Below are 144,179 nucleotides of genomic sequence, written 5' to 3'. Positions count from 1 at the left end.
TTCCTTAGATTTTACATATTCTATCCTTACTTTCTACTCTTGTACTTGATCTCTCAAGTAGTGATACTTGATAGATATGTGCTTAGTTTTTGCATGCATCACTAGATTCTTGGATATATATTTATTGCACTCATCTTATTACAATAGATAGTGATAGACTTAGTAACTTCTTGCATTTCTTCAAATAGTTTCTTAATCCAAACAATATTTGAATAGTTAATTGCAGCAACAACATGCTTAGATTCAATAGTAGATTGTGATATACAATTATATTTATTACTCAACCATGTAATTAGTCTTTCTCCTAAGAAGAAATATCCCTAGTGCCACTTGTACTTTTTTTTTCATCAACATTTCTAGCCCAATTAGCATTAGTGTAGTCTTGAGTTCAAATCACCATCTTGTTTATACGATAATCCAAATTCTTCAGTTTCTTTCAAATATATGAATATAATTTTTAGATCATTCATGTGTTTTTCCTTAGTATTAGAGAAAAACCTTGCAATAATTCCAATTGCATGTACTATATTAGGTTTACTATGCACAACATATTGTAACTTTCCAATCATTAGTCTCTATTGTGTCTCATTGACATTAGTAGAAGTATCCTCCTTAGATAATTTGCATCCAGTCACCATAGTTGACCGACTAGCCTTGACTCATCCATCCCAAATGTTTTTAAAATCTCCTTAACATAATTAGATTGAGTCATGTATATTCTAATATCCATTTATAAAACCTTAAACTTCTAGTAAGTAACATATTCCAACAAAATTTTGACTCCTTCCAATCTAGCAACAGGTGCAAAAGTTTCACCATAATCAATTCCTTCTTCTTTGGCATAATCCTTACAAACTATTATAGCATTGTTCCTCACAATTTCACTATTCTTATTCATTTTATTTCTAAAAATGTATTTTGTTCCAAGACATTCTTATCAGCAGGTCTCAATACTAGCATCCATGTGTTGTTTTTCTTAATCGGATCTATCTCTTCATTCATAGCATTTATTGAATTTTCATGGTCTAGTGTAGATTTTATGATTCTTGGTTCATACTCACTAATTAAACAAGTACCATCTTTCAACTTACTTCTTGTCACAACTCCAGAACTTTTATCTGTAATGATTTGTTCAGGTGAATGGTTCCTTCTCACATATTTTCTAGAATAGGATTAGTTCTTTCATTTCCAGCATTATCTTCACTTGGTTGGGGCTCTACATCTTGTTCAGTTTGTTTTGTATGTAGCTTAGGTAATGCAGGCTAACACTCGATAGCTCTCTATTGTTGCTTGAGTACTACACCAAGTACATCTTCATATACATAGACAAATCTGTTATAATCATCATATTCCTTACTTTCCTCATCACTCTTGTCTACAAACTCATCGATACTTACATTTACACTTTCAAGCATTTTGTTATTAGGCTTGTTCAAATATTTATAAGCTTTTCTCTTAGAAGAGTAACCAAGGAAAATACCTTCATCACCATAGAATCACATTTCTCATTCCTTGCATCTTTATGAATGTAAAATCTACTTCCAAATATCTTGAAATGACTCATGTTAGGTGTATGACCATATAAGATCTCATAAGATGTTTTATTTCTTCCTTTCTTCATTTGAAATTGGTTGAGAGTGTAGATTGTAGTGCTAATGGCTTCTCTCTAAAATGTTTGAGCAATATCCTTTAGCGTAATCCATAATTGACTTGTTCCTTCTTTCAATAATCTCATTATATTGTGGTTTCCTTGGTGCTAAGAACCGTCTCTTGATTTCATGCTCAGCACAAAAGTTAGTGAGTTCAACAACAAAAAATTCACCACCTCTATCAGATCTCAAACATTTTAACAGTTTTTTTAACTCTATCTTTATACCATTTGAAGATATCAAAAGCATGTGACTTCAACTTCATAAACATGACAAACATTATCCTAGAATAACAATCAACAAGTAGTGTGAAATATTTGTCACCATAATAAATTTATACTCTTATAGGTCCACACATATTTGTATGCACTAACTCCATAATGTCATTAGAAGTATGTTTCTTTATTGAAAAGTCTAACTTGATCATCTTACCGAGATGACATTATTTGCACATAGCATTTTTAGGCTTATACAAATTCAGTAATCCTCTAACTCTTTTCTTTCTACTAACCTTGATGATATTCTAAAAATTGACATGACATTGTTGCTTATGCCACAAACACACATCTTCATTTTTTGCAAACAAACGTATCAGCTGCATGATTAAGATAAAATAGATTACCTTTTATTTTCTCTCCAATGCCAATCATATTTCCATCATCATCATCATATATCTTGACTTTCGTATTATGAAATTCCACCTTGTGACCTATATTATTCAACTAAGCAACACTCAGTAGATTATATTTTAGTCCATATACCCAGTATGCATCATCACATCTGATTTTATTGTACAACATCAATTAACCTCTACCTTTCACTAGACATGGAACATCATTCCCTAGTTTAATAGATCCACCATCATATTCCTCAAGTTTTTTAAACTTATTAATATCTCCATCCATATGATGTGAACATCCACTATCAATGATCCATGTGTCATTCTTACTAACTTATAAAATTAGAGCTTTATCATCCTCATACATTTCCTCAATAGGGTCTTCTTTAATAGCAACATACACCACTTCTACTCCTTTCTCATCTTCATTATCTAACTCAAGTTGCCCTTCCTCAATAATATAGAATGATTTATTACCTTTTTCCTTATAGTCTTTGTTCTTTTTGTATTTGTGATCCTTCTTATCATTCTCATCACTCCTCTTGTTAGGACATCTTGCAATAATATGACCTATTTCATTGCATTTAAAACATATCAGAGGTAATTTACCTTTATCTCTCAATAACCTCATTGCAAGAAATACTTCAATTTCATCCATATCATCCTATGATTCTATCACACTTTCATCTTTACTACTTCTTTCTTCCTTTGAACTACCAATGGTTAGTGAAGTCTTGAAATAATTTCCAAGTGTGGGCACACTATTATCAAAATTACTTAATTCAAATGTATTCAAATGACCAACTAAACCACCAAGAGTAAGATCATTACCATACATAGCTCTGACTTCCTAAATTATAGATACTTTTATAGCATAAATAGGTAAGAGAGTTCTAAGAACTTTACTTACAACTTCAATATCACAAATGACTCCTTTAGCATCTTTAGCAACACTCATAACTTCTTTGGTTTTTTTTACATACTTCACAACATTTTCACCTTCTTTTATCCTCATGTCATCATATTTGAATCTTTGACTTTCTACTCTTTCTCTTAGTACATTCTCATCTCCACCATGTACAAGTGCCACATTGTCCCATATTTTTTTTAAAGTAGTAGAGTTCTTAACATCATCAAACTTGACATTAATTAGGGAAGATGAAAGCTCAATCATTAGACTATTATGTTCTCTCTTTTGAGCCATCTCTTCCACAGCCGTAGGAGGGCTAGGAGAAACATATTAGTAGTTTTTACTGAGCATAGTCAACTCCCCACCATGCATAGACTCCCCTGCCTATAAATAGAAGTAACCCCTGGGTCTTCTCATTGTTATCCTTGAGTCACCCAAGTGTAGACTTGTGCACCCTGGAGCATATGTGACATTTGCATCCTCTACAGTGAAAGAACATGCTATATTCTTGCACACCTTATGCACTTGCGTAGGTTTTTAGGTGCACAACATATGCACCTCCCCTAAGTAATGAACCATATAGATCATTAACCAAACACTTTTTTGCTAACTCTAGCATGTGTGGTTGCACACCTTTCAGAGGTGCACATTTGCACATGTTGTGTATGTCCCTCAACCTTAGACTTCCCACTTTCTCACCCTATGTACATTGTGCACCTATGTAAGTGTGCATGTGCATAAGGTGCAGGCGTGCACTTTCTTGCCTTTTTCAGTTTTTAGCCTATCCATCTATTTTTCTCACTTGTTTTTTGATTCGCTAAATAGCTTTTCACCTTCCAACCAAAAAATCATATTGACATTTTTCCCTTTTGATTAAGCTACCACAACTTCATCATCTTTCACGACAACTAAGATCAGACCCAAACTCGTAACTTTCAAGTTCCAAAGAGTAGAAGTCATGATTAATATATTTGCACTTGAAAGTCAGAGATACAAAGCTTGGGCACATTGACTAGAATAAATTTGTTTCATCCTTATCCTTCATATTATAACCCAGGTCTCAAGGGTGGCCATCCTTCCATTAATCCTAGTTTGTCCAGCGGGTTGTTCCTAGCAATATGAAGAGCATCCATCTGTAGCTCTTTACTAGAGTCACTAAAAACCAACATAGAAGGGTTAATTATTTTCCTAAGATTAACATCACCAATCTCCTCACTCCTGACATCGAGGTTCATCTTCTCTCTAGCGATTCCCAGCTTCACCATGTTCATATTAATATTTTTCCAAACAGGTTTCTTCACCATTGGGAGGTGGGGTACCTAACAGGGGAGTAGGAGGGGTAATCCATAGAAGGCTCTAGGAGATCTCCTTAGAAACCTCCTTACCCTCTCTAATGGGATTATTCGATACAACATTCTTTTTCTTTTTGTTCTTCTTGGCAGGGGCAGGAGACCCATTATTCTTCATGCGACTATCCTACTCATCTATACTCATCTCCATATTCTCCTCCTCTTCATTATATTCCTCATTAGAGGAAATTACTACTTTAGTTAATCTTCATTTTTTACCCTCTTCCTTGACCTTTTCCAATCTCTATCTTTGGTGGTAATGGCCTTAGAGTCCTCTGAATGCATCCCTTCACTATCCTTCATCCCTCAAAAATCTTGATGGGAGTCAAAATCTTCATAATCCCCCTCAGACTCTGTCTTTTCCTCAATAGATTTTCCCACAAAATAAATCTTGATATATTCATAAATAAGAAGCATGAGGCCATCTTGTAGAGGAGGGTTAGTAACCACCCTTTCCCTAATCACATTTTTTTAAATTCATACATGTGTATAGATAAAAGGGAATGAAGATTTTGATAGAATTTATGAAATGGTTTAACAAAACAAATTTATGGGTGTAAATTGTGAGCCTATTATTTGGGAAGTCTTGGGTTTGATTCTACTCAAGATTAATAAATAATAATAATAGTAATTAATCACAAGATATAATAAAATAATAATTGATCTTGGAGGGATGGACGGACAAACAGATGGATAGATAGATAGACCCACACACATGACATATAGATAGACAGATAGAAGACATATAGATATACAGACAAGTAAATAGATAGAGAGATAGATAGATAGACATAAAGATAGAAAAAGAGACAGACAAATAGAGAGAGAAAGAGAGAGAGACAAACAACCAAAGAGATAGATGGATGGATGGATATAGACACACACACACACATGTATGTATATATGTACATATACATATATATGTACAGATAGATAGATAGATATAAGGTAGGCAGGAAGGCAAAAAGACAAACAAAATATCAATCTATGAATGTTGTAATTTAATTATTTACTAAATACATTTTCAAATTGATAATGTACGATATTCCCCTATCATAATGGATGTAGTAAGCTTTCCTTTATAAGATATATATTGATTGTTTTCAAATTTGTAGACTCTTTAATAAAAGCGATGATAAAAAACAAAAAGGATTGATTTTCAATTTAATTGACTTATCATATACTAGTAGCATAACCTTTAAAAAAAATACAAAGTCAACTATATTAATTTTATAGATGGTATTTTCATGAATGTGTCAAAGAAATCAAAGAGAGTCTTGAAAGGGGAGTGGGAGGGGTAATCCATAGAAGGCTCCAAGGGGATCTCTTTAGTGACCTTCTTACCGTCTCTAATTGGACTCTTTGACACAACATTCATCTATTTTTTGTTCTTCTTGGAAGGGGAAGGAGAACCCTTATTCTTCATTTGATTTTCATGCTCATCTCTATCCATCTCCATATTTTCCTCCCCTTCATTATATTCCTCATCAGAGGAAATGGCTACATTAGTCATTCTTAATTTTTTACCCTTCTCCTTGACCATTTTTAGGGGATTCTTGGAAGAGGATCTATTTACTATTTCTTTGGTGGTATTGGCCTTAGAGTCCTCTGAATGCATGCCTTCACTATCCTCCATCCCTAGAAATCCTATTAGGAGTTAAAATATTCATAATCCCCCTTAGACTCTATCTTTTCCTCAATGGATTTTCCCAAAAAATAAACCTTTATATAATTATAAATAAGAAGCATGAGGCCATCATGCAAAGGAGGGTCAGTAACCACCCTTTCCCTAATCACATTGATGTGTGAATTCATACATGTGTACCTATACAATAGAATGAAGATGTTGATAGCATGAATGAAATGGTTTAATAAAACAAAGTGATCGGCTTAAATTTGTGAGCCTCTTATTTGGGAGGTTTTTATTTTGAGTCTACTTGAGATTAATAAATAATAATTAATCGCAGGACAAATAATAATTGATCCTGGAAGGACGGACGGATGCACAGATAGACAAACACACACATAGGACAGACACATAGGAAAGACAAACAAACAAGCAAATAGACATATAGATAGATAGACAAATAGGTAGACAAATAGATGTATAGATAGATAGATAGATATTTAGATAGGCAGACAGATAAACAAGAAAAAGACAGCCAGATGGATGGGTGGATGGATGGTAGATGGATGGATAGATACATAGACAGAAAAACACACAAATAGACAAACAAACAAATAGAGAGATAGATAGATAGATAGATATAATATCAATCTATGAATGTTTTAATTTAATTATTTACATGACACATTTTCAAATCGATTAATGTTAGAGATTCCCCTATCATAATGGACATGGTCGGCTTTCCTATAAGATATATATATTGATTTTTTTCATACCTATAGACTCTTCAATAATAGTGGTGATCAAAAAACAAAAAGGATTCGTTTTCAATTTAATTGACTCATCATTTATTAGTGACATAATGATTAAACAAAATACAAGGTCAACAATAAAAGACATACTACATTATTTTTATAGATAGTATTTTATTGAATATGTCAAATAAATCAAAGAGATTATTGAAATTTTTTAATCATGTTTGAATTTGATTAACTATTGAAGACAAACATTTATAATTGTTACTTTAACTTATAGATTTGTGTCTTTAGATTTTATCTTTATTCAATATATTCATTTTTTTAAAGTAAAAATCTTGAATGAAACAATATGTAAAGTCTTTTGTATATGAATTATTCTTTTTTGTTGGATAAAAGGCCTACGGGTTTGTAATTATTTTATTAATTTGTGTATTTAATAAATTTCCTTTATATCAAAAAGTTGAATCTTCTAGCGTTTTAAAATTGAACTCCTTATATTACCCTACGAAGAAATATTGACTAAGATCAAGTTGTTAGAGACTTGTAAATTATTGATATGAATAGAATACTAGTTTTAATTTCTTAAATTATAGTTATAATGAATATAATCAACTTTTAGGAAAATATTTATGACAACATTTATATAAGTATTGCCAAAAAAGAGAAAAACAGTAATTTATTACATAGATGATTCTAAGTTTGACAATTCATCAAAGGGATGGGTAGGTAATATATTCTCAAGTGTGATGTTTTCTATATCTTCATGGAATCCTATCTAATCTTCTATCATAAATTTATCTATCCACCCAAAGTCTAGAGGAAATCTAATTTGTAGGAAGTACATCAAGAAATCAACATTTCTTCTAATAACTACCTTCCATTTATTTATTCTTCGATCTTCAAAAATGACTATTGGAAAAAGTGAAACATTGTTTCTCCTCAAGATATTTTTATCATAATTGCAACATTTTGGAATCAATTGATCTTCATTAACATTGATCAGGACTTTTTCCAAATCACCTAAGTACATGCTTCCAAATAGTCTTTTGCAAAGTAAATCTATCCCAATTTTTTTTGTTTCATCTGTATGAACCATAGCCACAAACATAGAAGAAATGTCTGAAGAAACTCTATATTTATTAGTGTTGAAGATGAATTCCTTCCCCAAGATGTGATATACCGCCCCGATTACTAAGAAATGAGTTGACAGAAGCATGTCTTTAATCATAATAACCAAAAAGGTAAATCAAAGGTTGTTTGGTGTAAAGGCCCTCGAAGTTTAATAACAGTTTCTATCTTCATTTTGAGGACCTACTAAAAGTTAGAAACTTCTCTTCTTTAAATAGTAAATTTCAGAAGATTAAGGAAATTCTAAAACTAAGAGATAAATAATATGAATAGACTTAATAGGAATAACAATCAAAATGAAATGAGGGGGCTGAAAGGACAAACAAAAAAAATGAAAATGACTTACCTAAATTTGAGATAAGGAATAGGAAAGGACATGAAAACACATGAAAATACATAGAAACATACAGCCTTCAAGAGGACACATAACGAAGAATAGAGGAATCTAGAGGAATAACATCTATGGTGATATTGTTATGCTCGGTAGAGCAAATTTTAGCTATTTTGAACATATAGTGTGGCCAAGGAAATTCTTCTCTAAAAAGAAACCTTACGCATTTGTATATGACTTCTTGTTATTACTTATAAAATGCTCCAAAAATATATATTTAAAAACATATAATAACTAATATGTAAGAAATGAAAACTACAATCATGATTAACAAATAAATAACTCTTAACAATAACTTCCTGCAAATAAAATTTAAGAAAAGTATAATTTCATCTTCAATTGTTTTCTTTGCATTTCTAATATATTGATTATTGCTAGAAATGATAATTAATAAGGGTTAAAGAACATAACTAAATATTATGGTGGTGTTATTTTATAGCATAATCAATTCAATAACAAAATACTCAAACTATTCTTTTCAAATAAGGGTGTTAAGTTCAACTCGATACATCAAAATTATTAAAGCATTATTGTGAAAAATCCATGAAAAAACATTTACATCATTATATGTGCAAATCATATCTAAAAAATTATTAATTGTGATCATTTATACATTTTGGAGATTTCTCTCAATATAATTGGAAAATAATTATTTTGATATTTAAAGAAAAAAATAGAGTGTTGTCCCTTAATACAACACCCAAAGGATGGCAATAAGAAGAATAACATTCTCAACACTATAATAGCACACTAACAAAGACATTCATTTTTTTTCTATATCAAGAACATATAAGATCTACTACTTAAAGATAAGCACTCCATAACTAACAAGACCATACTATCTAAGCACACCATAGCTAACATAGTCATATTATATAACGCTCCATAGCTATCTTTAGTATAGTAAAATAGTAATCCATTTGAGTGCATTATGCGCTCTCACATTAGGGTTTTACCTTGTGTTCCTTGTTGTTATTGATAGTTCTCAATCTATAAATGATTATTCGCCCTTCAACGGTGCCTCACAAACTAAGGTTTCAATGGGTGTGGTTTCTATTAGTGTCACACCCACTTTCTACGTGTCTCGGCATGATCTAGTTGTTGTGGGATCTTTAGGTTCTACTTGTTCTATTCCTAGTGGAGTTGAGATGTTCTTGGTCTCCTTATTGGAAAATAGTTCTCTTAAGCCTTCATCTAAGGCTTCCCATGTTGTGCTTAATGACCCTATGAAATCTCATATGGGTGGGTTGAATTCTTCTTTGTTGTTGCAATTTTTAGATGATATTAATATGGCCAACCTGGTTGGTGGAAGATTTTCTCCTTTTAATGGTGAGTCAGAGAATGGAGGTGGTGTTTTAGGTTTGAAAGTGAAAGGATTGTTCCTTGTTTCAAATCTTATTCTTGTCTCTTTGGATGAGGATGTGGTAGCAGATATTGAGATTTTTTCCTCTGATCTTTTAGCCTAGTATGTGAGATGGTGTTTTAGGAGTTTATGGCTAAGTCTTCCTCAATTACACATGTGGATCTTCTCTCATTGGAAACCTATTTTATCTGGTCATGTTCACATCTTCCCTCTGGCCAAGGGATTTTTTATTGCTAAGATTGAAAATGTTGAGGATAGAAAAATAATTTTGTGCACTCATTCTTTTACTTGGGAAGATTTTTTTTTTCTGATGGTAAAGTTGTGGCTCGTTGAGTTTTCCCCCTCTTCTTAAACCTTTAACAATGTTCTTATTTGAGTAAGGCTCCCCTATCTTCCTCTTCATCCTTGGGTGGATTCCCTATTTGAAGTGGTGGGAATGGCTCTTAGAGATTTCTTGATGGTGGATGATTTGTCATATGATATTATGGATTCTACTTACACCTAAATTTTTCTAGAGATGGACATCTCTAAGGGGTTTCCAAAAGAGATTAATCTTGAGAATTCCAAGGGCTTTTGGATTCAACCATTGGACCATGAAGGACTTCATTTTAGAGGTAAGTTATGTTTTAAAATGGCTCATGTGGCAGCCCAATGTGGGTTAGAGAGGGATAAAATAAAAAAGTTTTCTTCTTGGTGGAGGGAGCTTCTTCTAAACATCATAATATTTTTAAGAAGAGTTTTTCCAAGATTTTTGCTCAAGATTCTCATGTTGGTGAGAACCCCATTGTTATCGGTTTACCCTCTTCTACAAATATTTCTTCTAGGTTTGTTGGTAATGTATCTTGCAGAGGTGGGACAACTGGTAAAAAACTACTAGAAATGTCAAATTTGAGTTTGTTGGTAAAGCTTATGTTAAATTTGTAGGTAATGCCCTAGCTAATTCTGAACTAGTTGTTATTAAAGCCACTTTAGACAATCCATTTTTAGATGGGGATAGTGATTCTTCTCCTTTATTTTTTTTAGTTGAATCTCTTGGGCATGTTGTTTCTCCTTTTCTAGAGGATGGTCTTGGTTTTTTTGGCTCTACATTTTCTGGTCCTAAACTACTTGAAACATCTTTGGGGGATGTTGGGTCTTTATCTCTAGATTCTTTTTGTTTGCAAGTTACTGCTACTAAAGTTGAGGATGGATGGATCACTAACAAAGATAAACACTCTAAGTGTTCATCACATTTGTTGGCTATGACCATAGCTCCCAAAAGAGGGGGACTAAAGGTAAATCCTAGTGGGTCTTATGGTTCTAGGTTGTTATTTCTTTGTTGATTCATTTGTGGCAGCACTAGGTTGCTTCTTTGTTTGGTTGATTTTTGGCTTTGGATGGCATATTGTTTGTATTGGGAAATCGTAATACTTTATCATTCAATTTAATATTTAAAACCTATTTCTATATTAGTCAAAAACCATAGTAAAATAGTAATAAAAAGTCTTACTTATAATCCAAACAATTCCTTGTCAGTAGAGTCTTTGAAAATCCATATAAAACTATCAATAGAAAATAGCATAACTAAGGAAGGGATTCCAAATAGATTAAAAACATAAACATTAAAAAGGAATAGGAACTAGAAATATAAGTCTCACATCTCTTTGACAACATCATATGTGCCTAGTTCTCTATAAGGAACTTGAAATTTTCCCTAATTTTTATCTGTTCGGTGCTTTTCTCTCCACTATTGTCCTTCTACATCAAGAAAAAGGTAGTAGAAGAGGAGTGCATCACATTAAAGGTGAACCATGACACCTCTTGTAACCTTTTGTCCATACTTTTGAACTCCTTTTTATTTTATCATCTCCCCCCACATGGCCCCATAATTACTACACTCTTTGCTAGAAGTAATTTTCCCTTTAGTTATGCTTTTATCCTTTTCTTTACTAGGGGAAGTCGTCTTATTGTTAGTCTCAACCAAGAATTGGCCTTGTTGTCAATCTCAATCAAGAATTGGCCTTGTTGTCAAACTTAGCCTTGTGTATGAGATCAATAGATTTTATCTTTAAGAACTCTGAGACATGGAAGGAGCTACTCCTTGTAACTGAGTATGTTTCTTTTCCACAAATTTTCTTTCCTTGTGGCTTTTGACCTCACTAGCTTAGGACTCCTATGAATCCAAATCCTCCTTCAATGGTTTCTGTTCTTCTAGGGTTTGACAAAAATATTAGTGAAATGACGAGGTCAACCAGTTTCTTTGATTATCCCCACATCATAGTGGATGTTTTGAATATTGAATTTGTTTTTCTTAGAGGCCTTAGTCTTCAAGTGGCAAGGGGTCACTCCTCTTCTTATCTCGTGTCTTTTCAAGGGATGTTATTTTGGGAGAGTTATCTAGGTATTTCTTTAAGTTCTCTAGAAATATAATCCTACTTTAGATAACATCTATTTGACAACATCAAATGTACCCAATCCTCTATAAGGAACTTGAAAATTTCCCTAAAGTCTTTCTCTTTAGTGTTTTTCTCTCCAGTATTATCTTTCTACAGCAAGAAAAGAGGGGTAGAAGATGAGTGCATCACCTTGAAGGTGAACCATGACACCTCTTGGAACCTTTTGTCCATACCTTGGATCTCATTTTTATTTTATCATCTTCCCCCCACATGGCCCCATAATTGCTACACTCTTCGCTATAATTAATTTTCCCTGTAGTTGTGGTTTTCTCATTTTCTTTAACAGGGGAAGTGTCCTTATTGTCAGTCTCAACCAATAATTGGAATTGTTGTTAATCTCAACCAAGAATTGGCCTTGTTGTCCATCTCAGCCTTGTGGTTGAGATCAATAGATTTTATCTTTAAGCTCTTTGAGACATGGAAGGAGCTACTCCTTGTAACTGAGCAAGTTTATTTTCCAGGGATTTTTTCCTCGTGGATTTTGATCTCACAGGCTTAGGACTCCTCTAAATCAAAACCCTCCTTCAATTCTTTCCTTTCCCCTAGGTTTTGACAATGAGGTTAGTGAAACAACGAGGTCAAGTAGTTTTTCCAGTTATCCCCACATCAGAGTCAATGTGTTGAATATTGAATTTGTTTTTCTTGGAGGCCTTAGTCTTCAGGTGGAAGGAGGTCACTCCTTTTCTTATTTTTTGGATTTTCAAGGGATTTTATTTTGGGATAATTTTCTAGGGAAATATATGGGGTTTTAGGTCTCTTAATACACTTCTTTTTACTAGGGTATGGGAATCCATTAGACTTGTCAAGGGTGGAGTTGAGGAAATCAAGACCTCTTGAACAGTGATGGCACATGGTGGATATAGAGAAAGATGAAAATGATACAACCTAAACATAAGCCCTTGTTGTAAAATATTATACTTTTTAGCCAAATTCTTGGATTCTATGACATCTCTAATAGTGTTATCAAGAAAATTGAGGAAGAAAGAAATTAAAATCTCATGGTTCTAAAATTGATTTGGGAAGGGCATTACCGAATCTTCCTTCCAATGTAAAATACTTCATGATAAGAGTACTCGCTTGGTCCTATGGTTTGGGTAATTTATTCCTTTCAAATCCTCCATACAACTTCATCGGTTGTTCCTTGCCACAAAATAATTGCTTAAGGTTGGCCACATCAGACACTATCCTTATTTTCTTCCATTATTTTCCTTCTTGGGAAGGCCAGTGGCTTATGAGATGACATTTTCATTGAGCTCAAAAAAAATTCCAATCTTTAGTTACCCTTCTTTCGACCTAGGAGAATACAAATTGCTCATAGAGACTCTACTGATATGACATCATGCATTTAACAAATAAGTTCATTCCTCCTTCCTTAGAGATACACCAAACAATGACATTTTTCCTATAATCATGATATTTTTCAAGTTCAACAAAAACCCACACACCCCCCAACACCCCTCCCCCTCCCAATGTTTTTATTTTCTAAAGTCAAAGAACTTTTCGTAGCAAAGACAACAATACAAGGTTGGTAATAAAAATTGCAAACTTGGAAAGGCCTCAAATTTAGCTAGACAATAAAGGCACTAAAAACCTAATTAAATGGTAATAAATGGTGCAATTATTACATTCAATGTCTACATCCAAGATCATCTCAGTGAGGGAAGAGATTTATTTTTTAAATCCCTTTCTTCAATAAGGAATGTAATAAAAAATGAGAGGTTGGGGGTGCAATCTAGAAAGATCTAAAAAGCCATATTGTGAATTACTATCACAATCCCCCCAAAAAATGCCCTTTCTTAACCAAATAATTTCCACAACCCCTTGTAATTAGGCATGAGGTGGCATGTACCTTTCAAGTACATATCACATGGTGGCACACAAGCAATTTGATTTTAGGAATGAATGGATAGTGGTTCAAATTTGAATTTTTGTGAACAAAGACCCCAAACTATGGTCCAACAAACAATTTACCAACTTCCATTAGAAACAAGGGTGGCTTTCTCCTTCCCTAAGAAGTATTTCATAATATTAGGTAGGCCATTCCACATCCTCCAGCAGCAAAGACCCCTCCCTCTCCAAACCAATAACAATTATCAACTTAAAAACAACATTGCCTTCTTGAAAGGAATGTTGTGAAACATATTCATCAAAACTAGATAAAAGTGGTCTTATGTTTCTTGAAAATTTCTCCACTTTGTATCATACCCTCATAGTCCCTCTAGTAGCTTTGATGATTAATTTTGTGCCTCTTTAACTTTCAAAACTCTTATGCCAATCGATATAGCAATATTTAAGCCCCATAAAAAGGTCATCCCTTTAGCTCAGTTACTTGTAAAGCTTCCCAAAGGAAGGAGGAATCACAACTTGAACCTAGGTGGGCAAGGAGCTTTCCATACTATATTTTGCCTAGTAATTTCCTCTAAATTGTTAAACTTATAAATGGTCTAGTAACTTCCAATGTTCTTCAACCTTACATTCCTCAACCAAAGTAGGTTTTGAAGGGATTTTCCAAGTACTAACAACAATATTTTCAAGAAAAAACTTGGTGAGAATTATAAGCACATTGTCAACAATGTTTTTAGAATCCCCAAAAAATATTGTTATTCATCTTTTTCCACAAGCACCAACATACATGTTGTGGTGGGGGGGGGATTTTGACCATACCTAATGGATAAGGGGGTGACTCAATGGATACTTTAGTCAAGGATAAGTTGTTGGATATTTGCACTGAATGTTGAACTTTTGTAAAAATATTTTGTGAAATATGTGAGGAAAATAGGCAATAAATAACAATGGTGTTGAATATCCTCTTCCTCCATCTTGTAGGAAATGTGCATCTTAGAGATTGTAAACCCTCTTCTTATAAGATTTTCCACAGTAAGAATTTCATCGTGGACAGAAGATCGCTAATAGAGTTTGATTTTAGTGATTAGTTGTAAATTCCATACCTTCTTCCAACAATCAATGTTAGTATTGTGCTTGATCAACAAATTGTAGGCAAATTTAAGAGAGAATGGTCCTAACAAATTCTTCATCCAAATGACCTTATCTTCTATAAGAAACAAGGGGTGTCAAACCTCCACGAACAAAGTCTATATTTCCTCAACCTTGGGATAGAGATTGTACTTATCCATAACACTTTTCTTGAGAATCAAAATCCCAATTTAATTCTTCATTTTTCTCATAAGATGACATAAAGAGCTTTCTACCAATAGTGTGTCTCCAAGATAGCAGTTGTCCCATAATATAATTGTTTACTAGCCATCACCAATTTTTCATTTTAAGCCTTAAATAATAAGGGGACACCATTTAAGAATGTTGGTCCATAATTTTGACCTTGTCAAAAAATCATAAGTCAAGTGCCTCATGAAAGTTATCATTGTTAAAATACACTGCTTTCATGATTTTACACCAATCATCCAAACCAACTACAAAGTTCAAGCTAACTTTAGCAATTAAGGATTTTCTCAAGTCTAACAAACTCCTAATTGCAAGATTTCCAATCAACTTAGGTTCATAGACTGTGTCCAAACTATCAAGCACCATTCTCTTATTTTCCTCGATCTAAGTCCAATGGGAGATCTATTGAAGTCATTGCAATTTTTTTAGCCACAACCCTTGATATTTTATATAGGGACAAGAAATATACTAAGATTCCTTGAAAGGAGGTTGGAAGAAGTTGGAGCTTCCTTGCATTGATCAAAAATTTTACCTTCCAACCAACCAATTTCTTATGAGTTCTTTCTCGAATGGGAAATATCATTCTTAATAGAGAAGGTAGGCCCATGTAGGTGTTGAAAACTACAATTGAAAGAATTGTTGTGTTATCATTGATGTCAAACCTCATTGGTAAGATAGTTGCTATCTGAGTAGAGTGTCATATCAAGATGATTGATGAAGAGGGTTTGAGAAGAAGGACATAACAAAAGGACCTAGAGGCAAGGTTGAGTTATGAGGAATTATAGTGGGGACTTGATTAGCTAGACCTTAACAAGAAAATATGATTTTTTAATCATGACCTAAGTAAAAAAGATGGTTGTACTAAATCCTAGAAGAAGTGATCAAAGAAAGACCAAATGCATAGGCTTGACTGAGAAAAAGAGTAGAAGATTAATGAACTTGAAGCTTATATCAAGTGATGCTAGAGTTGACTAAGCGATAGTATAAGTTGAGAAATATATAGTGTCGACTAAGCACCAATATCGAATGAGTATCAAAAAGTATGATGAACATAGTAGTTAGTTACAACCGAGTAATTCAATGATGAGAGAGTGTTAGAACCCAGTGTTGGCCGAGGGACAACATTTGATAGACTATGAGGAAATCTTGATATCCAGCTGACACAATTGAATTCTTACAATATGGAAACCATGTTAACGATAAGGATGGATGACCTAGAGAATTAAATTCAAGGCAAATAGTGTTTGAGTGTTTCTATGTATGAATTCAAGGAGAAGTTTGGGAAAAAAATTAGAAGAGAAAAGAGGAGACGAAATGATGGAAGGATTCAATGAATTTGACCAAGCCCTAAGATCTACGATGATGTTTAAGCGGAAAAAGGTTAGAATTAACTATTTAAGGAGGCACAAGAGCTAACCTTGTAAGGTTGGATAAATTTTTGATTCTATTGATTGGCGAACTTGAGCAAAAGGTTGAACAAGGAAGTATCGATGTGAGGAATGATTGTTTGAAGGATTGCTAAGTGAATCAATAATGGAGATATCAATGGAGGCCGGTCAATGAGTCAGTTGTTGGACCAGATTGTGATCTATATTTGCAAAGTGAGTTGTATTTGTTAGATCAACCTACTATTACTTTCCAATCATTGTATCAGAATTGAAATCCTTTAATCAAGGTTGAACTAATAGTCATATGTAAATCTTTTAATCAAGGTAACATTCTAATGAAATGTAATTAAGCCCTCTAGCAAGGCCACTCCTAAATGGTGATTAAATCCTTTAGCAAGGTCACATTTAATAGTGTGTTTTGTAACTTTTAATAGGGTTGGCTCCTAATAGAGCTCACTTTAGAAGAGTGGAGAATTGGTGACATGTTATCGATGTTTTTTTTTCTAAATTTCTTTTCCATGTTAAATCCTAGTGTCATTATATTGATTGGAAAACTTGAGCAAAAGGTTAAACAGTAAAGTGTTGAGGTGAAGAGTGGTTGCTTGAAGGATTGCCAAGAGAATCGGTGATGGAGATGTCAATGGAGACATGTCAATGAGTCAGTTGTTAGACCAAATTTTTTAGATCAACCTACTATTGCTTTCTAATTATTGTATTAGCATGGAAATCCTTTAATCAATGTTGACCTAATAGTCATATGTAAATCCTTTAATCAAGGTGACATTCTAATGGAATGTTCGTAAGCCCTCTAAAAAGGCCACAACTAACATGGTAATTATCTTCTTTAACAAGGTCACATTTAACAATGTGTTTTGTAACTTTTAACAGGCTTGGCTCCTAATAGAGCTCACTTCAGAAGAGTGAAGAATCAGTGACATGTTGGTGGTATTTTTTTCCAAATTGAGCTACCACGTTAAATCCTAGTGTCATACTTGTGTCAATGTTATCTAAGATTTTTTATTGTTAATGTTTTGCATTCTACAAGTTTGTTACTATTAGGATAGTAAACTGCAAGTTTATGTTAGTGATTATTTTCTATAGAAACTGAACTACTAAATGTTTAGATCTGAAGTATTTGAAGTGATTAAAAGTTCAATTGGTACATTTGGACTTGAGAATAATTGATTCACCTCTCCCCCCCCACCTTGTCTTAGTTATTCTAAATCATTCTAACAATAGGTACCTAGTGGGTCAGCACATTGGAAGCCAAGTATGTTCATCATCTTAACTTGGAGATCCTACCTAGTATTGAAGAAATATATATAGCTCTTTCCATAGTCGAAACACTAACCCAAAGCATTAGCATAGTATCAAAGGAGGCCTTTCCACTCTTTACCTTCCATAACTAAGGATTTACCAAGGAATGTATCATCAATAAACTATTGGAAAATCAAAGGAGCTAGTGAAGTAGAAACTTTAACTTCTGGATCCTAATAACCTACAGAAAATTAAGAAAATTTCTACTAAGGACTTTAGAAACCATAATAAAAAGGGATGATGACAAGGGGTCCCCTTTCCTAAGGTCTAGCCTTGAAGAAACCTCGAGGGATCCCCATTAACCAAAATTGAGTAATAGATAGTCTCAACATATTCCTGAATGAACCTAGAACCTCTATATTGAAGCCAAAGTTGAGAAAAATAGTGTTTAGGAAACACCATTTAGCTTTATCGTAAGCCTTGAAAATGTCAAATTTGAAGGTCATGCCTTGGATCCAACTTCAATTCATATAATGGATGATTCATGGGAGCCAATGGAAACATCTAGAATTTAATGCCTTGGAACAAAGCCTCTCTAACAAGGGCTAATAAATTTATCCAAGTGAGGTTTGAGATGATTAACAAGTACATTTGGAAAAATATTGTATATGGTATCACAGAGGCTTATAGGCCTAAATCAACCTTACATTTTGAGTCCTCAACCTTTGGACTAAGTGCAATATAGGTGTTATTTAGTTTCTTGGGAAGCTTACCAATCTTGGAAATTTTCCTTGCACCCTTTGTCACATCAAAGAAAAGAATCCTTGAGAATTCATAAAAAAATGTAGGTGGGAAGCCATCAAGCCCTAAGGCCTTTTACACGCCCATAGAAAATGCTACCACTTAAACTCCCTCCTCCATAATAGGGGAAAAGAGCATCTTGTTGTCAACCTCCCTAACAACAATTGGTAGGTGGGAGTGTTAGCATGAATATTGATAATAATCCTATAGGGGAGTATCCTAGCATTGTTGGAGCATTGGGGAGTTTGTTAGCATGATTGTGTGTTGCATTTATGATAGTGTTTGTCATTGATCTCAATATACTAATTATTTTGTAGAAGATTTACATAGTAGAAGACAGAGGTTGAGGTCGCGCAGTTCGAGGATTAAAGGTGAGGTTATGTGTAGTTGAAGACATGTTCTACAGAGTATCATGATTATGTGCTTAAGTGTGCATGCAGAAAGGTGAATACATATGACAATTATTCAAGATTTATTAAAGATAACATTCTGGCAAAGCTCTTAAGAAGTGGTTCTGTTGTTTTGGTTATATCTCCTTATAAAGATAAAATCTAGTTAAGCACAATTGTCTAGAGGTAGAAGACATGATGAAGATGGTGTGGTTGATTGAGCTAAGTGCGATGTTGCATGTGTGAAGAGTTGTGAAGACTATGAGCTGATAGTATTATATAATTGTGAAAATATGTAATGTAATGTGTATTGTATTATCTTGTTGTGGTCTCCTATTAATTGTCAATTGAGAAAGCCTCAAGGCTGACTCAATAACTAGTTTAGGACTTGGTATAAAGGAAAGTTGTTTTCCTTGTGGACTATGTGTATTGAAGTCATATCAATTGATGAAATTTATGTATTGCAAGAATGCAAATTTGGATGTGAGATCCAGTGAACCTAATATTGAATATCTTGAGATCAAAGAAGTGTGTGGTGCGGTTAAGAAACAATGAGCTAACAGAGAGACTATATTTGGCAAAGAGGTTGTTGCAGAGAGTTGTTTACTTGTATTATTCTACAAAGGATAGTACTAAGATTAGTTGGACAGTGAGTTTGGTGATCTTGCTCGTGAAGCTATTTGGATTGTGGATCCTTTTGTCTTCCAAAACTCCTAATAGGATTGGAATCTCCTCACATAGATTCAAAGTCTCCTAACAGGCACTGATATGTATTGAATGTATTTCCTTGACTACTAACAAGGTATGTCCTCTTGCAAGGAACTTATATATTAGTACATCATTTTTTGGGTACCATCCCCATTGGGGTTTTCCCTCTAATCAAGGGTTTCCCTGGTTAAAAAATCTGGTGTTATTGTGTATGGCAATCTTACTATGGTTGTAGCACTTATTGATTGCATGTTTTAGAATTAATAAGGTTGTTAAAAGTAATTTTAATTGGATAACTGATTCACCCCCCACCCTCTCAATTATCTTGATGGACTTTACTTTCTAACAATTAGTATCAAAGCATCAGGTCCTTGAAGGAAAAGCTTAATAGCTTAAGGAGATCTATGAGGATTCATTCATATTAGAAAGTACAAAGTTTGGTAGAGTTAACTATGATAATTGGAAAGAGGAAGATGAGAAGCAAGATGAAGGTATGACAAAAAAAAATTGTTGGACATGTAAAGAATTTAATCATCTTTCATCCAAATTTCCTAAGAGAGTAAAGAAGACTAGAAAGTCTTACAAATCAAGAATTCCTAAGGATTATCTTTTTGATGATGAGAAATCTTATGCAATATTAGAGGAATTCTTGAATGTTAGTAATGATGAAGATGGTGAACTTGGATTGGTTAAGAAAAAGGAAGTAATAGAAGAGATAACTTTAGTAACTATTGTTGATGATTATAATTCTGATGAAAATATTAATCCAAAGGCTAACCAAGAGAATGATGTGTTGTTTTATGAGACTGGCACAAATTTGTATAATGATAGACAGATTGTGGAATAGAGAGAAGAACCAAGGAGTGAACCTAGAAATGAAGTCTGAGTTGAGACAGTGACACCTAATACGAATCTGATAAAGAATCATCATGTTGATCAAATTATTGATAGCAAGGACAAAGGAGTAATAAAAAGAAACAAGGTACAAAGAGAAGAAATGTGTTTGATTTCACAGGTAGAACCCAAAAGTGTTGATGAAGCTAGTAAAAATAATTTCTAGATTAAATCTATGAGAGCAAAATTAGATCAAATTGAAAAGATTGATACATTAAAATTGGGTCCTAGACCTAAGGATGAGAATGTTATTGGAATTAAGTGGGTTTCAGAAATAAGATGAATGAACAAAGTGAAGTTGTAAGAAACAAAGCAAGACTAGTATGTAAAGGCTATTCAAAGCAAGAAGGTGTAGATTATGAGGAAATATTTGCCCCTGTTTCTAGAATAGAGTCAGTTACAATATTTTTGGCAGTTTTTGTTAACAAGAAATTCAAAGTGTATCAGATGGATGTCAAATCAACATTTCTGAATGGAGAACTTGAGGAAGAATTTTACATTGATCATCCTGAAGGTTTTCCTTTAATAGAAAGCGATATGGTTTGCAAGTTGAAGAAAGCATTGTATGGATTGAAACAAGTACCTAGAGCATGATATGCGAGATTGGACAAATATTTGGATAAATTGAGATTTGCTAAAGGTACTACAGACAGTAATTTGTATTTGGAGGAGATTGAGAATGGTTTACTAATTATTGAAGTGTTTTGGATGACATAATCTTTGAAGGTGATGATGAAGCAAGTGAAGCATTTTCTAGTGAAATGAAGGAGTTTGAGACGAGCATGATTGGTGAGATGAAGTATTTCCTGGGATTGCAAATTGTGTAGAAAAATGAAGGTATTTTCTTATCACAAACAAATTATTTGAAAGATCTGTCAAAAATATTTGGTTTGGAAAGTTGCATACCTTTTACTACACCTATGGTAACTAGTCACAAGTTGTCTAGAAAAGATGACACACCTACTATTGAATAATAGAAGTATATATCTATGATTGGAGGTTTGTAACATTTAACTTACATAAGATCAAATATAGCTAATGCAGTTAGCATTGTAGCGATATTTGAAGCTAGTCCTAAAGAATCACAGTATGCAGCAGTAAAGAGCATTTTCAGATATTTGAAGGGTATGCCTAAATTTGGGTTATGGTATGACAGATCAATTGACTTTACCTTATGTGCATCTACTGATGTGGATTGGGCAAGCAATATGGATGACAAAAAGAATTTAAGTGGTGAAACATTTTTCTTAGAAGAAAGATTGGTTTATTGGCTAAGCGAGAAACGAAACTGCATTTCACAAAACACAACAGAAGTAGAGTATGTAGCAGCAACAAATAATTGCAATCAGATCATGTAGATGAAGCAAATGTTGAAAGACATTGGAGTTGATTTTACAGAGCCTATTATCATACATTGTGATAACACAAGTATAGTATGTGTAAGAATCATGTTTTACATTCAAAGACAAAGCACATATCTAGTAAGTATCATGTTTTGAGACAGAAAGTTGCAGAGAAAGAGATCATATTAGAGTATATCAATACAAAGGGGCAGACAGAATATATATTTATAAAGCTTGTGTCGAAGGATATGTTTGAGTACTTGAGAGGTATGCTTGGGGTTATGCCACTACCTACTTTTGAGTAGTTAATGCAGAGATTGCATCAATCCAACATTACAGAGCATTATTGTTTATTTGGACTAGATGCTTGATGCTTCCTCTATGGGGGAGTATCTGTGATTGAGCTTGGTCATGAAGGACTCTTGATAACTAGTATTAAACAGTGTCTTTGAACACTTGAACTTATTGAAGATCTTATGTAGCAGAAATAACATTTATGATGCCTTTATCATTGATGTCAATGGGGGAGAACATGCACATGAAAAAATCCTCATGGTAAATTGGGAAGCATACATGATGTTTCATTTATAATAGTTCTAGTCATTTTGTGTGTTTTGGTTTTTCCTAACCCAAGTTGAAGTTGAACTTGAACCTTCATTTTGTCCTAAGTTCAAATTCAGGTTCAAGTTAGCCATACATAAATTGAAAAACCCTTCATCATCTTTAGCCCTCGGTTAATAGTCTGTCAACTTAAGAAGTTGAAGTTAACCTTGAACCTCCTAGTTTCAAGTTCAAGTTCAATCTTATGAGTTTACTAATGAATTATTGCTCGACAATTTTTCTCTACAGGTCTTATTTCTAAAAAAAGATATCAGTCACGGATCTTGGAAAGTCGTACATAATGGAATGGTTAGATATTAAGGCATGATGATAGTGATAGCTAGAGAGAGTGTGTCAAAGTACAAGTCATCATTAAACGGAGTGCAATTATAAGCTGGAGTCATCCAAAAGTGAGATTGTGTGTTGATTTGATAGGAGTATTTAATTGAAAAGACTAAAACATCTTGTCAAATAAATCTTTGCATGAATGTATTAATGATTTCACACTCCTATATATGTCTGTAATCTTTCTAAAAAATGCACCATAAGTACCAATTTCTTTGTCATTATTCCCTAATTCGCTACTCTAGAAGTTCAAAGCGACAAAGCTGGTAAGGGTTGGCAGGAGTAGTTTGGCACAAGAAATCGGTGAGTACCAAGCAATTCCTTCTATGATTTTCCATTTCTAGTTTCTCTTTAATAATTTTAGGCAATTGTATGTGGTTGGTAAATTTCATTTCCAAATCAACATGTCTTTGTTTCGACAAAAATTCTTGAAACTTCAAAAGACCTATTTATTAAATTCTCTTCCTAAAATTCAAGACACATTTCTAGTAAATGTAAACTTAACAGAGTTAGTAGAAAGAACCAAAAGTGCTAAGAGTGAAACTATAACTAAGAAATTAACCAATAGTGGGTTATTAGAGGCCACATCTTTTCATCCTACTTTGGCGTTCCTTGAGTTGGTAATAGAATGTGCAAATCATTATGATCCACAAAATAGGTGCATAAAGAAGATTTCAGGAGAAGCCTTGGCAAGGACCGATAGGGTTACTATTGTATCGTCTATGAAAATTCCCCACAAAGAACCTTATGAGCCTTGGACCTTTGAAGAAGCAACACGACTACACGAGGAAAATAAGAAAGATTACAATTCCCTAGTCACACAAAGATGGCTGTTGAGGCCGGCAACAGGGGGGTCAAGGTTGCCTAAACCTCTGACTTCAAGCATTTTATTAAGGAAATTGTAGATATAGTTTTCCTCATGAATAGGGTGAAAAGAAATAAATATTCTTTCCACTGGGAGGACTAGATGTATTTTTTCATATAGGAGATTGTAGAAGGTGAAAAAATCATTGACTATGTTGATTTAATAACATAAAGATTACACAAAGGGCTATTGGGTTTGGCTAATTTTGCCTCTTTCTTCATGCCATCATACCTTGTCTACATTTTAGCTATTTTAAAAGAGTGGGAAAGTCTTCCTTACAAGACATGGATGGAAGACATGAAAATATATCAATACAAAAAGAATTTACAAGCCAGAAAACCCTCTCAAGAGTTCAGAAGAACCAATGATGTGTTTTTGGGAAGGCTAGTCTTTGAGCTCAAAGGTAAATAAAATTGCAAACTCTTAGAGGAGGCCATGCAGGTGATTGATACCTATGGCTTCTATTTCATCCATTTTCCAAGATTCACCTACCTCAGAATCAAAGTTTTTGATGGCGAATCATTTAAGTTACCCCAATATTGCTTAGACAATATTGCACTATTGGAGACATGTAGACAACTAATCATTGTTGAGAAACTATCTGAAAGCTCTAAGAAGGTATTGGGGGTGCTCTTCCCTATAGAATTGGGTCAATACATGTGTCCAAACCTCAAACATGCTATGATGGTGAAAGAGGAGATGCTCAACCTCTATCATAAACCCTATGTCCTGGGAAAGGTTTTGATTATGCAAGGTTCACCAAAGATAATCTCAATGTCACATCCAAATTCTGGCATATTCATCATATGGAGGATTATTGGGCCAACTGCTCTAATGAATTTGAAGTCATAAAAAGGTTGTGGTCAAGGATGACCTTAGATCAAGTGAAAACCTTCAAGATCAGCTTGGACACTAATGGAGTAAAAGATGATGAGAAGGAAGATGTGATAGACCCTTGGTATCTTTAACAAGTAGAATGTTGCCCTTCTTGAGCTAGATTGGAGCAAAAGGGAAGAAGATGAATTACAATCCAGAACTGCAAATGTGATCAAAAGGATAGAATAATGGCTTGCAAAAAAGAAGACTCGAGACACAGTCATTAAGTCATCAAGGCAACATTTGAAGTCTAAGAAAAAGAAGTCTTATGAAAGATTGATTACTCTCATTAACCATGTTGGAAATGATTCTGTTGCAATTAAATAGGAACTTGAAGTTGAACCAACTCCATTTGAAGTTCAAACTCAACTTAGAGTGGGGCCTAACAAAAGTGTAACTCATTCAATCACCAAGAAGAAACAAAAGGAACACAACCCCAAGAAAATTCGTGAGACACCGATATATTTGGATCCTCCAAAAGTGGAACCTTCAATGGAGCAAGTCCTTAGCTGCAACATTTTAGATATGGCAAAAAATCAACAATTCCAAGGTGGAGAAGGTAGCATTCCTATGGATTCTCTTGCCCTAACTAGCAACTTCACAACACTAGAGAAGACCCCCATAGCATCCAAATGGCTATAGACTTCAGTTGCTAAGGAGCAAAGTATAGTGCCTCTGTCCTTACCTATTGATCACTTAGTAAATAAATGTCTAGGCAACTCATCTAAGACCAAGAAAGAAAAAATTGAATCTAGGCTTAAAGTTCAATAAAGACACAGGGCACTAGTTGGAAGAGATTGCCAAGCCATTTCAAGATAAGGATGATGGCAAAATGACTACTCAAGACTACCAAGTATCAAAGGTAGATCTTAGAAGAGGAAGCAGGGCAGTTGATATGAAGATCTTCAAGGTTTCTAACAAGAAGATAAGCAAGATATCAAAGAGACAATTAAAAGCATGGCTCAATATATCAATGCTATCCAACACTTGAAACCAAAGCCACTTAGTGAAATGCCTGCTACCATAGATGTCAAGTTCCCAATTAACCAGAAGTTTTTAGATCATCTGTAGAGGAGCAAGATAGTTACTAAAACATTTGAGGACTGGGTTCAGTTCATCCAAACTGAGACAATTAAACTAGTAAGTTTTTTGAATGAAGAACGAAAAGAAATTGCTAATGTGACCAGGAAGATAGAATCTAATATCGATTCTCATGAGAAAGAAAAAGTTAATTGGGTCAAAGAAGTTTCATGGATGGAAGAAGTACAGGAACATGACATGCTGAAATTCCTCATAGAACGACCAATGCCAGGACTGGATGACAAAACTTTCTATGTGATTAAAGACTACATCGAATGAAGGAATCCAGTCATTGCACAAGGTGTCTTTGAAATCAACGAATTGTTCAACGAGATCAAATTTGTGGATGATATTATCCCAGGTGATCTTAAATGGATTGACAAATAATGTGTCAACGAAGAAAAGGATTCAATCAGGTCCAGCAAAGAGATTACCAAAGATGTGCAAAAGAAATTCCAAGAGGTGAAAGAAAAGAAAGCGCCAACTACACAGGACTTCTCCAATGTAGCCCACATAGAAGCCATGTTGATAATCAATCATAAACATCTAGAAATGCATGAAGCAAAGGTCGAAGAACTTTGCAAAGAAAAGGAGGTGTGGAAATAGAGGATCACATATCTCAATCTACTTCATTAGCCTATTATCTCTGCTTTCACTTCTGCATATGAAAACTAGAAAACGACCCGACTTGTTGCTACTTCGGTGGAGAAATCTTAGGACCTGGTGACACCTGGTGTTTCCTAGTTGGCGATGATCACCATAGTTTAGTTTTTACTTTTCTTATAATTTAGTAGTTTGCATAGTTATGCAACTGAAAAACTATTAACTCTTGGTGGGGAAATTTTGGATCATGGTTTATTGCAGCCCTATGGGGTTATATATGTAATAACTTGGTATTGGTAAAAGGTAGACTCTTAGTAGATACGAAGCAAAACTATTTTTTATTAGTATATATGCTTTTGAATTTGAAGTAAGAACTTTGTGATAGAGATTATAAAATTCTGTTAGTTCTATAATTGGAGCCTCTAAAAGATGGATATTGGTGTTTGCTTTAGTATGTGATTTGTTTTCTTGTGGAAATAGATTATATATGAAGATGCTCTTAATTTATCGTGGATGAATTCTTATTTTGAAATAGAAAGAAACTGAGGGAAGAAAAGTTGAGGTTACAATTTTTAATTTCATAATAGTAAACAATCATGTGGGTGATTATTTTAATTAAATTTGATGGTTTTTCAGACTGCACATTCTTTTCATTTTGATGAATTAGTGTTGTGACCTTTAGTATTTTCTTGTGAAAATGCTTATGAGAGACATTCTCTCATAATGGGAAATTAATGAATATCTTTCAAAAAGGTAGTTGTGCCTAATATTACTGAAAAATGTGTGTGTGTGTGTGTGTAAGAGTTTCATTTTTGTAGAAACTCAAATTGTTGGTAAGTTAATTTGATTCTTTCCTCAAAAGAAAAGATATCAAGCTCATATGTGTTAAGGAAAAATTGTTTTCCAACACATGAAATGGGAAGATAGTCAATGGGGGAATAACACATTGATGTAGAGATGGTCCTAAGATTTAGATTTAATTGATGAAAAGGATTTGAAAAGAAAGAGTACATTTGAGCAATTGTAGAAGAGTATTTGGTATTCATGGAACTTAGATGTTTTTCATCTATGTTGTCATCAATGTCAAAGGAGGAGATTGTTAGCATGAATGCTGATGATATTCCTCTAGGGGAGTATCCTAGCATTGTTGGAGCACTGGGGAGATTGTTAGCATGATTGTGTGTTGCATTCATGATTGTGTTTGTCATTGATGTCAACATACTAATGATTATGTAGAAAATTGACAAAGCAGCAGACAGAGATTGAGGTCGCATAGTTTGAGGATTGAAGGTGAGGTTATGCGCAATTGAAGACATGTTCTACAGAGTGTCCTAATTATGTGGTTAAGTGCGTATGCGAAAAGATGAATACAAATGACCATTATTCGACATTTATTGAAGACAGTGTTCTGGCAGAGTTCCTAAGAAGCAGTTGTTGTTTTGATTAGATCTCCTAACAAATATAGAATTTGGTTAAGCACAGTTGTACAGAGGTGGAAAACATGACAAAGATGGTGTGGTTGATTGCACTAAGTCCGATGTTGCACATGTTAAGACTGTGAGCCGACAATATTATCTAATTGTGAAAAGATGTAATGTAACATGTATTGTATTATCTTATTGTGGTCCTGTATTAATTTTAAATTGAGAAAGCCTCATGGCCAACTCAATAATTAGTTTTAGGACTTTGTATAAAGGAAAGTTGTTTTCCTTGTGGAATATGTGTATTGAAGTGGTATTAAGTGGACCTACTATTGAATATCTTGAGATCAAAGAAGTGTGTGGTGTGGTTAAGGCACAAGCAGCTGACAGAGAAACTATATTTGGCAAAGGTTGTTGTGGACAATTATTTACTTGTATTATTCTACAAAGGATAGTATTGAGATCAATTAGACAGTGAGTTTGGTGATCTTGCCCCTGAAGTTGTTTGGATGGTGGGTCCTTTTGTCTTCCAAAACTCTTAATAGGGTTGGAATCTCCTCACAAGGATCTAAAGTATCCTTACAAGAACTGATATGTGCTAAATGTATTTCATTGACTCCTAACAGGGTCCATCCTCTTGCAAGGAACTTATATATTAGTACATCATTTTGTGGGTACTGTCCCCACCAAGATTTTCCCTGTGATCAAGGATTTCCTTGGTTAACAATTCTGTTGTTATTATGTATGATGATCTTGCTATGGTTGTTGCACTTATTGATTAGATGTTTCAAAATTAATAAGGTTGATAAAAGTTGTTTTAATTGGATAATTGATTCACCTCCCCCACCCCCCACCCTCTCAATTATCTTGGTGGACCTTACCTTCTAACGTGGAGAAGAGTCTATCTTGCAATTCTAAAAACTAATTGTCAACATATAACTAAATGAAAAAGCGAGAGGCAAGTTCCCCAACTTTATACTCATCAATAACCACTTTAATTCGTTCATCCACTAAAGATTTGATAGTGTTTCTCTATTTATGTCTACTAGTTGTTCTATGAGAAAAAGGTTGAGTTCCTAAACCTCTTTTAACCATTGAATTCATGATCTTTATTTCCAAAAGATCTCTTGCTTACTGAGGTTGTCCTTCCATTTCTTTATCCAACCTTCCTCCTCATGTAGGGACTAAATGAAGTTACCCACAACAAAATGATTTTAAAGATAGTAAAGTTTAGAGCCAATTTCCTTCTTTTGTATAAAGATATCCCCAATAGTAGACTTGTTCCAACCTCTAACTTCCCTCCTCCTAACATCAAGTTTTTGCAAGATCTTGAACATGGCAGAGCCTTGGAAAGTGCAACCCACCACATTTCAATGCAATTTCCAAAATCTAGTTGGGAGGTCCACATTATTCATACCTATTAGGGAGTGGTTATGAGTAAGTTTTATCAACCTCATTGTAGGAGAATGGGAGAATGATCTGCAATAGTTCTTGGGAGGGCCTTAAGTGTAGCATTGCATCCCAAATCCCTTTTAAACAAGAACAATAATCTATCAAGTCATACCGCAATCAAATTAGGACCTTTCCTAGTATTGGACCAATTGAATGGGGTAACCTTGCAATTCCAGATCAAAGAGGTCAATCCTATTGATAAAGTCTAACAGATCATTCATATAGTCACTGGAGTCGATTAAACCTCCCATATTTTTTTATGGGAAAAAAGGGAAAGTTGAAACCCCTTATCACCATGTAAAGAACCTATCAATCATCAAGGGTAATGGAAAAAATTTACACCACACCAATGCTCTACTAACCCCAATACTAGGGGTAAAGACATTAAACAAGTTTCAAGAATAGTTACTAGACTAAAATGTCATTACAAGGTAGCTTTTAGAAAACACAAAGACCTCGCCATCACACTTAATAAGATTCCATTAAGTTGTGACACCTCCCGAGGCTTTGTCATCTTCACTGTAGTAAAAAGAACTTGAACACAATCTAAATAGTATTTTAGGGAAAAATTGATCGATCATCTTTACCTCCTGAAGCAACAAAAAAATAATTTATATTCCATTATTTTGAAGAAATAATACTAAAGCCAAATCATTTGGAATATTGAAATAGTTAGTTTGAAACAAGTTAAATACATTTCAAACAAATACTATAAATGTATAAATAATCTTAAATCTTATTTAATTAAAATAATAAATGAAATAATAAATTTGATCTAACTTCCACAATAAGTCCAAAATTGTTTATGACAAATTTAAATAGTTCCACATGATGTTTTATTTATGCAATTAATTTAAATATAATTTATTTAAGCAAGTATGAATGGTTTGCATTTCTTTGAAATAAATAGAATTCTTTATTTATTTATTCAATTAATGCTAGTATAGTTTATTTGAAAAAATGTGAATACTTCAATTTCCTTTAAATTAATGAACAATTTTTTGGAGTTAATTTGCTTAGTTTTTTTAATTTTATAGTAAACATATAATTAAAGTCCGCATTATTTATATTTTGTTAAATTAATCATACATAGTTTTATATCTCTAGAAATTATTTAAATCCAAATAATTTGAAATAAGATAATTAATCCAATTTAAATATTTAATTTCACATTATTTCTATGTTTGCACAACATTAAAATCCAATTTACTTAGAATAATTAGACTGATCCACTTTTTCCAAGCAAGTTCACCTAATTTGAGATTAGAACTATTTCATCTTCTCAACACATGGCTTTCAACTCCTCTTTGTCAACTTGGTCTCCATCATTTATTGAAACAATCTTGATTTGCATTGAAGCTCAGAGGATTTCATCTCGCGCCTGTTCAACGCGAGTACTGACTTCTTCGAAATTAAAGAAAAATATCTTCATCTTCCAGTGTTTTAGGTTGAGCATCTACCAGGTACGTATCCACATGCAGGTTCAGAGCAAGAGGTAAGAGGTACTCCACGTCATTGCAGGTTCGTGAGCGTGGAACAGAACAGAACGGGTGTGAGCCAAACTGGCGATTTGTTTATTTTTGTGGGGATTGGAATTGCCACGTAACAAGGTCTACATACAAATTTGAGGGGTCCAGCATTTTGATTGAGGGGTCCACAAGACACGGGATCAGTGCAGGGGCAAATTTAAGGGTTTGGTCGGTAGTCTTAGCAACCGGTGGGACCATCCAGTACTAAAGACTTTGATATTGGCGGGCTCCCAGATGATGATTTTACTTGATATGGTGTCCCTCTCTTTCAGTGGGCTCCAGCTCGGTTCCATTTGAAGACAACAATATGTGCCTCCAATAGGCAGACAGGCAGATCCCAGGTACGCCTTTTCCTTTTATCTTGCATATGATTTTGCACCTGTTCAGGCTCCCTTTGTTTCTTCTCCTGGCATTGGTAAGTTTACAACAGTAAAACACTATTAAAAACATATAAACAAGGCACCGGTGGGAATGATATGGTCCTCATGGACGGAACAAACGGGGAAATCACAGATACATCTGCAGATAGGATACTTGTAAAAGTATCATTGACTGATCAACCTATGATAAGAGAGGAACAGTCAGAACTAGATGGGTCCACCTTACATAACACAGGATCTGATAGTAACAGGGTGGCAGAGAATCAGATAGTCAGGGCACCTGTAACAGCAGATCAACAAACTAGTTTGAAAGAAGCTACGAAACACGACATCTCTGGCAATAGTGGCTTGGTCCTGACATACGGAGATAGTTTAATGCACAGCAGCATCATCAAGTGGAATCAAGAGAGCTTCCTCATTATTCCAGAACCCTCAGCCGGACACACGAGTTCATTCAATCTTGGGGGGACAAATGGTAATTTACCCACAAACACTTTGAGCTTATCACAAACCAGCGGACCACTCACAGGAGGCAACTACATCTATGTGAATGCCAAACAATATAAAAGAATAATTAGGCGGAGAAAGATACGAAAGTTTAAAAATGCAAAAAGAGGGAAGTTAGCAGCTTTACTTCCGAAACCAATCCCACAAACCCCAGACAGCACAAGGGAGGGAGAACAAAGTCTGAGGCCGACTGAAATCTCTAAAACAATTGAGCAGTTTGATAATATCAGAGATATTAACGGTAAAGGGAAGCCAGATAATTCTCAGGTGATAGACATGGTGGAAGATGGGCTACCGAATAATTACAGCCCCACAAGGACACCTATGACGTGGTATCCAGACATTTTTGTGAATAATTTAGTAGCTATGAAGGAAAGGGTGTGGGCACTTGAGGAGAGGAACCAAATAGAAAGTATCACAATGAAAAGAGTTACTAGATAACTGGAAGCTGGCAGCGGAGGTCAAGTCACTTAGAGAACAAATTCAAAAATTGCAATTTAATATGGAAAAAGGAGAGTATGAATTAATATTGTTGAAGAAAGAAGTAGGGGAAAAGAGGACAGCAGCAAGTACTATGGGAGAAGGAGAGGCTACAGAAGCAGACAAAAACTCGCAAATGAAAAATATACAAGATGCCATGGCCAATATGGAAATAAAAGAGAATCAACTTAGAGAACAGATTGAAGAAGTTAGATCATGGGCCAACATAGTAAAGGGGCCAGCAAACACTCCTATTGACAACATAGAAAAACAAGTTCGGAGACAGATTAGAGAGGAAAAAGAAAGAAATGAGAAAGCAACAAATATCGTTGTCAAAGGGCTACGAGACTATGGAGAACAGGAGAAAACAACGGATTTAGTTAAAGACTTCTTTAAAGACCAATTAGATTGGCATGGAACAACCATACAAGCTCAAAGAATCGGAAAATGGATTAGAGGAGGCAAAGATAGACATGTTAGAGTGACAATGAAGAATATAGGAGATAAAAATAACATTTTCAGCAAGAGGAAGTTTCTTAGAGGCACACGCATATATCTTGATGATGATCTCACCGTAACTCAGCAAGAAGAAAGGAGGAAGGAATGGGAAAAAGTGAAAACAGCAAGAGGAAAAGGCAAGTGGGCGTGGTTACAAGATGGCAAAGCCCAAATCAGCGACCAAATCACACGCAATAAATAGGAACTCGGGCCCACCCAGGAACATTTAACTATAGTTAGCTGAAACTGTAGAGGTTATCCTTGGAGAAGAGGACCTAGGTTAGGGCCGATAGCTAAAGATAATGACATCATTATGCTTACCGAGACTCATGAGCATGATGGATGTAGAGTTCCAGATTTTGAAGGATATAAGAAGGTATCATTGTGGAATGAAAAGATAGATAATGGTAAGGGGCATGGAGGCATCACCGTTCTAATAAAAGAAACTTGGAGCAGATTTGTAAACTTAGAGAAAGAAGATGTAAACAAGCAGTATATTTGGATAAAAATAATAGAGAATCAGATTTCTACAAGGGTGGCTATATGTTACTTCGCTCCAAAAGGCTCAAAAATATATAAAAAACATAGGTTGGATCGAGAAGATCCGTTTGTTGCGCTAAAAAAAGACATAACAGCCTTTAGCTCTTTAGGGGAAATAATGTTAATAGGGGATTTCAATGCTAGAACAGCAAACAACCAAACTCTCAATCTTAAGGAGAGTTACAATGAAAGCAGAGATCCAGTTTGGCTCGAAGAAGAAGGGACACAAAAATGGGAAAGATCTTCACAGGATAGCATGGGAAAGATTAATCATTTTGGTGCTGAATTACTAGGCTTATGCTGCCTATACAACATGGTTATATGCAATGGTATGGAAAAGTGGCCTAAATCAGGGGGCATCACATGCAAAAGACACAATGGACAAAGTGTTGTTGATTATGTTATATGCTCGCAAGACTATGTCGCAAAGATAATTAACTTTGACATAGAAGATTGCCCCATGGAGTTAAAATCTGATCATAACCCCATCTTGATAAGGGTGACTACTCACTTCAAAGATCAACATATTGTCCCAAAACTTTTACAGAAGAGGAAGATGATTCCGACTGGCAAAGTTTTAATGACACAAGAAAACCATGATACTTTTCAAGACTCTCTTTTGCGGCTGTCTAGGGTTCCGGGAAACCATCTAGAGTCTGAAAAACAACATTTCATGGACAAGGATAATCTTGTTCTTACTATCATTAAAGCATTGGAGGAGTGTAAAAGATCTAGGGCCACAAAAGAAGCCAAGAACACTTTTCCGGCCAATCCTTGGTTTGATGAGGAGTGCAAAATGGCAAAAAGGAATTGGAAAAAGAACATGAACAAAGAAAGTAGAAAAGAGTATAATCAACTGATTAAAAAGAAGAAAGAAGAGTATGTGAACAAGAGAAGAATAGAGTTGATTAATCTTGGTAAAAACAACCCCAAAAAATTTTGGAAAGAGCTTCAGCAGAGAAAAACTCAGATAGTGAATAACATAACAGAAACCAAATGGTTGGAATATGCCAAGACTCTCTATGAATGTGATCTAAGAGAGCATAGTATCATGGAAACAGAGACTACAGGGGAGTTATTCAGTGAAAATGATATTATTCAAGGCATCAAAAGGTTAGCTGTTGGTAAAGCGCAAGATATAGATGGGCTACAAGCGGAATACTTAAAATGGGGTGCTGAAATCCTCACACCACACATCACTAAGATTTTCAACAGTGTCAATAGAGAGGGTTTCCCTGTAAAATGGACTACAAGTGTGGTGATCCCACTCCACAAAAGTGAAGATATAAACAATCCTTCTAATTACCGAACCATCATGATCAATCCACTATTTGGCAAGTTATTTGGTAGTTTGGTAGAACAAAAAATCAGCAACTGGGCTGAAACAGAAGGCAAACGTGCAAAAGGGCAAGCAGGCTTTAGACCAAAACACTCTACTATAGATCACAGCATCACTCTCAGGCATTTGATAGAGAAAGTTTGGGACACTCCGGGGAACGAGGCTTTTTGTTGTTTTGTGGACTTTAAAAAAGCTTTCGACACAGTGCCACGTAATAAACTATGGGATAGAATGGTAGAGCTGGATGTCCCTAAAGAACTTACGTCAGCGGTTTACAGATTATATGAGCAGGTCAAAGCTAAAATCAGAACGACAGAAGGGTTATCAGAAAATTTTGATAGCAACATCAGGGTTAAGCATGGGTGTCCGCTTTCTCCCACACTATTCGGGTTTTATATTGACAAGTTAGAAGAGTGGATAAACAAGACCAATGGTGAGGGGGTGCAGCTGGCCCACTTCGTGATAAGATTGCTCTTATATGCAGATGATCTCATAATTCTTGCTAGAACAGCTAAAGGTTTGAAAGAGCACTTGAAAGCACTAGAATTTTTTTGCCATGATGTAGGAATGCAAGTTAACACTAGCAAAACCAAAATTATGATCTTCTCACTAAAGAAGAATAGGGGCATACAAGACAAGTTCCTGTTTGAAAATAGCCCCCTTGAGATTGTGGAAGAGTACAAATACTTGGGCATCGATTTTCATAACAAACTCAACTGGGATACTTGTAGATCGAAAAGAATCCAAGGGGGCTGGAAGGCATTATACTCTTTACAAAACAAGTGCAAGAACGCAGAATTATGGGATTGGACGACCATGAAAACTCTGTTTGGTTTGCTGGTCACTCCGGTTATTCTATACGGATGTGAAGTGTGGGGCGGTAGTATGTCCAAACAGAAATGGCGGCAAATAGAAAGAATTCAAAAACACTTTATCACATGCAATCTTAAAGTCAAGACCACAGTTCCGTATGAAATCCTTTTGGCGGAGGTGGGTTCCTTTCCATTAGAAGCCGTCGCATTAACCCGAATGCTAAGCTATTTAAAGAAAACCCAAGGTCTAGAAACACATCGTTGGCCCAAGTTGGTAATAGAGGAAAAACTTGTGAGGCGGAAAAGCACATGGATGAAACAAAATGACAAATGGATGCAAAAATGGGATATCAACATCCAAGCTTGCCCGGATAACATTAAAGAAATAAAAAAGTTTGTCAATGAAAAATTTCGCAATATTCTGTGGACAAGACACATAGGGAGGAAAAAATCTTATTACATTAAAGAATTTAATCCCACTTCTAGTCATGATGAAAAGGCCTATATAAGGGCACCTATTAACTGGAAAGCAAAAATGTTGATGGCACAAATTAGAACTAGTTCACATCAGCTGCGATGTGAAACTGGTAGATGGCAAGTTCCAAAGGAAGAGTGGGCAGACAGAACATGTTTATTTTGCAATATGGGAACAGTGGAGACAGAGCAACACTTTGTCATGGAATGCTTGGCTTACAACGACATCAGATCTGATTATACAAAAATTCTGCAGAACAAGGACTTCAACTATTTATTTGAGGAAGATCAAGTGAAGAGAACAGCGGAGTTGATTATCAAAATTCAGAGAAGAAGAGACAAGTTAACCAAAACTTTGCAACTGACTAGTTTGGCTCCTGACTCGGGAGGGCGATTGCATGGGTCCCATAGACTACTTTAGTCTCGTGGACGTCATTAAAATCTATCATATCATATCATATCATTTCAGTCTTATGGAAACAATCTTGGTTTGCATTTCAATTCATAATTAATGAAACACGTTCAAATTCATATGTACTAAAAGTCAAAAAGCTGTTTCAAGATGGTCAAATGGATTTTGAATGTCTTCTCCTGGAAGAATCTTCCTAGACTGCATTCCTTAAGCTTTATACTCACATTAGACTTCAAGGGCTTCATGGAAAGATGGTTAATAGCAAGGTGAGAACAGTAGATTGATGATATTGGTATACGTTCTCATTTGTATTCAAATGGCCCCACATACGTCGTGCATTCCGGAATCTACATAGACTCTTGTCAGGGTATTCCATATTATGATTTTGATGTATATACGCATGCTTAGATCATTGCTTAGTTATTTGGGCACGTTAATCGATCTGTGGATTCGTGATTTTTTTTTTTCCAAATTATGATTTGTGGAGGACTTGTGTGTGTTTATATATATACACTAAAAAATGAGAAAAATATACATAATTCTAAAACTAAATCATTTCAAAGTAGGAATCTATGATTTTAAATCATTTCATAGTATGAATCTATGATTCTGGTATGAATCTATGGATCAAATCCATAATGATTATGAGAAAATAATCAAATTTTTTTTTTAAACTCCAAACAAAAAAATTTACAAAAATCTGAACGAATCCAGCCACGGATACAGATCCGGATCTGAATCCAGCCTCTAGGGCACGAATCCAGTAACTAATTCCTTTTAACCTAACAACACCAATACATCATCTTGTCTCGTATTCTTGTAAGCCCTTGCTTGTAGTTATTTCCGTTTACTGTCAGTTGTTTTTGAAGTCACTGCTAGAAAGCCTTTCTGATTTCATAATTTATACAATAATTTTGAAACCCTTGGTTAATAAATGCAATCATGTTCATTAGTCTGAGGATTCTGGCTATTTCTTGTTTGCTTTACACTAATTTTGCACGATACATAATTCAATGAGATATTAGTTGCATTAGTAGTAGTATTGATTTGATCTAACATTATGGTTAGTCTTTGTATACTGTTCAATGACTTTTTTAATGTTGAATCTGGAAAGATGCGTCAGTTGCTAAATGCAGCTAAGCATCTGGGGCAATGAATGTTTCAATAAAAGACATGCCAACCAAGTTAACGGTACACAACTCACAACCAACTCGGAAGTAGTTTTCCAAATTCTAAACCACCTATCAAATACAACATCTAAGAGTATTTCATAAATATATGTACAAACATAGATAGATCAAGCTGGGCAGTACTTCATCTTGAGATATACCCAACAGTTATGCAAATGGATTCCCAGACATATCGATGGAAAGAGATGGGTGGAAGCTATAAATTTCAATATACGTAGATTGATTTCAAAACCTTGTGTTGGTTAAACATCAGTAGGAAGTTGACACTGAATGGCTGTAGACAGACACAAGAAAGATGAGACAAGGGGAAAAATGCTTAGAGTCTAATCTCAAAAGCGCCTTCTATTTATCCTTGAGTCTTCAAAAGCTGGTCAATTGTTTATTCAGATATAGGAGCTGAAGTGTCATGTTCAGATAACCAGGATCCAAGGTACAATGGCAATGTAACGGATAAATTATCATTTTTGTAAGGACTGTGGTGTAAGAATTTCAACAACTCAAGTAAAACATCAAACTTAAGTTAAAAGGAAAAACAAAGATTAAATAGTTAGGTTTTCTTGGACAAAGGCTGGTGTCCCCAGTGTCCCAAGGATGTTTCCTCCAATGTCAGGGAAGCTCTCACTTCCAGGCAAAGGCTTCACTTTACCACTTGGTTCTACCATCACTGGGTATTTCATGAGATGACCCTTCATTTCAGTCACCTGATCAGAACTGAATTGCTTCCAGTAGCTTTCAGAGATATCCCTGACTTTCCTCACACATTCTAAGCTTTCTGGATGATGAAAGCAATCCTCCATCATTCCAAGGTGTTCTGCCCAAAGGGACATTCTATAGCCATACACCTACAACAGAATGTGAAGTGTGATGATGAACATTTTTATTACACAACAATTGGAAAAAATGTTGTAAAATAAGACCATGTCTATGCTATTTGCAAGGAAGACTGTTTAATGTGATTCACTGTGGCAGAGGGACAAACTTTTAAATAGCATAGTAACCAAACGAAAGGCTCCCAAAATGGTCTCCATGGTCCCATCATGAAAACACATGGAGGGGAAAAATGGAAGCAAAACTGCCTCCATGAACCTGAAGTAAAACTGATTTGAATTTTCTATGATTAATAAGAAACTTTATTTAAATTGAATACCTGACCATGTGGGTGATCTCGCTTTTTAGCCCATGTATATTGGGGCTGATATGCGCCCATAGCAATCTCTGTATCTCTTGACCCATCCAAGGAGCGTTGATTAATGTTTGCTGAGCCCAGAATGACGTACTCATCATCTACAATCAATCCCTTTGAATGGACATAAATCATGAAGCGGCGATTCTTCTGAGCTCGTGCCTGTCATATAATTCATGCAATTAAATGATTCATAAATGAAAGTGCAGTATCTAAGAGGATGGCAAAGATTAGTGAGAGTAATAGTTAGAAAGGCAACTTTAAATCTGTGCCAACTCAAAAAAAAATACTTGAACTGAATTGGAATATAATCTATGCAAAAGGAATAAGAAATGTGCAATTCTACTACGAGCAGAATCACTGTATCACCAGTTAAGACTCTACTAAAAAGGGTACAAAGTTAATCACCACTAACATATAGGCTCTAATTCAGCAGTTGCACAACAGAAGGTGACACACAACATTTAAGTATATAATATATGGAAGGATTAACAAAAAATTTAAGAAACTTACATGAGGTGTATTTTCTTGAGGTGTACTTTTAAATGATGATTCATTCCAGTCCTTTACTTCACGATTCCCAAGGCAAAAGAAGTTCAAATAATCTTGTGGATGATATGTAGATTCAAGACCAGCTTCTTTCAAAGTCTTGGAAATAGTCTCATACATCATCTGCATTGTCTGTCCCTGAAATGCCAAATGATGTAGAAAAGAGGTACATCATTAAAACCTTTAAGGAAAAATAATAGGATCCCAGTAAGGATGAGGAATCATTCTCAGCATCTTTAACAGCCTGAAATTATACTTTTCTTCATTTATATAATTTGGGCATTCAAACTGATCAATAATATGAGACAGATGCATGTACCTGAACAATCCATGCTAAGCTGTTAATTAAGCAGGCATCTTAGAGTTTGAAATCCATACCAAATACAAAAAGAAACAATAAACGTACTGAAAGTAATGTCTGATTGGCACATATCCAGAAATCCATAAAGGATTCATGCATATTTACCTTAAGAAGAGAAAATAAGTACAAGCTTTCAACTTGATTGTCACAAAACTGGCTGTGGCTTAAAAAGTAGAGAGACTTCCATAAGGGAAACCAATGCATCATTGAATTTGTTATTCTAAGTAACGGTAAACTTTTTTTTAAGGTAGATAATATGCAAAAATTATTAGCTCTAGAAAATTTCCATCTCATGGGATCTTATTCTGCCTGAATTGTTTACACAATCATCAATCCAACTCATGCACCGGATCAGAGACACAATTGAGTGCACCTTTCATTCACATCTTCATATATGCTCCTCCTAGGTTGATACTCTTATACGAAGCCCAAAGAAATTACAATTAAGCTTCCTCAATTAGAACCCACAAAGTTTAAAGACAGTAAATGGGAGCTACAAGAAGAAACTAACATGATTCTGTTTTCTCAACTTATTAACAAAACACAAGCCTTTGCATTCTTCTCATAGTTTTCCTTGATACTATGCATCTCTGCTATGGACGTTCTTAAATAAATTCCAAGAATGTTCTGAAATCCTAGGTGATTAAGATTTCTTAAAGCCTACCTGCCAATAAAGAATCCGCTGCATTGCAAGACTTGTTGGATTACCTTCTGGCCACATTGGCACCAGAATATAAACTGCAAATCTCTCGTCTGCTCTAATTTTTTCTGCTATCTTTAGTGCAAGTTCCATTGGAATCATATTGTTGGCACCTTGCATATAAAAATATCTATCAATATTTTTATTATATTACATAATCAACAGATATTGCATTAACAACAAAGAAATATGGTCCGCTATAAAGGTAATATTTTATTATTTTGATCTCATTAGTAGCATTACATTCAAAAATTCATAAACTCAGATAAACGCAGCCTGTCTCATTTCATTACCATTTAGATTTAAAGTTTTCCAGAATAGGATTTGGTTTCATTATTCTTCACCCTTTTTCTCTCATTTTTGTACTTCAGAGACTAGACTATAAGCACAAAAGCAGATTTAACATTGTTGGGATGGGACAGGGTTATCTTAAATTCTCTTCTACCCATAATTTTCCTTTTCACTAGATCTCTTTTAGAAGTTGAAATTGAAATTTTGAAACCAACAAAGGAATTTTCTTTTAACTTGTATCTTAATCAGAGTTTAGGTTAAGAAAGACAGGACCCTCCTTAAATATTAGGCCACGCTTCATATGAAAAATGCCTAATGTTTTAGGGCCAGAAATATGTTTTTCGTATAAGTCCTCCCAGGTGAAAGTAAAATAGATTGTTTTAAGAACTCTTCAAGTTTTTGTAATCAATGTTTTCATGATGTGTAACATCTGCCATTACCTATATGCCCTATATTTGACATGATTTTTTTTCCTGTACTTTTACAATAAGTACATTGTTATTTAGTTTCCACTTTTTTGCCAAGTTTTTCCCAATTTGAACCCAAGTAATTGGATTCTATATATATTTTTACAAAGCCATGTTAATGATGCATAAATGCAATGCGAATATGATTTTGATCAGGAAGCATTATTGTTGAGTGGGAAGTGTACAACCTAACAAGTATTGATAATACAAAAGAAAATTTAGGGGAAAAAAATAAATAGTTAAATTTCAAATATAAAAATGTTAACAGGGACAACTAGTCAAGAATTACTTCTCATCAAAATTCCATCTGACATTTTAATCTCTATTTGTTATCAAAAGCAGCACACTTCTTGGTCTTTTGTTTAAAGGGCTACAATTTCATATAATGTTGTTAGCTGAAATCCTACCATAACAAGTAAGTAATTGTTGAATCTCATTTGAGAATAACATTATTTGCTATTCCAGTTACAAGAAGCAACATAAAAAATTAAGGATATAGAAACAGATCGATTTATCATCATCTTGGAGCAAGCTTATGATGAACATGAAATATTTTCAATTTTGTATGCCAGTTCTTTTGTGAATCCTTGATTGACGGAGAAGCAGATAATGAACAAATCTTACCGCTTATATGGACACAATATTCTTACCGCTGTAGTTGTCCACCTTCTAATATCTATTTCTGTATGAACGTATATGTATTCAAAGCTTCAAACTAAGTACTAGATGCATTAAATAAAAGGAAAGTCCCCTTAATAAAAATGGATGCTCTAGAGAGTCAAACAGGCACAAAGGGAGTTAGAGTCCATTGTGAGCCAAAATAGCTACAGGTAATGTAGGGTTAAACTTTAACAGAGTTGCTTACAAAAACACAGACCTACATGACGTGAGAGATCAATGAATATCCATAGAAGATTAGCATTTTATCAATCTATACAGCCCCTGGAAAAACATAGCAGGATATACGGTCGAGATACTTTGAACCAAGCTTGATATAACATAAACATTCAAATTTAAGGTGAAGAAGAACTCCTCCTTGCTGATCAATACCAGACAAAACAAAGAATGCCCAGACTGGAAAATGTTGGGTGTAGTGTTGTGAAGTTTTCACACCATCATCCCATTACAAATGGCAACCCCCTCTTTTGTCTTTTCCTCCTACATGACGTGAGAGATAATATCCATAGAAGATTAGCATTTTATCAATCTATAGAGCTGCTGGAAAAACACTACAGGAGATAGGGTCCGAGATAATTTGAACCAAGCTTGATATAACATGAACATTCAAATTTAAGGTGAAGAAGAACTCATCCTTGGTGATCAATACCGGACAACAAAGAATGCCCAGACTGGAAAATGCTAGGGGTAGTCTTGTAAAGTTTTCACACAACCATCCTGATGAAGACACAAACCACAACCAGAATGAATGCAACAGGGGAAAGGGGGAATATTATTATCAGTAAAATATGCTACTACATTCAGTACATGAAAACAGACCCAAATACATGCCCTATGGGCTTACAATGGTCAGATCCTGGAGAAAAATCCTCCTCACAGTACCTTCTCTCAAACTCCACCAAGAACTGCCTTTATAGTGCCAGAAATGTTCTTAAATAAACCCCAATTAGGTTTAGGGTTAGGAATACATTCTAGAATATGCCATTTGGAATCCACCGCCAAAATAGAGGGTTCTAGAAATCACATTAGAAGTGAGTGCAAAATTAGAAGAATCCAAAAATGGTAGTCCAACTTCCGGGAGGCATAACTTTTGCTTTGGGACTCCGATTGACGAACCGTTTACATTTTCGGAAAGCTCTCGAAGCGCTCTATAGTCCTATGGACCAGCTTAGCTTGTCCCCCATTCTTCGGGCCCGTACGAGGTCGTTTAATGTCTCAAATCTGACTCGGAACCACTCTTAGAAGGTCTCCAGGCAACTTAAAACTGCAATAACTTTGAAACCGTAAAGCCTTTTGACCTGATTCTTTTTCTAGAGTGTTAAATTACAAATATAATCATCCCTCCAACTTACACCCTCTAACTCATCATAATTATGGCTCAATTACAAAATAACCCATTTTCTGCATTGACACGTATCCCAAGGTGCTCAAAAACTCTAACCAAGAAAACCAAAAGTGGAACTATGAGAGTTGGAATCTTTATTTGACCCAAATGGATATCCAAAAATGAAAACACTTTAAACAAAAACTAACACTAAGCATATTTTTGGGTGATATAGGATTGTCCTTACACCACTTGATGCTTCTGCATCAGACACTCAGGGTAGATTGAAAAGTGACCCTGTCACTTTATAGTTGGTAGAGGAAAACCCAAATGGGCAACTTTCGTTGCAGATATCCAAGTTGAGTCTTCTATTGGTCGTCCTTTTCACTTCACCAGGTATTCTTCATACTGCCTATTTCTGGTACTTCGGCCCACACAACTATCCAAATTGTCTTCAATTTCTTCCTTCACCGAAGTAGGAATTGGACATGGCTCCAAGATCAACCCCTTATCTGCACCATCATCATGATATTCTATTAAGTCTGCAATATTGAAGATAGGAGAAATGTGAATCCCATCTGGCAACTCCACCTCATATGCATTTCCTGAGTCATGTTTCTTCAAAATTTTGTAGGGACCAAATTTCTTCATCTTCAGCTTGTTGTAGGTACCCACTGGAAAGTGTTCCTTCCTCAAGTATACCATAACTAGATCCCCTACTTGGAACTCTTTATGTCTCCTCTTTTGATCTACTCTAGCCTTATACTGTTGGTTCATCTTGGTAATATGTGCATGCACCTCCTCATGTAGATTCTTGACATGTTCAGCAAATTCTTCTGCCTCAGCACTTGTGCTCTCCCCTTGCTCCATCTTTCGTAGCTCTAGTGCAATCCTTGGACTATTCTCATACACAATTTAGAATGGTGATCTACCAGTACTCTTATTTACAGAATTATTGTAAGAAAATTATGCTTGTGGTAGAATTAAATCCCATCCCTTGGGCTTATCTCCCACTAAACACCTCAGCAAATTGCCCAGACTTCTATTCACCACTTTTGTTTGTCCGTCAGTCTGCGGATGATGCGTAGAACTGAACTTCAATTCCATCCTCAACTTCTTCCACAAAGTCCTCCAAAAATACCCCACAGATTTAGTATCTCTGTCAGAAACAATACTCTGTGGGAGACCATGTAGTCTCACCACTTCTCTGAAAAACAAATCTGCAATATGTACTACATCATGAGTCTTGTGGCATGGAATAAAATGTGCCATCTTGGAGAACCTATCAACCACCACAAATACTGAGTCATTACCCCTTTGTGTCCTCGGCAATCCAAGAACAAAATCCATACTTATGTCCTCCCAAGGCTTCAATGGAACAGGCAATGGCTGATAAAGTCCAATATTGCGACTAAATCCTTTGGCTGCTTGACATACTTGACAACTCTGCACAAACTTCTTCACATCCTGTGACAATTGAGGCCAAAAATAATGTTCTCTAATAATGGCAATAGTCTTATTCCGACCAAAGTGTCCTACAATTCCTGCACTGTGTTTCTCCTTGATCAAGTTCTCCCTCATAGAACTCCTTGGAATACATAATTGTCTGCCCTTGAACAACATACCATCCTGAATCAAATAATCTAGCCACCTGGTTCTGTCTAGAGTAACAAGTTCTTTACAAACCTTCCATGCTTGAGCAAAATCAAGATCCCCGGGGTACAGATTCTTGAGTTCATCAAACCCAACCACTTCAACCTACATTACTATTAGCAACAACTGTCTCCTACTCAATGCATCTGCTACCCTACTAGACCTTCCACTTCTATGTTTCAACACAAATGTATAGCTTTGCATGAACTCTACCCATTTCAAATGTCTCTGATTTAATTTACCTTGGCTATTTAGGTACTGCAATGCATGATGATCAGTATACAAGACAAATTCTTTTGGCAATAAATAATGCCTCCATTTCTTTAAGGCTTGCACTATTGCATAGAACTTCTGATCATAAACAGAATACTTCTTCTTTGCATCATTCAATTTTTTACTAAAATAGGCAATAGGCTTACCTTCTTGGCTCAATACAACCCCAATAGCACTGCCACTAGCATCGCAATCCACCTGGAACACTTTATTGAAATCAAGAAGTGCCAACACAAGTTGCTCTGTCACCTTCTTCTTCAACAATTCAAAACTCCTTGCAGCTCCTATAGTTCACTTGAACTCTCTTCTATCCCCCCTCATTGTTTCAGTCAGGGGTGCACATATGCCGCTGAAATTTGTAATGAACCTCCTGTAAAAACTAACCAGACCATGGAATGACCTCACCTCAATAGCAAACCTTGGAGTAGGCCATTCCAAGATGGCCTTTACCTTCTTTGGATCCATTTTGAGAGCCTCAGCTGATACAACAAACCCCAAATAGACTAACTCCTTTTTGACGAAGCTACACTTCTTCAAATTAATCAACAATTTCTCTTCCCTCAACCTTTCAAGGACACTATGAATGTGCAATAAATGTTCATCCAAAGACTTGCTGAAAATTAAAATATCATCCAGATAGACAATAACAAATTTCCCCAAGAATTTCTTTAGTACCTCATTCATAAGCCGCATGAAGGTGCTTGGCATGTTGGTCAATCCAAAGGGCATGACTAACCACTCATATAGACCCTCCTTGGTCTTGAATGCAGTCTTCCACTCATCTCCCTCTCGTATCTGTATCTGGTGATAGCCACTCTTGAGATCTATTTTTTGTGAAGTACTGAACTCCACTCAAACAATCCATAAGATCATCCATTCTTGGCAAAGGGGGCCGACATTTGATGGTTATTCTATTTATAGCCCGAGAGTCTGTACACATTCTCCACTCTCCATCCTTCTTTGGTGCCAGCACTGCAAGTACTGCACATGGACTCAGGCTCTCTCAAATCAAACCTTTCCTCAACAGCTCTTGAACTTGTCTGTTTAGCTCCTCAGTTTCAGTAGGAGTCATCCTATGAGCAGCCTTGTTAGGCAAACTAGCTCTAAGGATTAAATCTATTTGATGACTAATTTGCCTTACTAGTGGCAACCTTTCTAGAACATTATCAGAGATGACATCTCCATACTCACTTAATAGGCCTGAAACTTCAAGTGGAATTTCACTACTTCCTTCCTTATCTTTTCTAGGAATCAAAGCATAACACATGCTGATGTTTCATGCCATCCAAAAAATTTCTTCCATCAACAAGACATACCCTAGCACTATTGCATACCTTTTCACCTTCCTTTATCAAGGGTTCAGTTTGTGGCGAACTCCATCCTTGGTCAGAGAGTATGTATTTGCATGACCATCATGTACAGCATGCCTATCAAACTGCCACAGCATTCCCAACAATAAATGGCAAACATCCATTGGAATGATGTCACAGACAACCTCATCTTGGTAACTCCCAATCTTGAACTTCACTAGACATTGTTCACTAGCCAGAACCTTATGGTCATCCTTCACCCAAGCAATCCGATAGGGTTAGGGGTGTTTCTCCCTCTTGAGCTTTAGATTTGAAACCATCTCTTCTGACACCAAGTTGTCAGTGCTTTCACCATCAACAATCACATCAAAACATTTATCCTCGCACTTGCACCTGGTACGAAACAAACTCTTCCTTTGTCCAAGTTTAGTCTCACCACTTAGTAAGATCCTTTCATTTACTAGAACCTCTCCTCTTTCTGCATCCTCTAACTATGACGACTATGCATCCTCATCCATATGAGCAACCCTTGCTTGTCCATCAGCTCTCCTATCTGTCCTTCCTTGGTGTTGAGGGCATTCAAAGGCACAATGACCTTTTTCATTGCAATGAAAACAAGTACCATGGAAGCCTCCTCTTCCTGAACCTTCTCCACATCCTCTACCTCTTCCTCTCTGATCTCCAAAGTTTTGATCACAGGAGCGGTTGAAACCCTCATTCCTCTGGTATCACCTAGTACCCACATCTTCATTTTTCCTCTGGTTCTCATTTCGGCCTCCAAATGACCTACCACTGCCCCTTCCTCCTTGACCACACCCTCTTTGCCTTCCATCAAACCTTTTGTTTAGCTTCTCCTCAACTCGCAGGGAAAACTGGTATGCCTCTTCAATGCTAGTCATTCTAACCAGACTTAACTCCTCCTGAATGCTAGGTCTTAACCCACTAAGGTAACGGGCAAGCTTCTCCTTGTTTGCTTCTGCATGCCCTGCCCTGATAAGAACTTGATAAAATTCATCTGTATATTCTTGGACAAATTTTCCTGCTTGCTTTAACCCTTGCATTTTCTTAAACAAATCAAGCTCGTAATCAATAAGAATGAATTGCTTCTTTAGTTTGTCCACCATGCGATCCCATCTTGTAATTTTCTCCTTTCCTCTTCTATTTATTTCCAGTTGAATCTCTTGCAACCAAATTTTGGCATGGCCTTTCATTTTGGCCTTCGCAAACTTAACCCTATCTTGGTCCCTGATATCCTCATACTCAAAATATTCCTCTCGTTCATTGATCCAGTCGATCAACTCATCTGGGTTTAGACTTCCTGAAAACATACCCACGTCAATTTTAGGTCTTTTTCCAAGCTTAGCAATGGCCCTAAAAAGCCTCTCCTCTGCTTGGTTTAGGACTTCTCTGTCTCCTTCCCCTTTTGGCCCAATATTTCCTTCTTCATTTTCTTCCTCACTTTCATCGCCTACGGCAACATTCATCCCTTTACGGATCTCCTCCTGCAATACTTGGACTTGTCTCTGGAGGGCTCTAACCTCAAGAGTAATAACTCTGGCCCTTCCACCACGCTCCCTTCGCGGAGGCATCTTCTTGTCTCAAACCCACAACCACACAGTCCTAGTGCAAATTGCCTCACAATCGGCACTCTATCTACACATTCAGGAAAACCTACTCTAATACCACTTGATGAAGACACAAACCACAACCAGAAATGAATGCAATAAGGGAAAAGGGGAATATTATTATCAATAAAATATGCTACTACATTCAGTACATGTAAACAAACCCAAATACATGCCCTATGGGCTTACAATGGTCATATCCTGGAGAAAAATCCTCCTCACAGTACTTTCTCTCAAATTCCACCAAGAACTGTCTTTACAATGCCAGAAATGTTCTTAAATAAACCCCAATTAGGTTTAGGGTTAGGAATACATTCTAGAATATGCCATTTGGAATCCACCGCCAAAACAGAAGGTTCTAGAAATCATGTTAGAAGTAGGTGCAAAATTAGAAGAATCCAGAAATGGCAGTCCAACTTCCGAGAGGCATAACTTTTGATCCGGGATTCCGATTGACGAACCGTTTACATTTCTGGAAAGCTCTCAAAGTGCTCTATAGCCCTATGGACAGCTTTGCTCGTCCCCCATTTTTCGGGCCCGTACGAGGTCGTTTATTGCCTCAAATCTGACTAGGAAGCACTCTTAGGAGGTCTCCAGGCAACTTAAAACTGCAATCACTTTCAAACTGTAAAGCCTTTTGACCTAATTCTTTTTCTAGAGTGTTTTAAATTACAAATATAATCATCCCTCCAACTTACACCCTTTAACTCATTATAATTATGGCTCAATTACAAAATAACTCATTTTTTGCATTGACATGTATCCCAAGATGCTCAAAAACTCTAACCCAGAAAACCAAAAGTGGAACTATGAGAGTTGGAATCTTTATTCAACCCAAATGGGTATCCAGAAATGAAAACACTTTAAACAAAAATAACACTAAGCATATTTTTGGGTGATACTGGATTGCCCTTACACCACTGGATGCTCCCGCATCACGTCCAATTACAAATGGCGCCCCCTTTTTCGTCTTTTCCTCCTCCTCTAACAGTTTGGTTGTCAAGTCTTGGGTTGTATGCAGGGGTTTTAGGTGTCATTTTGAGGCATTCTTGTCACCTAAGTCAAGGGGAAGGGATAAAGTTTTAGTCAGGTGGTGAGAGGTTTTGTGGTCAAGGAGTGAAGATGGATTTTTAGCCAAACTCGTAATTTTGCAACTTCTTAGTGATGAGTTGTGTTTTAAAATGATGAAGAGAAGGATGAATGGTAATTCTCCTAACTTTTGCAATAGCATGTGGAATGAATCCACATTTTGAAAATAATAAAAGATAGAAACCTCCTTGGGTTCTTGTTCCTTGTGCCTCCTATTCTCTCCCCTTCACCTTTATATTTGGCTGGTCTGCAACAGTACATCTTATTTGTTCCTACAGCTCTTCTCATCTTGATCATGGATCACAAAGTGTGATTCGATCCATTGGTGTAAAAAACTTTCACACAATCAAATCAAGAAGCAACATTATCTCTAGAAACCACGAATCAATAAACGTTCTTCCCTTATTAAAACTGACAATCAGGGAGATTGAAAGAAAATGACAATTATGTCCTTCACCAGCCCAGGGTATTGTTAAATAGAATTGATAGCTTTATCCATGCTCCCATTATGTTCTCTCTGAACATATTGGAAAGGAAACACAAATTTGAAATTAAATGGAAAATCCGCCTTCGTGTCCAAGGCTACCATGTGACTTAAGAAGCTGCTATGATGCCTCTCTTGTTCAACTTTGTGAAAAAAAGTAAAAACCAAGAGAAATATAAGAGAAGCTAAAGCATCAAATAATTATTGATATTGCTTTAATAGTTGTTCCTTGTTGTCTTTAAAATATGTGAGAAATGGTTGTCTTCAAAATATTTTTTTGGTTAGTGATGTTGAATTGGTTAAAATTCTAGTACTGAAAAGCATATTAGCACTGAATGCACTCATAGTACAGAAAAACAATATGAATAAACAGGTTCATTAAATGTCCTCAATTTATGGCTTTTTTTAGTTTTTGTGTAGGCATATGCATAGTTTACAAACTCTCCAAATACTACCCGAGTTGCCGAGTACTCTTCTTTTTTTGCTCGGTGAGTACTTGCAAGTTTAACTCTAGTGTTTTTATAGACACAAAGGACCATGGGTAAAAATGTCAATGCAAGTAAAATGCTGGTTAAAATGTGTTTTCACATGCTACTTTTTCTATAAAACCATGCATTTTTCTCTTCCAAGATCTCCGTTTATAATTTTATGCATTTTGTAATTGAATTTTACAAAAAAATTATGTTTTTTTAAGAGATTTTAATTTTTAGTTCTTTCTAAGTTATCGAGTTTTCTCTGAGTTTTTGCTGAGTTGAAATTTTTGGGCTTTCCGTGTACTCTCCGAATCCGACTCTGCAAACTATCTGTCTGTGGAAACAATAAGAAAATCTCATTAACTCCTTCAGCAACATTTGCTTCCTGAACTTAACATTTTTCCTAACAGTCAATTCTCTTAACAAGACATTAGAGATTGTAAAATATTTCAAAATAGAACTGTCCATGAACAACTAATCAATTATTTCTCTTCTAAATCACCTGGACAAATGTCTTACAATTTGCTAGCCATTTCACTGCTTTAGCTGAGGATCAAGTTCACCATACTTGGTGAATCTTGTTCTTCCTAAGTTCAGAGATCTTTTCAAATGACAGGAGTTGTGGTGAATCTTTTGACATCGCAGACAGAAGTCTGTGTAGTTTAAAATGGCATGCTCCCTGAACAACTAATCAATCATTTCTCTTCCAAATCAACTGGATAAAATTAATGACTCAATAGCCATTTGACTGCATAATCTCAGAATTGAGCTCATCATACATGCAAATCTATGTCCTTCTGAAATTTAGTGATCTTTTCAAGTGATAGGAGATATGGTAAATCTCTTCACATATTGCAGAAAGTATTTGGTGTGTGCTCCAAAATGGTTCACGAACAACTGAAAAATCATTTCCTTTCTATATCACCAGGTTAAAGGTAATAAACTTGCTAATTTCACTGCTTAACCTAGGGACTGTTTCACCATACTTGAGAAATTTCTGTCCTTCCTAAAATCATTGATCTTGTCAAATAATAGGAATAGTGGTGAATCTATTAACACGTTGCAGAAATTATGTATTGTATGCATAAAAGTATGTATGGTGACATTTCCCACTTTTTCAAAACTGGATGGTGCATTGCATTTTATTTGGCAGCACAATATTTCCAGTTTCCTGTATTTGGCTACTCAGCATTAAGGATTATCATTAATCAAATAGCTGAGATCAACCTAACATACAAAAAATTTCTAGCATTTGCTTTTAAAATACATGTCTACAATATAATAGATTCATTTTCTTATATCCTTTACAGAATGGGTACTGCTTTCACTGTGCTGGTGGTTTTTTCTATTCTTCCACAATTGCTTTACTACATTTGCAGTTTCTTTTCAAACACAGTTTTTCTCAGAGAGAGAATTTTTCTTTAAGAGTGTGTGACAAAATAATCTGAGACTTTTCTGGTTAGATATTTCAAATTTCAGCAATCCATATTTGCAGAGGATGAGAAATTTATGATTGAGACTCATAAGTGATAACTAATAACTGCCAAATACTTATATCCTCTCTCCAAGGAATTTATCATATCTTATCTAAGTTTCTCAAACTGAGGCAACTTTTCATTCATTTTAAGCGTTCTACTTTATAACAGGATATTTCTGTTGGCAGATTTCAATGTTTGAAGTCTGTGTCATTTTATCTTTTAAATTGAAGATTTTGTTATTTTACAGAGTACACTAATTTATAAGAAGCAATCATAGTGTTTTTTTTAAAAAAAACTTTTTTTCCCATATTTTATGGTAAGTCATTTTGTTCCTCTAAGCTAGCTTCTGCAATCTTTTGTTCCTTACATTAAAAATGAGCAGCATTACTTGCTACATATTATTTGTCTTTGTAGCAGTTCAAATTTTATTTTCAAATGGGATATTTCTATTAAGCAATAAAAAATAGGCTACTCTAATTTTATTGCTATTATTAGGAATAAACACACATGGATACCTAAGGCATTGTGTGAAGCCCAATTGTATGAAGATCCAATAAAGTATTGATTTTCAATATAGATGAAGTGCTGTGCAGATCGGATTGCTTCAACATAAGCTGTGTGTATGCTCATGTCTATGACCACATTTTTTCCACAGGTAAGATTCTGGCAATAAAAAAAACAAAAAATGTGTATAAGCAAATATCTCAGAGAAAGTAAAATCAACAATGATTCTGCTCTATGCATCTAAAGCTAAAACAAAAAATAATAAAATCCTTAATCAAGTTGCTACCACAGCCTCAGTTTCCATTGTGTCCTTTGGAAAGCCTTTGACGGAACTTGAGTCAATTGATCGGAAAATCTGAACACAAAAATGAGACACGAAAAACATGAATTAATGAAAAGAAAATAGTCTTGTACAAAATTGTTAGCTAAATGGTAAACTAATTGTAGTTTGAAATTTCAGTGGTGATAATAGCCTGACTCCTCTACCTGCACATGCCATGTCTCAGGATCATTTTGATCAAACATGTTTAGCTCCGAGATGCCTATGATATCTGGAAGCCGATCTAGTTTCAGAAGTGAATCTTCACTCCGTTTTAGTTTCCCAAGGCCATGACGCTTTGCTGCCTTAGTCCAGCGCTGCTCAAAATTTGTCAGAACATCATATGCTGCAGGCCCGTCTATTTTACAGTGCAAATCATGCCACGGCTCTCTTGGTCCACCAAAATCTACACCTCCCTGCTGAATATGACAAGCAAGTAAATTAATTTCCAAATTAACCTTGAAAGCCTAAAATTTGTTAGCAAACATGGAAACACTCGGACAGACTCTGTAATAATAGTAAATTAATGGCAGTCTCTCACACAGACAAATATATTTATGTGAACATAAAATCTGAATTATTAATGGAACTATAACATATTATTAGACTTGGATCCTATTACTACTTGATATATGAGAGGGGAAGGGCTGAGTCAACCAAAGAGGGGCAGTTTAAATCCAATGGAATAGCTCCCAAGATAGGGTAGGGATCAGCTTTCTCTTTAGCCTTGAGGGCTTAAGCCCAAGACAGGTTAAAAGATGGACCTGTAAACTTTGAGGGAGCCTATAAATGGTCTCTAAGCGCTTTGGAGATCACATCCAGTGTCTTGTCCCCACTCGAAAATTGAATGGTAACAAGATCCATCCTATAATATGGATTAGAGCCAATCAATTCCTCAATTCATTACTTTTTTCTATCTTTTATTACTAAGTTACCGATGTTGGTTCTGATGTTGATGCGCAGATGCGCAAATTTTATTTTTTATTTTTTTTTGGGGGGGTGGGATTTTGAATGCATTTGGGTGCGTCCATATATAAAAATATGTGTGTGTGTGTGTGTACTATAATTTATGTATGCAAAAAATGCAAGAAAAATACAAAATGAAAATTAAACCATTCCATAGTAATTAACATATGCAAAATGTCAAAATGGAGACCAAATGAGAAGAGAGCCCAGCTGCAAACAAAATGAAAGGAATGAGCAATGAATGGCCTATATTAGGGTTGTTTTAGGGTTTTGGGGCAAAAAGGAGACAATATGATTTAAAAAACCATTTTAAAACATGTTTTATTGTGTCACTTAAGTGACTTGGTGCCTAAAAGGTCTGGATGTTCTGTGTATTCACCCGGATGCTGGACGAATGCTTGATGGATGCTTTCCCAAGCATCCCACAAGCACCCACAGATAGAAGCCACGCTTCCTGCCCACCTCCGTGATGCTTTCAAAACCATCCATGCATCTGCACCTGTGCCCTGGCCAAACTACCAAGCATCGGTATCTTAGTTTTATTATCATAAATGTTAGATTGTCATATTTGTAGATGGCAGTATTTAGCAATACAGCGATTAATCAACAACATTGATTAATATTGGAAGAGCTACAATTTACCTTTCACCGCATGTCTCTTGAATACATATTGAAGAGGATCGAAGCCATCAAGAAAGGGACAGAAAGATTACAAATCAGCAGTGCTCAGAAAAAAATAATTACACTATATTTAATTGTTTGCAAGCATGGACTAACAGCACGTGGTATGATGTAACTTATCCATGCATCATTATTGATTTACAGAATATTATATATAAGAAAGCTATATTAGGAATAAGGGACCAATATAAGGTCCAATGTATATGCTTTAGCATTAAAATCAGTTAGAAAATAAAGAAACCATAAATACACGCACACACCCACACAAAGCTACCGATTCGAATCCAGATGCAGTTGCGGGTACAATAGCCCAGTACGGAAATTTATTTTTCAGGGTTTTGGATGCATTTGGGATATATATACAAAAAGAATTTGAAATATTGCAATGTTAATTTAATGGTCATCTTAGTTAGTCTTCAACTTATTAGACCCCTTCTATTTTTGTCTTAAGTTCATGATTGTTTCTTTTAGAAACATCCTCTTTGTAAATCTATATAAGAGCTTTCATCTCCTCTATTTAAAACATTGATTAGTCATAACATGGTATCAAAGCAGGTCGATAGGATTTCATAAAATTTGAGCCACTTTTGCTCTAGAATTTGTTTTTTTTTTTCCCAGAAAGTTGTTTTTCAATTTTTTATAAATAAAATCATTGGAGGTATTTTATGAAAATTTTGTGGTTCGTCTTCGCGAGCCTGGTAGAAGGTTTTGATTGCCTAATTTCCTAGTTTGAGTAAAAATCTTTGATTTTTGAAGGTTCAATGTTTGTTGCATGTGAGTTGCATGTTGCTTGCATATACATTTTGTGAGTCGCATGTTGCTTGCATGTGTTTTTCGAGTTACATATTATTTGTATATGCTTTTTACCACGTGCAATCTCATCTTTTGCCGCATAAGATTTTTTTGATGGGATTTCATAAATTTTTCCCTTAAAAGTTTCTTAAAAGTTTTTATAATTTTTACCCTTCAAAAATTTCTGATGGGTTTTCATTATTTTTTCTCTTGAAGATCTTTTGATGGGTTTTCATAATTTTTATCCCCTTAAAAATTATTTGTTGGGTTTTGATAATTCTTTCCTCAAAAATAATCTATTGGTTTTAAGTTTTAACAATTTTTCCCTCAAAAGTTAGCTGTTAGGTGTTACCATTTTTCCCTCAAAAACAAAGCTTTTTATTTTCTGATCCACGTCTTGAACCTTGTTGTCTAGGCTGATTGATTTTCCACCTCAAAATTTGTGTTTGTTTTTTCTAATTTTTCTCCTATAATTTTGTGGCTTTTTGCAGTCTATTTTGATTCATAGCACTCATCTGCGAAAATTCTTAGTGAATCATCCTATGTTTTGGGACATAGTGCTCATCTACAAAAGAGTTTGGCAATTTTCCTCAAAATCGTGGTTTCAGTTGCATCTTGGTGTCTCTGGCTACAAGGAGTAAAACCTTTGTCACCCAACATCAGATTGGATGGCTTCTTGATCATTAACATTTTTGCAGATCCAAGGAGGATCTTGGCAGCAGCAGAAATATGAAGTATTTATGACCATATGACATGCACATTCTTTTGTAGGGTAGTTAGACGATGACCAATAACAAAGGCTATTGGAATTGTAACGCCCCGCCAAGGGATCCAAAAGAATTAACCTAAAGTTTCACTAAGTTTGCTAAACATAATTTAACAATACCCTATCGTAGATACAGAACCAAAGAACAAGAGATTCATGCAATGAAATCCAGAGATTTGATTTTAACACTCACGAAGAAGACAGAAATCTCAAATTGCATAATTTAACCAGTGGTCCAAGCACAAGACCCTACCTGGTCCTGATGCTAATATGAAGTCCCCGAAACTGTGAGAGGATTTGCTTTTCTTCAATATCTTTCCTATAATTCTCTTTCTGAAATTCCCTTCCAAAATTGTCTCCCAAAATTCTTGTCTCCAAAATTCTTTTCCAAAATCGCCGTCCAAATTCCTCTCTCGAAATTCTCCCTCCATCAAAATGAACCTTTCATTGATAATAAAGGGTTCTCCCCCCTTGGATCGGGGAACTAACTTACATTCACCCTAGGAGAACTCTGTGCTTACAACCCTTAACTCCGTATTAACTTTTTATTAATCTTTGTTGTATCTTTTAATGCATGTTAAATGAATTAATAAATAACTTTATTTAATTTTCCGCTTGACTTCTATTTTAAATTAATTTATTACTTTAATCTCATGTGCACTTTATGAAATTAAAATAACGTTATTAATTAGTATTATTTAATCTTTTAATTTCTTTATTTTCAACACATGCTTGCATCATGTAAATATTATAATGTTCTAAATTATCCTTAAACTTTTATCTCCAAATTTAATCCTTTTATTTAATTAATTTCTCAATTAATTAAATATAATCAAATATTAAATTATCAGAGAATAATCTTCTATTAAATTAAATCATTAATTAATCATTTTAATTAATTTCTTTTATATTTAAACTCATGCTTAGATCATGCGATCTAGAAACCTTTAATAATTTAATATCTTTAGAGTCCATTTAAATAAATGCTAAATATTATTGTTAGTTAAGTTAATTAAATATTTTATCAATTAAGTTTCTAAAATAAATTAAAAAGTGAAAATATATTAATTATTAAAAGTTGTAAGATTGCATGATGCAAGCATGTGTTGAAAATAAAGAAATTAAAAGATTAAATAATACTAATTAATAACGTTATTTTAATTTCATAAAGTGCACATGAGATTAAAGTAATAAATTAATTTAAAATAGAAGTCAAGCGAAAAATTAAATAAAGTTATTTATTAATTCATTTAACATGCATTAAAAGATAAAACAAAGATTAATAAAAAGTTAATACGGAGTTAAGGGTTGTAAGCACAGAGTTCTCCTAGGGTGAATGTAAGTTAGTTCCCCGATCCAAGGGGGGAGAACCCTTTATTATCAATGAAAGGTTCATTTTGATGGAGGGAGAATTTCGAGAGAGGAATTTGGACGGCGATTTTGGAAAAGAATTTTGGAGACAAGAATTTTGGGAGACAATTTTGGAAGGGAATTTCAGAAAGAGAATTATAGGAAAGATATTGAAGAAAAGCAAATCCTCTCACAGTTTCGGGGACTTCATATTAGCATCAGGACCAGGTAGGGTCTTGTGCTTGGACCACTGGTTAAATTATGCAATTTGAGATTTCTGTCTTCTTCGTGAGTGTTAAAATCAAATCTCTGGATTTCATTGCATGAATCTCTTGTTCTTTGGTTCTGTATCTACGATAGGGTATTGTTAAATTATGTTTAGCAAACTTAGTGAAACTTTAGGTTAATTCTTTTGGATCCCTTGGCGGGGCGTTACAAGAATATTGTAATGTTTTTTAATGGTCATCTCAGCTAGTCTTTAGTTAAAAAGGTAACATTAGATAACTTGGAATGCAAAAGCTAAATGTTGGAAGCAAACTTAACAAACTAGTGAAAAAAGCACCTAAAAGGGAAGCACGTAAGTAATATACCATGTTCATACAAATACCCACCTTTAAGTGCAACTTAGGGAGGAAAAAGAAAAGAGAAAATGACTCAATGATGTGTCTTGACAAAAAGCCTAATGAGGACCCCATGTACAATTAAAATGATGGAGGACTCAAGAAGTGCCCCCAAGGCAAAAAATCCTTCATCTCAAGTACAAAAGATACTCAGAAACAAAGAAAACAAAATAGGCAAAAAATCCTCTCCATAAGAAAGATAACATGTGGGTAAAACTCCTCTCAAAATGAAGAAAACATGAGAACTAAGAAGACTTTCCAAAAGTTGTTCAAATGGCTCCCAAAAGTTGTTCTTAAAAGAGCAGGAACACGAAGAACTCCACTTAAGTACAAAGAACTTGTAAACAGCTACTATATAACTATGTTTGAACTAAGGAATCTCCACTAAAATGAAGATTAATGAGGTACATGAGTGATCCTGATGAGAGTACTCAAACAATACACAAATGGAACAAAGAGCCAATCTAACAATCAAAGATGTAGATGGCAAACCAAAAGGTATCAAGAGTGTAAAAAAATTGATCAAATAATAAAGATGGAAGGTGGTAGTGCAAGTCAAGATCTGGGGAATCTTTCAAGCTACTGAACCAGGCAGAAAAATGAAATTTTTAGAAAACAATTCTGAATATCTTTTATTAACTTGCAACTATAAAAATTACAATATTACAATAGGAGTATCAAATGTTCATTTCATCAACATTCAACAAGCATGCATTGGTTCTTACATGCCTTGTCAATAAGCCTTACAATCACAGATATTTGATCCAAAAACTTTCCTCAAACATTCACCTGGATATTAAATTCAATTTGCAAACACTCACTAACTCCCCTCTAACTTATTCTTGCAGTACAAGTCTATAAAATCTAGCTCTAAAAGAGCTCAGGACGCTTATTTATAGCTGACAGACAGAGTTGAGGTGGTTACTCCCCAATACAACGTATCAAACACTCACTGACCTTGGAATCCACATGTAGGCAATTAAACACTTTGTCATTTTCTAGCAAAAAGTTCCATTCTAAAAACAGTTGCAGAAATTCAAGAAGAGCGAGGAAATATCCTGGTTGCTTGAACTTCCCCAATTTCATCATATTGGGGGGAATCGGGCTGTTGTGGACATTATCCACATTGCAAGAGAAGCACCACAAAAACAGGACATTTCAAGGAAATTACAGAGATTTAGGGGTAATGTGGATGTAAAGCAAGATTAGTTCTGTCCTCCTCAGGGCCCCACTCTTAAAAGGACAGGCGTAACCACCCCTTTTACCACTAGAATAGGAATCTTTTACACATAAAAGTAGCAGTTTAGAATGCATGCAAAAAGTGTGACCCTCCTCTCCATAACCAACCTCTTGCCATTAAGTATTTAAGGAAGATTTTTCTACTAATTCCCTAGGTTGTTCCTCAAAAATAGGTCAATCCTCCTTATTCCATAATTTCCAGTACTGAGAATTTTATGACAAGAACAAGCATAGATAGTTACTGACTAGGTAATATTAAATGGTTATTAATCAAATCCTATGTATAGCATTCATATTAAAATTATCTCTAAAACTGATAAAAAGGTATTTAAATAGTAAGGAGAGATGTAGGATTAAGACAACTTCTACCCAGATGCTGGCAATAAGCTAGTGATTCTCTACCCAGCTCATGAAAATATTGAATTGCTACAGAGGCACAGTTTTAGTATGATAGAACTCTTCTAAAAGTGCACTCAAGACATGGATGAACGGCAGATGTTCAAGTAAAAATAAGGCATGGCCATCTATGGGTTTAAACACCACAAAGATTCACACAGCCTTAAAGGATAAAAGGCCTAAGAGTGGTGTGTTTCTTTCTGAAAAAATTCAGTAAAGACTCCACCTCAGTCAACAAAACTTGGCAAATGTTGAGCAGAACTCCATCTAACATCTGAAAGATGGCAGGTGTTTTAGTGATCAGGGCCTAACACTTGGAGGTGACACTAATTCAGAACATCGGCACACTAGTAGTTGGCTGAAACCCAGTAAATCTGTACCTAATGAAGGAATGCATCAATTAACAAACAATGTTCACTTTAGGAGCAGCTTTGCACCCATTTGTTTCGCTCATTCAGTCAAAAACATGACAAAACCCTCCTAAAAGTTTGCCTAACATAAGAGAAGACAAATAGACCTAAATAGAGTGCACCATTTTATAATTAGAACCAAGTAATTCTCCACCAAATCATAAGGTAAGATGTCAATCGCTGTAGTAATGTAGACTCAGCTCCAAAAGCATTATGAACTAACTTAGGCACACTTTTAAGTGGCTTCATCACTCATAAACTCCACCTAGGTTTGTAAGGGAAGCACGTCCAGGCTGGCTAAGATGTCAATAGTTTCCGTCAAGTGTCTTAAAACAGAGCAAAAATCATATATAGCGCTGCCCAGCTGCGATAAGCAGATAACGATCAAGTGTGGCACACTTTTGTTAGGCATGCACACATTTAGTGGTTATCCCACCACTGATCTGCAGTCAGTCTTTATTCCATAAAATACACTAGAGACGTGATGCTATTCAATTATCCTCAAGCACCTAAAATCCAAAAATGTAACTTTCATGCACTCTAGGATTTCAGTTTCAAGGTATACAGCTGGGCTTGTGAAGTTATCAGAAGATTGGCATAGGCTTATAATCAAAGTTTACATGTTCAGTGAGAGATCTCCAAATTCTCAGAACATTTTCTAGTTTTAAAAAATACAAGTTTTGGCAAGTTTTCTTTTTCAAAACTTCACAAAGGAGGAGTCAAACATGATGAATTCTTCAGGCGCCACCACATAAAGGTGTTCTGGAGTCCCAAACATCATTCATGTGCAACATGTGAATTTTAATATTGACTGCATTGGGTAGTTATCAACTCCAGCAGTGGCTGTTTCCAGAAACTGTATACACCTTAATTAGACCTTTTATATTTTATTAGTTTTCCTAGATCAATTATCTGTAAAATATATTCTTTCTTGTTTTCCTGCAGTCCAGGATAGAGTTTCTTTAAAACATATCTTCTTAAGATATTTAAATAATAACTTTGAAAATCTTAAAAAACATTTATTGTAAACTTATAAAAAGTGTTTTGGGCACATAAATCTTTATGATAGTTAAAGTTGGACTTATGCTGCAAATATTGTCATTCAGTCATTCAAGTTGCATTATTGTGCTTGTGCAAGATTTTGATAGGTGAATTATGGTAAATGTGTTGAGCTTTATACTAGCACTTGTCTTTTACCCTGTCAGATAGCTTTGTGTACTTCTGAGTTATTTACTTTCCTTAAATATTACAATATGGTTTCATTGTTAGTATTAATTTCATTTAATCTTAACATGTTGTGCATCTGTTAAAGTCTACTTTAGCCATACTCAGCATTGGAATTTTATCTCACAGTTTTCTGTTGCAGATCTTGTATCAGAAAACCTCATTGTGAGATAACTAGCTTTGGGTTCTGTGCTCAACCTCTAAGATAAAAATGATTGACCACGTTTACATTTTAGTCATCTCATTTCATGCAAACCTAAATGATAATCTTATACAGTGTGCATAATGGTAAACCTGTCCAAAGCATTAGGTCTTAGAGTGAGCTTAACTAATTTGAACTGAGGAACTTCCTCATAAACTGTTCTGTTCTTTTTTATCTTACAAGAGAGAAATTAAGACCCTAATAAAACTGATTCATTCACTAAAATGATCTGATATTTAGTTTAACCAAATGCCAAGTAAAAAGCAAATGTTTCTCTTTGTAAATGGAGTTCATTCCCTATTTCAACACTACCAAACTCGAGAATAAACTATAAATAGCTCTTATATTTTGTTTAACAGCATATGTAGAAGGAATAAAAGGATTTTGTGCTAGGTGTATACAATATTTTTTCAGTCTGTTGTTTCTGTGTTCTAACAAAAGTGATTCTTTCTAAATTGATCTCTCTTGTCTGTACTGTTTAATTCGAAACATGCTCTATTCCACGCTATAGGCATGTGACTGTGCTTGGCTTCTGTATTAAGTACATCCCATTCATATACATTATAGTTATTCGAAAGAAGCATTAACTTTATCATTATTGGAAAATATATATATAATTATAAATATGATGATCAGGAAGTGAAAATTTCCGTCCATTCTTTTTTGCAAAATTATTCTATTTATCTTCACCTTTCATATTCCTAATTAATGTGTTTTAGAACTTGTTAATTTCAGGAAAGTATGTTTCTTACCATATTTACTAATATTATTGCTTATGGCTAATTGTGCTTTATAAACGTAATAACAGCATCTTGAGGTATTAAATCATGGATCTAATAGAACAGTTTGTCTAAATGAATGAATACTAGTTTAGTTAATCAATTTATTGGCTATTTTCTATAGCTCGATGGCCAGTGCAGGGTAGTTATTCTCTTTTACATTCTTGGAGTCCACTCCGGGCATGTTTATTACAAAAAAGTTGGAAAAGAAAAAAAAGTTTATTTGTTGCTTATCCTTTGAGCTGGTATCCTGTCTGAAAAGGATACCAGAGAAGATGAGGAGGCACTGTAACTTGTTCAGAATTAAATGTTACAACCATCTACTACAAGAAGTAAAAATACACAAAAAAATAAGTTTACAACTTTACCGTAAAAGTTGGATTATGATAATCATCCTTATGAACAGTTTGCAGACTTCGAAATAAATGGTGTTCTGGAGTATCATAACGTCCATCACAAAGATCAAGTCCTCCAAGGAAAGCAGTAATCTTTCTTCTACTGCCTACAGCCACTGAATCCAGAAGTACTGACTTTTGATGATGTGTGAAGATGGTGCCCACTTCCTGAAAATAAATTAAAAAGATGATTCTGTATTTCTATTCACTTCCTAACAGTAAATAACATTAAATTCTGGACCATATAAGCAAGGATGGGTAACAGCAGTAGTGTCTTCCCAAAATAAAAAAATTCCCTTATAAAGGCTTGTATGTACTTTTTTTTAATTATATTCTCATTTTGTATTACTTTAGTACATGCTTTTTTCAGTTAACAATATTTATTAATTAATTACACTACATTAACTAATTATCACATCCAGATCCCTCTAATATCACCTTACATTTAACTAATTGAATAATCATTGTTAACAAATCAGCTCCTAATCACACCATGCATATATATCTAATTAAAATTCTCATCCAAATTCTAGACCATGCCAAATCAGTTAACTCGCCCAATTAAGTTAGTGGACTAACAATCAATGGAGTTAATGTAATAAAAAACCCTGATTTTTTTTAATCTATCATCCTTGTGCCTGACCCTTGGGAGAAGGCAGGGGTTTCCTTATATTTCCTTTCAAAGTATTTGTTGGTCCCTTTAAAACTTGCTTCTGTGAAAAAAGTGTCATTTTGTACCTCGGGTTTTATTATAGCCGATTAGTATTTTATTTTTAGTTCCAAATCCTCTTCAAAAAAATAATTCAGGCTTAGGTCACTATTCTCCCAATCCCTTTTGAATTGTTTTTACAGGTGAATGAAATTTGTTTGTTTGAATGTACTGGTTGGGGTTGTAAAAGTGGAAATTCTTGGTCATGAGTTTCTGCTTAAAGAGTGTGGTGTCTCTGTTGTTTGGTTACCCTTTGAAGTTTAATGTAGGGATGCTTGTGTTAAAGCTTCAATAAGTTGGCCCATGGAATCTTCGATTTTTTTTTGTCCATTTAGGAATTGATCTAGCTTCTCGCTGACTCTTCCTTCATTGTCCAGTATAATGCAAGTTTTGGAGCAAGGAAAGGGTGTCTTTGATACCAATTTGGAATGTCCCTTTTTATAGGATTTGAGACACTGCAAGATTTCCACAATTCTAACTTGAACAGTTATGCAAATCTGATCTATAATTCCAAGAGCACTCATGAAGCTAGAGTCCCTGCCTTCTGTCAAAAGAGGAGAAGAGATTTTTCGTATGGTTAAAACATAGTCACTGAACAAGAAAAAGCATTGAAGGTGGTAACTCTAAGCATGTGTGTGATGTTGAATTTTTGGTTAAGGATCAAAACCAAAGGTTATGGTTACATAGACAGGACCTTCAGCTGTAGATGATGTCTGAGAAAAGGAATGTAATTCGAGTTCAATAAAGCTTCTTTTATGCCAACTTTATTCTTTGGAGTGGTTTAATATTGCTTTTAATGGAAGATAAATTGAAGCATGAGAATGAGGAGGGTTCACAAGTTTACAAACAATTTTTGGAACAAATTGTTATGTTCATGTTTTGTCCCATGTAGATCTTAGAAAAACAATTAATATTTATTATGACCAACAATTAATATTTATTATGACTAATGATTAATGAAAGGGTTAAGATTGTGTTAGCAGTGCCACAATCATGTTTAATGATGATTAAACAATGACAAGTGAGATCTTCCCTAGATTATATTTATAGTTGAGCATCTGAGATAGAAATTTAATGAATGGTTCATCTTGCTCAAATATATAGAAGGGGAAATCAAATGGATATCATCTATTCAACTATTGGATATAATAGTGCAGCTTGTGGGAATCACACGTAGATGGCTTTCTTAGGGGATACTTTGGAGAACATATGAAAATCTGGCATGCATACTGCTTTATGTTATATAGTGAGTGTTGGGATAAGAGTTCACCGCTACAAAGTATTAGTACTATTTATTTATGAACACAAACAATTATAAAAATATTATCTCTTGATAGTTTCTTCAATTATTTTGACATAATAATAACGTTTATCTTCTAATATCTAACTATATGCAAAAGATACTTAAAAGAAAAGGTTTTAGTTTTACTAGGTGAGCACAATTAAGGAGGGGGGTAGTAAGTTCCTTGATCATGCCATCCACCAAAGATCAAACTTCCAAATGTGCAATAAATAATGGATGGTGTTGGCATTTATCCCAAGGTGATTTTGGTGGATGGCCAACTAGTAAGCTAAAAAATACATATAAGTTAGTCAATATTTTTATAGATTTTATTCATATTAAGTTTTACAAAAATTATAATGCAAGCAATTATATTAAGAAAATTTATATTTACACAAATCTATTGATTGAAAATTATAAATTATAAAATTGAAACAAAAAGCATTTATACATAGCAATTGCAAATATCTATCAATATTTAATATAAAAAAAGTACATATATAATAACTAAAATATGCTTGATATTTGTAAGAGGAAAATAATAAAACTATCCAACCAGTAAATTATTCTCTCCTGTGCTTTTGCTACCCATACATATCAGTACATTGTTTTTTAAATTTGAAAAAACAATTTAATCCCCAGAAAAATTGGCACTAATCAATCATAGAATTTAAATTAATGAACAAAAAATCATTTTAAAAATAAAATTTCTCAAACTTTAAAATCTGAGATTTTTCTCTTGCATGAGTTACTAGACAAGGGCTAACAAAAACATTAGTTCCCCGCCTTATATAAGGCAGTGACTAATAATTATTCCAAATGCATACACAAAGTTATAGAGCAAATGACTGATAATTCCAAATGCATACGCTTCCAAAGTTAATAAGAAGGTTGCATACAATAAACATAAATGCTGTTTCTGATGTGGCAATATAAATTATGCTTGTATAACCTGAATGGCTGTCTCTGATATACACTGTTTATCCATGCTACAAATACAGGCTGAAGAATATCTCAATGGCAGAGATAGCGATATGCAGGTTGTGTTTGATCATTCTTTATCTTATATTGACTGATAATGAAGCTGTCTCTGATCTTTACTTGTATGGCATGTGCTTCTGGATGACACTCTCTCTGATAATGGATTTCTCAACCAAGTGATGCACAAGGGAATACATATTTAGTTCAATATTCTAATCTGTCATCCACCTTTTGTAACAAACAATGAAAAAGTATTATTGCTCACCAAAATAATCATATAAGATTCTTGCAGTGAACTGTTCCTAATCATATGTGATTAAATATTAAATGATCTACCAAGCTCGATTGTACAAATCAGCTAAGTATGCAAACACTGATAGTTGACGAATCTGCTGAAAATGATAATGCAAGGTGTACACGTATGAATGCAAGACTCATATTATGAATGTTATGAAGGTCAATACTATGATATATGGATCAGCTGTCATGAAGAATGATGCAAAATAGACACAGTGAAATTATCACGATATGATGCAATGATATTAAAATGATGATTATACAATTACATCAGGATGGATGTATCCAGGTCTGATGTGGATATGCATTCATCATATATGTATGAAGGCATGTCATGGAAGGATGCATGTCTGTTGATGGCATTGCATATGAAATCAATGCAGTGCACAACATGATAGTGATCATGTGATGGTGGTTGCAAAAACCAATCATCAAGCCATGGACATGGGTCCATCATCAGCTTGCTAGCTGTGGTGGTATATACAAGCGATCAGCCTAAGGTCACTTGTACATATCATCAAAGCTAAGGTGTCTACATGGTGGATTGATGTCTTGGTGAGTGCCAAGCTCCATCTCTCACTAGATCAATTCTATACTGTATGAAAATGAAGATTATATGCAAAGACAAGGTATATGCTTTCTTCCCTAGCCTATTTATTTAAATTTTTAAAATATTGGGCTATCACAGAAAGCTGCTGCTTCAAATATTCTCAGTCATTTGGGGTAGGGTTTTGCAGGTTTGTTGAGAGTGGTGAAGATTGATAATGCTGACCTCTGCCACCAGCAATGAACAGAAGACCTATAACATAATCTTTTTCTGTTACAAACCTGTGAAATCATGGTTTGCATATATTAGAGCAATTAAATCAGAGGAATCTTGGAGCTCATTACTGCCCTTGGGAGCTATTCTGTTAGGAGAAACAGAAGAAGGATCTTGGGGCTGTTGTGTCATCTGCCCTTGTATTAGATACCTGCAGTTTGCTAGACAGATTTATGTGTGCATTGTTTCAATCTGAAAGGTAGACTCTTGGTGTTGAAAGCTGTTGTCACCTAAATCTGGTCTGTTTGGAAAGTTGGGAAATGGCTTGGAGGCACCACAAAACCTGATCGTTCTTGAATACTGGCATTGATTGAAGGTTGGGGAGTTATAGTTCAGGGATTGATGACTGTCCCCTCTTTGACAAGATGGTACAAAGACGAAACGGTCTGCTAATTGTGACATAAGTAGTTGAGAAATGCTTCTGCTGATTGCCTATCCTACTGGCTATGCTTGGAGGTGATTGCACTATTGCTTACAAACCTAATACATTGCCAGCTTGAGCATTTGATGAGGTTAGAAGAAATGAATATAATCCCCATGTATTGCTGAATGTTAAAAGTCATACAGTAATTTAAATAATCAGATTTTAGTTTAGGATTTAGTCTCTTTTCAGTTCTTGTTTCTTGCAGTTGATTATAAATTTGAATACGATTGTATAAACCTCTGCAAATAGATTCAAGATCATGATACAAACATAATCTCTAACATTGGAAAGAGAGTGTAAAACTAAATTTGAATCAGACCAGTGTTTAGTTACCACAGTAGTGCTTTGCTTTTTGGCACTTTTTTATAAAAGTGGTTTTTGTTTTTTCGCTGTTTTTTCAGAGAAGAGTTTTTTTTTTTTTAATTTCATGAGCTCTTTGGAAAGCATAATTTTTGCTTTTTTGCTGTTTTTGCAGGAAAACATCGTTTTGTTTTCAACAATTTTTTTGAAAAAATACTTTTTTTTTGGTCTTTTTGCTATTTTTCGAAGAATACATTTTTTGGCTTTTTTAACTAGGTGCAAGAAGGGGACATTACTGTTAAATAGTCAATCAGATTAGCTGACTAATCAATCAAGGGAGTTAATTAGCTAATCAAATTGGTTAACTAAGCAATCAAATTAGTTAACTCTAAGTCAATCTCTAGTTCTAAATTTGATTGAAACATGTTGATTTTCTAAGAATCGCTACAATTGTATTAACATAGCCTCTTCAGTGTATGTTTTCCAAGAGCAGCGATCTCTCTCTTATATTGTAAAAAACACATGGAGAAACATGTCCCTTCATGGTACATGTCTTTTCAATATTACTTAATTAATATAACAATTATTTCTCTCTCTCTCTCTCTCTCTCTCTATTACTTAATTAATATAACAATTATCTCTCTCTCTCTCTCTCTCTCTCTCTCTCTCTCTCTCTCTCTCATCAATTTAGTCTCATGGTTTATCCAACTGAAGCTACCAAATTAACACTCCCTCTTAGCTAGGGAGGATAAACACAAGATATTATCTTAAAGTAATATCAGGAATGGCAATTTTTAAGAATATCTTTGATCAGAAGATATCCTCCATTTAGATATCATCTCATGATATTAAAAATGTTCATAAGGTATGTGCACAGGTATCCTCAATGATACTTACAATAGGAACGGCCATGATTTGTTCAAGGAACTTAATCCACCATGCAAGATATAATCTATCATGATCTGTTCCAGCCATCATAAGATGTCTATTACAATAGAAGGCCATTGTTTGTTTAAGGAACTGGGCCATGGTTTGTTTAAGGAACTGAATCCACCATGCAAGTTATCATCTATCATGATCTGTTTCAGACATCATAAGATGTCTATCACAATAGAAAGCCATGGTCTATTTAAGGAACTTAATCCACCACGCAAGTTATCATCTGTCACGATCTGTCTTACACATCATAATAGAAGATTAAGTTATTGAAAGATCATCACCTTCCAATAACTTTTACAAGTGATAATCATTCGGAAGTCATCACTTCCTCGTGATGTATACAGAGGGTAGTGTAAAGTTTCTACAAATTGTTTGGACTGAATATAGATTTATTTCTACCTTCTCTATCTTCTTATAACTTGCTGTCAATAACTTCAAATTATTGCCTTTCACTGGATTAGAAATGTAAATCGGAATTCTGTCTTTTACTTCTACAATTCGTATGAGGGCAGTAATAACTAAGAAGCAAACTTATATTGATCTTGTGTGCTCTTAGACTTCATCCTTACCCTCTATAAGTATAGGGATTAAGAGCCATGTCCTTAGAAAGGACATGTCTCTTCCAAAAAAATCATTTGCTTAACCTCTAGAAGTCAGCGACTTTCTAGGAATAATTAGATATTAATCACAAACCAAACAATGGTGTTAGATTAGTATTAAACTAAACCTCTAAGGATAGATGCCGATCTTGCAAAGGAAATAATGCAAAGACTTAAACCTTTACTTATCATGTTATATCAGATCTAATCGATCTGTTATCAAATCAGTATTTTTCAACAAGTTACAGATTTAACACTCCATCTTAACTTGATAATCATACTGAGAGATATCATATCTAGCAACATCAATAAAGATGACCAAGCAAGAATTGATACTCTATATCTATTAGAATCTCCTTAGCATGTGGTATCATAGAACACATGATACAATGTCATATTACTAAGCTTGTAGTATGACAAATCACTGCTACTAGTGATAACGGTATTGCAAAGAATACAATGTACAAGATAAATCTGAAGAGTAATTTAATTTCTTCATTTATCCAAGTTGTGACTCATAGATACTGGTATTTCTATATCACAAAATGATCTTGAGTTTAAGACCTTCCAGAAATAGGATAAACCCGAAGAATACTAAAATTCTTCCTTTATCCAAATTGTAACTCATAAACATAGTAATGTCTACATCACAATATGATCTTGAACTCATCTAGATCTTACACTAGAACTCTACTGTTTAGCACATTATCTAAGAGATTGTCATCTCACATAATGTCTTTTATACAAGTGTTCATTATCTCAGAGATCGTCACCTCTTAAATAATGAATACAAATGGTGGAGCCCGTAACAGTCAATAGCCTGACAAATAAAATTATTTTATTAATAATTTGAAGAATACAAATGGATTACAATTCAACCATACCAAGTGTTCTCTTGAAGTGGTCTATCTTTACTCTAGATAGTGGTTTGGTGAGAATGTTTGTTGTCTGATTTGCAATGCAAATGTATTCTAATTTTATAGAATTCCTATCTACCATATCTCTTACATAATGGTAAGGAATTTCAATATGTTTGGACCTGTCATGAAAAACTGGATTCACTGAAAGCTTGATGGAATTCTAATTATCACAATGAATAATCATAGGATTCATGGCTTGCCCAAATAATCCCACAAGTAACTTCCTTAGCCAAACTACTTCTCAAGAGGTCATTCATTTGGCTTTTGTGGAGCTTTGAGCTACTGAAGACTGCTTTCTGCATATCCAAGATATCATTGCTGATCCTAAACTGAAACAGCATCCTAAAGTACTTTTCCTGTCTTTAACACTTCCACCCCAATCTAAGTCAGTGAATCCATGTAAATCTAAGCCAACCTTCTCGTATTTGAGACCAAAATTAAGAGTGTCTTGTAAGTATCTCATAATGTGTTTAACTGCAACTAGGTGAATCTCCTTTGGCTCACACATAAACTGGCTTAAGGCATGAACAGCATAGCAAATATACAGATTTGCAATTCCACATTCCAAATCTCTTCAAAATCTCTGATGTATACTTCCCTTGATTAAGTATGATATTGTTAGAATTCTACCATACTTCCAACCCTAGGAAGTAATGGAGTCCCAAGTCTTTCATCTCGAATTCTCTAATTAGATCTTTCTTGCATTGATCTATACGATTATCATCACCTATTATTAATAAATCATCAACATACAGTATCAGAATTACCATATCATCTTTATCTCTTTTATAATATAAATTTGGATCGATTTCATTCTTGGAGAATCCTAAGCCAGTGAGATACTTATCAATTCTTTCATAACACGCCCTTGGAGCCTGTTTAAGCCCATAGAGAGCTTCCTTGAGCCTGCAAACAAAAATGTTAGGATCATGAGTTTCAAATCCTTCAGGTTGCTCCAAATATACTTCTTCTATAATCTTTCCATTTAGGAATGTCGTTTTTACATCCATCTGAAGTACTTTCCATCCCTTGGATGCGGCTATTGCTAAGACTGCTCTTACAGAGGTATATCTAGCAACAGGAGCAAAGGTTTCTTCATAATCAATCCCTTCTTTCTAAGAAAATCCTCTGGCTACAAATCTAGCTTTATGCTTCTCAATGCTACCATCAGCAGCATGCTTTACTTTAAATATCCACTTGGAAGAAACAACAAATTTTCCTTTAGGTCTTGGAACAATATCCCAAACAACATTCTTCATAATAGATTGGTATTCTTCTGTCATAGCTTCTTTCCAAGCTGTATGTTTAATAGCATCAAAAGGATTGCTTGGTTCTATTTTGGATAAATCACTCATGTTTGTTGTATAACTAGAGAATCTTTTAGGTCTTTTGCTTTCTCTGACTATTCCAGAAGGTGCAGCAAAGTCTTGAGCTGCCTTGACTATTTTAATAGCCCAAAGTGGTCTTCTGTAATGACCCGTACCAGTAGGCAACTAAACAAACCCTAAATTAAATACACTACTATAATATATTGCTGAAATAAAAGAAATGGCAGTGCCAATGTATTCATTCAATGAAAATCAAATGTTTTTAGAAATGATATGGCAAATTTCAGCACCAAAACATTATGACATAGCACATTACAAAGAAACCCTAACTGGCTGTATACAATTGAGAACTTGTTGCAACTACAGATTGAAATAAAGAACATGGATTGATCAAATGGTGGAGACTGAATGCTGTAGATGATATGGTGAAAGTGCAACTCCACTGGAAACTCCAAATCAGCATTAAGCACAAATGAAAGGACTGAAATATCCTTCCCCCAGCTGCAATAATTCAAGTGATCTCTCACACCCTCAAAATTGTGTACCAATTGAGAGTTTTCGTTCTCAATGGCCAATTGTGACTATTTGCAGAAACCCTAGGCTCCACAACGCACATAAGCAAAAATCAATAATAAATCTCGATGATAGACAATGAGCTCTCAATGCCTATTTATTCTTTTTTCCATGATAGGTCGGCCTCCCTTTTTAATGTTTCTCCGCTTCTTCCAGCAACCTCTAGAAGCTTTTTTTTATATTTAATTTATAAAGTTACCTTACAATATATTTTTTTTAATTGATAACTTTATAATTAATTCCTCCCAAAAACAATAAATAAAAAAAATGGGACATTACAGGTCCGCCCCTCCTAAAATTGCTTGGCCTCAAGCAATCTTAATGCTGGATGCTACAAAATCACTTCTCCCTCCCAAGTAGCATCTTCAATAGGCAAATCTTTCCACTTAACTAGATACTCTTTGATTACTCTACTGCGAAGCTGCTTCTATCTACTATCCAGAATGAATTCTGGCACTAAGATCAATTTCCCTTCATCATCCAAGGGAGGTAATACTACAGAAGGCATCACATTCTGACCCAACGCCTTTTTGAGGCGTGATACATGAAACACATTGTGCACTCGACTATCTGTGAGAAGCTCCAACTCATAAGCCACCTCACCAACTCGTTTGATGATCTTGAATGGTCCATAATAGCGTGGCTTGAGTTTCTCTGTACCACTCTTCTTGAGAGTGGACTGCTTATATGGCTGCAACATGAGGTAAACCATATCATTTACCTCAAAACTACGCTCAGTCCTCTTCTTGTCTGCATACTGTTTTTTCTGGTTTTGAGCTCTAGCAATGTTGTTTTTTAGAGTAGCAACTATATCCTTACTTTCCTGTAATAGTTCACCTGCACGGGGTACTCGACTATCTCCCAACAACAAATCTAAGAAACTAGGTGCCTCATAACCGTAAAGTGCCATGAAGGGTGTCATTTGTATAGTCATATGATATGTAGTATTGTAACAATACTCGCAAAGATATATCCATCTGACCCAAGCTCGTTGTTGATCTGCCACATAATTCCTCAAATACCCTTCCACCCATTTGTTTACAATTTCTATTTGACTATCAGTCTGTGGGTGATAACTGGTACTAGGTGTAAGCTCAGTGCTAGATAACCGAAATATCTCCTGCCAAAAGTGACTCATGAAGCGGCTGTCCCTGTCACTTACAATGCTCCGAGGTAACCCGTGTAATCTAAAAATCTCCCTGAAGAAGACCTCTGCCACCTGAGTTGCTGAGTATGTAGTAGCGATAGGGAAGAAGTGAGCATATTTTGTCAACCTATCCACCACCACATAGATGCAATCACGCCCCTGGGCCCTAGGAAAGCCCGTAATAAAATCCATAGAGATGCACTCCCACTTCCTGTCAGGAATAGGAAGTGGCTGGAGGAGCCCTGCTGGATAAGTGTGCTCTTGTTTGTTCTGCTGGCAAACATGACACTCACGCACATACTGCAAAACATCAGCCTTAAGTCCCTTCCAAGTGAATCGTTCCCGTACTAACCTGAAAGTGTTGAAATACCTAGGATGGCCTGCTGTAGGTGAATTATGGAATGCTCTCAAAATCAATTGCTTCACTTTCGATCCTGGGACTAAGTAAATCCTGTTATTGTAAATGATCAAATCATCTATGAGAGTGTATCTGGTGTCGATTGTTGTCCCCTCCACTATAGAAGAGGCCCACATGTCTTTGGCATATTCTGCTACAATCAAGTGTCGCCAATCCTCTAATATCTGACTCATAGAAGTGAGGTGTGGCCTACGGGATAAAGCATCTACAACAATATTTTGTGTCCCCTTAACATATGTGATATCAAAATCATATGCCTGTAACTTACTCACCCACTTCTGCTGACGATCATTCAGGTCCCGCTGTCCCAAAAAGTGCTTCAAACTATTATGATCAGTTTTAATACAAAATTTGCTGCCCACAAGATACTGTATGAATTTGGCCAAGGCATGCATGATGGCCAGCATCTCTTTATCATATATGTTGAATGATCTCTCAGCCCCTTTGAGTTTCCTACTCTCATAAGCTATAGGATGCTTGTCCTGCATGAGTACAGCACCAACTCCCTCTCCAGAAGCATCACATTGAAGCTCAAATGGCTTCGTGAAATCAAACAATGCTAATACTAGGCATGTAGTCATTATTTCCTTGAACTGCATAAAACACTCTTGTGCCTCCCGAGTCCACACAAATGCCCCTTTCTTCAGCAAGTCTGTCATGGGCGCTGCATGTCGTGAGTAGCCACTAACAAACCTGCGATAGAATCCACATAGACCAAGGAACCCTCTTAACTGTGTAAGGTTCTCTGGTGGTGGCCAATCAACAATAGCACGGATCTTTTCAAGATCCATTCGCACTCCTTCTGCACTAATGATGTGTCCAAGATACAACAATTCTGTCATCCCCAAATCACATTTGGACTCCTTGGCATACAAGGACTCGCTCTGTAAAATGCTTAATACTGTCTCCAAGTGCTCTAAATGTTCCTGCCATGTCCTGCTATAGATCAAAATATCATCAAAGAACACTAGCACAAATTTCCTCAACTGATGGTGGAAGACCTTGTTCATAGTGGACTGAAAAGTGGCAAGTGCATTAGTCAAACCAAAAGGCATGACTACAAACTCAAAATGCCCATAATGACATCTGAAAGCAGTTTTTTCAATATCCTGCTCTCGAACTCTGATCTGGTGATAACCTGATCTCAAATCAATTTTTGTGAAATAACAAGCCCCATGCAGTTCATCTATTAGCTCATCGATGTGTGGGATGGGATACTTGTTCTTTATAGTTCTCTTATTCAACACCCTATAATCAATACACATTCGTAGAGTTTCATCCTTCTTTTTTACCAAAACAACAGAAGATGCAAAAGGTGACTTACTTGGTCTGATGTGTCCCATTGCTAGCAACTTGTTGATGGTCCTCTCGAGCTCACCTCTCGAGCTCATCTTTGAGTCGTTTTGGGTGCCGGTATGGTGTGATCATGACAAGCTTAGCACCTTCCTCCAACTTGATAATGTGCTCAATACCTATGTCTGGTGGCCTGCCTGGTGGAATCTCACTGAATACCTTCCCATACTTGATTCTCAATTTTTGAATATCTAGATGATATTCAGTCTTATGTTGCTCCCCCTGGGTAAGCATCAAGGCAAATATTGCTGCCCACTCTATATTATTATGCCTGGCTAATCTCTCCAACCGCCTAAATGAGATAGTCCTAACATCACCATTACGGATAGCCTTCAGCACATGAGTCCTGCCATCCACCACGAATCGTATCTCCATATCCTCCAATCTCAAGGTAACCTCCTTCAAAGAATGTAGCCATTGCATCCCAAGTACTATGTCCATGTCACCCATGTTGACCACATGATAGTCCGCCTTAAACTCATAGTTGTTTAGGCGCAAAGGTAGATCTCGCACCATCCTATCACAACGAAGAGTATATCCATCAGCTACCTTAACTCTTAGTCCCTCGAACTCCTCAGTAATGAGTCCACGCCTCTCTACAAATCGTGCATCAATGAAATTATGCGTGGCACCTGTATCCAACAGAGTAATAATCTTTTGTCCTGCCAAGACTCCTCGAAATCTGAAAGATCCCTCTCTTTGAATACTAGACAGACGTGCCTCCTGTAAATGTATCTCTGGAGCCTCTTTTTTCTCAGCACTATCTACCTCTTGTTCACCCTCTACCTCATTAGGATCCTCATCATGGTGCTCTGAGATGTCTGAATCTGAACCTTCATAATAAGCCCACATCACCCGGTTAGCCTTCCCCTTAGGCTTCATAGGACAATCATGACCAAACTCATAAGGACCTTTGCAAAAGAAGCATAGCTTCTTCCTACGTAGGTCATTAAGTGTTTCCTTAACCCAAGGTGCAGCTAGCTTGTCTTTTGAGTCATTAACCTTCTCTTTACCCTTGCTGAATTCCCCTTTGTTATCTCTAAATGGTGAAGAACTCTTTGAACTAAACCGATTTGCTGGAGCTGCAAGTTCCATACTGCAGGCTTTCTTCATGGCTTCCTGTAATGTAGGAGGATCAAAGGCCTTTACCCACCCCTTGAGTGGTTCAATTAATCCCTCTGTGAATAAAATGACTAGCCTCCTTTCTGAAATGTCAGGCACCATCACTGCAAGCTTCTGGAAGTCATTGATAAATTGTTCTAAGCCTCCTGACTATCTCAACTGGGCTAACTCCCGGAAATAAACTTCAGGATTTTTTTTATCAAACCTCTCTATCAATCTATCCACAAAATCTTGATAAGTGGTTACCTGATTGTGTTGCAATGTGATCATGCCATGTGTCCACCAATCATGTGCTGCCCCATCTAAGTGTAAAGTGGCATACTTGAGTGCTTCAATTTCTGTCATAGTTTTCAGAGATAGGAAAGTATCCACCTTATGAATCCAAGCACGAGCAATCATTTTTCCACTGCCATCAAATGTGGGTAATACCAACTTGTTGGTGACCTATTGCAACTCACTATGTTTGTCTAATTGCTTCTGCCTGGCAGCTCTATAGTTCAGGTACCTGTCAAATGTCCATCCATCCTGTACATATTCTGGTAATGAATCCCACTCATTCCTCGCTTGTCAAAGTTCATCTACAATATCTGTTACCATAGCATCAGGTGTGCGTGTTGGAGTTTCTTCTCTAAATGTAGAACGTGTGGGTCTATCAGCTGTTCCAGACCGTGTCCTATGTTGTGATCCTGCTATGCTTCTGTCATCCTGATCATGATTATTTCTCCTATTTTCCCCAATCAAATGTTGCATCATAACCATCATTGCCTGTGTACTTGCCTCTATTGACTGTAGAAGCCTCTCCTGTTGCCGTAAAGTCTCATCATCTCGCACACTTCTGGATGGGCTTGGAGAATGTCTCTCAGCCATATTCTTAGTTATGTTGGCTCCTTTGTAAACTAAATTAAATGGTGGTTGGGTAACCCTATCAGGCTGGCAGGAAACTGCTTTGATACCACTGTAATGAACCGTACTAGTAGGCCACTAAACAAACCCTAAATTTAATACACTACTAAAATATATTGCTGAAATAAAAGAAATAGCAGTGCCAATGTATTCGTTCAATGAAAATCAAATGTTTTTACAAATGATATGGCAAATTTCAACACCAAAACATTATGACATAGCACATTACAAAGAAACCCTAACTGGCTGTATACAATTGAGAACTTGTTGCAACTACAGATTGAAATAAAGAACCTGGATTGATCAAATGGTGGAGACTAAATGCTGTAGATGATATGGTGAAAGTGCAACTCCACTGGAAACTCCAAATCAACAATTAAGCACAAATGAAAGGACTAAAATATCCTTCCCCCAGCTGCAATAATTCAGGTGATCTCTCACACCCTCAAAATTGTGTACCAATTGAGAGTTTTCGTTCTCAATGGCCAATTGTGACTATTTGCAGAAACCCTAGGCTCCACAACGCACATAAGCAAAAATCAATAATAAATCCCGATGATAGACAATGAGCTCTCAATGCCTATTTATTCTTTTTTCCTTGATAGGTCGGCCTCCCTTTTTAATGTTTCTCCGCTTCTTCCAGCAACCTCTAGAAGCTTTTTTTTATATTTAATTTGTAAAGTTACCTTACAATATATTTTTTTTAATTGATAACTTTATAATTAATTCCTCCCAAAAACAATAAATAAAAAAAATGGGACATTACATTTCTTTGAATTTTGGGTTTCTTCAAGATTCAAATTTTGAATTTCATCTTCAATTTCTTTTAAGTTCTATCTCTGGGACCCAAATTCACTATTTCTTTTAGAACTGGATAAAGGGGAAGGTTCTTCAGAACTTAGGGCTCTTTTGAATGCTAAATCTTCTTCAAAAATTACATCCCTACTAAGTTCACTACTTTTTTGTCCAAGTATGAAAATCCTATATGCCTTAGATGTTTCGCTATACCCTATGAAAATACCTTTCCTCCCTAAGAGTTCCAACTTGATTCTCTTTTGTTTTGGAACATGGATATATATAAGGCACCCAAAACTCCTAAAATGACTTATATTGGGTTTAACCTTAGTAAATACTTCTTCAGGAGTTTTATCTCTACGGTAAGAGTGAGGGCTTCTGTTTTGAATATAGACAGCAGTACAAGAGACTTCTGGCCAAAGATAATATTCTAGATTTTGATCAAAAATCATAGCTCTAGCAACTTCTATAATTGTTCTATTCTTTCTTTCTGCTACCCTATTTTGTTCTGGATTATAAGGAACAGTGTATTCCCGCTTAATCCCTGATTCTTTACAAAACCTTTTAAACAAGTCTGATATATATTCCCCTCCATTATCAGTTCTAAGGGTTTTAATTTTATGTCCTAAAAAATTTTCAGCTAATGTTTTGAATTCCTTAAATCTCGTTAGGATTTCTTTTGCTTCTTTGCATTTTAAGAAGTAAATCCATGTTTTCCTAGCGAAGTCATCTATGAACAAAATATAATAGCAGAATCCTCCAAGAGAAGGAACAAACATAGCTCCACATGAATCTGAATGAATTAATTCTAAAACATTATTTGTTTTTCTAGTGCTATCATGAAATGGACTTCTGGTGTTCTTACCCAAAGCGCACCCTTTGCATATGCTTGAGTGGTTTTTATTTAGTTTAGGTAATCCAGTAACCATCTTCTCCATAGTTGATAAGGTTTTGAAATTTAGATGCCCTAATCTTTTGTGTCATATATCATTTATGTCTACAGCTTCATGAATTAAGGCCTGAATAGGTCGACTAGAATCTGTATTCAATTCATACAAATATCCTTTTCTCTGACCAATCAACTTCGCTTTCTTGATTGAGGAGTTCTTTGCCCAAGTTAATATTTTGCCGTCCACAAATGCAACATTATGCCCATCATCTTCAAGCGTTGTAATTGAGATTAGATTTCTTTTAATTCCTAGTACGTAGAGTACACCTTTGAGAATAAGAGAATTTCCTGATTTTAGTTTCAAGGTGCAATTTCCAATTCCTCCAACAGAATATGTTGAATTATCACCAATGGTAACTTCACTGTTAACCTTTTTTGATAAAGAATCTAGTGTTTCTTTGTATCCCATTATATGTCTAGAAGATCCACTATCAATTACCCATGCTTTACTTGAAATTTCATTTGATAGTGAAGAGTACAATACACGATTCTCAGGATCATAGGTATCTTCTTCCCTAGTAACATTTGTACAATTTGTTTGTTGTTTAGAATTTTTAGAACAATTAGATATGTAGCGTCCCAACTTTTCACATTTGAAACACTTTATTTTGGATAGATCTTTCTTGGGTTTTCCATTCTTTTGATTTCCCCTTTTCTTCTTGAAATGTTTCTTCTTGCCCTTATAAGAGTTTGTATTAAGAACATGAAATTCTTCATCTTCTATTTCCAGTTTCCCTTCTTTTTTCATTTTTCTAGGTTCTTCTTGAAGACAATTGTTGTCAAGTCTATTGAAGTCAAGAAGTTTATCTCTGGCACATATTCCTTGTGAAAAAGTCTCCCATGAATATGGTAATCCATCTATAGCCATTAGTGTTAATTTTGTGTTACTAATAATGGTTCCTATACTTAATAGTTCATCTCTAATGCCGGCAACCCTTAGGAAGTAAGAATTTATTGATTCTTCTTTTTTTATCTGAATGTGATTTAGTTGCCTTTTCAGTGCGAGAACCCTAGTTGCATTGTTGACCTCATATGCATTCATCATATCAAATGCAATTTGATGTTTTGTACGCATGGGTACGATATCATTTTTTACTCCATCTAATATGATTTGAATGGCTTTTCTATTTCCTCTGCTGTAGATAGATTTATGAGGTTCAATAGCAAGTTGTCTGGATGCTGAATCAACAAATTGTTTTACATCATTCTCTTCAAGAATCATCATGATTCTGAATTTCCAGGCATCAAAGTGTTATTTCCCATCAAACCTGTCCTCAGGTCTGATTGTTTATGACATTGAAGATAGGAGATAGTTGCTAGATATATATAAAGTCTAATTACTGAATTTTGCAGAGCCTAGGTTTGACTACCAGAGCTCTGATACCATGTAAAGTTTCTGCAAATTCTTTGGACTGAATATAGATTTATTTCTACCTTCTCTATCTTCTTATAACTTGCTGTCAGTAACTTCAGATTATTGCCTTTAACTGGATTAGAAATGTAAATCAGAATTCTGTCTTTTACTTCTGCAATTCGTATGAGGGCAGTAATGACTAAGGAGCAAACTTGTATTGATCTTGTGTGCTCTTAGACTTCATCCTTACCCTTTATAAGTATAGGGATTAAGAGACATGTCCTTAGAAAGGACATGTCTCTTCCAAAAAATCATTTGCTTAACCTCGAGAAGTCAGTGACTTTCTAGGAATAATTAGATATTAATCACAAACCAAACTTGGTGTTAGATTAGTATTAAACTAAACCTCTAAGGATAGACGCCGATCTTGCAAAGGAAATAATGCAAAGACTTAAACCTTTACTTATCATGCTATATCAGATCTGATCGATCTGTTATCAGATCAGTATGTTTTAACAAGTTACAGATTTAACAGGTAGGCCCATGAAAATTATACAGTCATACACAAGGACTTTCAAACTCCCTCTGAATATCAATCTGCTGAGCTCCTCATCCAATGATGTTTTTGACCAAGTGTCGAGACTCCCTCAAAATCTGATATCAATCCTCCTTGTCCTACAAGAACATCCTCAAAAAAGATCAAGGCAAATAGCTCTTACAGTACATATAGAAATACAAATTAGGAATGTTAGCATTACTTACGAAGTTAGTAATTTGAACTCATGACTCTAAAGCAGATTTATTGTAAGAAATGATGATCATTTCATAATACACTTTACTAATTAACATGTTAAGCCCAATTTCACCCCTTAACCATGTCATACTTAAGAAGGACGGGGAATTTCCATGGCAAAGGGCACAAGACACTAATTTACAAGTAGGCTTCCTCAGAGCATTGAGATTGTATGTTTGTAGTTTGTACCCATCTTGGGATTTTCCCCTCAAGGTATTGGAAATGCATATCTTTACTCATTTTGGAACTTACCTATTTGTGAGGTTTTACTCCATCTCTCCCATATTGATGTTAGCTTATTCTCTTAAAGATTGTAACAAGAGATTGACTAATATCCTTGATTAGGATTGCATATAGATTTTCAATGCAAGCTTGAAAATTACTGTGATATATATAACCTCTTAGAATACACTTTAATATGTTTATATATATAACTCAATTATATGTTAATATTTATTCAATTTAATAGTTAGGGTTCAGAGGGTTACATGGCTGATGTCATGAATTATAAGCTATAAATATAAATTGTCAGCCAATATTCACATACCTTGGTTATGTTTATGTTTCACGAGAATGGGAGAATAATCCTTCGCAAGTACTATCCCTCACACGATTCCCTTTTGGCTGGTGGTATTGTATTTTACCTTGTATTACAAGAGATTCTTCTTATTATAAACTCTGCTTTGCTTCATACTCTGCCTACGTACTTACATACCACTTAAGTTTTGGTGGCATCCATGTCACCTTCTACTGTCAAACTCACCCTTTCATAATTTTTATTCCACGCCATCTTTGCTGCTAAAACCCTGGTGCTCACGCAAGTGAACAGGCTTGGTTGATTGGTGATTTTGTAACATACCTGTATTATTAGGTCCATAGGCCTGTGAAAGAGACTACCGGCGAGCCATGATCCTCTAGTTCTAAATTTTCTTGCTTGCTAATGCTACTCACATCTTCAACATTGATTGCTTTCCCCTCATAAATCAGTGGGAAAAGCAATTGAGTTTTCTGCAAAGTTACCGGAAACTCCTATGTCCTTCCTTGGGCGCATGTATCCCCATATCCAATTTGGAAACATATCCGATACCGCCCGGATACACGTTGAATATTGTACTGATGTCCGCCTTAAAAAGTTGGTTTTCCGAGTGTGTCAAATACTAAGTAATTTGATTTTTTTAAGATGTGCCGTAAATCTTCCCAAATTTAATTTAAAAAACTTTATCAATACAATTGTTTTAAAACAATGGTATAAACAAAACCCGCACCAAATGAGAAAGACAAATAAAATGTTTTTCTATTCAGCAACCCATTTTGTCGGGTTATCTTCTAATGCAACTCTACAGTTCTTGCATATTGTAAAGTGTTAAATTAAGTTATAAATATTTATGTAGCATTTATGTGTCAATATTGTTTTTGCAGTATTGAAAAACTCATCTAATAACTTAGAAAATTGTGTTAAATATATGTGTATGGGATATTTATTAATGTCTTATCCAGTTGTATACATATTGAGGATCTTAAAAAATGGTTGTATCCGTACCCAATAACATATCTGTATTTCTATCCGTATCCGTATCCATGCAACTTTGGTTTTCTGTAACGCTGATTTAAAGACACATTGTCTGTAAATATGAATCATGTGACTTTGGTAAGCCAGAGTTTTCAAAGAATCTCGTTATTGATCAATGATCCCATGGTGTAGCTTTTCTTTGGATTGTCCAGTCAACAAGCCTTAATTATTTAACTATATATATATATGTCATCTGTTTAGTCTCACAGTTTATCCAACTGAAGCTACCAAGAATTAACAAATCAATCCCAGCCATTCATCCTTTCACCCAAACAAATATTAAAATTCAACCTTCTCCCTCAAATCTAAGGACCGTGAATTTACAATTAAACTATCTTAATCACAAATTCATCTATGCTGGAAATTATCAGCATGCTACAGAAAAGCTTGCACATTCATTGAGCTTCCACACTATATCAAGAGTACGAGAAAATCATGCTTGATCTGAGGTTTGCATTCTTTTCAGGAAAGAAGTTGAATATTTGTTTTGATTTCATTTATTATTCTGAATTTCATTACTCACAATTTAGACAAAACTCACAAGAAAAATTGAAGATAAAAAATGCACCAGAAGAAGATCTCACCTGCTGTTTAAACCAACTATGTTTTTTTCCAGCAATTCGAGGACAAAGTAAGACTTGAACAGATGAGTGTTTGAAGAATCTTCGGGTTTCTTCATCATGTGTTCCCATGAGACCTTCCTGTAGACATTAAAACGATGTGTGATGATAAAATGTTGGAGGATCTCGTCATGAAAAGAACAGCTAAATATATGCTATTTTTCAAGATGGCAAGATTTGCATTTGTCTCAATCTTACAGTCTTTATCCCGAGAATATCCCTTGATGTAGGGTCATCCCACACAAGTAAGAGCACCCGCAAGCCTTCTTGTGATTTAAACTTGAGAAGATCTCCTAATGTGGAGTCCGAATGAAGCGGATTTGAAGTTCCATTTCCATGAACCAGTTTAATCTTGTGATATACAGACCATCCAGTAATGTATATAAAACGTTGAGCTTGGAGAATAGCCTCACAAATATCCTGCCAACATTTTCCATTGTCATACCAAACTTGATGATCAAGTTGAATAGGAGGAAGAAGATTATCAGGCACATGAGCATCCTGATACAAAGTGATTTTCCCACCTTTTCTGAGAGGAAAATATGTGTTGGGCACACCAGCATAGTCTGGTCCGGCGCCAATTCCAAATCTGTACATCACTTGATTTTCTAATGGGAAAAATTGCATTGAGAGCTTAAGTGCAGCTCCCTCCTTGCAGACCTTGCCATTGTTGCCTAACACGGGAAACCAACCCTCGACTTTCTGACAAGACATGAGTTTCTCTGCAGGTATCGCAACATCACCAATAAGATCTGCACCAACAAAGTCACTGTCCTTGACATAAAAAAGCACCTCGGCAACATTGTGTGCAACAAGAATGGAGAAATGTTGATTCCATACAGGATTCTGGCTATTGCTAATGACCCGAGTCCTCGCAACTATGGCACTAGAGAGAGAAATGTTAACATATGGATCACTTGTTATTATTTTTTGGGATATATGCCCTTCTATTCTTGCTGAAGTTTTACCAGAAGGTGTTGCTGTAAATATCTTTCGAACATTTTCTGAGAAAGAATCCATGTTGGGTAAGTTTTTTGCTTCAAAAACCCAAACATCTAGTGTCCCGTGTAACAGGACGAACCTCAGAGATGTACTTGAAGGTTCATATGGCACAACCTGAAGTTTATCATAATCTTGTGAACCGAATTGTCCTGGAGATAAATCAGAAGATAAACTGCTGTCATAAAAATCCTGTGAATGTTGTCCATAATGGAATGAATGACCTGAAACTGAACCATTATCATTTGAAAAAGATTGACTCGAATAGTCAATGTTCTGTGTAGTGTAATTTGGCATTGAAATGGGTTTGTGAAAGGATCCTGCATGAGGTGAGGATTCAGCAGGTTGAGGGTGGTCTGACAAGCGCATTGACGACATTGAATCCAGCAATGGGTATAATGGTGCAGATGGATAAGATGTGCTAGGGGCAACTGCCTCCACACTGGAAGCCGGTGCATGATAGGCTGGGGGGATACTGGTTTGGTGGTCAATATGGGAATGTGGAATGGAGGATGAAGGTCCATATTGGTTATAAGAATTGGAATTTTGTTGATGGTAAGAGCTATCGGGCTGAAAACTTCCCTGATGGTGGTATGAGCCATCGTGTGGAAAGCTTTCCTGACGGTAGTATGAGCTCTCAGGTTTTTGCAAACTTCCTTGATGTTGATACGAGTTATCAGAATGGTGAATACTTCCCTGATGGCTGTAAGGATACGGGTGATTTTGAGAGAAAGAAGCTGAGGGCGCTGACCATTGCCCCGATGGTGGCCGAGGGGGACTATAATTTGCAGAAGGGGGCTGATGAGGTGGGGGTTGCCAATAAGGATCAGGCCCATATCCCGGATATCCGTACGGAATTGGTGGTGGTGGTGGTCCTGGTGGATAAGCTGAATGAAGAGGGGGGGCGTATGGAGGATTGGGGTAGTGATTGGGTACAGTGTGCCCAAAACTCCCATTGTCATATTTCCTGAAAGGATCCATTTGAAATAGTATCCTTTATGTGATTGGGCGATGCCCTTCTGCTTATAATTAACTCCGTAACAGGACCTCAAAAAAACATACGACTGGAGGATCGTATTGATAGGTCGAGAGCATAAACGACCTGAATGAACCTATGTCTGCGCTGCTATCTGCATAGTCATAAAAGAGTACAAATGAGTTCAGTACTTATATACCTAGAATTCTAACATCCAATTATTTGCATAACCAGCATCGTAATTCCCAGTTTTTTTGTATACCCAGTACCCTGATTCCCAATTTTTGGTTAATAAAGTAGCCTAACTCGTATTTTGAAACATAATTCTAATTCTAATTACCATACTTTTACACACCCATAATCCTACCTCCCATTTATTAGCCTAACAATTACTTGAATTTTCAATTCTATACATACCTAACATTCCGATTCGCAATCCGATCAGAAGATATTGTTTCTGGACCATGCCAACTCCATTCAGAGTTACTCCTAATACTAAACCTAATTTTTTAAACCCCTGAATCAATGGAAAATTTAACAGTACCTTCCTCTAAATTGATCCTAGCTACGTGATTCTGACTTGATTAAATTCAATGAAAGAAAACTAAAAACTTACGAAATTGTCTGTGAAACAACCGTAGAATTGATCAGCATGGGGGTTGTGTGATATTAGCCGAGTGCAAAGGCGGCCGACTGGAAGGTTTGGAAATGTTTCGCTCGAATTAAAATTCATTTCGTCGAAACAGAGGTGCTACTTGCGTCTTCTTGTTAGTTAAGTATTTTATTGGGGGAAGAATTTTCAAAAGTTGAAAGTATGGGCTATGACTTGGCCGGCTAAACCAAATCAATGGGGTTGGAAGAAAGGACTGACTGGTAGGCGACATGGAATCTACCGTACGCGTCAGTGGGTTGAATTAGCAGGTGCATTCAAAAAAATTCATCCAGTTTTTTTAAACAACTAGGGGATGATACGTTTGAGGTTGGAAAAATTGTATCGGTTTTGCAGATTTAAAAAATTCATCCAGTTTTTTTAAACAACTAGGGGATGATACGTTTGAGGTTGGAAAAATTGTATCGGTTTTGCAGATTTTCCGATTTGATTTTTACTGTTCCATCGAGGCTTTTTAAGTTCGGAATTATGAAACTTTGAATGCCACAAAGGTAAAAAATCCAATATGGATATAATTAATGGTCAAAATCTGCAAAAAGTCAAAAAAAAAGTAAGTGGGTTTTATAGTCCACGACACTATGTCATAATTTTTAGGTTTACATATGGTGACAGTGATATGGGACTACCTCCTATTTTTTTTCGAGAGGCGCTTGGCGCTACAAACGAAGCATACATACCCTACCCCCCAGTGGGATTTGAACTTGTGACCTCTCTTTCAAGAGTACAAGTTCTCCACCACTAGGCCAACTTGGGCAATAAAACTAAAATTGAGAGAATTGAGAACAGAGATAAAATTGAATATGAAAATAGAAGCAAATAACAATAAATACTAATGTGTATGTTGATATTAATCAAGGAGATAAACTTAATTATGATATGTGATTGTTTTTTATTATTAAAAGTAGTAAGAGGGTGTTGGTATATGGAACAATAACTAGCGTATTAACAACACATTAATAGTACTAGCACAAACTGCAACCAAGAGCTTGTCTCTATCAAAAATTAAAAAGTGTAGATTTCATAGTTAAAATAATAATAAAAGAGCCTTCGAGCATAATAAAAACATTATATCTACACCATGTAGGGCAATAATTAAAAGTAGTCTAAAGCCATCCCGGATACGTGATTGTTATTTGGAATTAGATATTAGATTTGTTACAAATTTTAGAGAAGTTGTGATGTATGAGTTTTGTGTTTATGTATTAATCTGGACAATGTAAGTGATTTTTACATCTACAAATTGACTAACATTGACTAACATGTTGAAATGACTTTCAACCATGAATTTAGTCTCTGTGTTTGTAAACCTTCAATTCTTGCAAAAATAATTTGTCTTGCATGTATGAAAACTAATGTTGATTAGGATTTCAACCTCGTATACACTAAGACTAATGGATTGAACATTAATACCCTATACATTGGCTTATCGAAATATGAAGAAGAAGAAGCTTCAAGGATAATCTCATCTAAAATGCACAACAAAATCGAAAAACTAATATCAATTCACACTATGGAGATGCATACGTATAAACTTGCAAATAATAGCATATATGTAATTAGCCATAAACTTAGAAATCCATGTAATGTTTAAGGCTTTTTAGTAACATCATAATAATGGGTGCATATACATGACCTCCCTTTCAAGAAAAGAAGTGGTGGTTGAAATTGTCTTCTTGTATTTCTTTGCTCATTTAAACATATGATAAATATGGTTAAATTTTTTACAACTCTTTTGTGTATTAATATGTATGTTTTTATAGAAGAAAGCTCCTTGTTATTTATATAGCTATTTGACATGTTCATATGGAGCATGTGATTTTCTAAGAGGAGGTGGTGAGACTAATAATGTCATGTGGCATTGATCTTGGTTTTGTTCTCTTTGCATTGAGTACATGATCATTTTATTAATTACTTCATGTTGTACTATCTTTGTAATGCCCTGCCAAGGAACCCAAAAAAAAATTAACCTGTAATGTCACTAAGTTTGCCAAACTTTTTTTTTTTTGAAAGATTAAAACCACAAGAGATAACATAGTGGAAGCAATAACTCACATGCATATAAAGCAATACAACAATAGTTACATATCCTAAAGGTTCCATGACGAAGAATCCAATACATAAGTTTTGTTAAGATTAAATCTGATACATAATCAAAGTCTACATCATAGGATAACTAAAAGTACAAAATCAAATGAAATGATATACAAGTACATAAGATGTTACATGGCATAACTCAAATGCATAATCATCCTTTCTACAAGTCACAGGGTATGAAAAGCTCAAAGAATATACATCATGATAAGGTACAACATCTCATAAGATCTCCAATAATTAAAGAACAGTAAATCAACATATGACCTTAGAACAAAATCACAAGATCAGAAGAATGGAACAATTGCACAAGTACATCCAACAACGACATCCAATTGTCGAATCTCAATGGTATAAGAAACACTACCACCCGACCTCGTGAAACCTAAATGGCCCACTCCCACCATGCTGAGGAGATAATCTCAAGTCCCAAATGGATAACAATCCAAAATTGTAACAAGAAATCTAGGTCAAGGAATCATGATAGCAATCTATCTCAAAGGTACTAAGCACACAGGTAACATCTAATCCCAGAGGCAACAAAGACACGTAGAAAACCTAATATGCATGTGGACAAGTGTCATCACATGAGTCAACTCTAAGGTTACCCTGGTAGCCTCTCTAGACTTCAGCCCCCTAGTGCCTCTATGCGGCATCAGTGTCTTTTCTTACAGATAAGACATACTAATGAGGCAAGGTCACAACCAAGCATCCTCTCTACTCTCATCCTAGCTTGTACTAGCACTCGAGGCATGCGCAAGGTAATACACTGACTCTTGTTAATTCATTTTAACCTATTTAATGAAATGTTATCACTTATTAATACAACTTACAATGGGTTACCCAGGAAGCCTCTTTAGGGCTTCGATCTCCATTACAATCCATTTCCCAACATGCATAAAGATAACCTACCCTAAGCTCATAAAAAGTACAACTCATAAAATTACAATATTCATCGCAATCCTATACAAACAACTGGAAAGCACCAAAAGACAACTAATCCAAACTCAAAGGTTACACAATGTAAATCACAATATTCATCTCAGTCCTATACAAGCAACTAGAAAGCACTAGCAAATAACTGATCAAAACTCGTTACAGAATTATGTGAATACATCACAATAGTTGGAAATAAAAGATTGTGACCAAAATATTATACATAACATCATCATAAAACCAATCAATTCCCAAGCCTCTAGGATACATCCTAACTAATCAACATACTAAGTCAAACCCAACCCCAACTCAAAATAAACCATACATCACACTAAATGTAGATTCATAGTTCATTTGGTTTTGAAATCATAAAAGTTTGATTTACAAATAGGGTTACAATTTTTCGTTACCAAAGTGTCATATTAACAACAAACTTTTTGAGTTCACAAAAGAAATAAAGTTTCCTTAGTATAAAATCATTATCCTATGAACCGAACCATTTCTAAAATTGTGTGCCTTATTAAAACAATCCATTCTCCCAATTGAATTGCAATTTCCAAATTATATATATATATATATATATATATATATATATATATATATATATATATATATAAACAAATTCACAAAACTAGGTATTTAAATAAAATATTATTTAAAATTTACTAATAATGTTGGCATTAAGTTATGTTTGTCATTAGTGACAACAATTATCCATAATTCTGTATGGTTACCAAGTTCATCATTCAGTCTCTAGTGTTTGTCGAGCAATTCAGTGGTTACCAGGTTTCACAGTTCATACCGAGCATTCCAATGGTTACTAAGTGAATTCAGACAGTGTGAAGTCTAGCAGTTCAGACCGAACAATTTAGTGGTTATTGTGCTTTATAGTGTCTACTGAGTCATCAGTTCCTGTGATGTGAAGCCAATGTTAACCGAGTGTTGGGATGAGTAGTGTTTACCGAGTGCAAGCAAGGTAAACATGGTATTCAGTTTCTACCGAGTGACACTATATCTACTGAGTCTCCAATGTTCATCGAGTTCAAAGCTACATTGAGTGATTAGTATGGACTGAGCCTCTACTTCTACCAAATGCATGACGATGTCGAGTAATGCAATGGACGCCAAGTATCAGAAGTTCATCAAGTCAGCTTTCAGAATCCGAGTTTCTACATTTGGGCTGACTCAATAATATTGGTGTTATCTTGTGTTTTGGTCAGCCTTGTAATTATGAGAATTGGGATGATATATATGTAATGTATTGTATCATACCCAAGCATGATGAAGTAGTGATATTTTGAAAAGAGTGAAAGCGAATGTGATGATTAGCATGCGAATGTGAATTAGTAGCAGAGAAAAGTATTTAGCAAGGTCAAATCAAGTTCAGTCAAGTCAAATCTATCACAAAAAGGTGATCAGCATTTCAAGAATGTAATCAGAAATTCAATTGTAAGTCAGATCTACTGTTTCATCCTAATAGGTGAATCAGATTCAAATCTTTTAATAGGGTAGACTTAACAATCTTTTCTTTAAATCACTTTACCGAGTGCATACTGCATTGTATGTTTGTAAAACCTCTATAAAGGTGGACCTAGCAGTCCTAATTGCTCCTAACAGGGCAGATCATTAGAAGTGATTATTGTAAGTCTTAACAGGCCAACTTTATACTGCGGTATTGAAGTTTTGTGGGTATCATCCCCACCCCAGTTTTACTTTCTATTTGGAAGGTTTCTAGGTCACCAAATATTGTGTTCAAGTATTTTGTGCTTTCAGTTTCTCATGCATGCAGTAGATTAGATCAATTAATGGTGAATGGATTATGTTGTTAAGCGTTGAATTTGTTAAAAGTTTTGAGGTTATTGATTCACCCCTCCCCTCCCAGTAACCTAGCTAGTCGTGATTATTTCCAACAATTGGTATCAAAGCTTTGTGGTTCTTAGGATAAAGTTTGACAGCTTGAACAAAGATCGAGGACAATGGAGATATTCAAACTTGACAAAGCTATTGATAATGAGAAGCTAGATCTGGAGATGGCCATAGTTCAACTCAAGGAAGCAAAAGAGCATCTTTTCAAATCTCTAAAAAGAGGGAAGGAACTTGCAAAACAGATGAATGACCACCAGTATGTTGAAGAAAAGATTGAAGACTTTTTCCCTTCAAGCAGTTTAGATGAAGCAAATGAGGCAATCAAAGAACTCCTAGAAAAGAATGGCTCCCTGCAAGAAGAGGTAAGAAAATTGAAAAGAGAACAAGAAATTCAATCAATAAGATTGTGTGAGATCTTGGAACAAAGAAATAAGGCAAGTGAAGACTTGGAGGCAAGGAACAATGAAACTCAAAATAAACCCCTTCAACAAGAAAGTCTTATCAATCAGCTCTCTAATGCAAATGAGGAAATCATGAGTCTAAGATCTGAAAATGAAAAGTTAAGGAATGATTTAAGCACTGAAAGAAAAATCAATGAAAGATTGAAAGTTGATCTAACTTTTGAGAAGCAACTCAATGAAAGAATAATGAAATCCCAAGCAGACATGGATCAATTGAATCAGCAAAATGAGCAGAATCTCTATAGGCAAAAGGGTAAAGCAGGACTTGGATACAAAGAAGAAGGTGAATCCTCCAAACAAGGTGCTCAAAGGAATCAAATACCCACTTGCAATCACTATGGTAAGATAGGTCATACATCAAACAAATGTTGGAGTAATGGAAAGGCAAAATTCAATGGAAAATGCTACAATTGCAGTCAACATGGTCATAAAGCTAATGAATGCAAGGAGAAACCAAAGTTTGAAGGTAAATGTCACAAATGCAAGAAACAAGGTCACAAGGCATCTGAATGCAGATCTAAACCATTGAATCTAGCTGAGCAATTTGTAAAGGAAATATTTGGTTGGGACTACAATACTTGGTGTAGATGTCATTATTGTGGAGAATATGGACACATTGGCATAAATTGTGCAAGGCATCACTTGAGAAGAAAGGATACTACAATAAGATGTTATACATGCACTAAACCTGGTCATATAGCTAAGAATTGCATGAATATAGGTAGAGTTGAAGATGAAAAGAAAGAAAAAGTTGATAACATTAGGAAGCAGATGAGACAGTAATGGATTTCCAAATCTACCAAGCAAACCAGTTCAAATGATGGTCACGTCACTCAAGAAGTGGGTGACTCCACCATTTCCAATTAAGTTCTTAAGTAAGAATTGGAACTGTATTTTCAAGGTCATATCTCAAATAGTTCCAATTGAATGGACAAAAATATCCAAATCAATATTGCAGATATAGAAGGATCACAAAAGGTCAACATCAATATTCACCAAGTGAGGCTAGATCATATCGAGAAAGGTTGGGAGTAGCAAAGTTTTGTTTGACTACTGAGTTATATGGTTCTACCAAGTAATCTACATAGATAGTGGATGACAGCTTGTCAAGCACTATGTCATTATGGCTCTCATCATACCAACCATTAATGGGAAATTTTCATCAAAAAGGTAGAATTTTGATTTCATTTCACCACGAATTCAATATATTCAAAGCAGAGCAATTTGTAGAGCATTCAAGTGATCTTGAGCAGAGTTTGCAGCGAAGTTTTCAAAGAAGTTTTTCTCATCTTACCGAGCGATCATGGCATCCACCAGCATCAGCCGCAAGGCAAAGAAAGGATCAAAGATGTTGGTGCGAGGCATTGAGTGGAAGGCTCTGAACTTCAAATTGGTACCAACAATTGTAGAATCACTCGACCCCAATGGAGCTCAGTCGCAAATTCCACAAAAGGTACTCCTTATAAATGATATTCGCACTCATTTCAAATGTGTTGTGCAAGAAATTGGAACCCTAGAAATGGATAGTGACCTAGGAGAACTGTGTGTGGATGGAACCCTCAAGCCGGAGCATAAACATCTAGAGGAGAAAGGCTTGACCCACATTCCACACCTGCCAAGAAACTTTTAGATAAAATGGATTAGGTATATTTTGAGCTGAGTGCATAATGGTCATTTTTGGTTAGAGCAACCAGTCTTGATAATAAAGAAGATGATTCATAGAATTACGAGTCTCCCTATGCTCAACAAGGTCAAAGTTACCAAAACCCTAGGTTGGGATGAGCTTTAAAAGAAAACCCTAGCCGAGTGGGATGACAGAGGATTAAAGATTAGTAATGTATCTAATGTGGAACTCAGGTTTGGTATTCATATCATTGCGCATAAGATATACAACTCTAGTCGACTGAATAGTGTGTCGTGTGAGTCTATGGACCTAGCTTACAAAGTTGTTAAGAAAAATTTGGAATATGATTTAGCAAATTTAATGCTGAAATAGTTGAACAAGAACATGGAAAGCATAAGAAGATCGAAGAATAACCCATGTAAATTCAGTTCTTTGTTGACTTGTTTGTTCTTTTATGTTCAAAAGTTTTTCCCCTCCAAAGGAACAATGGTATGGAGAAAGAACACTCCAATTTTGTACCAAATTAATGAGTTTATTGCATAAATGGGTGAGAATTTTGATAGCATAATGGACAACTATTTTGAAGCATTTAAGGAAAAGATGAATAACAGGTTCCAGATTCTACCAAAATTAGTTGAAGACTACAAGGATGATGTTTCTTTCATGGTGGACTATGACAAGGTATACATTCAAGTAGTAAGGCCTAGAATAGTATGGGTGAAACCTCTTCCCTATGAGGTTAATATTGATGAAACAAAGGAGATAATTGAAGCCCTGGTGAATGAGCTTGTAGATCCAAAGGTACCCATCTTTGGAACTTATGATGAAGCAAAGGCCAGAATAGAGCTTGAGATCAAGCTCCCACAAGCGGTAAATAAAGGAAAGAGGAGGATATCTAAATTGAAAACTGCAAGTGCCCCTCTCATGCTTACCGAGGGAAAAGGTGAAGATGAAGAAGAATCTGAGGATGAAGAATAAGAATCAGAAAAGCAGGAAGAGCCTGTAAGAAAGAAAGGCAAGGTGATTATCACCAAGCCACCCAAGGCCTCTACAACTGTATTTACAAGAAGATCCAAGAAGAAAGGAGGCAGTGAAGTTGTGTTTAGTAAGCCCCCTCTCACCTTCCAAGAAAAATTGAAGCAATTAGAAGAAGGTGCGGGTATTACAAATTTTAAGGCATTGAAATATGAAACTAGAACTGATGTAGAAAAGATGCAGATTGAGGAGCTAGTACTGACAAAGATGGGAAAATGGAAATATTCCCCTAATCAAATTGCCCCTCAAATTTCCAATGAGTTATTAGCAAGGTTAAAGCCTAGATGGGAATCAGTTATGCAGATAGCCAAGGATATATTTGAACAATCTTTGAGACAGTTGCTACTGAGTCTTACCAATGCTGAGGTTAAGGAAGCAATGAAGAATAATGAAGATAAGATGATGATCAAATTTCATACTTGTTTGATTTCGGTGAAAGATATTGAGCATGTAGTCAAGGATGCTACATCCATGTGGAAAAATGTTTATCATATGCACAAACCTAGTGAAAATCTAGTGGAAATCAATGATAATGATGATAGTGACAATGAAGAAGACAATATTCCTTGTGTCAATATTGATGTTGCAGAAATTCAAGAGTTGATGAAGGATGGCGAAGAAGAGAAAGAGGAAGAAGCTGAAGAGAAAGATAGGGAAGAAGAAGAAGAAAATGATCCAGTCAGGATAGCAACGATTGTCATAGCCTCCCTTCCTCACTCTCCAGTAAGTACAGCCACATCATTAGGCATGGAGATAGCTTCAACAAGTGTGATTGTAACCACAACAGATACATCATCTGCCCAATCACTCTTTGCTCCCTCTCAGCTCCAGGTATCACTAATGGAAGTGTTTACCACTTCATCCACTGAGTTGCAACCCTCCTCTTCTTTAGCTCCCGAATTAGGGACATCAGCAATAAGTGCAACATCTAGTTCTACAATTTTGTCTACTTCAATTTTGCTTAGTCTAGTAAGTGCTCCCATTGTAAATACTTCTATAAGTATTCCTCTTGTAATTACATCAATTTTGGATTCTTCTAGTGCTCCAGTTAGCATTCCATCAGTAGGCCCCATACAAGTTTTCACTGCAAGCCCTACTATTTCTACCATTGTTTCTATTTCAAAATCCAAAACAGTAATATCAGAAGTTGAACCAAAGACACCACTTAAATTTCTAATTAGTGGAAAATAAATTGATTAAGATATAGAATTGGACAAGGAAATTGAAATTCTGAAGTTGGATTTTGATAATGCTATTGTTGATCAAATGAGATTAATTAGCCAACTACTTGAGAAAAATTCTAAGCAGAAGCAGCTCAAAGAGGAAAGGGATAGGGAATTCTGAATTATAGAGAGTGCAAAGAATATCTTGACAGAGGCTATAGGCGTGGATGTTGATTCATCTCAAGATATTTTGTTACAGTTAGAAGAAGTAGTAAATAAATTCAACGAGGACTCTACTGGCCAAGATAAGTTGATAGAAAAAGCAGAGAAAAAGTTTGACAATAAAGTGCTTGAGCACATTGCTCAGCATATTGCTATTCATCAGGTAGAGCTTTCCTCAATTTTGGTTAATCTTGAAAATTCTTTTACAAATGTAACATTTCTTTTTGCTAAGCTATGTGATTTTACCTAGTATACAAAGGAAATAAAGGGAAAATTGAATAAAATTGATGAGGATCTGAAGGCTGGCGCTCAAAAGTTGTAGCTTGACCCCAGCTCAAGCTCTGCACATCACATGAAGGTTAGATTCCTATCAAACATGTAGGCTGAGTTATTAAGAGAGGAAGCAAGGATCCGGTCTACACTATTAGACATCCAGAACATGATCCTTCCAATCATGGACACAATGCAGAAGCACATTGCTTATTCAAAAACATTGATCCATGATAACAATTTTTCAATTGCAGATCATATGATTGAACTCTCAACAAAAGTCCAAGTTGCATTTCAAACCTACAAAATTTTGCAAGAAAATTGGGATAAGACATTAGCTCTTATTCTTAAGGTACATTCTAAGTTTCTCTCACATTTTAGTGTCTCTGTATAAGTGTGTTGTGTATAAATCTTTGGCATTATTATCAAAAAGGGGGAGAGACATATGTACAACATAAAAGGGGAGAGACTTGTATATAATAATAAAGGGGAGAAACTAAGAAGAAGAAATATTTGTATATACACTCAGTATGATATCATGCCTAATATAATATGTACATTGTATGGGGGAGATATGTGCAAATGTATATACAACAAAATTACAAAGACAAATTTTGAAAAATCAAAAAGCAAAATCAGCATGACAATATACATAAATTTTGGCTAATAAGTGTTTTTGTCACTAATGTCGAAGGGGGAGATTGTTGGCATTAAGTTATGTTTGTCATTAGTGACAACACTTATTCATAATTCTATATGCTTACCGAGTTCATAATTCAGTCTCCAGTGTTTGCCGTGCAATTTAGTGGTTACCAAGTTTCATAGTTCATACCGAGCATTCCAATGGTTACTAAGTGAATTTAGATAGTGCAAAGTCCAACAGTTTAGACCAAGCAATTCAGCGGTTACCGTACTTCACAGTGTCTACCGAGTCATCAGTTCCTGTGATGTGAAGCCAGTGTTAACCAAGTGTTGGGATGAGTAGTGTTTACCGAGTGCAAGCAAGGTAAACATGGTATTCAGTTTCTACCGAGTCTCCAATGTTCATGGAGTTCAAAGCTATGTTGAGTGATTAGTATGGACCGAGCCTCTACTTCTAACGAATGCATGATGATGTTGAGTAATGCAGTGGATGTCGAGTATCAGAAGTTCACCAAGTCAACTTTTAGAACTTGAGTTTCTACATTTGGGCTGACTCAGTAATATTGGTGTTATCTTGTGTTTTGGTCGACCTTGTAATTATGAGAATTGGGATGATATATATGTAATGTATTATATCATACCCAAGCATGATGAAGTAGTAATATTTTGAAAAGACTAAAAGCGAATGTGATGATCAGCATGCGAATGTGAATCAGCAATAGAGAAAAGTATTCAGCAAGGTCAAATCAAGATCAGTCAAGTTAAATCTATCACAAAGAGGTGATCAGCACTTCAAGAATCTAATCAACAATTCAATTGTAAGTCATATCTGTTGTTTCATCCTAACCGGGGAATTAGATTCAAATACTTTAATAGGGTAGACTTAACAGTCTTTTCTTTAAATCTCTTTACTAAGTGCATACTTTATTGTATGTTCGTAAAACCTCTAAGAAGGTGGACCTAGCAGTCCTAATTGCTCCTAATAGGGCAGACCATCAGAAGTGATCATTGTAAGCCTTAACAGGACAACTTTATACTGTAGTATTGAAGTTTTGTGGGTATTGAAGTTTTGTGGGTATCATCCCCACCCCAGTTTTACTTTCTATTTGGAAGGTTTTCGGGTCACCAAATATTGTGTTCAAGTGTTTTGTGCTTTCAATTTCTCATGCATGCAGTAGATTAGATCAATTAATGGTGAATGGATTATGTTGTTAAGTGTTGAATTTGTTAAAAAAATGGAGGTTACTGATTCACCTCTCCCCTCTCAGTAACCTAGCTAGTCTTGATTATTTCCAACTAATAACTAATAAATTACTAATTTAAATAATTATTAAATTATTAATAACTACTAATATTAATAATAATAATTATTGATAAATCCTAATTTAATAACATTATTATTAAATAAATAAAATATATAAAAAACTAAATTTAAAAATTAAGTTTACCTACCATAACTTTTATAGCCCGTAAGCTTTAAGGGTCATGACAGTAGTGTAGTGCCTTACGACAATACCTGCTACTACAGTAGTAGATTGTTGTGCGGTCTATTGAGAGTAGCCGCGAGGTGAGGTTGGGGATGTGGTGGACCCTGCCCCCCCTTCAAACACACACACACACAGATACACACACATATTATAATAATTTACATAAAAATGTAAATTTTATAAATAAATAAAATTATTTGATTTCTAGGTAAAGGCCTGGTATGCGACTTTTTCTAGCAGGCCCTTTTTTTATAATAAGAATGATTTTCTTGAATCAATTTCAAATTTAATACATATATGATTTTCAAATAAAAGCAAACCCTATCAATGTTTGATAATCCAAACAAAATTTCACAATATGAGGGTTACAAATTGATTTTCATTCACAAATGGTTCCATAGTGAAGAACAATAATTACTTAAACGAGGGTTTTAAACAAATCCATTTCTAAATCAAAATTCTCAGACAAGCATGAAGAAGACAGAGGAAAGATTCGAAAAACAACTATTGTGATAATCTTAAGAAACATCTTGACCTCGATCTAATGCTAACCAAACGAACGCTCAAAGATTGCAAAAATTCCTCGTCTTCTCAAAAACCCTTTTTCTCAAAATTTGCTCATCCAAACCTGTGTGTGGAGAAATTAGCTCTAATTTCTTAATAAAGAGCTTTCTCCTTTAGGGTTTCAGTTTTACAAACATGCAAACCCTATTCTTTATTATTTTAATTTAATGTGCAAAATTATTGTGTTTTAATTATAATAAACTTAATTTAATTTATTTTCTCTCTTTTTTATTAAATCACAAGACATCTTTAATAATATATTTATTAATCTAAATAATAATATTTAGAGTTCATTAATTAAAATGAAACTCCTAAATTATTTTTATATTAAATTAAATAAATATTATTATGCCAAATTAGAACTTTAATTAAATATTTTAAATTTAATTCTTCTATTTAATTAATTTCTCAATTAATTAAAAATTGATTTTTTTCTTATAAAATTTTCGTTAATTAAATCATTTAACACTTTTAATTTGATTTAGTTATAACTGAAAATCACAATAGACCCACAAATCTAAATAAGAAAACCCATTTTAAAGACAATACTAAATCAAGCTTAAGGGTCAAAATCTTGAATTCTCATCAGTTGATGAACTCACAAGGGTAAATAACTCATATACTTGTCCTATTTTCTAGGACATTTGGCTTAGGGTTAGGATTTGGACTCAACAACTATCTCCCCTCTTTGCCATTGAGATACTGCGATAGGGCATGCTCATCTTGGCAATCAAAGGAAGTCAATGCCCGACACTTGGAATCTACATAAAAGTCAAGCATGTACATAGACATATAAATCTAAACTAAACAAGCAATAGTGAGGAGTGGTTCGTTGTCTAGATCCCAATTAGCAGGTAACTATGACTCCCTCCCTCAACCACATCAGAAACGTCAAACATAAAGTAAAACATACATGTACACCATACACATGCAAGTATGGGGTAAGTATCCATAGAAATTGCATATAAATCATCCATCTAACTATCATCATGAAATAATTGAAATTAGTACATGAACATACAAAGCATCATCATCAAAGAGATAAACATGAATACATGAAATAACTAAGTATCAAGTAGCTCATCGAATATATAAACTAAGTATGAAATAACATCTAATCAAATTAGGTAACCGAGTGCCACTAAATCATAAAACATAATCATAATATTGGCCTAAAAGAATTTGGCAAGAAAACATGAAGGGTAAACTAGGTGTAGGCATTACATCCACCCCCTAGACTTAGGCTTACTCCTAGAAGCCTACAAGAAAGATAAAACCCAAGAACTCAATGTGTGGGTCCCAATTGGACCCTTTCCCCTCGTAGGAGGATAAGAAACTATAGGTCTCTAATCCAATCATGGGTTATGAAACTATAGGTCTCTAATCCGAGAACTATAGTTTTTGTTGAGGACAATGGGATGACTTATGCCCACTTTGTCTGCATGAAAAGCATTCTCCATCAAAAATCCCCTGCACTCTAGGCGTGTTGGACTATTGAAAATTACCCCCACTAGAAAAAGAATGAGACTCTGTGTTGGTTGGTTGTACTCATTGCGCCTATTGTGTTGAGAATATTGAGAATCCGTAGAGTGTGAACCATCACCACCACTCCACATTGAATGATAAGATCATCCCTATTGTTGTTAATGATTGCCTCCTAAAGAAGGAGGCATCCTATTACTACTCGTTCCCCAGTGTTGTATGTCCTTGGACCCATATGGTGCATGTCCACTAGCAAGTGCACCTACAAAACCACCATGTCCCAAAGTGACATTCTGCTCCACAAGAATAGCCCGATGAACCATGTTCTTAAGGGTTTTAGACTAGAAAACCTTCACACCCCCAATGAAACGATTGCTTAGACACTAAATGAAGCGTTAAACCATCAATGGTGAACTGTCACTTATCCCTGCATAAGGCATGAGCTATTAAATTTTTTGCTCATACTCTCCCATGGTCATGGTATACTGCCTCAGATTATGAAATTCATATACCCTCTTTTGGTGTCACTCCTCTAGTAGGAAGAGATCACAAAATTTTTCAAGGAATAACTCCCAAATAACAGTGTTCATATCCACACCTAGTTTCTTTTCTTCAATGTTCTGCCATGTAGCCCCAAAGAGTTCTAGATGTGTGATGGCATACCTCACTTTAACAATGGATTTAAAGTCCTGCATAGCAAAACATTTGTCTAAGGCAATTAACTACTGCTCTACCACATATCCTATACCAACTTCATTGAAAGGTTTGATCTTAGACCTCTATAGGTCCCTCATTTGAGTGGCCTTAACTGACCTTTGTTTATCGCTATGGAGGTCTCCCTGAGGAATCCTAGATCTCTGCCTCTCCTTGTTCCCAGCATGATGTGATTCCTCCTAATCAACATTCCTTGGAGGTGGTAGGTGCTCTAAGATCATCTACCTCAAATTAACCTCCTATGAATCAACATGCTCTTCTCTATGGCTCTCCTCCCTATTCTCTTCTTGAACAAGACTCTCTTTATGAGTCGAAGGAGGACTATCATGTCCACCTCTCCCATGACCTCTACCTCTGCTTGCACTATAACCTCTAACAACTGATCTAATCTTAAAAACCATCCTCCTATAACACCCAAGTAAGGACAACAAAAATGCTCATAAAGTCAACAAAGGCATACCACCTTAAAGCACAATCATAAGAAAATATGTTTGAAATCCAACTCAAGAGTTATTCAAGTTTTGCCTTTTTTTCTATGTTCAAGTAATTGAGTCTAAAGTTCAAAGTGTTCAAGTTGTAACATATACATATAGTTGTTTAAGTTTTGTTTAAATTTTAACAAGTTGCCATCTAGTGGTGTTCCAATATACCCAGAGCTCCCAATGTAGAAACTCGAGCTTTGATACCATATGTAATGCCCCGTTAGGGAACCCAAAAGAAATTAGCCTATAATGTCACTAAGTTTGCTAAACATTTTTTTTGAAAGATTAAAACTGCAAGAGATAACATAGCAGAAGCAATAACTCACACACATATAAAGCAATACAATAATAGTTACATCTCCTAAGGGTTCCATGACAATCACATACATAAGTTTTATTGAGATTAAATTTGATACATAATCAAAGTCTACATCATAGGATAACCAAAAGTATGAAATCAAATGAAATAATATACAAGTACATAAGATGCCACATGGCATATCCTAAATGTATAATCATCCTCTATAAAAATCACAGGGTATAAAAAGCTCAAAGAATATATATCATGATAAAGTAAAACATCTCATAAGATCTACAATAATCAAAGTATAGTAAATCAACATACAACCTTAGAACAAAATCACAAGATCAAGAGAATGGAACAACTGCACAAGTACATCAAGCAATGACATCCAGTTATTAGATCTCAATGGTATAAGAAACACTACCAACCAACTTTGTGGAACCTGAATGTCCACTCCCACCATGCTGGAGAGATAATCTCAAGTCCCAAATAGATAACAATCCAAAATCATAACAATAAATCTAGGTCAAGGAATCATGATAGCAATCTATATCAAAGGTACCAAGTACACAAGTAACATGTAATCCTAGAGGCAACAAAGACACATAGAAAACCTAATATGAACGTGGGAAAGTGTCATCACATGAGTCAACTCTAAGGTTACCCTAATAACCTCTCTAGACTCTGACCCCCTAGTGACTCTATGTGGAATCAATGTCCTTTCTTACAGACACGACATACTAATGAGGCAAGGTCACAACCAAGCATCCTCTCTACTCCCATCCTAGCTTGTACTAGTACTCGAGGCATGAGCAAGATAATACACTGACTCTTGTTAATTCATTTTAACCCATTTAATGAAATGTTATCACTTATTAATACAACTTACAATAGGTTACCCAAGCAGCCTCTTTAGGGATCCAACCTCCATTGCAAGCCATTTCCCAACATGCATAAAGATAACCTACCCCGATCTCATAAAAAGTAGAACTCATAAATCACAATATTCACTGCAGTCCTATACAAACAATTGGAAAGCACCAAAAGACAATTGATCCAAACTCAAAGGTTACACCATGAAAATCACAATATTCATCTTAGTCCTATACAAGCAACTAGAAAGCACTAGCAAATAATTGATCAAAATTCGTCACAGAATTACGTGAATACATCACAATAGTTGGAAATAAAAGATTGTGACCAAAATATTATACGTAAAATCATCATAAAACCAATCACTTCCCAAGCCTCTAGTATACATCCTAACTGGTCAACATACCGAGTCAAACCCAACCCCAACTCAAAATAAACCATACATCACACTAAATGTAGATTCATAGTTCATTTGGTTTTGAAATCATAATAGTTTGATTTACAAATAGGGTGCTATTTTTCCGTTACCAAAGTGTCATATTAACAACAAAGTTTTCAAGTTCACAAAATAAATAAAGTTTCGTAAGTATATAGTCATTATTCTGTAAACTGAACCATTTCTAAAATTAGCCCCTAATGCTTCATTTTGCCAGCTTAAATTTTTTATCCCCAGGCCTCCCAGCTCCTTTGGCTTACATATATTATCTCATTTTATGAGAGCTATTTTTTTAAAATCATCAAAGTCATTCTAGAGAAAATTTCTAAGCTTTGCCTCAAACTTCTTATTGATGTGTTTAGATAGAGGAAGATAGGATAATGAATATGTTGGAAGCGCGGACAAACTGCTCTAATCTTAGTGACTTTCCTAGCTTTTGCAACCATTTGTCTTTCCAACCTCCTATCCTTGCATCCAATTTTTCAAGAATCATGTTCCACTCCTTATTGTATTTACTTCCTTTCTCTAACTCTATTCCTAAATATTTCCATGGAAGTGTTCCTCTTTTATACCCCATAATGTTACAAATTTGTTTTTCAATATCAGGTTTGCTATTAATAAAATAAATTTCAGATTTGGCTGCATTAGCTTTTTGACTAGATGCTATCATATATAGTTGGATGATAGAATTGAGATTTAGGGTCTCTTTAATGGTGCTTTCACTTGGCAGAATAGTGTCATCAACATATTGTTGGTGGGTAATATTGGGAACATTTTCAATTACACTGATACCGTTTATTTTCCCCTCAGTATGAGCTTTGGTTGTTGCTCTCCCAAAGGCTTCTACCATAATAATATATAGAAATGGAGATAAGAGGTCTCCTTATCTTAAACCTCTTGATGTTTCAAAAAGCCTTCAAGTGTTCCATTAATAAGGACGAAAATTTTAGTTGTAGAAATACACCGGTAGATAAGATTAATCCATTGATGTGAGAATCCAAAGGCTTCTAAGATTTTACATAAAAACCTCCAATCAAACATGTTGTATGCTTTTTGAATATCCAGTTTCATGAACATGCTTGCCACTTTATTCTTATTGGCTGAATGAATTTTTTCTTGAATAAGTAGTAATCCATCTAGGATTGATTTTCCTAGGAAAAAACCTATTTGTTCTTCGGATATAAGCTTAGAAAGAATCAATTTAAGCTAATTAGCTAAGATCTTTAGATAAGATTTTATATATAGTATTACATAAAGCAATAGGTTTGAAGTCCCCAGATTTTCAAGATCCCCTTTTTTAGGTATCACGGTAAGAAAATTAAAATTGATTTAAGATAATAATGATCCACCATTTCTTGAAGCTTCAATGGCTTTCTAGAGATCTAGTTCGATTATATCCCAACATTTTTGGTAGAAGAAAGCCTAGAATCTGTCAAGTCCTGGAGATTTGTCAAGATTCATGCTGAATAACATTGATCTAACTTCTTCCATAGTGATGGGTTTATTTAACATTCTATTTTCTTCTAGTGAGACCACTTTTGGTATAGCTTCAAGCATTTTTGCTTGAGCTACCATATTCAAGCTATCAGAGTTATTTAAAATATTTTGAAAGTGACTCACAAAAATCTCAGCAATTCTATTGGAATTTTCTGTGGTTATACCCAAAGGATCTTTGGCTTTTACTATTTTGTTAATTGCTTTGTTACGAAGTGTACTATTATGAAAAAAAATTGTGTTTCGATCTCCTTCTAACCATTTTCTCTTGACTTTTGTCTCCAAAAGATTTCTTCTTTTGCCAATATATTTTCCTGCTTAGCAAGTAATTATTTCTCTAAATAAAAGCTATTATTATTCATCCCCTTTTTAATTACTTCGATATTTAGTTCTTTTTTTTCTTCTTTTTTCTTTTTTTAAAAAGAGGGGTAAACGCTTTGACTTGGAGCTATGAACCAATGAGGCCACAAACGGGGGACCTCATCCCTGTAAGATTTGAACCTTGATGGCTAGGATAACAACTCAACAACTTAACCATCACAACATGCCACTATTGGCAATGATATTTAGTTCTTTTAATCTTTCCTCAATATCTAATTTTTCTTTAAATATGTTATTGAAATTTTCTTTATTCCATTTAATTATATTTTCTTTGATCATTTTCATCTTGGAAACAAAAATATACATTTTAGAACCTTTAAAATTGCCTTGCTTCCACCAATCTCTAATAATTTACGTAAAAAATTTGTCTAAAAACCACATTTTTTTCGCACTTAAAAGGATTCCTAATAGGTTTATTTGGTTCAGATAAAATAATTCGAACAAGGTAGTGATTTGATCCTGCTATTGGTAGAATTAAGGATTGAATGTTGAAATTAAAATCACTGAGTTCTCCTTCAATAAATAATCTATCCAATATCTCATCTATAGAGGAGAAATCTTTCCTTTTATTGTTCCAAGTGTATATCCCATTATTTACAGGAACATCAGTCTGATTATTACCTTCAACCCAATTTTTTAAATCCTTAGTTGCTTGAGTGGTTTGTTGTAAGCCTCCAAATTTTTCCTCTATGTTTAAGATAGTATTGAGATCACCACCTAAAAGAAAGATTTCATTACTGTGTTCATCAATAAACGTACTAATTTTTTCCCATAGGATTTTTTTTTATCTATGTTGTAGTTTGGACCATATACATTTACTAAGATGAACTGTATGTTAGTTCTTAAGCTTTTTACTCTGCTGCTCATCCAGGAATTATTTGAATTTAATATATTGAGGGTAACTTTCCTAGGATTCCTTCTCATGCCTAAACCTCCTAAAGCTCCACTGGATTCTTGTAGGTTAACATTCCGGCTACCTAATTTCTTATCTAGCTTGATTCCTTCTTCCTTATTCAATTTAGTTTCTTGTAACATAATAATTTCATATTCAAATCATTTTAGATTTTGTATTAGTAGTCATTTCTTGCTAGGAGCATTTAAACCCCTAACATTCCAAGTAGAGATCTTCGTATTAACTTGGGAAGGATCTTCCTCTTCCGTAGATTAAATAATTGATTAATCTTTTGCTTCTCTTTTGACTGCCCATCCGCTTCTTGAAGTTCCTTAAAAGATTTCCTACCTCTTTTAGCTTTCAATTTACCATATTTAGGGACATTTATCCCTTCTTGGTTCCTTAAAATACCCAACTGCTTTATGTTCTCCTGTGCATTTAAGATGATTTTAGAATGTTTTCCTTCTATCTCATGTTTTTCTTCAGTTTCCAACTCTTGCAATAATTGTTCTACAATGGTCATCTGATCCTCTGTAGATTTATCATCTTTATCTAGAATCTTTTTGACACTGCCTTCATCAATCCCATTGCCTTGTTCTATCATTGATTTATACTCAAAATTTTGTATGTATTTATTGTTCTTGTCTATAAAACCTAATTTAATAACATTATTATTAAATAATAAAGTACATAAAAAACATTATTAATAAATCCTAATTTAATAACATTATTATTAAAAAATAAAGTATATAAAAAACTAAATTTAAAAATTAAATTTACCTACCCTAACTTTTATAGGCCGTAGGCTTTAAGGGTCGCAACAGTGTTGTTGCTCATAGCAACATTGTACTTCCTTACAACAGTACCTATTGCTACGGTAGCAGACTATCATACGGTCTATCGAGAGTAGTCACGGGGTGGGGTTGGGGATGTGGTGCCCCCCACCCCCCCTTCACACACACACACACACACACACATGCACCCACACGCACACGAGCGCGCACGCACACACATATATGTATATTATAATAATTTACATAAAAATGTAAATCTTATTTAATAAAAAAAATTGATTTCCAGGTACAGGCCTGCTATACGACTTTTTCTACGAGGCCCTTTTTTTAATAATAAGAATGATTTTCTCGAATCAATTTCAAATTTAATGCAGATATGATTTCAAATAAAAGAAAACCTTATCAATATTTGATAATCCAAACAAAATTTCCAACACGAGGGTTTCAAATTGATTTTCGTTCATAGATGGTTCCATAATGAAAAATAGTAATTACTCAAATGAGGGTTTCAAACAAATCCATTTATAAATCAAGATTCTCACACAAGCACAAAGAAGATAGAGGAAAGATTCAAAAGCAACTAATTTAATAATCTTAAGCAACATTCCTACCTCAATCTAATGCTAATTAGACGAACGCTCGGAGATTGCAAGAACTCCCCGTTATTAATCAAAAACCCTTTTTTCTTGAAATTTGCTCCTCCAAACCTATGTATGGAGAAATGTGCTCTAATTTCTTAATAAAGAGCTTTCTCCCTTAGGGTTTCAGTTTTTCAAACACGCAAACCCTTTTCTTTATTATTCTAATTTAACGTGCAAAATTATTGTGTTTTAATTATAATAAACTTAATTTATTTTATTTTCTCTCTCTCTCTCTCTCTTATTAAATCACAAGACATCTTTAATAGTATATTTATTAATTTAAATAATAATAATAATATTTAGAGTACATTAATTAAAATGAAACTCCTAAATTAATTATTATTAAATTAAATAAATATTATTATGCCAAATTAGAACTTTAATTAAATATTTTAAATTTAATTCTTTTTATTTTATTAATTTCTTAATTACTTAAATATAATTAAAAATTGATATTTTCTTATAAAAATGTCATTAAATTAAATCATTTAACAATCTTTTAATTTGATTTAATTATACTTGAAAATCACAACAAACCCACAAATCTAAACAAGAAAACTCATTTTAAAGACAAAGTACTAAATTAAGCTCAAGGGTCAAAATTTTGAATTCTTATCACTTGACAAATTTGAAAGGGTAAATAACTCAGATGCTTGTCCTATATTCTAGGACTATTGGCTTAGGGTTAGGATTTGGACTCAAGAACAATCTCCCCTCTTTACCATTGAGATAATGCGATAAGGAACACTCATCCTAACAATTCCAAAAATTCAATGTCTGGTACTTGCAATCTACATAAAAGCCAAGCATGTACATATACATATAAATCTAAACTAAACAAGCAATGATAAGGAATGTTGCATTGTGTAGATCCCGACTAGCAGGTGACTATGACTCCCTCCCTCAACCACATCAGAAATGCTAAACATAAAGTAAAACATACATGTAAGTATCCATATAAATTGCATATAAATCATCCATCTAGCTATCATCATAAAATAACTGAAATCAATATATGAACATGTGAAGCATCATCATCGAAGGGATAAACATAAACACATGAAATAGTTGAGTATCAAGTAGCTCATCGAATATATAAATTGAGTATGAAATAACATCCAATCAAATTAGGTAATCGAGTACCAATAAATCATAAAACTGGCCTAAAAAAATTTGGCAATAAAACATGAAGGGTAAACTGGGGGTAGGCTTTACAATGTTGCATTTGGAGTGTGGCATGGATTGATTCGTTGCATATTTTTGTGGATACATGGAAACATAGGTGAGGTTTGAGTTCTCTCATGTTTAGAGATATGTGTTGAGATGGTTGATGGTTTCAAATAAATATTGAGCAATTTTCACATGTTCACTACTTGAGACCTATATTGCTCATTATTCCTTTCAAGTACATTATGTTTATTCTTTAACTTCCATGGATATGGACCTTGAGCTATGTAGATTGTTAGTTCTACAGTATCTAATTTGTGTGATGTTTAGCTTTAGCTATCTCCTTGTGCATTTGGTTTCATATTATGCTACATTATGAGGAAATTAGGAAATGGTTAATTGGATTTATTACCTTTATTGGGAATCCTTAGTATGTGTTTGATCTTCTTCGTTATGAGAGTTTCACATTCTTGTTGGTATTTCGAGATATTTATGTTTGTTGGGTCTAAGAGATTGAATAATTTTGGGTGTTGTTTTGGCATTTCAGTTGGAGTGTTTTGAAGGAGAATATAATTGACATAGTATTTCTTGTTTGAGGTTGTTTAGGGGGGAAATGACTTATATGAGTCTAACAATGCAAACTAGGTATAACAAGTTTTTAATAGTTTCTCCCTAAGCCATTCAGTATAAGAGAAAGGGGGGATTTGAAGCATAACTCTCAATATGATCTAGGTTATATTAGAAAAACCTAAGTATAATAAGGGATACAAATGCTAAATCCAATTTATATTAAGGAAGTATTCTAGCAAGGCCTCTTTCATGCTATGTAATTTGATTGTAGATGTGTAATCTAAATGTAAAAATTAAACTAATTGATTAAGTGAGAAGTGTAAGATAGATATAAGAGACCAATACCCAATCAACCCAATTGAGATATGAGAATAGGTCTACTCTAAAAAGTGAAACAAATGATTAAGTACTTACCTTAAAATGTGCAATGAAGTATGATAGTTTTCTTTGAAAATTGTAAATTTTAGACTATGACAAAAATTCTGACTGTGGATTCTGGATCACAATATAAAACCAAGAAAACTCTCTTTTTCTCAGGGCCTTGGAAAGACATCAACTTGATGGCACTTGTCTTCGATGCTTACCATGAATTCATTATGTTCTTGGGACATTGCAGAAAAAGTGACCCAACTTGTTTGGAAAGGTCTTGAGTATTGTTATGTAGAGCCTAATCAGACTCGGAAGTTAATTTTTACCCTAATTCATTTGGTTTGCTTTCCCCCAAGATTTTTCTATGGGGGTTTGGCAAAAATTCCCCCAAGACATGGTCAAGGGGCAGTGCCCCTTGTGGGGTCCTAGGGTAGAGCCGCAAGTGCACTCTTGAAAACTCAACTAACTTTATTATTGTAAAAGATTATATGATCTATTTTTCTATTAGACGACATATTCTAGTACTAATTTTGTAAGCAACAAAAAACTTGTATAAGATGATTTAGGGTTAGGGACTTCATAATGTGTGATGAGATTGTAGCTTCTCGTGGTGGTATTGAGTTGTAAGGGATCACAGATTGTAATTAGTTTGTAATCATTAGATAACAATAATAATATTGGACTCATTGTTGGCGGATGTGGCCTAGGGATTGGATGAACCACACTAAGTATTTGTGTCTTGTGTTCTCTTTTGTGTGCTCCAATATGTTTTTTAATATTGGTTATATTTGCATGTAATTTTTAATTCTATCTTGTTAATCCTAACAAGTGGTATTAGAGCGAGTTTGTTTCAGTTATCTTCTACAGGAAGGTGTCATGATTTAGTGGGAGTCTCACAATTGAGTGGGAGCAATGGTAGACGAGGGTAAGTTGAAGGTTGAGAAGTTTAATGGGTGAAACTTTTAGTTATGGAAAATAAAAATGGAGGGATATCTTTATTAGAAGGATTTATGGCGGCCATTGCAAGGAAAGCCCAAGAAAGAGACAAGTATGACATATGAGGAGTGAGATATTATGGCTAGAAAAGCTCTTTAAAGTATTTGTTTATGCCTGACATAATCGATACCATTTAATATTACACAAGCAAAGATGAAAAAAGATTTGATGCAAACCCTGGAAAAGTTGTATGAAAAACCCTCCAGTTCAAACAAGGTATTTCTCATGAATTATTTATTTAATATGAAGATGGAAGAAGGTGGATCAATTGTTGATCATTTAAATGAGTTTAATACAATTATCAAACATTTATCTTCTGTAAACATCATTCATTTTTTATGAAGAAATTAGGACTCTCTTGATTATGTGTTCTTTTCCTAAAAGTTGAAATGACTTGGTAATGGTCGTGCATAATTCTATTTTTGGTTCTAATACCCTAAAATTTGATGATGTGGTTAGTGTTATTTGGAATGTGAAAATTCATACAATAAGCTCAAGTGCATGTACATCAGGAAGTGTCTTGAACACATAAAGCAAAGGCAAAATGAATAAAAGAGGAAATAATTCTAGAAATCATGGAAAATCAATTTGAAAATCGAAGGGAAAGAGGTCTAAATTCAGCAAACCAAGAGATTGTTGGTAGTGTGGGAAACCAGGGCATAAGAAGAAAGATTTTTGGGCTCGAAAGAATAGTGAAGGAGATAAACAAGATGAAACTAAGGAGGCAAATGTGGTAAGTAATAAATCCAAAGAGGATTATTTTCTTCTTTCCTTGAAAATGTTAATGATTCATGAGTTCTAGATTCAGGGGATTCATTTCATGCTACACCTCATAGAGTTTATTTTATTGATTATGTCCAAGGGGATTTTGGGCTAGTTTATTTGGGATATAATGAACCATATCAAATTGTTGGAAAGGACAAAATTAAGATTAAGTTATAAACTTGGCTATTACAAGAGGTAAGACATGTTCCAAGGCTAAGTAGAAATTTTATTTCAACAGGGAAACCAGGTGATGCGGGTTACACAATTACTTTTAATAATAAAAATTGGAAGGTTTCAAAAGGGTCCATAATAGTAAAAAAATGTGTGAAAGAAGGCACCATATATCTTTGTACAAGTCATATTGTTCTTTTTATTTTATTCATATTAGAGACAAATAAGTGTTCAAGAATAATTATTGTAGTTGAGCAAGAAGAACATAAAATAGATGGAGATTCTGAAATAACACTATGACACAACAAACTTGGGCACATGACTGAGAAAGGTATGAAATTACTTCATTCAAATAAAGTTTTACCAAGTCTGAAATGTGTCAATGTGGATTTATGTGAAAGCTATGTGCATGAAATACAAAAGAGAGTTAGTTTTGTGAAGAGTGGGACACAAAAGAAAAATGAGAAATTAGAGCTTGTACATACAGATGTATGAGGACCAGTTGAGGTATCTTCCCTTGGTGGTTCTCATTATTATGTTACATTTATTGATGATGCAACTAGAAAAGTATGGATTTATTTCCTTAGACACAAATATGATGTATTTGTTACTTTAAAAAAATGGAAAAGCTTAGTTGAGAATGAGTCTAGTCAAAGATTAAAATGCCTCAGATCTGATAGTGGTGGTGAACATAATAGTAATGAATTTAAATATTATTTTTCTACTAATGGTACTTGTAGGAAAAAAATTGTTTCAAGGACTCCATGAGAAAATGGAGTGGGTGAACATATGAACAGAACAATAATGGAGTGTAGAGGGAGTATGAGGTTTTATGTGGAGCTTCTCTTAAACATGTGTGTAGAAGTTTTCAATACTCTTGTATATTTGATCAATAGAGGTCCCTCTACTCCTTTGGGATATGGTATTCCAGAGGAAGCATGGAGTGGTAAGAAGGTGAGTTATTCTTTTCTCAAAACCCGTGGTTGTGAAGCATTTGCACTATAGATTCTGAAATTAGAACCAAGTTAGAAACTGAGTCAAATAAATGTGTATTTGTTGGTTTTGGAATTGATGAATTTGGTTATATACTTTGGATTTTTAAAATCATAAAATTGTAAGAAGTGGGGATGTCATATTCAATGAGAAAGTGGTGTACGAAGATCTATTGCAACACTATGAGAAGAAAGAAAATGATTATGTAGTACTAGATGATGCTCCAAAAGATGATATTTTAGTAGTTCTTTATGCTCTGCAACAACAACAAAAAAAAATAAAAATGCCACACACTCCAATGAATGTTAGAAGGACAACAATGCTAAGTAAACCTCTAAAACTATTTTCTCCCTCTTTGTATTCTATTTTATTAACAAATGAGGGTGAACCAGATTGTTATGATGAAGTTGTATAGGTAAATACAAAGATTCAGTGGAAGTCAATTATGAAAGAAGAAATAGACTCTTTGCTAAAAAATTAGACTTTAGATTTATGTAATTGCCTGTGGGTAAAAGGTCTTTATAGAATAAATAGGTTTACAACTTGAAAGAAGATGATGGAGGTAAGAAATTTTTTAAATCCAAGTTAGTTATAAAAGGATTTGTATTGAAAAAGGCCATTGATTTTGATAAGATGATTTTTTAATTATTTTTTTTCAATTGTTCAAATGATTTCTATTAGTATTGTTTTAAGTATTATGGTTACTGCAAATTTGCATTTGGAGCAGCTTGATGTTAAAAAATACTTCATGGTGATTTGGATGAAGAAATATATATTGAACAACCACATAAATTTGAGGTCAAGATAAGGAAAATTTAGTGTGTAGATTGAAAAAAAGTTTATATGACTTGAAGCAAGCACCTTGCAAATGGTATCTTGAATTTGACAATTTTATGTATAAACATGGATGCATTAGGTGTCATTTTAATCATTTTGTTTATTTTAAGAGGTTGGATGATGATAACTACATTTTTTTTATGTTTATATGTTTATGATATGATTGTAGTTGGGTATAACATGGATCACATCATGAGGTTGAAAAAATAGTCAGCATATTCATTTACTATGAAGGATTTGGAGGCAACAAAATAAATCCCTAATTTAGAGGTAAACTTCCCACAATATGTTTTTTATGTAACAAAGTTGGTCATATTGCTGCAAGGTGTTTTAACAGAGAAGGCAAGGATGAAAGAAAGGAAAGCAAGTATAAAGGCAAAAGAGATGAAAGAGACAATATAAGAAACAAGGACTAGAAAGATAAAGATAAGAAATCTTGTTATATTGTTGAAGAGGAAACTGAAAATCAGTCTAATAGTAATGATAAATAAGTTTTCTATGTTGCTATGAAAGAAGTGTTAGGATTAAATTTCAGACAAAAATAACAATTACATGCAAATATAACCAATAACAAAAATAATATATCACACAGAAAAGAACACAAGACACCAAGATTTAACATGGTTCACCTAATCCTTAGGCTACATCCACCAAACAACAAGTCTGATATTATTATGATCTAGTGATTACAACCTGATTACAATTCGTAATCCCTTATAGGTCAATACCACCGCAAGAACCAATTTTCACATCACTCACTATGAAACAATCCCTAACCCTAAGCCCTTTTATACAAGTATTTTTTTTGCTTTAGGGTTACAACATGTTGGCCATAAATTGGCAAATATTAGCCTAAACTTTAGTGGTGAATCAGTGAATAGTACCAAAATTCTTTTTTGGGGTGATGCCCCAAACCCTAAAGAATTTATGAAGTATGTACAATACTTCCTTGATTAGTCACCACAAACTAACAATCTCCCACTTGGGGACTGATCAGACTCCACACTAGACAACAATCTCCCACTTGGAGACTGATCTTATAGCAATACCACTACCACATGGGGCTCCCACTAGATCAAACCACCTTGGACTTTGCTGTTCTTTTATTCCTGTTAGTCTAGAAGACCAACCGAAGCTGAAGAAGAATTCAGCTTCTCCCTTGTCACTACCTTTGTAAACATATCCACTAGATTTTCATCTATATGTATCTTATCCAGCTTTAACTATCCATCATCAAAAACTAACTGAATGAAATGGTACCGCAACTGTATGTATTTGGTCTTTGAATGCAAAGCTAAATTCTTTGCAAGATGAATGACACTCTCACTATCTATAAAGAAATAATTATCCCTCTAAGGGTGTACCAATTCTTCCAAGAAGAACTGAAGCCATATCATCTCCTTGGTTGCCTCTGTAGTAGCAATATACTCTGCCTCTATAGTGGATAAAGCATTAACCTTCTATAACCTAGAAACCTAGCTCACCCCTGCCCCACCAACAATAAATACATAACCTGTAGTACTCCGCCTGATATCAATATCTCCTACCAAATCTATGTCAACATAGCTCTGTAAGTCAGTAGTAGAGCCCCCAAAGTATAAACACTTATTGGATGTTCCTCTCAAATATTTGAGAATCCATTTTACTGCATTCCAATGCTCAATTCCTAAATGACTCATATACTTACTAATGACTCCCACTGCATGTGTAATATCTGGCCTTGTACATACCATAGCATACATCAAGCTTCCTACAGCTAAAGCATAGGGTACTTGGACATCTTATCCTCCTCTTCTTATGTCTTAGGACACATCTCCTTAGTCAACTTCAAGTGACCAGGTAAAGGTGTGCTAACAGCTTTAGCATTCTCCATTGAGAAATATTGCAACACCTTCTCAACATAATTAGCCTGAGATAGCATCAATTTCTTGTTCTTCCTATATCTACAAATTTTTATACCAAGGATTTGTTTTGCTACCCCCGCATCCTTCATAGCAAATCCATGTGCTAATTGGCATTTCAGCCTCTTAATATGATCCATGTTAGAGCCAGCTACAAGCATACCATCAACATATAAACATAAAATAATGTAGTTTTCATCATCCAACCTCTTAAAATAAACACAATGATCTGAATGACACCTGATATATCCATGCTCATGCATAAAACTATCAAAGTTTAGATACCATTGCCAAGGTGCTTGCTTCAAGCCATATAAACTTTTCTTCAATCTACACACTAAGTTCTCCTTACCTTTGACCTCAAATCCCCATGGTTGAGCCATATATATCTCTTCATCCAAATCAACATGAAGGAAGGTTGTTTTAATATCAAGTTTCTCTAAATGCAAATCTTCGGTAGTGACAATACTTAAAATAGTACGGATAGAAGTCATCTTAACAACAAGAGAAAATATCTCATCAAAATCAATGCCCTTTTCTATGCAGATCCTTTAACCACTAACCTAGCTTTAAATCCTTCCTTACCTCCATCCTCTTCTTTTACCTATAAATCCACTTATTCTGTATAGCCCTTTTACCTACAGGCAACTTGCATAAATCCCAATTCTTATTTTTTAGCAGAGAGTCCATTTCATCTTTCATTGCAGACTCCTACTAAATCTTAGTATCCACCTGCACAACTTCATCATAATAGTCAGGTTCACCAACATCTGTTAGTAAAATAGAATACAAAGAGGGAGAAAATCTTTTTGGAGGTCTAATTAGCCTTGTTGACTGTCTAACATTCACTAGTGTGTGTGAAATTTTTTGTTGTGGTTGTTGCACATCATGAGGAATGGCTAGAACATCATCTTTTGGAGTATCATCAACACTACATAATCATCTTCTTTCTTCTCATGTTGTTGCAAAGATCTTTGTACAACACTTTCTCATTGAATATGACATCCCTACTTCTTACAATTTTATGATTTTCAAAATCCCAAAGCCTATAACCAAATTCATTAATTCCATATCCAATAAATACACATTTCTTTGACTTAGCTTCCAGCTTGGTTATATTTTCAAAATCTATATGAGCAAAAGCTTCACAGCTAAAGGTCTTGAGAAAAGAATAACTCACCTTCTTACCAGTCCAGGCTTCCTCTGGAATACCACAAGCCAAAGGAGTAGAGGGACCTCTATTAATCGAATATATAGTAGTATTGATAGCCTCCTCCCACATGTGTAAGGGCAACCCAACATGCAACCTCATGCTCCTTGCATGCTTCATTATAGTCCTGTTCATGTGTTTAGCCACTCCATTTTCCTATGGAGTCCTTGGAATAATTTTCTGTCTATGAATACCATTAGTGGAACAATAATCTTCAAATTTATGATTGAAATACTCACCACTATTCTCAGATCTAAGACATTTTAATTTCTTACCAGTCTCATTTTCAACCAAGCATTTCCATTTCTTAAAAGTTTTAAATACATCAAATTTCTATCTAAGGAAATAAATCTAGACTTTTCTAGTTGCATCATCAATAAATGCAACATAATAATGAGAGTCACCAAGGGAAGATACCTGAGCTAGTCTCCATACATTAGTATGTACAAGCTCTAATTTCTCCTTTTTATTTGCCTTCCCAGTCTTCACAAAACTCACTCTCTTTTGCTTTCCATACACACAACTTTCACAGAAATCTATATTAACACATCTAAGACCTGGTAAAACATTCTTTGAATGAAGTACTTCCATACCTTTCTCACTCATGTGCCCAAGTCTATTGTGCCACAACACTATATCAAAATTTATAGCAGCTATTTGTTCTCCCTGCTCAACTACAACAACTATTCTTGAACATTCATTTTTCTCTAAAACAATTAAAGTAGAAGGAACAATATGACTTGTACAAAGATATAAGGTGCCCACTTTCACAACTTTTGCTACTATGAGGGAACCTTTTGAAACCTTCCAAATTTTATCATTAAAAGTAGCCACACAACCCTCATCACCGAATTGCCCTACTGAAATTAAATTCCTACTTAGCCTTGGAACATGTCTTACCTCATGTAGTAGTCAGTGATTCCCATTCTACAACTTAATCTTAACTTTTTTGTTTTCAACAATCTGACAAGGTTCATTATACCCCAAATAAACAAATCCAAAATCCCTTTGGACATAATCAATGAAATAACCTTTATGAGGTGTAGTATGAAATGAAGCACTAGAATCTAAAACCCATGAATCATCAACACTTTCCAAAGACAAAAGCAAAGCATCCTCTTCAGATTTGTTACTTACCACATTTGCCTCCTTGTCTCCATTTGGTTTATCTCCTTTATTTTTCTGTTGAGTCCAACAATCTTTCTTTTTATGCCCTGGTTTCCCACAGTACCAACAATCGTTCAATCCTCTCAATTGAGACCTCCCATTTGACTTTCCTCTTGATTTCCCATAATTTCTAGAAGTACTTCCTCTCTAAGTCATTTTGCCTCAAATTTGTGTGTTCAAAGCACTTTCTGATGTAGATCCACTTGAGGATTTTCTACGAGTTTTATCACTCAAAATAACACCAATCACATCATCAAATTTTAGGGTACTAGATCCAGAAATAGAATCACTCACAACCATTACCAAGCCATTTCAGCTTTCAGGCAAAGAACACAAAATCAAGAGTCCTAATTTCTTCATCAAAATTAATAACCACACAAGATAACTGTCTAGTAATGGTATTAAACTCATTTAAATGATCTACAATAGATCCACCTTCTGCCATTTTCATATTAAATAAACACTTCATAAGAAATACCTTGTTTGAAGCGGAGGGCTTTCATATAGTTTCAATAGGGTTTCCATCAACTCTTTTGTAGTCTTTGCTTTTGTAATGTTAAATGTCACTGATGGTTCCAATCATAATCGAATGCTTCCAAGTGCCTTTCTATCTAAAATCTCCTAGTCCTCATCTAACATAGTTCCTTGTTTCATGAATTTTCCTTCCAATGGCTTCCATAAATCCTTTTGATAAAGATAGTCCTCCATTTGCATCTTCCATAACTAAAAGTTCTTTCCATTAAACTTCTCCACCTTTACCTTACCCTCATCTACCATTGCTCCCACTCAACTATGAGACTTTCCTGCAGAGGGTAATTGAAAAACAACTAGGCTCTGATACCACTTGTTGGGATTAAACCTCAGACAAAAATATCAATTACATGCAATTATAACCAATAACAAAAAATAATAGATCACACAGAAAAGAACACAAGACACCAAGATTTAACATGGTTCACCCAATCCCTAGGCTACGTCCACCAAACAAGTCTGATATTATTACAATCTAGTGATTACAACCTGATTACAATCCACAATCCCTTATAGCTCAATATTGCCGCAATAACTGATTTTTGCATCACTCACTATGAAACAATCCCTAACCCTAAGCCCTTTTATACAAATATTTTTGTTGCTTTAGGGTTATAACATGTCGGCCATAAATTGGTGAATACTAGCCCAAACTTTAGTGGTGAATCAGAAAATAGTACCCAAAAAAAATTTCAAACCCCAAAGAATTTATGAAGTATGTACAGTACTTCCTTGATCAATCACCACAAACTAACAAGAAGATTATGATGAATATGAGAAAACTTTTTTAATTTCACATGTGACTAAAGGTGATAGATGGATAATTGATAGTGGTTGCTAACATCACATGACTGGTGATAAATTGTTTTTTGAAACTTTGGAACAATATAAAGGTAGCTGTGTTAGGTTTGGTAATGATGCACCATATCTTGTGAAAGGTAAAGGATCAATAAAATTAACTAACAAGATCAGGTGTGACAATGTTTATTGGGTTGAAGGTCTTAACTATAAATTGGTAAGTGTTTCAAAGATGAACAGATGAGGGTACAAAATTGAATTTCACCACAAGAAGACCAAGATATTTGATGCTACTAGTGAACTAATTGGAAGTGGAGAATAGACAAGAGGCAACTTGTTCTATCCGGACTTATCTGATGAGACATGCTTGTTTGCACAATATGATGATAAATGGTTATGGCATAAGAGGCTATGGCATGTGAACTTTGATAATTTTTCAAGCATTAGCAAGATGAAAAGAGTAAGAGGATTACCAAAATTGAGGAAACCTGATAATGTTATATGCAAACAATGCCAGTTGGGTAAAATGACAAGTCTAGTTTCAAGAGCAAGGCCTACTCATCCAATGATGTTCTGGAATTAGTTCATACTAACCTTGTGGACCTATTGGAGTGCAAAGCTACTATTGTGATAAGTATTTCATTCTATTTGTTGATCACTACTCTAGAATGATGACTGCGATATTTTTAAAAGAAAAATATGATGATTTTCAATTGTTTAAGTGGTATCTGACAAGAGAGGAAAATGGAATAGGTAAAAGTTTTAAGTTCTTGAGATCTGATAGAGGAGGTGAATTTATCTCTAAAGGATTCAACATATTATGCAATGATAGAAGAATCAAGAGATAGATGTTAGCACCTAGAACCCCTTCACATCATGGAATAGCTGAAAGAAGGAACATATTAATCATAGAATGTGCTAGAACACTGATTATGGAGAAGAATGTATCATGTAGATACTAGAGTGAAGTTGTAGGTACAATAGTTTATACTTTGAATTAAGTACAAGTCAAGCAAGGTAAAAATGTAACACCCTTTGAGTTATGGTATGGATATGCACCTAATGTGAAATATTTTAAAGTTTTTGGAAGCAAATTTTATGTATTGAAGGACAATAGAAATGGAAAACTTGATGCTAAAAGTGATGAAGGCATATTCCTAGGATATTCCACCAAAAGAAAAGCTTATAAGTGTTTGAATTCTAACATGAACAAAGTTGTGGAAAGTGCAAATGTGAAATCTGATGAATATGCATAAATGAATAAAATAGAATGCAAAAAGGAACCTAAATATTACAACATATTCATATATGTCAATGAAGGTGTGTACCCTACCCGAGCTAGAGAACAAGGGTATCGAACAAAAAAATATGTGAATGTCGAGTTGAAGCAATAGTCTGTCAAGCAACAAACTGTAGGTATTGAGCACTAGCAGGATGATGTCGAGATTCAAGATGAAACTATCAAGCTTCAGGAAGCCAGTATCAAGAAATTAGAGGATGAAACATAAATACAAAATAAACCAAAAATAAATTTTCAAGATGAATCCAAAGAAGAAGAAAGAAGAACATATCCTACATTAGTAAAATATGTGAGAAGACATCATGCATATGAACCAGTTATAGGAAATAAAGAATCTAGTGTTATGATAAGGAAAAGACCTAGAAGTGACACATGTTTACTCTATGAGGTTGAGTGTAAAATAGTGAAGGATGCTCTAGATAATAAACACTGGATTCAAGCAATGAATGAAGAAATTGAACAAATAAAGAAGAACAAAGTGTGGCCAATAGTATCTTAGACCAAATGATAAAAAATGTAATTGGAACTAAGTGGGTATTTAGGAACAAGCTAAAAGAGAAAGGAGAAGTCACAAGGAGTAAAACTAGATTTCTACGCAAAGGATATACACAAGAGGAAGGCATTGACTATGGGGAGGCATTTGCCCCAGTTGCAAGATTGGAAGGACTGATAACTCTTCTTCCATATTTTGTCTACAAAGGATTTAAATATTATCAAATGGATGTCAAATCTACTTTTCTAAATGGAATACTAGAAGAAGAGGATTGCATTCAACAACCATAAGGATTTTTTAATCCTAGCAAGAAGAACATGGTATGTAAACTAAAAAAAGCACTATATGGATTGAAAGAAGCCCCTAGAGCATGGTATGAAAGGTTGCACAATTATTTGGTAAAAATTGTTTTGTAAGGACATATGAAAACAATATCAGTACTTGAAAATTGAAGGTGGTAAATGGGCACTTTTAGCAAACATATTTTTGGATGATGTCATATTTGAAGGACAAGATGCATTATGCAAATCGTTTGTAGATGAGATGCAAAAGGAATTTGAAATGTCTATGTTTTGGAAAATCAAATTCTTTGTTCGTTTACAAGTATATCAAATGAAGTAAGGTATCTACATTACTCAATCACAATATATCAAGCAGATATCAAATTTTTTTGTGATGGAAGATTCAAGACCAGTTAGCACACCTACGACTACTGGACAAAAGCTCTCTAAGAATGATGATTCTACTAATGTGAACTAGACATTGTATAGATCAATGATTGGGAAGCTACAACATGTTGTTCACACCATAATAGATATTGCATTCACAGTTGGGATTGTTGCAAGATTTTCTTCAAATCCTAAGGAGAATCATATGATGGTAGTGAAAAGAATACTAAGACATCTGAAAGGAACATTGGATTATGGCTTATATTACAACACGAATGACAATTTTGCATTGAAAGTGTATATAGATGTTGATTGGGAAGGAAATGTTGATGATAGAAAAAGTACAAGTGGAGGAGCTTTCTTTCAAGGAAAGAGATTGGTTTCATGGACAAGAAAGAAGCAAAATTGCATTTCACAACCAACAACAAAAGTTGAATATGTAACAACAACAGTTAATTGTTCATCCATTGTATGGATCAAGCAATTGTTGAAAGGAATAAAGGAAGAGATTACTGATCCAATTGTTATTCAGTGTGATAACACAAGTGCTATAAATATATCAAAGAATCCTATGATGCACACAAAAACCAAGCATATTGCTATTAAGTATCATTACTTGAGGGAACTAGTTCAAGATAAAGAAGTAAGATTAGAATATGTGAGCACTAGGAACAAACAACTAATATTTTCACTAGAACTTTACCTAAGGATGCACATGAGTATCTACAAGGTAAATTAGGGTTGATTGCCCTAGCTAAGGCTACTTAAGATAAGATGGAGATCTTCATCAAATGTGTTGATCAAAATAACTTACAAATTGATGCAACAATTCATACTTTAGGAGCTACCTAGAGTAGTGAGGTCATAAGAAAGATGACAAAAGAAGAACCTAGTTTAGAGAATAGACAAAAATATATCTACATGGCGAAGATGTATGAGAAATATGAAATGTCTTTGTCATTGTTGTAAATGAGGGAGATATTATATAGTTACCATGAGAAGAAAAAGTAAAGAGGGATAGGTCATAGATGAAAGAGGTCATACATTAGAGAGGGAGAAGTTCAAAACAATTAGTTACCATATGAAGGGAGAGATTGCCTAAACAATTCAGAAGATGTATATCAAAGAGGTAGTTCATGTTCTGAAATGAAGAAGTAATGTCTAGAGGTGTTGCATATTAGAGCCACATGAGATGATAATTATAATGAAACTAAAAGATGAGGTCAGAAAGATTGTTGTACACTAAGATGTGAATCAAAATAAAATTAAGGATATTAATGAAGATATGATACTGAACACAGATGAAGCTACTTGAAGAAATTGAATGTTTTGGATTGCATGGTAAGTAGAGGTGTTCCCATCAATGCCAAAAAGGGAGATTGTTGGAACTACAATTGGAACAATTGTTATGTTGTCATTGATGTTAAACCTTATTGGTGAGACAGATGATGTCTAAGTAAAGGGCCATATCAAGATGATTGATGAAGATAATTTGAGAAGAAGAGATTAAAAAAGGACCTAGAGGAAACGTTGAGTTATGGAAAACTACAATGGGCATTTGATCAACTAGACCTTGACAAGATAATATGATTGTTTAATCATAACCTAAGTAGAGAAGATAGTTTTATTGAAGCTTAGAAGAAATATTAATAGAAGACCAAATGCATAGGCATGACTGAGAAAAAGAGCAGAAGATTAAGGAACTTGAATTTTAAGTTGAGTGATGCTAGTGTTGATCGAGCGACAATATAAACCAAGCAAAATACAATATCGAACGAATATAAATATTGATCGAGTATTAGTAAGTGTGCCGAGTAGAACAATTAGTATTGACTGAGCAATTCAGTGATGATCGAGTGTTGGCTGAGTGACAACATTTTGATAGTATGTGAGGAAATTAGGATTTCCAACAAACATAGTGAATTCTTGGAATATGAAAAGTGTGTTGAAGATAAGGATGAATGACCTAAACCATTTAATTCAAGGGAAACTATGTTTGAGCGTTTCTATGCATGGATTCACAAAGAAGTTTGGAGAAGTTTCTAGAAGAGAAGAAGGAGAACAAAATGATAGACATATTCATTGTATGTGTTGAATATAATCAAAAACCTAAGATCTACAATGATGTTTAAGCATAAAAAGATCGAAAGTACCTATTTAAGGAGGCATAAGGGTGATCTAACAAGGTTGTCAAGCAGATGTTTTTTTGATGCTATTGGTTGAAAAACTTAAGAAGGAGGCTGAGAAGAGTTATGAAGAGGTGAAGTGTGATTTCTTGAAGAATTGCCAAGCGGATCAGAAATAGAGATGATAATGGAGATCAGTCAGTGGATCAACATATGAACTGTATTGTGATATGTATTTGAAAAGTGAATTGTATTTGTTCAGATCAACTTACTATTAATTTCAAACCATTGTATCAGTTTTGAAATACTTTAATCAAGGTTGACCTAATAGTCATGTGTAAATATTTTAATCAAGGTGACATTCTAATGGAATGTTCTAAAGTCCTCTAATTAGGCCACTTCTAACAAGCTGAATAAATCCCTTAACATGGTCACATTTAAATAGTGTGTTTGTAACCTTTAATAGGGTTGGCTCCTCATAGAGCTCACTTAAGAAGAATGAAAATTGGTAGCATGTTATTGGCGGTTTTTCCCAATTTGGGTTTTCACGTTAAATCTTGGTGTCATACTTGTGTGGATGTCATTTGAGATGTTTTACGATAAATGTTTTATATTTTGCAAGTTTATTAATTTTTTTTTTACTAAAAGAGAGGTAAAAAATTTATTGAATACCAAAGAGAGTAGAATAATTCAAGAAACAAAGAGAACTACAACGCTTTATCTTGGTCCACAAGTTGAACAAGCATTTGAGATAAATCAAGGGGAAGCATCCTATGATCAATAATGTTCCAAGCCGGCCCATGCTAAGAGGCCCATTTGGCCAAACAATCAGCCACATCATTCCACTCACAAGGGATATGCATAAAAGACATAGAATCTAGAGAATTGCATAACTGAGTGATCTGCTAAATAACCAAAGCCAAATGCCAATCCACATGCATAAGGTTCCTTCTATTCAATAAATTCACAACCACCTATGAGTCAGTCTCATAGATAATTCTTATCTAGCCACGTTGATAGCACTGTTCCACTACAACCAAGATAACCAAGGCTTCCATGAGGTTATTAGTATGGTAACCCTTGTATATAGAAATGAGAAACTGAATATCACCAAAATTGTCATGCCCAACTCCCCCAATACCAACCAGACTAGGATTTCCTAAAGAAGAACCATCAGTGTTGATTTTAAGAACTCCAAGCTTGGGAGGAGTCCAATGCCCCTCATGATTAACACGTTGAGAGTGTTGCCTAGCCCTATTCCCAGAGTAGCTGTGGGGGACCGTAGGAGTGCCGCCTTGAAGAGGAAACGAAAGGCAAGAGTAAATACCAACATCTCTAGGATCCAAACCTCCACCAATGTCACACTTAGCTAGGAGTGTTTCATGAAGAGAATTAACAATTTCCCCCCATAGGTGCCTAATCTCAAACTACACATCATGAAATATTCTCCTATTCCTCTCAAGCCAAACATGCCATGAAATAAGGGAAGGGCCAATTGTCCAAGAAACCTGAAGAAAATAAGTCTTGGAAGGGGGATGGCCCAAACGGTCCCAGAATTTAGACAAAGAGGAAACATGCCAGCATGTGCATCCCCATACACTCCACAAGAAGTGCCAAATTTGTTTGGCAAAGGAGCACTAGAAAAAAAAGTGAGAAATAGTCTCTTCACTATTGCAGCATAAAACACAGATGGAAGGCCCCTAGAAGCCTCAGTTATAGAGATTCTCCCAAGTAAGACAATGATTTTAAACCAAAATCTAGAGGAAAAAGTTACACTTAGGCCATGAAAAACTATTCCAAACTTTCTTCCACCAAGAGATCTCCACCTTGCCAAAAAGTTGCTTTGTCAGTGCAAGGTACCCTAAAGAAATAGAATACTTTCCAGAAGAAGCACCTCCCCAAGCCAAAACATCAGGTTCCTACAGAGAGCTATACTCCCTAGGAGCCAATATTTGAGATGGTTCTAACCAATCCCCGAGAGAGCCACCCAGTGGCCAATCAGAAGAATTCTTCCATCTATAACCCACAACAAGGTCCAGGTTATAAGCCTCCTTATAATGAGCCACCTTATTCCATCTAGTAGAAAGGAAAAAATCACAAAGAGACTACAAGTGTGGATGAGAAGATAAGAGAGGAGGATGCCCATTCCAAAAATCACTCCAAAATAGAGCCTCGGTGCCTTTGTTACAGATCCAAAAAAGACTTCTCTTCACCTAGTGAGCACCAATCTTAAGGGTATTCCACACCATAGAGAATCTTCCCTCAAGAGAAAACCTAGAAATATTTGAAGGTACAACACTAGGTAAATACTTGTGTGACAGGATATGGGCCCAAAGCTAAGATTGATTGGAACACCAGTGCCAATAGAGCTTGGCAACAAGAGCTTGACTACACAAGATAATAGAATGAAGGCCAAGGCCTCCTTCCTTTTTTGGCCTACAAATGATATCCCAATTGATGAGGCTCCATTTGGTATTTTGCAAATTGCCACTCCAAAGAAATTGGTGTGAGAGAGCATCAAATTCCTTAAGAAAATACATCGGGGTAGCCTGAACCATGCTTATGTATATGGGAAGGGCCTAAATCACAGATTGTAGGAGTGTCACCCTACCAATAGTAGAGAGCCACCTATGAGTCAAATGATTGATTTTTTGTCAAAGTTTGTCGAGCAAGCTCTGCCAGTAGGGACCCCCAAGTAAGCTAGAGGGAGAGACTCAATCTGAATCAATCTAAAATCTCAAGATATTACCAATCCTCTACAGGATAGGCTCAAGAGTGTTGAAGAAAAAATAGAGGACTTGTGGTCATTAATTTTCTATCCAAAAGCAACCAAATAAGTATCAAAGGTGAGCCAAAAGGCTTCATCTTCCTGAATTTGAGCTCTCCCAACAAGGATTGTATCATCAACAAACTGGAGGTGGGAAAGAGTGGACAAACCATTTCCCCGTTGCCATCCTTTAATTAGATTTTGGGAAACATGAAACTTGATAAGTCTACCAAGTCCCTCAACCATAATGACAAATAAATAAGGAGAGAGGGGATCTCCCTAGAGAAGACCTCTAGATGCCCCAAAAAGCTCCGACAGTTCACCATTAAGAAAGACTGAGAAGGAAGGAGTAGTAACACAGCTCAAAACCCATCTAACCCATTCCTGACTGAAACCAAAAGCCAGCAGAACTTTCAGCAAGAAACCCCAATTGACTCTATCATAAGCCTTAGCCATATCAAGCTTAATGAGCATGGTGCATTCCCTAGAAGTACACATAGAGTGAATAGCTTCGGAAGCAATAACCACCTCATCCAAAATTTATTTTCCAACCACAAAAATCCCTTGTTCCTCAAAGATAACCATGGAAAGCCAAACTTTAAACCTCTCTGCTAGGAGCTTAGTAATGATTTTATAGACCACATTACAAAGAGCAATGGGCCTATAGACCACATTACAAAGAGCAATGGACCACATACATACGTACATGTGCATACATGTGTACATGTACGTATGTACATGTACATGTACATACATGTGTACATGTACGTATGTACATACATACAACATGTATGTACATGTACATGTACATACATGTGTACATGTACGTATGTACCACATGTACATGTACATACATGTGTACATGCACGTATGTACATGTACATGTACATACATGTGTACATGTACATGTGGTACATACAACATGTATGTACATGTACATGTATATACATGTATATATATATGTATATACATATACATGTATATATATATATACATACATACATACATATATATATATATATATGTATGTGTATATATATATATATATACATACATATATATATATATATATATATATATATATATATATATATATATATATATATATATATATATATATATGTATGTATGTATATATATATATATACATACATACATACATACATACATACATACATACATACATATATATATATATATAAGGATATCAAAGTTATTTTCTCAAATATAAACTAGTGCTTGCTTGCACCATTGAAGGTGTAAGAGTTAAGCTTAAGCCAATAGTGTTGTATATTTTTAATGATATTTTTGAATATTTATTACTATGTTTTTTTGTTATAATTAAATTTTGTAATTCTACTAAAATATGTGATAGAATATTTATTCTCTCTATCGGCACAATATATGATAGATCAAAAATTAGAACACATCCACACCATTTACCAAAATGAAAAAAAAAGTAGTACATTTGACTTTTCCTTGTATCTATGAAAACCTAACCTAAAGTTTCTTTGAGATCAATTTACAAGGAATATGAAAACCTAGTCTTCGTTTTTATTAGTTCCTGCCTTTGGCAGGAATACTAATGCATTTGTGCAAGTTCCTTTAGTTTTTTAGTTGCTGCCAATCAAATTTCAATATTTTACCAGTTTTGGAATTTAGTCTAATGTTTCTTTTTTATTTTTTATTTTTTAACTGTAGAAAATTGTCTTTATTCCTTGTCTCATTGGCTATTGTCAATTTAGGCAAGGAATAAATTATTTTCCTCAGAAGCAAAATAGGAGAAAGTAAAAGGTATATTGATTGCCACAAACAAAAATAATAATAAAGATGCTGGCATACGTATCTCTGTCATAAATGTTGTTGCATATCTGGGCCACTTAAACGTTTTCATTTGTACTCTATCGGTGGCAAGTGATTACGAATTCATAAATGCCTCTGCGAATGGATAAAATATTAATTAATGTTTCTGTCGGTGGTCGGCATCTGCATATGCTATATTAAACCGCACTCGTCATTCCTTTCTTCTCTAGTTGACATTGAAATCTGAAGTAGGTAATGACGAGGAGCTATTTCCATCTACTCATATGCTAATGTTGTCTGGTTTGCTCAGCGTTTTGGTGTGTGTTACGAATTATCGCTGCATGCTTTCTTCTCTCTAGTTCGCTGAGCATTTTAGTGTGTGTTAGGAATTCTCCCTGCATGCTTTCTTCTAATTTTTAAGTTCTTATTTTTGTGTCATGCTCAGAATTTTGTCTCGATACATCCATTTCATTTCATGCAGGATCCAGGGAAGAGAATTTATTGTGGTTGTCGAGACACTGGACCAGGTGGAGGTTTCTTTTTTTCGAAACCAGATAAGTATGTATTTTGAAATAGTATACTGGCTAATAAATGTGGTTATGGTTTAAAATTATATGTAGAAAACCTAGTGTTTGATGGATTTCATATTGAGTATTTTGAAATTAAGTATTTTTCGATGAATAAAGACGAGGGTTTTATGCTGAATGAAAATAAAAAGCACAAAGTGTTTCCTAAAAAGCTGACGTGTAATCATCTTTTAAACCAAATTGGTGTGTATTTTGGAATATTACACTGGCTGATAAATGGTTAAAGAATTTATAGCAATATCCACAATGATTGATGGACAATTACAGAGGAATTTTGCTTGGTGCAACTTTTTGCAGTTTGTTGTCCCTTTTATATCTTCTAAAATCATCTATGTTACGTAGTGGATAACAAAATCAAGGATCTACATTTTTTTTATTTTTTGATATTAGTAGCAGCTGGGTTTTTTGGACAAATGTAAATCTGGTGGGGTTGGTACGAAAAACTTTCAGTCCCCTCTCACCACTTTTAGCTACCATTGACGCTCTCTGCTACCTAGTTGCTCTTTTCCACATGTTCTACTTTCTTCCAAACATAATATTTTATTGTATTCCTAATGATTGCTTCGATAAAAATCATGTCAAGTGCACAATTTTCAGCCTCTCTCTCTTGTTTTTACATTCACAGTCTGATCCGAAATGCTATTTTTAAAATCTCTGCACAGTTTTATCCAAAAGTCATTACAAATACATGAATAGGGACTTTTTAAAGCAAGTATCTCTAACATATGGAACAGAGTATTTGCAACACAATTGTCTCAATTTAGGCGTCTCTTTTCCTCCTTTTTCTAACTTTTTTATATCGGTGGTAAAGTTCACAGATTTAAGTTCTTTACAGGCATCAAATAACTACAGTGTCCTGTCATCCTAAGCGCAAGTCTCAAAATAGAGAATCCCACTATTACAGTCCAAAGCTATACAACCGTTCCTTGGAAAAACTTTTAAGATAATCGGTATCTAACATCATTATTTTTTGGCGTGCATTCTTCGGGTCAAATGGATCGTCAGTCTAACAAGCCTCCGTATCCCTTCCAAAACCTGTTCTGCCTCGTGCTCTCCCCATTTGACGCCCTTTCACTTTAACAGGAGCAACTTTTGAGTTGCTTTTCTCTTTCTTTTTTAATCTGAAATTATGTTAAGGTTTTACTTTGCTACAATAGCCGAATGCATGTCAAATGAACTATGGATGAATGGGTGTACTGAGCACCAAGACGAAAGGTAAATATGAAAGATCAGTGCACTTTGGATGGAAAACTCTTATATTCGATTGCAAAATTGAAAGCAACATTTATGGGCCGCCTATATTTGAAATATGACACAAACAAATAAATAAATAAAGATGTTGGCATACGCATCTCTGTTATAGTCTGATATTACTTTTAATATTTCTATTCTAACAATAAATATAAATTTCTATTCATACTAAATATATTAAAACATGCATAATAATAAATACTAACCGCTATTTTTAATGTTCATATCCAAATAATCTTATTCTTGAGAATTAGAGATTTGTTAAATTGATCTTAAGAAATATTCAATACAAAGTTATTTTTAAAAATTAGAAATATTCTAAATTAACATTTTATTTTTAAAAATTAGCAATATTCTAAATTAATATAAAAAAATTCAACATTACTTCAAAAAAAAACTCAAAAGCTAGGTTCTATCATTTTAAAAATATATTCAAATGATTACAGGGAATAAGCAAGCATCGGATAAAGAAGCGGAAAATGAAATTATTTTAATTTACAAAGTGATTTATGATATTATTTAAATAAAATAATAAATAATTATGAACTTTATAAATAGAGATATAATAAAACTCATCATTAATAACATATTTTTTAATTTCATATTTCTAAAATAAAAAATTAATAATTAATATTGTCCAAAATATTTTCATAAAATTTTAATTGATCTTTAAATTATAGTAATTAATATACAATTTTTTTTATAGCATTATTTATTTTACTTTTGAATATTTAATTAGTTGGCAAATGATTTTGTTTTAAGTGATTTATTTTATTTGTTAAGGGATTTTATATACTTTTTATATTAGATACTTAATTTGAGAATCTATTTGTTTTAGTTTAAATTATTTTAGTTTACTTAATGTAATAGTTTTTTTTTAAAGAATAAATTATATTAAATAATATATAATTAATGTTTAATTTTTTGTAGCTACTATTTTTTCTATTATATTATATTATAAAACCTCTAAAAAATAAAATTTAATTTCTAAGTTTAATTTACAACATTTAAAATATACAATGTTTCTAAATTTTAAACATAAAATATTACTTACTAAATTTAAAAATTAAACCTACATGCATACACACTAATATTTTAAGAGTAATATAACTTTAATCTTTAATATAAATATATTTTATATTAGAACTAAAATAAAATTGATTTTCCTATTTGTATTTTTAGTAAACTAATCATTTTTTCTAAAGAAATATATTTAAAACTTTCATCATTCATACAATAAGTCATTGATATTTTGAATTCCATTTTAATTAAAAATTATTCATAGTGTTAATTGATTAATGTTTAGGATATTTCTTATAAATTTTTTGATAATGACTTTATTTCAAATATGTGAATTTAATAGATCTCAAGGTTGCATCAAATTATTCCTTCTCCACTATTTTTAAAACTACACATCACAAATCCCCTCTTTTATTTAATTGTTCCTCCATTATATTACCACTTTAATTAATTTATATTAATTTATCCTATGTTCATACACTTATTACTTCCTACCATAGGCACGATACTATACCATTCATGAATGTCAATTTATTTTTCCTTTAACCAATCAAACCATAGAATTTTAATTTTTTTTTGCACTTTCATAATGTTTCTAATTTCTTAGCTCCATTACTTTTAGACAAGTGTTTTTATGTTCTTGATTAAATATGCAATATTATACATAGATGACAGCTAATATTGCTTGCCCTTGTAATAGCCTTCAAATCATCCAGAGCATTTGGTTGTGAGTACAAAAGCACCAGGTAAACTATTGGTTTCTTTACCGCATGTAGAAAGTTGTAATTAAAATGCTTGGTTGGTTTCAATTTTAAATCATTGTTTTGTCGTGTTTTGTAAATCTAATATTCATATCTATGTTTTCCTAAGAGAAGAAACTTAGTGTTTTCTTCTTCTTGAGTTAATAGCTAGAGTTAGATTCTATGACCAAAGCCAAAATAATTACGGAAGATGGTGCCACCAGAAAAAAGGAAAATAGAAAGCATTGAACCTATAGATATAGAGAACTACAAAAAAAAAAAGCTTAAAGCCAATCTCCAACATTGACAACGTACTTAATCAACAGGGATTGTCTAGGATTCCATCATTTAAATATAATATTGGAGATTGCTTATTTGATTCACTACAACTTTTGCTTGGCAATCAGTATACATCAACTGATCTTCGTAGAGGAACTATTGAACACTTTTTCAACAGTCTCAAAAAACAAGAATCAGAAGCAATTGATTCTTACAACCATGAATTATATCCAGAGATACTTTACGAATTGCATAAAGTTAGAGACCGCGAAACATATTTGCAAAGAATGCAAAAAATTGCAAATCCTAACATAAGTAACGATGAGCAAGGTCTTTGGGGAGACATATTCTGCATACGATGGTTGTCAAAATGGTTGAATATAGGAATACACATTTGGTCATCTACAACGGGCAAAAAATACTTGCATTTCAACGAATCTTTAGCGACTAAACCATACTCACTTCTTTTCCATGATGCTAACCCACTTTCTGGTCATTTTGAACCACTCATAGAAATAGTGACACCAAGTTTGCAGAACTAGGAACAACTACGCAAAAAAATAGCAACCAACATAGATCAAAGCCATAAACAAATGGACAATAACCAAAAGGAGCTCGTGAAACAGAGCACTTGCCTCCAAAAAATAAAAAATAGTATTCGAGACACCAATCAACAAAAATAACTTACAAAACAAATAACTTCTCTTTGGGGACTGAAAAAAAGCATTCGAAACAGTAATCCAGAACAACTCTTTAAAAAAGGAAAAGAGCATTATCTGCAACTGAAGTATTCCAAAATGCAATTGCAGACACACCAATATACATGTGCAGTATTTGTCAAACATTACATTTCAAGAAGAGTATTAAAAAATTTAGGCTTGAACAAAAGCAAACTTATTCCAGATTAGTAAAATTAAATTGCAATACATTATCAAATTTCATTTGTCACAACTGTAATACTGCATTAAAGAAAAACAAGATTCCTCAATACGCTACACCATATAACATTCGAATGAACAAGCCAATGTAGTACGTGTAGATGCTAACACAATTAGAAGAACGTCTTGTTTCACTGCGAATTGCATTTGCACAAATTTGGGAATTGGGACAGAAAAGATCTCAAGTTGGCTTAACTGGTTCAATAATCAATGTTCCTGTAGATAGTAATTTTACACAAAAAGCTCTGCCTTTATCAACTACTGATACAACAACAATCGCTGTATCCTTGAAAAGAAGACTAGAATACAAAAATGCATTTCAAAAGGGAATGGTGCAACCAAAAATTATTATGCAGGTACTTCAACAACTGCTAACAAGAACATTATACAAAATGCAGCATGTCAAACTCAATAGAGATTGGAAACAAGTCCTAGAACCAAATAATGAGTTTGTTGAAAAAAGTGACATAGAAAACACTGAAACTGAATGCGAAAGTGATGTTGAAAATGACCCTTGTGAAACTTTGGTACATGGATTCACAGAATCTATAAACATACATAAAATGCAAGACAAACTAGTGGAAATTGCACCTGCACAAAACCAATGCCCAATTGGAATATTCAAAGATAAATATGCAGAAGAAATGAATTTTCCAACACTATTTTTTGGTAATCCACGTGACCATGACATCGACCAAAAACTATCCTATCAAAAAATTGCAAAGTGGGAATTGTTGCATTCACTAAGACACTTTTCATATCACACAACAAATCTTTTCTTCAAAACAATAAAAATACTCATTGATCAAGTCATATCCACAATGTGGATAAGAATTCGTAAAGGACAACTAAAAGGAAGGAAGCTATTAGCAAGAGATGTTAAACACAAACCAAACTTAGAAAAAATACTCAAATCAGATATAGGATACGTTGACTTCAAGAGGATTCGTATATCTCCAAACTATGCACATCAACTAAAAAAAAATGCCTTCGCTATGATATGACAACTAGGACCTCCAACATTTTCCCTTACATTTACAAGTGCTGAACAAAATTGGAATGCTTTAATGAAGACACTCAGAGAACTATACAACAATCACCAGTCAACAACACATAACATATCAAATATGCCAGAAGAACTTACCACACATGAACTAATTAAGAAGGATCCAATAACTTGTGTACGATACTATAGACATCGGATAAATGCCCTAAAGAAAATGATACTTTCAGACGAATCTTTTTTTGGAAATGTAGTAGATTACTTTTCAGTAACAGAATTTCAAAATTGTGAAAATGAACACGACCACTTTCTCATATGGGTAAAGGATGCACCTGTCTATGGAAAGCAAAGAAATGAAAGTATTACAAATTTCATTGATACATATCTTACATGTGAAACAAAAAAATTTGATCCAGATATTGCTACTTTCCATAGACATCATCATACAAAGCAATGCAAAAGATCAATAAATAAACATTGTAGACATAACTTTCCATTTCCACCAATCAGAAAAACAACAATACTTGAGCCCTTGCCTGAAAAAGACAAAAGCATAAGCTCGATAGTCAACAAAATTAAGTGCAAACTTGAAGATGCAACGTACGATACATCTTTCACATTTGACAACTTCCTTAGTGAAATAGACATAACTGAAGAAAATTACATAGTTGCTCTGAGGTCAACAATTCAAAGACCAACAATCTTCCTCCAAAGAAAGCCCTCACAAATTTGGAATAATAGCTTTGGCAAAAAGATACCTCTTCTATGGAAAGCCAATACAGATGCATAGTTTATTCTTAATGCTTATGCAGCTGTAATGTATTGCAATTCATATATAGCAAAAGTTGGTAGGTCTATGACAAACGCTTTCAAGAAAATACGCGATGATCATTAGCGAGAGAATATAGATGCACTCAAAATGATAGCCAGACTTGGAAATGCTTTACTAAACTTACAAAAAATGTCTGCTCAACAAGCAGCGCATCTAGTTTTAGCCCTACCACTACACTCTAGCTCTAGAAAATGCATTTTATTGACACACGATCACATAATGATCATGCATTTGTACTAAAACCAATAGAACAATTAAAGAGAGAACATAACAACTCTGAAAATGTGATGTGCAAATCATTAATTGAATATTACCTATGCCGGCCACAAGCTATTGCCAATTTTTGTCTAGCAAAATTTGTATCGAGCTATAAAAAAGATGGAACTAAGCTTGAACCAAAAGCTAAACGAAACATTATACGTTTCATTAATTTCAATAAACATTTACAGCTAGAAAACTATTGCAGAGAACAATTAATGCTATATGTTCCATTCATTATGACTGAAGATACATTCAGACAAACGTATGGCTCATGAGAAAAAGCTTATATGCATAATGGAAATATAATTCAACAGAATCGAGCAAAGTTTTCACACAACACAAATTTAACGTGGGGTGATATTGATCATGCTATTAATGAAATAGATAATAGTGAAGAAACCAAAGATAATATTTGCCAACAACCAATAATTGAAACACTCGACAAAAAATATGACATGCATGAAGACATAAAAACCAAAATTTTTGGCAGCTCCAAAAATACAAGTCCAAAATCTTTTGAGCTTATACAACTCCTTCAAATAATGAGCAATAATGAGTGTTATAACTTAAGGAGAAAGTTAAATGGAGAGCAACAAACAATTGTCAAGGATATCGTGATGAAAAAACTTAAGGACATAAAAACTCCTCTGCATCTTTTCCTAACTGGAGGTGCTGGAACTGGAAAAACATTTACAACAATAGCCATTTTTCAAGCACTTATTCACATTTACAGTAGTCTCATTAACAACGATCTAGACAAACCTAAAGGCTTAGTAACTGCATATACAGGAAAAGTGGCATACAATATAGGTGGAAGTACATTGCATTCAACTTTTCACATACCTTTTAATAAATCAAATTTTATTCCACTTAGTACAGAAACATTGGATACAATGTCAAAGAACTATAGTCAATTACATGTGCTCCTCATAGATGAAATTTCACTAGTAGGTTCCACCTTCTTACGTTACATTGAAAAATGCTTGCGCGACATAATGCAATTGCCAACAACATACTTTGGCAACCTAGACACAATTTTCTATGGCGATTTCTATCAAGCACTTCCAGTACTTGACTCAGCTATTTTTGATAGCAAACCATCAACAATAGAATTAATGCCCTATAATTTTTGGACTAATAATGTGAAATGCTATTCACTAAATAGTACAATGCGTCAGAAAGATGAGAAATTTATTTCGATTCTAAATAACATACATTTAGGGCACCATAAACAACATGATATAGACTATCTTAATGAAACCTATCTACGACCACCACCTATCGATCCAACATTTCCATATCTATTTTACAAAAAAAAAGATGTGGCTACACACAACAACAATATGCTTTCCAAAGTTCCTGGAGACTATATTATATTAGATGCAATAGACTTTGAAGATAAAAATTTTAATGCAATGCGACTATATACACAGACAATGATTCTACTAATCCAAATAGTTGTGAAGCCAAATATTCTTGTCGAAATTTTTGCAGGAAACTATAACACAAAGGATGGGCTAGTAAATGGCTCAGACGAAATATTTAAGGCATATACCAAACAAGAAGAACTCGACATAGTTTGGATACAATTCAACAATGCAAAAATAGACCAGGAACAAAGAAACAAATTATGCCAATATTACATTCAAGGCATTCAAAAAGATCAGGTTTCGATTCTTCGAATTGCAAGACCCATTCCCAAAATATCAACTACTGGAACAGTTCGAATCAGAAAACAATTTCCAGTACAAGTAGCATGTGCTAGGACAGTACATAGAACCCAAGGCCTGACAATGGATGGTCTTGCATTTGATCCTAGTGACATAACACAACATGACTTAACATACACAACACTTTCAAGAACAAGATCAATTAATTCATTATATCTCTTAAAACCTTTGATTCCAAAAAATTTCAAAATCCACAAAAAAATCCATCATGAAATGTCTCGGCTATACTCGAAAGCAACATGGAAACTTGAAAATCAACTACATTGTACAGCTAACAATGAACACATATTGCTATGCACACTGAACACACGTAGCCTACATGCTCATGCAAATGACATTTCAAATGATTGGGATATCATGTCCGCTGATATCATATGTCTACAAGAACTATTCTTCCTCCCACACAACACCAATATTCTTTTTGGAAAATACAATAACCATTCAATGTATCATATACACGACATAACAATACTTACTTCAAGCAATCTCCTTATAACCAATTCAATAGAACATAGATCTAAAAATATTGAAGCTATAACAATTACCCTCAAACAAACAGATTCTCAACTCAGTCTTTCTAATGTTTACATATGACCACATACAACAATTGCCGAAATCAAAACACTAATTACTGAAATAGCTACAACCTACATATCAAAAAACAAGTTTTATATTGTTGGAGATTTCAACATAGATATGTCCACACAAAACATAACTTCAATAACAATCATTAAACATATGCAAAAATACAATATTCAATTCATCTCAACTCAAACACACAACATAAAAAAACCACTCATTGACCATGTATGGACAAATACACCAGCAAGTATATGCTCTATCAACAAAACTGAAGCATACTAGACAGATCATCTTGCAACATTCATTCACCTATATGCAATTTAATTCTAACTTGGGTTATGTCTACAACATCAATGACTCCACCAAAACGACTAGCAAGTGAACCACCACAAGATCAACAGGAGCTGACCAAAAGGTATTTTAAATCTAAACTTTGCAACTTCTTCATTCTTCCAACCTTCACATTCTTCCAAATATTTGAACATCAACTTTTTTTTCCCTAAACTATTGCAGGACAAAAGAGGACAATGAACCATGTACATTAATAGAAGATCTAAATGCAAAAAAGGTAGGGCAAACTTTCAAAGGTGATGTCTTAGTGGTTTACAAAGCCTTCTTGGACAAAGTAAATAGAACACGTCAAGTACTACATGCTGATCTTACAGATTGCAAAGGAGAGCTCACTATAACATTAAATATCAGTAACAACAACCTTCTTACCAAGCATGAAAGTAAAATAATCCCAGGCATGACATTAAGAATAATAGACTTCGACATAGAACCAAAATCAAATTTTGATCGAGGAGATAGTGATTGCATGCTAATTCTAAAAGAGTCTAGCATAGTTGAAACAATACCAGCTATATTGCATGAATACAAATTCATTCCTGGTACAACTATAAAGTAATTACTAACAAGCACAGCTAATTATACCACCGGAACAATTGGTGCTATTGTTTTAGCAACATACAAAAAAGGTACTCAAAATGTGCTTGAAATCAAAGATGGAAACAACGACATGAGCAAAGCACTGGTAAGCTAATACGAACAACTTCATTGATACATCTATGAAAATAAATCTTTATTTCCTTCTTTCTATTAAATTTTATGATTTCACTAAGTCAACTTCTAAAACTAGAAAACTAACTCTATTACTTGTGATCAGCTATACATGCATCCAGCTTTCACACCCCAATATATTCAGATACACCACCAACTTGAAAGAAATGAAATACCATCATTGCTCTTTAGAAACATAGCTAAAAGAACTGATCAAAAACCAGCTTTACGAACAACTCCAACAACATTTATCTGCAACCTACAGAACAAAAGAACATTAGATACACTCCATGTGCTACTGCAGACTTCAATTGAGGTCAGTGATTCCAGATCTTTTGTCATTTTACTTTATCTTTTTATCTTTCATTTTTTAAAGCATACTAATACATGCACATTGTAAATAGGTCATGGGAAATTTGACTATAGAAAATGCATACTCAAGTCCATTCCATGCTTCTTGCTCAAAATGTGGTCACAGATTTGAAAGCTATGGAGCATTGAATGGAGAAAAAGGGTACTGCAACCGATGCAAGGAAAATGTCCGATACAAGTATTCATTGTACCTGAAAGCAATTATCACAAATGATAGCCAACAACCAGTTCATTGCTCTATCGAAGACAATATTGTACAACAACTACTTCCTGCTCTTAAAGACATAGATTATTAGCAGTACATTGATGACAAATCAGAAGTAATATTTATGCTCTGAGACTTTTCAGCAATTGGCACATACACTCTTAACCAGTACAATATCATCACCTGTGTAGTCCTTATGAATCACTAAACTAGGCATCAAACAACAAAGGTACTTATTCTTTATACTTGTCTGTTTTTAATTACAAAAAATCAATTACTTTTTCCCTATTAAACATCATTTACAATGGACTAATAATGTTACCAATTTTGCAGGTATCATGTTTGGCCACCAAAATGATATACCTCCCTAGTACATTGAATGTAAAAGTTTCTTATATATATCTCCCACAACATCAAAGCTTTGTAAAGTCAAAATATCTGCCTCAATTATATGTATATATACTATTTCAAAAGTAACCAAATTTGCATATACAAATTCAGGACAATAAGGTTTGTACTTTGAAAACATACCTAGTTAAAGACTCAATTAAAGACATTACTATTTAGAACATCATGAATTAAGTATTTGGAACATGTTTTCTCTACACTTAAATTGGTTTATGCTTCACCTTGCTTCAGTAAACTTGCATATAAATTAATCTAGACTTTAAAATGCCAACCATATCTACACCTAAGTTTTATTAGATTCATTAAAACTATTTTTAAATAAAAAGTTTGCCCTCCTTTCAGAAATCCCAAAGTATTCATCTATTGTAAAGTCCTCTTGCAACTGTCAAGTTTTCAATGTCATTATGATTTAAATGCCTACTGCATATTTTTTAGTGAACATATCACTTAATGGCATAACTTATTTCTATCACGCATATGGCAGGAACTATGACGCTATGCGTCACTTGTTAATAATGCTTATGATGATTTACAAATCTTACTTGTGCTATTGTAGAGTTTCTAGCAAGATTGGTTTCAGGTGATTTAAACCTTGAAGTCACCGACAACGATCAATTTGATCACGTTTCAGGAAGGTGATGTGCATAATTATAAATTTTCCATTGGAATTGATTATGCAACAATCCAAATCTTAAATTCATCAATCACCATAATCTTGATTAATATATTTACAAAGTGTGACAAGTTTTCATCAATATAATTTCCTCCCAACGCAAATTGTGGTCTCTGTCAATATTAATGATCTTCAATACGATTTAAAGTTCACCTGCAGTAAAGTATTTTTCCATTGTGGCTCTATTCAAGAAGTGCTATCACCAAAGCTAAGATGTCCTTTTTGGCATATGATAACCTGATTGAAAAATTTGAAATTTGACCATTTTCTCATTTTGACGGTGTCCGACAACCGAATTGTCATAATAATTGGACAACAAGTCTGATATCTATTTGGCACTATCTACAACGCAATTTATATGTATTTATTTTAAGTGTATTTTATATGTATATTAGAGACTTCATAATATTTAACACTAGTCTAGGGACATATAAATTACAACATAACCACTACCCATATGGGCTTAAAGATAGAATGAAAAAAACACACACACACACAAAAACACACACACACACACACACAAACATGTATTTTATTTGTATATTAAAGACTTTAGACTATTTAACACTAGTCTAGGTGCATATAAATTACAACATAGCCACTACCTGTATGGGCTTAAAGATAGAATGAAACACACACAGACAAACACACACACACACACACACACACACACACACAATCGAGAAGATCAAATGTGGAACATCACACAAAAATAAAGCAAATGCATAGTTTTAAACAACATCTAACGAGGAAGCCCGCCCAATCTGCTTGATTCTCATTATGCCATTATAAAGTCTATATTATGTGATGGGTGAAATGCTACACTCATTTTCAAAGTGACGCAGTTAAAGACCAAATAGAGCTCCATTGATGATTGTTGCAATATTGCCAGAAATTTTTTTGCTCATTGGTTAAGAAATGGGACAAAGCAACCTAATTAGAGTGTGACACGTGGCACATGTGGCCCCAAGTTGCAGATAGTTCAACGAATGAATCATAGAGTGCCACATGGCGTTGATGTGGCACAAGGATGACAAAGCAATTGTGACAAGTGCTCATTGGTTAAGAAATGGGACAAAGTGACCCAATCAGAGTGTGAAACATGGTGCATGTGGGCCCATGTTGGAAGTAGTTCAACAGATGAATCATAGAGTGCCACGTGGCGCTAATGTGGCACAACAATGACAAAGTAGTTCTGACAAGGACCAGTGATCCAATAACATGCTAACACATGGTGGTCAATCAAGATTGAGTAATCATTAAATTTGGAGCGAGAATAAAAATTGAAGCAAATATTTCAATTGAAAATTGAATCAAATGTTTGAATTGAAAATTGAAATGAATTCCCCAAAGTGAATGCGTAGTCAACACTATTAAAGAGGGAAAAATTAGGTAGGCCACACATTTTTTTAAAAATGAAGTTTATTCCTATTTTTTTTTTTTTTGACTTTATAATAATTCATATTTTCAAGGAAATGCTCTACAATGTCTTCTTCCATGCCTGACCTTAAAAGAGTGGTTTCTAATCTAAATCTTGAGCAAAGATGATGTTACTATCTATTTCATACCTTTGTTATTTCTTGAGTGAAGAAGAGTCAAGGGTTAATCTGCTTTATTTAGATTTAGATCTATAGTTTTGCACTGGTTTTATGGATGAATCTAAGGCCTACCTACCTATGTTTTGCAGAGCCTAAAGTAAAGAATATAGCCTTATAGTTGGCCCATGTTTTATTCAAAATGCATCCATCATAAGAGTTAGATGCCCTTAGATGAACTTTTTTTTTTCCAACTTCCTGGTAGTTAAAATCATTGTTAAATCAGGAGTTAATAGGATGCATGTGTGTTGGCTTGACATAGGAGGTCATGTGTGTTGGTTTGACGTAGATTATGTCATTCATGTGTGTCACTCCTTCCTTAGGTGCTATAATATTTCTACTCCCTGTGACAACCCAAAGATTCCTTTATTAAGTGTTTCACTTAGTGTTGGTTTTTCTTCCCAAACTTCCACTCTATTTTTGGGAATTCTTGATTTGAGGCCATCAAAAATTCTATTGGCCATTTCATGAAGCCGGATGAAGCTATGACCACAAGGGGACACTCTACTTTTTCTTGCAGTTTGGTTGATATAGATATCTCCACACTTCTTATGAGGGATGTGGTGCTCATGGTTGGGGAGAGGCCATGAATGCAGGTGTTGGATTATAAGGGTTTTCCCTTTCATTATTGGCATTGCTTTTGTATCGGGCATATGGCTATAGTATGCCTTTTGCGATGAAAATGTGATACTACTTGATGGAAGGATGCAAATGAGAATCATTTGACCTTTCATGTTTCTGATTCTCTCTTTGATTCTTTCTCAAAGGACATATCACTAGATGATGATGAAGATGAAGCCCATGCTTAAAGTTTGGGTGATACCTCCTTTGTAAATATGGGCCAAGATTTTGCTATTATTCTAGGTCATGATCCTACTACAACTCTAGGTGTCAACCCTACTATTTTTGGTGCATCCCCGTCTAGCCATGTGAACCATTCCTCTCCTCTTGTTTATTTGTTTACTTTATTCCAAGATTTTTGATGTCATTGAGAAACTTATTTAGCACTTTGATCTTTGTATGGATAATTGTCCTAGAGAAGTTTATTTTATTGAGGAACCTAAGGATAGTATCTCCTGGCCAATTATCTAACAACATAGAAGAATTATTCTTCGAATTCTTTCTCCTCTTCACTTCAGCTATGCAAGTGACCTTCTCTTTGAAATTCTTCTATGCTAATTATTCCATATTTGTTTCTTAGTTAGCATTTGTTGTGTCATCAATGTACCATTGATGACATGTGATTTTTCCTTATGACAATGGTTGTGTAAGGGTTAGCCCCCTTGTTAGGTTGCTATAATTTTCAAAAACAAAAATGTCTCATTATATGATTAAGATACAACATAGAAGATAATGTTTACAATTGTGAATAGGCCATATGCTTGTTTTAAAAATTAGTGATTTGATATTTGTGGATTCCATAATTTTGACACTATAAAAGTTTTTTAAAACCCTTATTCATTCATATATTTTAGAAGTTCATGTCCATTAATATGCACACAAAGTGAAAGCATCCACATTATGAAAGCTTGTCTACTAGACCCTTTCTAACTACATTTGATAACATGTTACCTATATTTTATACTTTTATGTGTATCAAACTCTATTCCAATCCTCCCATTTTCGTTAAAATTAGAATACACTAACAAGTCAAATCGATCGGTTGGAAGACCTATTTGTTGCATATGTTGAAATAGTCTAATTACCTCCTAATAATACTTTACAACATCCACCAATCTTTCATAGTAGTGCATGAAAAATGTTTGATTTTTGAGTTTGGTTTCCCTCATGCGTGGTAACTAAGGACCACTAGCTATTTTGAAAAATGACAGGACAATAAAAAACTATATTTATTTGTAAAAATAAAAATATAATTATTTTATAAATTTTAATTTAATTAATTAATTAATTAAATATAGTGCCATTTTTTATTATGATATATGGATAAACAATAGTAGCAAGTCCTAGCCAATCAATGGTTGGTGTGTGATGTAAACTCAAAGCTAACACTTTATCTTTTTGTCCAAACTTCAAATGTAGGTTTCTTTAGTAACTAATTGAAAGAAAAAAGATAACCAAAATGTCTCATTCTATGATTAAGACATAAATAGACAAGAGGATTCATAATTATCAAGAGAAGATCCTATTATTGGATATTTTGTGGATCCCATAAATTTCACCCTATACAGGTTATTTAAAACCATCATTCATTCACATATTTTAGAACCTAAGTCTATCAATATGCCCACAAAGTAGAACACTAGTTGTATGAATGAATTGAATGTCATGACCTCTCCTAAGAGAATCCTATAATTAGATAAAATATAATAATAATTAATATACTATTATTGATCATTCACAAAAGGAATAATATTGATAAACTATATAGATAAATACTTATGATTTATCTATTTAATTATATTATTCATAGTAATATAATTTGTAATTATTCATAATAATAATTCTATTTAATTATTTATATTATTCATAACAATAAATTATTATTTAAATATAAACATATTTGGTTAATATGTAAATATACATATTTAGATCTTGAAACTAATATCATTTAATATTTATACAATTAATTGTAAATTGATTAATTTAATATCGATAAATTCTCCCTTATAATTATATATATCAAATATTTTATAAAATATAATGAAATGAACATATTCAAGAATAATATTATAATTGTAATATAAATATGCATAATATAAAATATGAGAAATAAATATTATTATAAATAATATAAAGAGTAAATATACCATGTAATAATATTACGAATAATGATATTACTAATAATATTATTAATATAATATATTTTATTATACAATCAATACACAAGTCTAATAAACAAACCTAATCAACATTTATATAATCAACATATATAAATAAACAATATATTTACGCCGTAGGTGTTTCCTTATTTGAAAGAGAGAAGTTGAAGTTATCATCCGACGGAGGGAAATTATGTAGACAGAATGACTGCCATTAAAACAATCTTAACCGTTGATTATAGTATGGTTTGATTGGAAGCAATTTGACTAAAGTATCGGAGGAATTAAATATGTCAGGTGAACAGGATCAAAAGTCCTCCTTTCGACCAACAAGAATTGGCTGGGAGGTCAAATTCCTCCGTCGTGAAGTTAGATGGTAAGCTCATAGTAATTCCTTCGTCATGAGGTTAGATGGTAAGCTCACAATACCTAATCTTGCATAAGAATAAGCTTAATGACAGAATTCCCAAAGAATTGTCTTCTTTGGAAAATCTTTCGATTCTAAACTTAAATAATAAATAATAACAATCATTGGCCCAAACCATACTACGGGAATCATACCACTAGAGATTAGAAACCTCACAAAACTGCAGTGTCAGGGTCTGATGGAAATTGCCACTCATAGTTGATTCTTGCTACAATTGACAATTTGCAATCTCTTCTCTGGTTCTCTGTCTTAGAAAATAAGTTAGGCAGGGATTTTTTGATTGACATCGTAAACTGTAGTAGTCTCGTCTTATTCAATGTCACAAATAATTAACTTTCTGGGCCAAATATTCAGGTGCATGGGAGCAAATGCTAATAAAACCTTCCACCTAAATAAGAAAAACTTGTCATGTTGAGATGGGCTCCAACGTCTTCTTCAATGCAAAGCTTCGAGGGCCAATCCCCACGGTAGGCCAACTCCGTTCCTTCTGCAATCCCGAATGCTACATAGCCGACTCACTCCTGTCAAATATTTTTCCCAACAAACATAATCGAAACCATTCTTCTTCTTCAAATCCAGAAAAACAACATGAAGAAATGGGTAATTGGAGGCATATGCATCATAGTACCCCAAGTTCATTGGGAGAGTCAGCCAGGGCGTAGTCTACAAAGTCAAGCTAGCATAGGTGGTGCTTCCACATGGCAATCAAAGGCTTTGCTACCAGAATGTGGAGGCCGACATGGAGTTCTTGGCAAAGTTACAGATGTCAGGAGGCCTGAGCCATTTGAAATTGGTACCTCTCCCAGAGTGCTACCTACATGGCAACCAAAGAATTATTTATGTACAAAGTACAAACTCATCGAGAATGGGAGATTAGAACAATCCATAGAGTGCTTCTCGATTATCATCCATTATCATCCACAGAGACATTGAAGCC

At 34.5% G+C, this 144,179-nt stretch overlaps 1 protein-coding gene across 4 annotated transcripts; it reads right to left on the bottom strand.

Moving 5' to 3' along the window:
• Window positions 1-37,602: 37,602 nt before the first annotated feature.
• On the bottom strand, window positions 37,603-85,497 carry LOC149556419 (phospholipase D gamma 1-like). Of its 4 annotated transcripts, none has more exons than XM_089830731.1 (12): window positions 84,961-85,345; window positions 84,762-84,845; window positions 82,568-84,498; window positions 82,334-82,450; window positions 62,147-62,341; window positions 52,521-52,772; window positions 52,321-52,389; window positions 52,046-52,193; window positions 40,350-40,498; window positions 39,289-39,462; window positions 38,740-38,937; window positions 37,603-38,434 (listed from the first exon to the last, which is right to left on the bottom strand). In XM_089830731.1, exons 3-12 carry the CDS (start codon window positions 84,347-84,349, stop codon window positions 38,132-38,134), a joined length of 3,387 nt encoding a protein of 1,128 aa, XP_089686857.1. In that variant the 5' UTR covers window positions 84,350-84,498; window positions 84,762-84,845; window positions 84,961-85,345; the 3' UTR covers window positions 37,603-38,131. The 4 variants fall into 4 exon arrangements, with proteins under 4 accessions (XP_089686857.1, XP_089686859.1, XP_089686856.1 ...); XM_089830733.1 differs by having other exon boundaries at window positions 52,521-52,769; window positions 84,961-85,344; XM_089830730.1 differs by lacking the exon at window positions 84,762-84,845 and having other exon boundaries at window positions 84,961-85,497.
• Window positions 85,498-144,179: the final 58,682 nt, after the last annotated feature.

The sequence above is a fragment of the Cupressus sempervirens genome, chromosome 5 (assembly GCF_028749045.1).
Source record: "Cupressus sempervirens isolate cs-2001-9-10 chromosome 5, ASM2874904v1, whole genome shotgun sequence".
NCBI lineage: Eukaryota > Viridiplantae > Streptophyta > Pinopsida > Cupressales > Cupressaceae > Cupressus > Cupressus sempervirens.
The sequence above is the reverse complement of the archived record's forward strand: the minus strand, read 5'-3'. Positions and strand labels throughout refer to the sequence as shown.

What these genes read in the sequence shown, in the direction of transcription:
- LOC149556419 (XM_089830730.1), bottom strand. Translation starts at nt 84,349, where the DNA reads ATGGATCCTTTCAGGAAATATGACAATGGGAGTTTTGGGCACACTGTA. An exon ending in ATCATAATCCAACTTTTACG is followed by an intron (nt 52,773 to 62,146) that starts GTAAAGTTGTAA and finishes TGTCATATTCAG; the next exon opens with CAGGGAGGTGTAGATTTTGG. An exon ending in GGCTTCACACAATGCCTTAG is followed by an intron (nt 40,499 to 52,045) that starts GTATCCATGTGT and finishes TTTATATGCAAG; the next exon opens with GTGCCAACAATATGATTCCA.